This window comes from Hyperoodon ampullatus (assembly GCF_949752795.1).
Source record: "Hyperoodon ampullatus genome assembly, chromosome: 4".
NCBI lineage: Eukaryota > Metazoa > Chordata > Mammalia > Artiodactyla > Ziphiidae > Hyperoodon > Hyperoodon ampullatus.
In genome coordinates this window covers 49,261,579-49,405,757 of record NC_136917.1, presented here as the reverse complement: position 1 = coordinate 49,405,757, position 144,179 = coordinate 49,261,579, and the positions used below count along the sequence as shown (strand labels likewise).

General features: G+C 45.8%; 4 protein-coding genes across 7 annotated transcripts; 3 read left to right on the top strand and 1 right to left on the bottom strand.

Moving 5' to 3' along the window:
• Nucleotides 1–30,431: 30,431 nt before the first annotated feature.
• Nucleotides 30,432–102,103, top strand: AFAP1L1 (actin filament associated protein 1 like 1; the record flags this gene model as incomplete). Its single annotated transcript, XM_079702380.1, is given in 20 exon segments — nt 30,432–30,656; nt 30,659–30,737; nt 56,661–56,789; nt 57,826–57,909; nt 58,712–58,809; nt 59,463–59,571; nt 63,388–63,576; nt 64,255–64,466; nt 66,155–66,334; nt 68,237–68,371; nt 71,249–71,354; nt 71,600–71,752; nt 72,865–73,076; nt 74,943–75,088; nt 75,996–76,068; nt 77,634–77,745; nt 95,222–95,386; nt 97,786–97,964; nt 99,966–100,094; nt 102,080–102,103. Coding segments are annotated over 20 exon segments (2,739 nt in total).
• Nucleotides 102,104–106,366: 4,263 nt separating this feature from the next.
• GRPEL2 (GrpE like 2, mitochondrial) lies at nt 106,367–113,920 on the top strand. The gene is made up of 4 exons (XM_079703004.1): nt 106,367–106,458; nt 108,731–108,884; nt 109,835–109,916; nt 113,493–113,920. Exons 1-4 carry the CDS (start codon nt 106,382–106,384, stop codon nt 113,855–113,857), a joined length of 678 nt encoding a protein of 225 aa, XP_079559130.1. The 5' UTR covers nt 106,367–106,381; the 3' UTR covers nt 113,858–113,920.
• A 5,272-nt stretch (nt 113,921–119,192) lies between these two features.
• Nucleotides 119,193–131,274, top strand: PCYOX1L (prenylcysteine oxidase 1 like; the record flags this gene model as incomplete). Of its 4 annotated transcripts, none has more annotated exons than XM_079701918.1 (6): nt 119,193–119,292; nt 123,486–123,692; nt 125,530–125,704; nt 127,430–127,641; nt 129,843–129,983; nt 130,454–131,274. In XM_079701918.1, the coding sequence occupies 6 exons, from the start codon at nt 119,208–119,210 to the stop codon at nt 131,110–131,112; spliced, it is 1,479 nt and encodes a 492-aa protein (XP_079558044.1). In that variant the 3' UTR covers nt 131,113–131,274. The 4 variants fall into 4 exon arrangements, with proteins under 4 accessions (XP_079558044.1, XP_079558045.1, XP_079558047.1 ...); XM_079701919.1 differs by having other exon boundaries at nt 119,208–119,292; nt 125,530–125,671; XM_079701921.1 differs by having other exon boundaries at nt 119,272–119,308; nt 127,607–127,641.
• A 4,465-nt stretch (nt 131,275–135,739) lies between these two features.
• Nucleotides 135,740–137,803, bottom strand: IL17B (interleukin 17B). Its single transcript, XM_079703160.1, has 2 exons — nt 137,265–137,803; nt 135,740–136,014 (listed from the first exon to the last, which is right to left on the bottom strand). The coding sequence occupies exons 1-2, from the start codon at nt 137,720–137,722 to the stop codon at nt 135,783–135,785; spliced, it is 690 nt and encodes a 229-aa protein (XP_079559286.1). The 5' UTR covers nt 137,723–137,803; the 3' UTR covers nt 135,740–135,782.
• Between the last annotated feature and the right edge of the window lie 6,376 nt (nt 137,804–144,179).

The window sequence follows — 144,179 nt, the reverse complement described above, 5'->3', positions numbered from 1 at the left end:
TGAAAGGGCCTGGTCTCTGCTCATGAGGAGTGTGTGTGTGCTGGCTTGCTAACAATCAGGGCAGAGAGAGACCAGCACTTGACGGCTGCCACGTCATCACACTTCTCAACCCAAAATGCGATCGAGGCGGGCCTGCTAATAGGCACAACAGCTAGGCAGTGAAACTCGGCCTTCAGGAGAGGGACCCTGGGAAAAGACTCAATCTAGCTGTGCAGAGGTAACCAGAAGGGCCTGGAGTGTGGTCTGGGCCACCACTGTTACCGCACGCCACAGGGGCACAGTCCACCATAGGAGCCCCAATATCAGCATGCGCAGGGCAGGGCATGGGTCTACCATAAGAGCCCCACTGTCAGCGTGCTCATGGAGGGATGCAGCTCCAGTGGTGGTGGACTTTGTGAGTCCACACATGACAGGAGTGGGGCTGACATCAGAGCCAATTATCAGGGCTCCCACAGCGGGGGCGGGTCCAAGAACGGGTCCAGCAACAATGGACCATGTTGGTGCGCACACCAGGTGGCACAGCCATTACAGAATCACACATCCCCTGCGACAGCCCCTGGGGAGGAGTATGCAGTGGTTCCTTTCCCAGCAGGAAAACTCCAGTCCTGTCTACTTCACACCACAACTTGGAGTCATATCTGGGGCAGACAAGCCCTGGGACAGCCCTATCATAGAGGCACCCCAGGTGCCAAGTGGCAGCACAACCACCTTGGTTCCTGCAGCCACAATGCCCCGGCCCCCAGTGCCTGCCTGACACTAGGTCTCGGAGAAACTCTACGGAGAAAGGGACATAACCTTGGGCTGCTTCTGGGCAAAACCAGGGATGCCTGCACAGGTGGCGCAGAGGTTCTCTGTGACCACACGGGCCTCACTTGCTTCAGCACGCACCTCCTTGGGGACAGAGCACACACTTAAGGGCAATGCAACCTTACTAAACCCAACCCTCAGGGCTTCTACTTCAACAACTGGGGAGCATTTGTTGAATGTGACAGGGCTGTGACAGCCACAGGGGAAAGAGGAGGTCCCACCCAACTTCCAGTGCAGACTCTGGTTACCACAACACCAACTGCACCCCCATCAAGGGGATAATTTCCACTCTGAGGAAAGACATGGCCGTCATCCATACCAAAAATACTGGATTCACACAGTCTACACAGGGACACTCATACATTAAAAACAGCCCTTCAACGGGACTTCCCTGGCAGTCCAGTGGTTAAGACTCTGCCCTTCCACTGCAGGGGGTGTGGGTTCGATCCCTGGTTGGGGAACTAGGATCCCACATGCCACAGAGTGTGGCCAAAAAAAAACAAAAACAAAAAACAGCCCTTCAAGACCACAGTAGATAAGTATTTCTCCTAAATTCATAGAAACAGAGAAATTTAAGTAAAATGAAAAAGCAGAGGAGCTACTCCAACTGAAAGAACAACAGAAATCCCCTGAAAGAACAAACAGTAAGACAGACCTCTCTAGTCTGCTAGGCACCAGGTTCAAAAAAGGAGATAATAAAAATGCTAAAGGAATTAAGAAAGATTATCAACAGAAATGCAGATCACTGTAACAAGGAACTAGAAACTATGAAGAGGAACCAATCAAAACTAGACAACTGGGGCTTCCCTGGTGGCGCAGTGGTTGAGAGTCTGCCTGCCAATGCAGGGGACACGGGTTCGTGCCCCGGTCCGGGAAGATCCCACGTGCTGCGGAGCAGCTGGGCCCATGAGCCATGGCCGCTGAGCCTGCGCGTCCGGAGCCTGTGCTCCGCAATGGGAGAGGCCACAACAGTGAGAGGCCCGCGTACCGCAAAAAAAAAAAAAAAAAAAAAAAAAAAACTAGACAACTGAATTGCCAAGGTAAAAACCAAGCTAAAATCAATGAATGAGACAAAGATACAACAAAAAAAGAAAATCACAGGCCAATATCACTGATGAACATAGACGCAAAATTCATTAACACAATACTAGCAAACCGAATCCAACAACACATTAAAAGGATCATACACCATGATCAACTGGGATATGTCCCAGGCATGCAAAGATTCTTCAATATACGCAAATCAATCGGTGTGATCACCACACTAACAAACTGAAGAATTTAAAACCATATGATTAGGACTTCCCTGGTGGTCCAGTGGTTAAGAATCCGCCTCCCAATGCAGGGGATACGGGTTCGATCCCTGGTTGGGGAACTAAGGTCCCACATGCTTCAGGGCAACTAAGCCTGCACACTCTAGAGCCCAAGCACCACAACTAGAGAGCCCATGTACTGCAACTACTGAGCCCACGCACTCTAGAGCCCACGTGCCACAACTAGACAGAAGCCCGCACACCGCAACGAAAGATCCCACATGCCACAATGAAGATCCTGTGTGCCGCAACTAAGACCTGACGCAGCCCCCAATAAATAAATAAATAAATAAATATTTTTTAAAAATACCATATGGGGGACTTCCCTGGTGGGCCAGTAGTAAAGAATCCACCTTACGATGCAGGGGACATGGGTTCGATCCCTGGGTGGGGAACTAGGATCCCACATGCCTCAGGGCAACTAAGCCTGTGCACCACAACTACTGAGCTTGTGCGCCTCAACTAGAGAGCCTACATGCCTCAACTAGAGAGCCTGCATGCCACAAACTGCAGAGCCACATGCTCTGGAACCCGTGCACCACAACTAGAGAACAGAAAACTCACACACCACAACTAGAGAGAAGCCAAAGCGCCTCAGTGAAGAGCCCGTGCATCGCAACGAAAGATCTCACATGATGCAACGAAGATCCCACGTGCCGCAACTAAGACCTGATGCAGCCAAAAATGAATAAAATAAATAAATAAATATTTTAAAAAACATATGATCACCTCAAAAGATGCAGAAAAAGCTTTTGACAAAATTCAACACCGATTTATGATTAAAAACTCTCCAGAAAGTGGTCACAGAGGGAACCTACCTCACCATAATAAAGGCCATATATGATAAACCCACAGCAAACATCACCCTCAACAATGAAAAACCGAAAGCATTTCCTCTAAGATCAGGAACAAGACAAGGATATCCACTCTCGCCACTTTTATTCAACATGGTTTTGGAGGTCCTAGTCACAGCAATCAGAGAAGAAAAAGAAATAAAATGAATCCAAACTGGAAAACAAGTAAAACTATCACTGTTTCCAGATGACATGATACTATACCTAGAAAACCCTAAAGATGCTACCAGAAAACTACTAGAGTAGCTCATCAATGAATTCAGTCAAGTTGCAGGATACAAAATTAATACCCAGAAATCTCTTGCACTCCTATATACACTAACAACAAAAGATCAGAAAGTAGTTGTGGCATGGAGGCTCAGTAGTTGTGGCTTGTGGGCTCTAGCACACAGCTCAGTAGTTGTGGCGCACGGGCTTAGTTGCTCCACAGCATGTGGGATCTTCCCAGACCAGGGATCAAACCCGTCCCCTGCATTGGCAGGCGGATTCTTAACCGCTGTGCCACCAGGGAAGTCTGAGGTAGAACTTTTAGAATGTGTTTGAACTTATATGACTATTAGCCTAAAGCAAGTGGATACAGGAATGGGTTAACATACTTGAAAACCAGAGTAACCACAAGTCCAAAACATACAATAGATTCAAAAAAACCAAAACAAAAGGAACTCAAGCATAATACAAAAGTAAATCATCAAACCACAAAAGGAAAAACAAAAAAGGAGAAAGGAACAAAGAATTACCAAATCAACTGGAAAACAAGGTTTAAAATGGCAGTAAACACAAACTTATCAATAATTACTTTAAATTCTCATATCAGACAAAATAGACTTTAAAATAAAGACTATTACAAGAGACGAAGAAGGACACTACATAATGATCAAGGGATCGATCCAAGAAGAAGATATAACAATTGTAAATATTTATGCACCCAACATAGGAGCACCTCAACACATAAGGCAAATGCTAACAGCCATAAAAGGGGTAATCGACCGTAACACAATCATAGCAGGGGACTTCACACCCTACTTTCACCAATGGACAGATCATCCAAAATGAAAAAAACAAGGAAACACAAGCTTTAAATGATACATTAAAGAAGATGGACTTAATTGCTATTTATAGGACATTCCATCCAAAAAAACAGAATACACTTTCTTCTCAAGTGCTCATGGAACATTCTCCAGGACAGATCATATCTTGGGTCACAAAGCAATTCTTGGTAAATTTAAGAATATTCAAATCGTATCAAGTATCTTTTCCGACCACAATGCTATCAGACTAGATATCAATTACAGGAAAAAATCTGTAAAAAATACAAACACATGGAGGCTAAACAACACACTACTTAATAACCAAGAGATCACTGAAGAAATCAAAGAGGAAATCAAAAAATACCTAGAGACAAATGACAATGAAAATACGATGACCCAAAACCTATGGGATGCAGCAAAAGAAGTTCTAAGACGGAAGTTTATACCACTACAATCCTACCTCAAGAAATAAGAAATATATCAAATAAACAACCTAACCTTACACCTAAAGCAATTAGAGAAACAAGAACAAAAAATCCCCAAAGTTAGCAGAAGGAAAGAAATCATAAAGATCAGATCAGAAATAAATGAAAAAGAAATGAAGGAAACAATAGCAAAGATGAATAAAACCTAAAAGCTGGTTCTTTGAGAAGATAAACAAAATTGATAAGCCATTAGCCAGACGCATCAAGAAAAACAGGGAGAAGATTCAAATCAACAGAATTAGAAACGAAAAAGGAGAAGTAACAACTGACACTGCAGAAATACAAAGGATCATGAGAGATTACTACAAGCAACTCTATGCCAATAAAATGGACAACCTGGAAGAAATGGACACATTCTTAGAAAAGCACAACCCTCCGAGACTGAACCAGGAAGAAACAGAAAATATAAACAGACCAATCACAAGTAGTGAAATTGAGACTCTGATTAAAAATCTTCCAACAAACAAAAGCCCAGGACCAGATGGCTTCACAGGCGAATTCTATCAAACATTTAGAGAAGAGCCAACACCTATCCTTCTCAAACTCTTCCAAAATATAGCAGAGGGAGGAACACTCCCAAACTCATTCTATGAGGCTACCATCACCCTGATACCAACACCAGACAAAGATGTCACAAAGAAAGAAAACTACAGGCCAATATCGCTGATGAACATAGAGGCAAAAATCCTCAACAAAATACTAGCGAACAGAATCCAACAGCACATTAAAAGGATCATACACCATGATCAAGTGGGCCTTATCCCAGGAATGCAAGGATTCTTCAATATGCAAATCAATCAGTGTGATACACCATATTAACAAATTGAAGGAGAAAAACCATACGATCATCTCAATAGATGCAGAAAAAGCTTTTGACAAAATTCAACACCCATTTATGATAAAAACCCTCCAGAAAGTAGGGATAGAGCGAACATACCTCAACATAATAAAGGCCATATATGACAAACCCACAGCCAACACTGTTCTCAATGGTGAAAAACTGAAACTGTTTCCACTAAGATCAGGAACAAGACAAGGTTGCCCACTCTCACCACTAATATTCAACATAGTTTTGGAAGTTTTAGCCACAGCAATCAGAGAACAAAAAGAAATAAAAGGAATCCAAGTCGGAAAAGAAGAAGTAAAGCTGTCACTATTTGCAGATGACATGATACTATACATAGAGAATCCTAAAGATGCTACCAGAAAACTACTAGAGCTAATCAATGAATTTGGTAAAGTTGCAGGATACAAAATTAATGCACAGAAATCTCTTGCATTCCTATATACTAATGATAAAAAATCTGAAAGAGAAATTAAGGAAACACTCCCATTTACCATTGCAACAAAAAGAATAAAATACTTAGGAATAAACCTACCTAAGGAGACCAAAGACCTGTATGCAGAAAACTATAACACACTGATGAAAGAAATTAAAGATGATACAAAGAGATGGAGAGATATACCATGTTCTTGGATTGGAAAAATCAACATTGTGAAAAGGACTATACTACCCAAAGCAATCTACAGATTCAGTGCAATCCCTATCAAATTACCAATGGCATTTTTCACAGAACTAGAACAAAAAATTTCACAATTTGTATGGAAACACTAAAGACCCCAAATAGCCAAAGCAATCTTGAAAAAGAAAAACGCAGCTGGAGGAATCAGGCTCCCAGACTTCAGACTATACTACAAAGCTACAGTAATCAAGACAGTATGGTACTGGCACAAAAACAGAAACATAGATCAAGGGAACAGGATAGAAAGCCCAGAGATAAACCCACACACATATGGTCACCTTATTTTTGATAAAGGAGGAAAGAATATACAATGGAGAAAAGACAGCCCCTTCAATAAGTGGTGCTGGGAAAACTGGACAGCTACATGTAAAAGAATGAAATTGGAACACTTCCTAACACCATACACAAAAATAAAATGGATTAAAGACCTAAATGTAAGGCCAGACACTATAAAACTCTTAGAGGAAAACATAGGCAGAACACTCTGTGACATAAATCACAGCAAGATCCTTTTTGACCCACCTCATAGAGAAATGGAAATAAAAACAAAAATAAACAAATGGGACCTAATGAAACTTAAAAGCGTTTGCCCAGCAAAGGAAACCATAAGCAAGACAAAAAGACAACCCCCAGAATGGGAGAAAATATTTTCAAATGAAGCAACTGTCAAAGGATTGATCTCCAAAATTTACAAGCAGTTCATGCAGCTCAATATCAAAAAAACAAACAACCCAATCCAAAAATGGGCAGAAGACCTAAATAGACATTTCTCCAAAGAAGACATACAGATTGCCAACAAACACATGAAAGAATGCTCAACATCACTAGTCATTAGAGAAATGCAAATCAAAACTACAATGAGGTATCACCTCACACCACTCAGAATGGCCATCATCAAAAAATCTACAAACTGGACTTCCCTGGTGGTGCAGTGGTTGAGAGTCTGCCTGCTGGTGCAGGAGACACGGGTTCGTGCCCCGGTCTGGGAAGATCCCACATGCCGCAGAGCGGCTGGGCCCGTGAGCCATGGCCACTGAGCCTGCGCGTCCGGAGCCTGTGCTCCGCAACGGGAGAGGCCACAACAGTGAGAGGCCCGCGTACCGCAAAAACAAACAAACAAACAAAATCTACAAACTATATATGCTGGAGAGGATGTGGAGAAAAGGGAACCCTCTTGCACTGTTGGTGGGAATGTAAATTGATACAGCCACTATGGAGAACAGTATGGAGGTTCCTTAAAAAAATAAAAATAGGGCTTCCCTGGTGGTGCAGTGGTTGAGAGTCCGCCCGCCGATGCAGGGGACACGGGTTCGTGTCCTGGTCTGGGAAGATCCCACGTGCCGCGGAGCGGCTGGGCCCGTGAGCCATGGCCGCTGAGCCTGCGCGTCCGGAGCCTGTGCTCCGCAACGGGAGAAGCCACAACAGTGAGAGGCCCGCGTACCGCAAAAAAAAAAAAATAAATAAATAAATAAAAATAGAACTACCATACGACCCAGCAATCCCACTACTGGGCATATACCCTGAGAAAACCATAATTCAAAAAGAGTCATGTACCTCAATGTTCAATGCAGCACTATTTACAATAGCCAGGACATGGAAGCAACCTAAGTGTCCATAGACAGATGAATGGATAAAGAAGATGTGGCACATATATACAATGGAATATTACTCAGCCATAAAAAGAAACAAAATTGAGTTATTTGTAGTGAGGTGGATGGACCTAGAGTCTGTCATACAGAGTGAATTAAGTCAGAAAGAGAAAAAGAAATACCATATGCTAACACATATATATGGAATCTTAAAAATAAAAAAAGTTATGAAGAACCTAGGGGCAGGACAGGAATAAAGATGCAGACCTATAGATTGGACTTGAGAACACAGGGAGGGGGAAGGGTAAGCTGGGACGAAGTGAGAGAGTGGCATGGATACATATACACTACCAAATGTAAAATAGATAGCTAGTGGGAAGCAGGCGCATAGCACAGGGAGATCAGCTCAATGCTTTGTGACCACCTAGAGGGATGGAACAGGGAGGGTGGGAGGGAGACTCAAGAGGGAGGAGATATGGGGATATATATATATGTATAGCTGATTCACTTTGTTATAAAGCAGAAACTAACACACCATTGTAAAGCAAGTATACTCCAATAAAGATGTTAAAAAATAAATAAATGAAACAATTATATTAAATGTCAATGGACTAAATGCTCCAATCATAAAACACAGAGTGTTAAAGCAGAAACTAATAAAAAAAAACCACACAGAGTGGCAGATTGGATAAAAAAACAATAAACTACAATGTGCTGCCCACAAGACACTCACTTTAGGGCAGAAGACATACACAGATTGATGAAAGTGAGGGGACACAAAAGATATTTCACAAACAGAAATGAGAAGAAAGCAGGGGTAGTAATACCCATATCAGACAAAATAAACTTGAAAACAAAGTCCATAAAGAAAGACAAAGAAGGACATTATATAATGATAAAGGGATCAATACAGGGAGAGGACATTACACTCATTAAAATATATGCACCTAATATAGGAGTACCTAAATATACAAAACAAATACTAAGAGATATAAAGGGAGAAGCTGACAGGAATACAATAATAGTAGGAGACTTCAACAAGATCAATGGACACAACTTCCAGGCAGAAAATCAATAAGGCAACAGAGATACTAAATGACACAACACCAGCTGGATTTAATTGATATCTATAGGACACTACATCCAAAAAAAAAAAAAAAACAGAATGTACATTCTTCTGAAGTGTGCATGGAACAGTCTCTAGGATAGACCACATACTAAGACACAAAACAAACCACAAGAACTTAATAGGATAGAAATTATTTCAAGCATCTTTTCTGACCACAGTATGAAACTAGAAATCAACCACAGAAAGGAAAATGGAAAAAAACTATCACATGGAGACTAAACAATATGCTACTAAAAAAACCAATGAGTCAATGATGAAATCAAAGAGGAAACCAGAAAATACCTCACGAGAAATGATAATGAAAAAACAATCATACACAATCTATGGGATGTGGCAAAAGCAGTTCTAAGAACAAAGTTCATAGCAATACAGGTCTGCCCTAAGAAACAAGAAAAACCTCAAATAAACAACCTAACCTACCACCTAAAAGAATTAGAAAAAGAAGAACAAACAAAATCCAAAGTCAGCAGAAGAAAGGAAATAAAAAATATCAGAAAGGAAATAAATAAAATAGAGATAAAAAAACAATAGAAAAGATCAATAAACCAAGAGCTGGTTTTTTGAAAGGATAAACAAAATTGACAAATCTCTAGCCAGGCTCACCAAGAAGAAGATAAAGAGGACCCAAATAAGCAAAATAAGAAATGAAAGAGGAGAAATAACAACCCATACTACAGGAAAAAATTTTAAGAAAATGCTATGAACAGTTATATGCCAACAAATTGGACAACCTAGAAGAAATGGACAAGTTTCCAGAAACATACAGCCTTCCAAAACTGAGTGAAGAAGAAACAGATAATTTGAAGAGACTGATCACTAAAAGTGGAATAGAACCTATAATTTAAAAATTCCCTACAAACAAAAGTCCAGGGCTGGATGGCTTCACTGGGGGATTCTACAATCAACTACAAACATCAAAGAAGTTATACCTAGCCTTCTCAAAATATTTCAGAAGACTGAAGAGGAGGGAACACTCCCCAAGTAATTCTATGAAGCCACCATCACCCTGATACCAAAACCAAGGACACTACAGAAAAATTACAGACCAATACTTTTGATGAATATAGATGCAGAAATCCTCAACAAAGCATTAGCAAACTTAATCCAACAATATATGAAAAGGATCATACACCATGATCAAGTTCAATTCATTCAGAGTCACAAGGATGGTTCAACATATGCAAATCAATCAATGTGATACACCACATTAACAAAAGAAAAGACAAAAACCACAGGATCATCTCAAAAGATGCAGAAAAAGTATTTGACAAAATTCAGCATCCATTCATGATAAAAAAATAAATAAAAAACTCACCAGAGTGGGTACAGAGGGAACTTATCTCAACATAATAAAAGCTATTTATGACAAACCCACAGCCAACATAATACTCAATGGTGAAAAGCTGAAAGCCTTCCTGCTAAATTCTGGATCAAGACAGGATGCCCACTCTCACCACTTCTATTCAACATAGTATTGGAATTCCTAGCAACAGCAATCAGACAAGAAAAAGAAATAAAAGGTATACAAATTGGAAGGGAAAAGGTAGAACTGTTATTATATGCAAATGATATGATAATCTCTCTATATAGAAAACCCTCCACACAAAAAGTATTAGAATAAATGAATTCAGCAAAGTAGCAGGATACAAGATTAACATACAGAAATCTGTTGCATTTCTTTTCACTAACAATAAAATAGAAAAAGAGAGTAAAAAAACAATCCTGTTTAAAATTGCTTCAAAAAAAAATACCTAGGAAAAAACCTAGCCAAAGAGATGAAAGACCTAGACCCTACGAACTATAAAACTTTGTTAGGAGATCGGATCAAGATCTAAGGCGTAGGACATGGAGCTCCCCTCCTCCCATAAATACATCAAAAATAAATGTGGAACAATTCTCACAGAACATCTACTGAATGCTGTCAGAAGACCTCAGACTTCCAAAAGGGCAAAAAAATAGCCATGTAACTGGATAGGACAAAAAAAAAAGAGAGAGAGAGATAGAAAGGAATACGGATGGGACCTGTGCCACTGGGAGGGAGCTGTGAAAGAGTAAAGGTCTTGACGCGCTGGTAAGTCCCCCTGCTGGTGGGGAGATCAGCAGGGAGAGGGTGGAGCTTTGGAGCCTCGGAGGAGAGTGCAGCAACCAGTATACAGAAGGCAAAGCAGAGAGAGACATGCACAGTCAGTGCCACTGCCCTGCACTCCCCAGCTTGAGATGCTGGTCTGCTGGTGCAGGAGGGGTTTGGGTGCTGAGGCTTGGGCTTCGGACATCAGACCTGGGGAGAAGACTGGAACTGGCTGCAAGGAGGAGCCCCCTGAAAGGGCTAGGATGTTGTACACCATAACAGAGGGTGTACAGGAAAGAGCCTGGGCCTGCCAGAAAGGCAAGGTACCATTGTTGGGGGGCAGGCAAGGAGAGGGGCAGTACCACCATAGGAGCTTTCTTCTCTGCACACACGCTCTCAGGCAACAGGACACCACCTACATGAGCTCTGGGGGCAGGCAGGAGGCACCACTGCCATCTCAGGCTCCAAAGGTGGGCGTGGGCCACTGCTGCCACCAAGAGTCCTATGAGCAGGTGCCAATCGCTGCACCCAACTTCCTGGGAGTGCTTTTTGGCCACTGCCGATGAGAGTCCCACAACCAGGTGCCAATCACTGCCCCCGCCTTCCTGGGAGCACATATAGACCACGCACCTACACACCCCCTATCAAGGGGATAACGGCCAGCACACACTGAGGAAAGAGATGGCAAGCATCCAAATGAAAGCAGCCCTCATGCCAAAAAATTATTAAACCCACACAAGCTACACAGGGATGCTCCCACATATAAATAGCCCTCTAAGACTATAATAGATAACTGTTTCTCCTAAACTCACAGAGTAAGAGAAATATAAGTAAAATGAAGAAGCAGAGAAACCACTCCCAGTTAAAAGACCAAGAGATTTCCCCTGAAGGAAGAAACAATGAAACAGACCTCTTCAAGCTAATAGACACCAAACTCAAAAAGGAAGTAATGGCACTTCCCTGGTGGTGCAATGGTTAAGAATCCGCCTGCCAATGCAGGGGACACGGGTTCAAGCCCTGGTCTGGGAAGATCCCACATGCCGCGGAGCAACTAAGCCCATGTGCCACAACTACTGAGCCCGCATGCCTAGAACCCATGCTCTGCGACAAGAGAAACCACTGCAATGAGAAGCCTGCACACCACAACGAAGAGTAGCCCCCACTTGCCACAACTAGAGAGAGCCCATGCTCTGCGACAAGAGAAACCACTGCAATGAGAAGCCTGCACACCACAACGAAGAGTAGCCCCCACTTGCCAAAACTAGAGACAGCCCAGGTGCAGCAACAAAGACCCAGTGCAGCCAAAACTAAATTAATTAATTAATTTTAAAAAATTTGTTTAAAAAAAAAGGAGGTAATGAAAATACTGCAGGAATTAAGAAAGGCAATTGACAGAAATGCAGATTACTGTAAAAAGGAACTAGAAACTATGAGGAGCAGCCAAGAAAACTTAGAAAACTCATTTGCCAAGACGAAAGCTGAAAAGGTAATGTACAGCAGAATGAATAATGGAGAAGAAAGAAAAAGTGATCTGGAAGAGAGAATAACAGAAATTACCCCAATCAGAACAGCAGACAGAAAGCCAAATGAAACAAAAAAGAAAGCAATATAAGAGACCTATGGGTCTAGCATAGTAGTGTAGACCACACTACTGTAGCGTAGACATATGGGTCTACACTACCAAAGTGTGCCAATCCACACATAATAGGGATTCCAGAAGGAGATGAAAGAGAAAAGGGGATTGAAAATGTATGTGAAGAAATTATGGCTGAAAACTTCCCAAACCTAAAGAAGGAAATAGATATCCAGATACAAGAAGCACAGAGGGTCCCAAACAAGATGAACAAGCAGACCTACACCAAGAAATATTATAATAAAAATGGCAAAAGTTAAAGAGAGGATTCTAAAGGCAGCAAGAAAAAAACAAAGAGTTAATTACAAGGAACCCCCATAAGGCTGATTTCTCTACAGAAACGATACAGGCCAGAAGGGAGTGGCAAAATATTATTCAAAGTCTTGAAAGGGAAAAATCTGCAACCAACAATATTCTACCCAGCAAGATTATCATTTAAAATAGGAGGAGGGACTTCCCTGGTGGCACAGTGGTTAAGAATCCACCTGCCAATGCAGGGGACACGGGTTCGAGCCCTGGTCTGGGAAGATCCCACATGCCACGGAGCAACTAGCCCCATGAGCCACAATTACTGAGCCTGCGCATCTGGAGCCTGTGCTCCGCAACAAGAGAGGCTGCGATAGTGAGAGGCCCGTGCACCGCGATGAGGAGTGGCCCCCACTTGCCACAACTAGAGAAAGCCCTCGCACAGAAACGAAGACCCAACACGGCCATAAATAAATAAATAAATAAAATTTTAAAATATTAAAAAAAAAAAACAAGAGCCTACAATACGCTGCCTACAAGAGACTCACTTTACAGCAAAGGATACACAAAGATTGAAAGTGAGGGAATGGAAAAATATATTTCAGGCAAGTGGAAATGACAAGAAAGCAGGAGTCACAATACTCATACCAGACAAAATAAACTTTAAAACAAAGGCCATAAAGGAAGACAAAGAAGGACACTATATAATGATAAAATGCTCAATAAAAGAAGAGGATTTTACACTCATCAACATATATGCACCCAATATAGGAGCACCCAAATACATAAAACAAATACTAACAGACATAAAGGGAGAAGTTGATGGGAATACAATAATAGTAGGAGACTTTATCACCTCACTCACATCAATGGACAGATCTTCCAGACAGAAAATCAATAAGGCAACAGAGGTCCTAAATGATACAATAGAACAGTTAGACTTAATTTATATTTCCATGATATTACATCCAAAAAAACCCAGAATACACATTCTTTTCAAGTGCACATGGAAGATTCTCTAGGAATGACCACATACTAGGGCACAAAACAAACCTCAACAAATTCAAGAGTACAGAAATTATTTCAAGCATATTCTCTGACCACAACGGCATGAAACTAGAAATCAGCCACAGGAAAAGAAATGAGAAAAAAAAAAACGATTACATGGAGACTAAACAACATGCTACTAAAAAACCAATGGGTCAAAACAAGGAAATCACAAAGGAAAATAAAAAATACCTTGAGACAAATTACAATGAAAACACAGCCATACAAAATCTATGGGATTCAGCAAGAGCAGATCTTAGAGGGAAGTTTATAGTGATACAGGCCTTCCTCAAAAAACAAGAAAAGCCTCAAATAAACAACCTAACCTACCTCCTAAAAGAATTAGAAAAAGAAGGACAAACAAAACCTAAAGTCAGCAGAAGGAAGGACATAATACAGCTCAGAGAGGAAGTAAATAAAAGAGATTTAAAAGATAGAAAAAAGTCAATAAAACCAAGAGCTGGTTCTTTGAAAGGGTAAACATAATTGACAAACCTTTGGTCAGGCTCACCAAGAAGAAAAGAGAACCCAAATAAACAAAATAAGAAATGAAAAAGGAGAAATCTCAATACCACATAAGTGCAAAAAACCATAAAAGAATACTATAATATGAACAATTATATGCCAACAAATTTGACAACCTAGAAGAAATGGACAACATTCTAGAAACATACGATCCACCAAAACTGAATCAAGAAATAGATAATTTGAACAAACCGATCACTAGAAGTGAAATAGAATCTGTAATAATAAAAAAAAAAAACTCCCTACAAACAAAAGTCTAGGAACAGATGGCTTCACAGGCAAATTCTACCAAACACAAAGAACTTATACCAATCCTTCTGAAAGACTGAAGAGGAGGGAAAACTCCCAAAGACATCCTATGAAGTCACCATCACCCTGATATCAAAACCAGACAAAGATATCACCAAAAAAGAAAATTACAGGCCAATATCTTTGATGAATATAGATGCAAAAATGCTCAACAAAATATTAGCAAACCGACTCCAACAACACATAAAAAAGATCATACACCACAACCAAGTGGGTTTCATCCCAAGTTCACAAGGATGGTTCAACCACTGTGATACACCACATTAACAGAAGAAAAAACAAAAACCACATGATCACCTCAATAGATGCAGAGAAAGCATTTGATAAAATTCAGCATCCATTCATGATAAAAACTCTTAGCAAAGTGGGTATAGAAGGAACATATCTCAACATAATAAAAGCCATTTATGACAAACCCACAGCCAACATAATACTCAATGGTGAAAAGCTAAATTCTGGATCAAGATAAGGATGCCGACTCTCACCACTTCTATTCGACAAAATATTGGAAGTCCTAGCAACAGCAATCAGACAAGAAAAAGAAATAAAATGTATCCAAATTGGAAGGAAAAAGGTAAAATTGTCACTATATGCAGATATTATGATACTATATATAGAAAACCCTAAAGACTCCACACAAAAACTACTAGAACTGATAAATGAATTCAGCAAAGTATCAGGATACAAGATTAACACTCAGAAATGAACTGCATTTCTTTACACTAACAATGAAATATCAGAAAGGGAATGTAAAAAAAAAAAAAAAAACCTGTATCTTTTAAAATCACACCAAAGAAAGTACCTAGGAATAAACCTGACCAAGGAGGTGAAAGACTTATACACTGAGAACTATAAAACATTAATAAAGGAAATTAAAGATGACTCAAAGAAATGGAAAGACATTCCATGCTCTTGGATTAGAAGAATTAGTATTGTTAAAATGGCAATACTGTCCAAAGCAATCTACAGATTTAATGTGATCTGTATCAAATTACTCATGACATTTTTCACAGAACTATAACAACCCTAAAATTTATATGGAACCATATAAGACCCATAATTGTGAAAGCAATCCTGAGGGAAGAAAAAAAGCAGGAGGCATAAGCTTCCCAGACTTTAGACAATACTACAAAGTTCCTGTAATCGAAACAGTGTGGTATTGGTACAAAAACAGACATATGGATCAATGGAACAGACTAGAGAGCCCAGAAATAAACCCACACACCTGTGGTCAATTAATCTTCAACAAAGGAGGCAAGAATATAAAATGGGAAAAAGTCTCTTCAGCAAGTGGTGCTAGGAAAGTTGGACAGCTGCACGTAAATCAATGAAGTTAGGACACAGCCTCACACCATGCAAAAAAATAAACTCAAAATGGCTTAAAGACTTAAAACATAAGACATGACACCATAAAATTCCTAGAAGAGAGCACAGGCAAAACATTCTCTGACATAAATCATACCAATGTTTTCTTAGGTCTGTCTCCCAAGGCAATAAAAACAGAAACAAAAATAAACAAATGGGACCTAATCAAACTTACAAGCTTTTGCACAGCAAAGGAAACCAGAAACAAAACAAAAAGACAAGCTATGGAATGGGAGAAAATATTAGCAAATGATGTGGCTGACAAGGGCTTAATCTCCAACATACAAACAGCTCATACAACTCAACAGAAACAAAAACAAAATGACCCAATCAAAAAATGGGCAGAAAAGGCTTCCCTGGTGGAGCAGTGGTTAAGAATCCGCCTGCCAATGTAGGGGACACGGGTTCGAGCCCTGGTCCGGGAAGATCCCACATGCCATGAAGCAACTAAGCCCATGTGCCGCAACTACTGAGCCTGCACTCTAGAGCCGGCATGCCACAACTACTGAAGCCTGCGTGCCTAGAGCCTGTGCCAAGCAACAAGAGAAGCCACCGCAGTGAGAAGCCTGCACACCACAACGAAGAGTAGCCCCCAGTTGCTGCAACTAGAGAAAGCCCACACGCAGCAATGAAGAGTCAACCCAGCCAAAAATTAATTAATTAATTATTTTTTTAAGTGAGCAGAAGACCTAAGTAGACATTTTTCCAAAGAAGACATACAGATGGTCAATAGGCACATGAAAAGATGCTCAACATCACTATTAGAGAAATGAAAATCAAAACTACAATGAGGTACCACCTCACACCGATCAGAATGGCCATCATTAAAAAGTCTACAAATAACAAATGCTGAAGAGGATGTGGAGAAAAGGGAAACCTCCTACACTGTTGGTGGGAATGTAAATTGGTACAGCCACTATGGAAAACAGTATGGAGATTCCTCAGAAAACTAAAAATAGAATTACCATATGATCCAGCAATCCCACTCCTGGGAATATACCCAGACAAAAATATAATTTAAAAAGATACATGCACCCCTATGTTCATAGCAGCACTGTTTACAACAGCCAAAACATGGAAACAACCTAAATGTCCACTGACAGATGAATGGATAAAGAAGATGTGGTACATATATACAATGGAATACTTCTCAGCCATAAAAAAGAATGAATAATACCATTTACAGCAACATGGATGCAACCAGAGATTATCATACTAAGTGAAATAAGAAAGAGAAAGACAAATACCACATGATATCACTTACATATGGAATCTAAAATATGGCACAAATGAACATATGTACAAAACAGAAGCAGACTCACAGACATAGAGAACAGATTTGTGGTTGCCAACGGGGAGGAAGGTAGGGGAGGGATGGACTGGGAGTTTGGGGTTAGTAGATGCAAACTATTACATACAGAATGGATTAACAACAAGGTCCTACTGTATAGCACAGGGAATTATATCCAATATCCTGGGATAAACCATAAAACTGAGTCACTTTGCTGTGTAGCAGAAATTAACACAACACTGTAAACCAACTATACTTCAATTTATAAAAAAGCAGATCAGGATTGCTTGGGGATGGGAGTGGGGAATAGAGAGGATTACTTTACAAAGGGGGAGGAGGAACTTTGGGGGTTGATGGTTTCATGGGTGTATTCATATATCAAAATTCATCAAATAGTACATTTTAAATATGTGCTGCTTATTATATGTTAATTATACTTCAATAAAGTTGTAAAATATATTTTAAAAGATAAAACACTGTTAAAGGAAATTGAAGATTCAAAGAGATGGAAATATATCCCATGCTCTTGGATGGGAAGAACTAATATTGTTAAAATGGCAATACTACCTAAAGCAAACTACAGGTTTAACGTGATCCCTATCAAATTACCCATGACATTTTTCACGGAACCGTAACAAATGATCCCAAAATTTATATGGAACCATAAAAGACCCAGAATTGCCAAAGCAATCCTGAGGGAAAAAAACAAACAAGTAGGAGGCATAACCCTCCCAGACTTCAGACAATACTAGAAAGCTCCCGTAATCAAAACAGTGTGGTATTGGTACAAAAACAGACATACAGATCAACGGAACAGACTAGAGAGCCCAGAAATAAACCTACACACCTACAGTCAATTCATCTTTGACAAAGAAGGCAAGAATATAAAATGGGAAAAAGTCTCTTCAACAAATGGTGTTGGGAAAGCTGGACAGCCTCATGTAAATCAATGAAATTAGAACACTTCCTCAAGCCATATACAAAAATAAACTCAAAATGGTTTAAAGACTTAAATATAAGACATGACATCATAAAATTCCTAAAAGAGAACACAGGCAATACATTCTCTGACATAAATCGTAGAATATTTTCTTAGATCAATCACCCAAAGGAAAAGAAATAAAAGCAAAAATAAATAAATGGGACCTAATCAAGCTTAAAAGATTTTCCACAAGACAAAAAGACAACCTTATGGAATGGGAGAAAATATTTGCAAATGATGCAACCAACAAGGGGTTAATTTCCAAAATATACAAACAGCTCATACAATTCAATATCAAAAAAACAAACAACTCAATCAAAAGACAGGCAGAAGACCTAAATAGACATTTCTCCAAAGAAGACATAAAGACGGCCAACAGGCACATGAAAGGATGCTCAACACTGCTAATTATTAGAAAAATGCAAATAAAACCCACAATGAGGTATCACCTTACACAGGTCAGGATGGCTATCATCAAAAAGTCTGCAAATAGGACTTCCCTGGCAGTTCAGTGGATGGGACTCTGAACTTCCACTGCAGGGGGCGCAGGTTCAATCCCTGGTTGGGGAGCTAGGATCCTGCATGCCACATGGTGTGGCCAAAATAAATGAATAAATTAAAAAAAAAATTTTAATGTCTGTAAATAATAAATGTTGGACAGGATGTGGAAAAAAGGGAACCCTCCTTCGCTGTTGGTGGGAATATAAATTGGTGCAGTCACTATGGAGAACAGTATGAAGGTTCCTTAAGAAACTAAAAATAGAAAAAAAAATAAAAATAGAGCTACCATATGATCCAGCAATCCCACTTCTGGGCATACATGCGAAAAACACAAAACCCTAACTCCTAATTCGAAAAGATACATGCACCCCAATGTTCACTGCAGCACTATTAACAATAGTCAAGACATGGAAGCAACTTAAATGTCCATCAACAGATGAATGGATAAAGAAGATGTGGTATATATGTACAATGGAATATTACTCAGTTACAAAAAAGAATGAAATATTGCCCATTTGCAGCAACATGGATGGACCTAGAGAATATCACAGTAAGTGAAGTCAGACAGAGAAAGCAAATATTATATGATATCACTTATATATGGAATATAGAAAATAATATAGGGCTTCCCTGGTGACGCAGTGGTTGAGAGTCCGCCTGCTGATGCAGGGGACACGGGTTCGTGCCCCGGTCCGGGAAGATCCCACATGCCGCGGAGCGGCTGGGCCCGTGAGCCTGCACGTCCGGAGCCTGTGCTCCGCAACGGGAGAGGCCACAACAGTGAGAGGCCCGCGTATGGCAAAAAAAAAAATAATAATAATAATAATACAAATGAATCTGTTTACAAATCAGAAACAGATTCACAGACATAAAAAACAAGCTTATGGTTACCAAAACGGAAAGGGAGTCGGCGGGGAAGGATAAATTAGGAGTTTGGGATTAACAGACACACACTATTCTATACAAAATAGATAAGCAACAAAGGTTTACTGTATGACACAGGGAACAATATTCAATACCTTGTAATAACGTATAATGAAAAATAATCTGAATAAAAAATAATACATATATATGTAACTGAATCACTTTGCTGTATACCCGAAACTAACTCAAAATTGTAAACCAACTATACTTCAGTTTTAAAATAATAATAACAGTTCCTCATTATTAAGTACCGACAATGTGCCAAGTTCTGTGCTGAGGATTTTCCACCCATAATCTCGTTTAAGCCTCTGTAACAACCCAAGAGGTAGCCATTCTTCTTACCTGTGTCTCACAGAGGAGGAAGCAGCTTTGAAGAGGACATATAATTCCTGTGGTGGAGCCAGGAGCCAATTCCCTCCTCACTGACTGAAGCAACCAGTTTAACCACTCTTATCAGTCAGGACGCTTTTGGCTGCCAAGTAAAGAGTGCCTCTTAAAAGTGGCTTAGGGCTTCCCTGGTGGCGCAGTGGTTGAGAGTCCGCCTGCCAGTGCAGGGGACACGGGTTCGTGCCCCGGTCCGGGAAGATCCCACATGCCGCGGAGCGGCTGGGCCCGTGAGCCATGGCCGCTGAGCCTGCGCGTCTGGAGCCTGTGCTCCGCAACGGGAGGGGCCACAGCAGTGAGAGGCCCGCGTACCGCGAAAAAAAAAAAGAAAAAAAAAATGGCTTAAACAAGGAGAACACATATCATCTTCCACAACCAGAGAGAGGTCCAAGGTGCAGGGCTAGTCGATTCAGCAGCTCAGTGATGCTGTCGGGAGCCCAGATTCTTGGCACCTCTTCATTCCATCCTTGCCCAGGTTCTTTGCATTGCTCCACTCCACCATTCTCAGGTGTGACTCGTCAGGTTTACAAGAGCCTGCTGTGGCTCCAGGCATCATGTCCTCACACAATCACATCGAAAAACAGGAAAGAAATTTCCCTTTGAGTGTCTCTTTTAAGCAGAAAAACCTTCCCAGAAGTCCTCAGTAGGCTTCTCTGCAGATTCTGCTGGCAGAACTGTGGAAGAGGCTCATGCTCTTGCTGCAAAAACAGATGGGAAATTGAGTAATTGGCATTTTCAGCCTCGATAGTTGGAGGCAGGTGTCCCACTGGCAAAGAAGAGAAACGGGGCAGACAGGGAATGGCCACTGGGTAAGTGAATCACAGGGTCTCGGCCACAGCCACTGTCTCTCCCCTCAGAGAATCACAAGCACATTGCCAAAAGTCCTATGAAGTTCTTTGTTTAATTTAATGTTGCAAAAACTAATTTGACATAACTGTTTAAGAAACGTTACACTTACTTTATTTCATCCCTTCTAAGATATATACTTTTTTCACTTTGACATCTCTGATGATGAGATGTGGCTTAAAAGGAGCTCCTTTCCTGACCTTTCATTCTATGATTCTTCTAAGTATCATCCCCACCACAGCCCCTTGAGACAGGTGGCTCAAATGTGCAAAAGTAAACTCAAGAATGTTCCCTTGCTCCCTGGCTACACACAGGCCCAGCAAATATTTACGTATTGAGCATCTGCTGTGAAGCAGGAGCACTGAGGATACAACTGTGTGTGCAAGGCAGGTGTGAGCTCTCATGTAGCTCTGGTCTAAAAGAGGAAACAGATTGTAAATAAGTAAACAGAAAAAGAGATGGCGCACAATGTTAACTGCCACAGAGACACAAATAGGGCACCAGAAAAGAGGAGCAGAAAGAAACTCACTTCATGCCCTTACTGAAGGATGACAACAAAGTACCAAGGGAAAAGTGGGGATGGGAGCATTCTGGGCACAGAGAACAGCGTATGCAAAGGGACTGAGATGAGTAAAAGCTTGATGTACCTGAGGAACTAAAATACACTGGGGCAAAGCAAAGCAAGGGGAGAGTGACATCACAAGAGGTGGGAAGGCAGGCAGAGACCAGAACATGCAGAGGGAATGGGAGGACACCTCTCATTCATGCAGGCTTCGTGGAGACTGTCTGGCTTGCACTATGGTTGTTAACCTACCAGAAGCAGGGAGAATTGCTCTAAGTCTAGCCACTCAAAGTGTGGTCCCTAACCAGCAGCACTGGAGTCACCAGGGAGCTTGTGAGGAATGTAGAATCTCAGGCCCCCTCTCAACCTACTCAATCCGAACCCATTTATTTATTTATTTTGCGGGCCTCTCACTGTTGTGGCCTCTCCCATTGCGGAGCACAGGCTCCGGACGCGCAGGCTCAGCGGCCATGGCTCACGGGCCCAGCCGCTCTGTGGCATGTGGGATCTTCCCGGACCGGGGCACGAACCCATGTCCTCTGCATCGGCAGGCGGACTCTCAACTACTGTGCCACCAGGGAAGCCCCGAACCCATATTTTAATAAGACTCCCAGGTGATTCACACACACAGTGAAGTTTGAGAATTGCTGCTATAAACCATCTTTCTTTTTTTGGACAGACATAACAACATTTTGTGTCTGACTTTCTGAAGTTCTAGAAGGGATCCCTTTACCTGTGCACATGACCTCTCTGGACACTGGAGGGCAACCTTATGTTAATAAAGCAGAACACAACCTGGGGGGCCACAGAAATCACAGAAGGTTAGAGCTTAAAGCCAATACAATGGTTGCATTTTGCAGCCACAGAACAGGCCCACTGAGCATTTGAGCAGATCAGGACAAGCAGCCAGCTCTCCTGCATCCAGAGCTGCTCGTCCTCACAAGGCACCTGGTGTGGAAACATGGGGTCTGGCTGTGGATGGTGTCAGCAGCTGCAGCTGGCCACTGAACAGAGCCAAATGTAGAGTAGAAGGGCTTGGAATTTAAGGGTAACAAAGAACAGCTAAAATTCACAGAGATTATGAATTGAGTTTGCAGAGTTATGCCAATTCTGTTAATGCCCCATGTGTAATTAAATTTTAAATACTTCATTCCACATCAGACTTCAAGTTGCCAAAACTCTTGATCTCACAGTGATAAATACCTGCCTTTACACACAGAGCTGTGGGCCACTGCCAAGCTATTCAAAAGCCCTAGAGCAAGACTCTAAATAAATAAAATCCAGAAGCCATGACAACAAGGGCTGGCATCTCACTATCACCCAAGCGTCCACTTGCCTCTTCACCTGGCCTCCAATGTGATTGGCACAGGGGCACAGACAGAGACAGCAAAGGCCTGCAGTCACCCCCATGGTTAGTCCTCAGGGCAAATGAGGGCCAAGTGTATAGGTAAATCAGGTCAAAAAAGTAAGGTGGACATCTATGCCCATGACCAAAAGGGTTTCCTCCTCGGGGGGAAATTATCCTAGTGTTTCCCAAATTTCAGTCACTCAAACACCACCTCCACAAGTTTCATCAGATTATTTATTTACTTAATGCTATTTATGTGATATTTTTCTTTCAATTGACTCATTCCTGACTCTTCTGTTTATCAATATCAAATAAGGACTGATTTTATGCTTTTAATGCAAATTCAAATAAATTCATAACTCTTCAAATATGTTGGCCTGAGTCACATCTACACTTACCTTACATATTCAGCACTAGTCTGAATTCCACACTTTGGGAAATATTGTTCCCTCTGACAGAAGTGGGAGGGAAGTAAGGATGAGTATTCCCTCACTTTCTTCATGAGGACTGGTCTTCAGGAAGCTAAAGGAAAACAAACTGAAGATGCTTCAGGGAAAAGAAAACACAAGTACTTTGACAATCAGGCAGGGCCTGGTTAGCCCCAGCCACCCCAGGGAGCCAAAACTCTCATATTCCACCAGGGACTTCCTGTTTGCTAAGGTTTTCATTAGATACCATCCCTCCCGCTGCTGGTCTAGGTTGTAAAGACTTTGCCTATGTGGGCACTACCCTGAGCTGTGGCAGAAACATGACAGCACCATGGCTAGACTCGGTCTCTCTGAGTACAAATCTCAGCCTCACCATTTACTAGGGAGGGTTATGGGCTAAACTGGGCCCCCCCCCAAATTCATATGTTGAAGCCCTAACCCCCATTTCCTCAGAATGTGGCTGTATTTGAGACAGGGCCTTTAAAGAGGTGATAAGTTAAAATGAGGCTGTGAGGATGAGCCCTATTCCAATTTGACTGATATCCTTATAAGAAGAGGAGAGTAGGACCCAGGGAGAGATGCCAGGGATGTAGGTGCACAGAGGAAAGACCAGGTGATGAGGCAGCAGGAAGGCTACCATCTGCAAGCCAAAGACAGAAGCCTCAGAGGAAACCAACTCTGCTAACACTTGGCTTGTGGACTTCCAGTCTCTAGAACTAGGAGAAAATAAATTTCCATTGTTTAAGCCACCCAGTCTGTGGTACTAACATGTTTTGGGGGTTTTTTTTGTTTGTTTTATTTTTGGCTGCGTTGGGTCTTCGTTGCTGTGCGCAGGCTTTCTCTAGTTGCGGTGAGCGGGGGCTACCCTTCATTGTGGTGCACAGGCTTCTCATTGCAGTGGCTTCTCTTGTTGCAGAGCATGGGCTCTAGGCACGCGGGCTTCAGTAGTTGTGGCTTGCGGGCTCTAGAGCACAGGCTCACCAGTTGTGGCACACAGGCTCTAGAGCACAGGCTCAGTAGTTGTGGCACACGGGCTTAGTTGCTCCGCAGCATGTGGGATCTTCCCGGACCAGGAATCGAACCCATGCCCCCTGCATTGGCAGGCAGATTCTTAACCACTGCACCACCAGGGAAGTCCAGTCTGTGGTATTTTGTTACAACAACTCTAGCAAACTAATACACCACATGAAATTAGACTTGCAAAACAGGAATAACAGCACTTATTTCATTAGCTGGTAAGGACTGAATGATGTGCTTCAGGCACAGCACCTGGCTGCAGGGGAGGTGTGTTTGCTCAGCATCTCCCCCATTCTTAGATCAGGTGCTTCACCCAATCAGTGCCCCCTCTGGGCCGGTGCTGGAACTACAGGATGAGAGGCAAGCCTTTCTCACCTTAATTTCCACCAGTAAAGGTGTGCAGGCCTGGAGCCTTGTGGCCTTCTTTGTTACAGACTGAGACACCACCTGAAGACTAAACAGAGGAGGGTGGAGTCAGGAGATGGAAAGAAAGTAGCAACCACTCTGTTTGTTTTCCTGGATCTAAGCTTACCTTAAATCCAACTTCACCCTTCAAATCCCCAGTTACCTTCCGAGCTAGTAAATTGCCGTTTTGGTTTTAGCTGGTTTGAGTTGTGATTACTTGCCACTAACAGAGCTGTGACAAACACAGTGGCCCCCAGGGTGAATTAATATTGTCAGCTTTGCTCTCTGTGTGAGGAAGATCACGCGATCCCAGTTTAAGTAGTACAGGCATCTGCCCTCGCCAGAGCGACCAACGGGCCATGGGACTCACTAGGGAAGCCTAATGAGCACATGTGAAGGGGTCAAAATGTGCCTCAGTCAGTCATGGAAAGTGCTTGTAGGGCCTGGACCAAAAGCCTTTTTTACTCCCAAAGCTCTCTTGTGGATAAAGAATTCATTGTCATACAAAAGAAATGGGACTGCCTAGCACACAGGGTCTTGCCCACCTGGTTCAGGAGAAACTGTCAATTTGTCCTTCTGACAAAATAACAGCACTATTTAATTTTTAAAAATATACCTACAGGGCTTCCCTGGTGGCGCAGTGGTTGACAGTCCGCCTGCCGATGCAGGGGACATGGGGTCGTGCCCCGGTCCGGGAGGATCCCACATGCCGTGGAGCGGCTGGGCCCGTGAGCCATGGCCGCTGAGCCTGCTCGTCCAGAGCCTGTGCTCAGCAACGGGAGAGGCCACAACAGTGAGAGGCCCGCATACTGCAAAAAAAAAATATATATATATATATATACCTACAAAATGCCACCCCTTCTTAGACTCTGTGGGTAACAGGAGCTAGAAGCTCCATAGTCCTCGTATCTAAGGGTGTCAGATGTGCCTACAGGGAAGGAGGAAGCTGGCAGAATCTATCACATTTCCAATGGTCTGGTTTACACAAAACTCCCTGCAGGGGGCAGCCTGGATGTGTGGCTGAGATTTCAGTGTTCCTTATATTCCCATAAGCATCTGACAATGTCTCCAGAGGAAACCCACTTGATTACAATAACTTGCACTTTTACACTAAGCACTTTACAGATCTCACTTAATCCTCTGGGTATGACTTTCATCCTCATTTTACAGATGAGGAAATTGAGCCCTTGATAAGTAATTCATTCAAGGTTGAGCCTTTGGTAAGTAATTCATTCAAGGTTTCACAGCTGTATGTGGCAGAACCTGACATCAAGTCTAGCGCCCTGGGCACCACTCCTGGTTCTGTCTCTAAGATCTTGTGTGATTTCAGGCAAGCTTTCTTCCCCTCTCTTGGCCTCAGTTTCCTCATCGGACAAACGAAGCAACCAGACTGGCTAATCTCTAAAGTTCTAACGAGACTGGCTAAGCTCTAAAGTTTTTCTAGTTCCAGGTTTAAGAAATTTGCTTTGGACTCTGCACCCTGGCGTCAGCCTGCAGCCTAGAGATGAACAGGGAGCATGCAGCACAGCCTTTCAAAAGAGAGTTAGTCCCTGCTGCAATGTTAAGCGTTGGGTATCACCTTGGCCCCCATGTAGAGGCACCCAGCTGGACAGACTCTCTAGAAGTCTTCATGAACCCACAGTTTTTCTCAGGGTTCCAAAGGCGTAGCCTGTATGCCAGCTTAAGCCCACAGGGGTATTTTAGTTGGCCCTTGCAATGTGTTAAAACAGTTGAACTTAGTTACCAACATTTTAAAATCAAAAGCTGAAATCTGGATTCCCCGGTTCTCCTGAAGAGTCGGAAGCTCTGGCCGCTCCAGGCCCATGCTCCCCCGGCCACACTTCCCTGAGCTGCTGGCTCCTGGCCTTTCAGCTGGGACAACAGTGCTCTGCTTTGCCAGGTGGTCGGCTCCCACACAGACCTCCCCTCACTGGTCCTGTGGGCACTTCGGCCTGTGAGCCTCACTTAAGGAGCCAAGAGTGCTCTTTTCTTGAGGAAGGACCTGAGGGGAAGGGATGTGCAGCATTGGGGCACAAGAATAAAAGCTCCTTTTCCTCCAGACACAACAGTGCTCTGGGCTCTGTGACAGGTGAAGGTGAACCTGTGGCCTGGGTGCAGGTAGGAGCCAGGTGCCTTGGAACCGAAACCTGAAGGTACAACAAAAGGAGAGGTTTTCATCCAGCCATGAAACTCTCCTTCTCCCAGCAGCCGCCACTCAGATCTCTATCTGCTTTCCGGGGCCCAGGGTGGACCAGCAGGCATGTGTCATTTCCCTGGATAGGGGCTATAATGGGGACATTGTGCTGAGTGGAAAAAGAGAGGTTTTCATCCAGTGACCAGCATTGGGCAGACACTCGAGCAAGGGGCTCTGGGGCTCACCCTGCACAAAGGAGTTTGGGAGCAGGGCCCTGAGCCAAGAAGAAGCCCCATGGGTTGGGCTGCATGTCCACAGTGGCAGGCAGTGGGGCTGGTAAACACAGAGGCATTGCTCCCAGAACACATCATTGCAATCTCATTTTCCTCTGCAAATAGATAAGCAAATGAACAATCCCAGAGGATAAAGGAGACCACCCCAAAAATACCTGCATTAATAGAAACCTCGTTGAGTCCTTGAGCATTTATTCACTGACTCACCCCACAATACTTGCTACCACTTACTAGGTTCCGGGCACTGTGCTAGGCCCTAGGGACCTCGCAACAAGTAAGACACAGCACCCACCCTCATAGTACTTGCAATCTGGGGGGCCATGGAGAGGTAAGGAGAGACCTAAGTAGGAAATTATACATTGATGACCCAATGGAAGAACTGAGAGTGACACAGTAACAGAGTCAGTTCAAGAACCCAGATCTGAGTCCCCAATCGGTAGTTTTTCTTACTCTTCCCAGGGCCTCCTGAGATCACAGCTTGTCTGCTCTGAGGAATGGCGGGTTGGAGCTTAGTGAGGAAGGCACCCCAAATACTATAGTAAGGAATTTTAACTCTACACTGAGGGCAAAGGAGAGCCATCAAGTATTTTTAAGGGGGGTCTGATTCGAACCATGGAACGGTCACTGTAGCAGCCACGATGGAAGCAGACCCGGAGGCAAAGTGACAGGTTAGGAGGCTAAAGTATGCTTCTCTCACTGGGACAAAGAACATTTAGCCTCCAAAATTTTCTTTCCCAGGGCTTCCCAGTTCCACCTGATAAGCTAAGAATGAGACTGGGGAGTATCATTTGTTTTCACAAGACTAGGAGCATGTGGGAGCTGAAAGCTTTTTTCCTGGAATTGTTCACTGGGACCAAATTTGATATCTTTTTACAGAGCTGGAGCTCTCTGCACAGACTTCTTTAGACAAGTACCAGGCAAACCTAGAAAACTTAGTACAACAATAAGAAAAGGGAAGATACGAGGCAGATCCTAAAAATCCTTTCCAGAGAATTGCACTCATACAGGGAAGTGGAAAAGGGAGGAGAAACCAGGCATTGGCATCCACAACTTCCATCCCCATTCTCATTCCAGCACTTCCCACCTGATACCCTACAATCTAGCCAGACCAAACTTCTTTACAGACACATCCTGCCGTTTTCTATCTCTATGTCTTTGCTCTCACTGTTTTCGCTGCCTGTAACGTTATCTTCTCATTGCAGGCTCACCCAAGGGTCTGTCATCCATTACTGTCTCCATGATCAGTAAGATATTCTTGCTTTGTCTGAATGAATTCCAAGAACACTTTATCTCTCCTCTGGCACTTTTCACATAATAATTTTTAATTAAATTATTTTGTACATATTTATCTCCTCTACTAGATTGTAGGTTCCTTAAGGATGGAGATCATTTCTACTTAGCATTAGTTCTCCCAATAGAAATTGGCACAGAATGCAACAAACATTCCTAAGTGGACTGATGAAAAGTGGGGATAGTTTTTATGGTGACTATAGGCCTAAGTAAAGGAAAAGTACAGAAAAAATATATAGCTATTCCTTGTCCCAAACCCACAGCCTCCTCCTCCACCTCACCCAGTTTCCTAACAGCAACCAAGCTGTAGTCCATTTAGTCAACAGTGCCACCTAGTGGGAATTATGGGTAATTATTAAACCAGAACCACTACACCTTCAGAGCGACTTCTTTTTGTTAATCCTTAGGAAAACTGTGCACAGACTGTGTTCTCCCATTTTTACATCTTTCCTAGACCACAGCTCAGTTAATTCCACTCCACAAATTCTTCCATAGGTGCATATAAATTCCCTTTCGCTTTTTTTATTTTTCTGTTCCAATTCTCTTCTAAACATCCAGTCTGAAAGTTTCTTAAAGTTTCTAAAAGTTCTAAGCCTCCATCTGTTCTTGCAACAGTTACATTTTACATATTTTTAAAATTTACTTCAAGTGAAATATTATGCTTTTTAAAGTATAAATGGGCTAGCCTGGAAACTTGACTACAATTTATAGCCTTGTTTCCAAGTGTTTCAGAATTCAAACAGTGAACTTTTAGAAGTTAACCCACTTGTAAATCGTTGGTTGTCTGCTTTAGAATTTAAACTGACCTTTTCAAATTGGAAAAGTGGGCAGGAACAAAGAGGAATTGGCAAACAATAACGGCTCACAGCTATTTAAGGATTACAAAGTGGGTTTGTGCCATCATTTCATTTGCCCTCCTAACAGCCTTGTGAGGTCAGTATGAGGTTTCCCACAGCACAGATGAGCAAGCAAACCTCAAAGGCTTAAAGTTGTACACTTAGCAATTAGAAGAGCAAGAGCTCACACACAAGTTTTCAGACTCCAATCCCGTTGTTTTTTCACTACACCGTATTTCCTCTGTGCTCATACACAGATATACTAAACAAACTACTGATGCAATCTGGCGAAGCCAGGGCTAATTTCAACTTGCCCATCAAAGCAATGGAGGAAATAGTCCCAGGCCAGGAAAACGCAGGATGCTTTTTCCCAAGTCCTCCCTTGTGCCTTTGCATAAGATGGTCCCAATGCCAGAATGTTCTAAGTAAAGGAGTGGCCTAGCCAAAACTTCAAACTGTGACCTGGCCTATCTTGGGGAGGAGGAGTGTCTAGAAGGAGAACTAGGCCTGGACTTCACTTTATGAAGGGTCTTAAATTTAGACATTTCATATTGTCTATAAACGGTTTGGACCTACTTTCACAGAGACACACTAATAGGATGAAAGATGTTGACATTCTTCAGACAACTTTAAACTTAAATCCCATTCCTGACCACACTGGCCATAGCAATATTTTTTCTACATCCTGTAATCATTTTGGGAAGAGCACACTTAACATTGCACTGCATTTGTATGCTAAAAAAGTGTTCATTTCCACAATTTTTATCACTCCGTGTTGGCATTCTTCACGTTTTAGTGCACAGGGAACCTCGAAAGTTGGATGTGTCCCAAGCCATTGCCCACCTTTTAGCAATCCTCTCTTTCTCTCCTTTTCCTAGGTGGTTTTATTTTTTAAAGATCTTTATTACTTCACTCCTCTTTTACACCATTATTGACACTGTACCAGCATAGAGTTTGGTCCACTGTCTTGCACTAGAAGGTGCCCAGGAAAGACCTGTTTAATGGAGAAGATGAACCGAAAGCCAGGAAATGGGTGGCAGCGGCAGGCAAAGAGATTTTGATTCCTCTGTTGAAAAACAGGCTCTAACAGTCTGTACAATCTGAAAATGGACCGGGCTGGGAAGTGCAGTAGTAAGCCCCTCGTCACTAGCGGAATGCAAGCAGAGCTGAACAACTCCTTGGTCTGGGCTGGGGTGGGAAGCGCGGGCGCGGGTACGAAAGAAAGCGTGTGAACTGGGATGTGGGTCCTCTAGCCCCTCACGGAGGGGCATGAGGACTTGCGAAAGGCAGGGCGTGACGCGGAGCGTGTGTGCGGGACAAGGGACACCGGCGGCCCAGGGGGTGAGGCGGGCTCCGGGTCTATTCCGGGAGCGGCGTGCAGGGGCAGGCGAGGGCGGGCGGGGGCGCTGGGCGAGCATCCTGTCGGGGGAGGGGACGCGCGGAGGGCGCTCCAGCGGGCGGGACTGGAGAGCGCCGCTCGCCCCGCAGCCGCCCGCCCCGCAGCCGCCCGCCCCGCCGGAGGCACCGCGCCCTGCTCCGCGCAATCGATCGCCGGCGCCATGGACCGAGGCCGCGGTAAGAAGAAAAGTGGTGCCCACACTTGTTGCTTGGTGGGGAGGGGAGAACCGAGAGATCTAGAGGCCAGAGAGGACGAGGGAGAGACGGGCGGTGGGGCCGGGGCGAGGAGTGTGGGCGCGTGGGCGCGTGGAGCGGGTAGGGGGGGTCGAAGGCCGGGCGCTGTGGGTACAGGTGCCTCTTGGGCCAGGGCTGCTAGGGGTCTGTTAGGAACTCGTGTGTTAGGGACTCGTCCCGGAGCTGAGTCGCCTCCTGTTTGTGAAACCAGCGTTTTCATACACTTGGAGTCTTAACTTCATAAAAGAATGCCCCACAGGATTCCTGAGGACGGCGAGCTCCTCTGACCCCATCCCACCTCCCCCCAACCCCCACCGAAAGTAAAATAGGGCTAACGAGTCACACTCCTGAAAACCACCGGACATGCGAAGCCCCTACTGTTCGCTCGCTGAGAAGCCCCAGGAGACGAAGTGTGCAGCTACCCAGGGTATCGGGAGGAGGAGCTGCAGGAGAGCATGTGGGTGGCACATGGGTGTCGGAGCCCTGGCTCTGTTCCTGACAAGCTGCGTGACCTTAACCTACCCTTTTTCTCTCTGGGCTAGTGACGAGGTTAGAGGGTCTCTGAGACCCTTTCTTGCTTGGACTCTTTTTCAGGAGACGAGAGTATTTGATAAAGTTTCACAGACATGGTGGGGGCTTGTTGAAACTGCAATTGACAGGAGCAAAGAGAGGGCATTTATGGGGGGCATTTATTGGGGCCTGTGCTTAAGTAAAGGCCTGGACACCTCAATGGGCTCATGTCTGTAAAAAAGGTGGCCTGCTTGAACATGGGGGCAGTGTCAAAGGCTGACAACCAGAACACCAGTGTCATAACTTCCCACCTCTGGAATCCAAGGAGATCACAGGTGTGAATGCACTTGGTAAACTGGCGAGTGCTGTGCCAACATGAGAAGCATTATCATTCTTGTTATTATTATTATTATTAATGGAAAATTCCTCCCCTTCCCTACAATAATCTTACACCCTTCCTCCATCTGCCTGTTTGCTGTGCTAAGGCCTCCAAGGGAAAAAAAAGGAGTGGCCAGGGGTGTGGAAGCAATTAGGAAGGGCAGTGGGGGCAGGGATGAGAAGAAGAGCAGGTGTCGGGGTAACCTCCCTGCACCCCTGTTACACGGGTAAAGCCAGAGTTCAGACTTCCAGGTCAAGGTGCTGGGGACAACTTCCCCACCCACACCATCTCCAACACACAAAATGCTGCATCCACCCTCTATTAGGAGCTGGAAGGGCAGGAAAAAAATGGAGGGGGCTTCCGTTTGGCTCTTTGGGGACCGAGGCTGTGATTTGTAAAGCAGTTCTCACCTGTTAACTGACTCCTGGACAAGTCTGCAAAGAGCAGACGCACTCGCCAGGGAGGAAAAAGAAAAGAGAGAAGAGGCACCTCTAATATCCCTCAGTCCCCCATCCCCACTTCCCACATTGTACATTTAAAGCAAAGAGCACTGCCCTTCACCCCATCGCACCCCAAAAGCTGCCAAATACCACCCTGTCCCCAGTACAAAATCCCCATAACTAGCCTACCTGGAGCTGTGGAAAACAGACCACCCAGAGCTTTGACAGACCATGAGTGATAATAATTCACTCAGTTTAAAATGCTTAATAACTGATGCCTCACTCAAGAAGGCTGCTTCCAGACCACTCTTCCTAGGAAGCTAGACTTCCCGGGAATCTATTAGTACTCAGAATGCTCTAGGGCTCTGACCTTCTCCCCTGCTACAGGCTTTCCTAGCCTACTTTCCTTCTCCTTCATAGCCCTTGTCATGATGTGCCATTACTCTAAGAGCTAGTTATCTGACTATGTGTTTAGTATTGACCTTCCCTGCCAGAATGTAAGCTTCTGGAAGGTTGAGAGTGGATCTCAGTGGTCACCGTGCTGACACCAATGCCTGGCACACAGTAGGAGCTCACTAACAGTGGTTCAAGTAGTTCATTAGTAATATGAAACATACTTTATAGTGTATCCCAAGTTGATTAATTGTAATGCTGATTTTTAAAAATACATACCACAAAATCCTCACATCAGAACAATTCTTTGTGACTTGCAAAGGCCTTCTCAAATGCGAGTGAAGTGGATGAGGCACAACAGGACCAGGTCATCTGTCTAGATCCTAAGCTGTCTACCCTGAGAAATCACTGCAAACACTGTACGAATTAAAACTATATATGAACTAGAATGCAAAATCTGTGTGGGTTTTTAAGATAAAATGTGAGAGACTTCACAAATCATTCCAGTGGAAATTCCTTCTTGTGCCCATATCCCCAGGAGGGTGTGAACACTCTCTTCTTTTGCCAGGGAAATTTTAAGAAGCACAGGTCTCATTTCAGCCCCATACCGACCACGTGGGGAGTGAGACTGTCATGCCCAGGGAAGGAAACCACACTTCACTATTAATAACAGTAACAACTGAAATCATCAAGGTCTTATCATGCGCCAGGCAACATGCTCAGCTTTTTACATGGCTTCTCTTGGAAAAAGCGATGAGATGGGGCTATGACTAGGTACTATCATTAATCCCTACCTCACAAGAAAGCAGGCTTGGCAGTGTATTAGTCAGCTAGGGCTGCCATAACAAAATACCTGACTGGGTGGCTCAAACAACAAATTATATCCTTACAGTTCAGGAAGCTAGAAGTCCAAGATCAAGGTGCCATCTGGGCTGATTTCTGGTGAAGCCTCTCTTCCAGGCTTGTATATGGCTGCCTTCTCACTGTGTCCTCACATGGCCTCTTCCCTGTGCACAGAGAGAGAGAAAAAGAGAGAGATCTCTGGTGTCTCTTCCTCTTCTTGGAAGGGCATCAGTCCTATTAGATTAGGGACCACCTTTATGACCTCATTTAACCTTAATTACCTCCTTAAAGGCCCTATCTCCAAATGCAGTCACACTGGGGGTTAGGGCTTCAATGTATGGACTGGGGGGGGGGGGACACAATTCAGTCTGTAACAGCAGGATTAGATCACTGACATTAACTTATACAGTCACTTGCCATGTGAGAGACAGAGCTGGGTTTGAACCAAAGTCCTGATCTTAAGCTTGCTGCTGGCTGCCTCTATAGTGGCAGGTGACCTGCCCAAGCCCTAGAGTAGGGCTTGGACGCCAAATCTTCCTGCTGCAGGTCCAGGCACCTCCATTATGCCACAACTATACTGTTCAGATCTTCAGTAGCAATTACAGCATAGAAGCTCGTCATCGAAGTCAACTGACTTGAGAATGAAAACAAACCTGGGAAGTAGGATTTCTAGTCTAACAGGATATGTGTCTTCCCATGAGTAAGGCAGGATTCATATAACATAGTAACAGACGCAGAAACCACTTAACATTATAATGAAATTCCTTCCAGCAGGACTTCCCAATTCATGAATATCATTCAAAGAGAATCAGCCATTGGTGAAGGTAACACCTTCACTATAGACTAATGATTATGGCCACCACCTTCTACAGGACCAGTAACTTAACTCTTTATCCTCTAATGAGGATAAAATATGGATACTGATGATGCCTACTTCTTGGGGTTGTTATAAATATTAAGTATATGGAAAATACTTCAAATAATGCCTAGCATATGAGAACCAATCAATAAATGCTGGCTATTGTAATAATTACAGTCTTTCGTTAATCAGATTCAACATAATAAAATTCTATTGGCCCCAAGCTGGTCTGACTCTGAGGACACTTTTTGAGTCCCTACTCCGTTTTAAGAACTGGGCTAGACAACTTTGTATACAACTCAAAGACAGGGACCATGTCATAATTTCTGTATCCTTGGAGCTCCTTCATGGTGCTTGTCTCTCGGAAATCCATCTCTGACGTGCAATAACTGAACCATCTGATGGGCGTTTCTGAGTGACTGATAAAATATTAATACATAAGGCCAATGTGTCTATTTTCTCTTATTTATTCTATTTATTCCTGCCTACTGACTATGGTTGTGTCTTCACAATTTTGCTTTTGTGAACTTTCTAGTCTTCTCGAGTTATCTTTGCTTTAAAGCCTTTGGTCTAAATTTTCTCTAATTTTTAATACACCTTGTTAATGTCCAAGGTTGTATCTGATATGCCTGGCTCATATGAAACAATCAATTTCCCCAAAGTTCCTTTCCTTTCTACTTGACAACTAGTTCTTTTTCAACTAGTTGCATTCAACCCAAGATGGGAGTTTCTTTTGCTGAATTATATTCTCTGGGAGATCATATTGTCTCCTGGGCAACTCAAGACATAATCTGAAGCTCTGCTTTTCATTAAGTGATATTTTTATTATGTAAGAGATGCTAGAAGAACCTACTCGTGTCTTGCCTTTGTTGGACCAGCTTTGAGATCTATATTAGGAAAGCCACATCTTCCCTATCTGCGGCTTCCATTGGCCAAGTAGCCCATAGCCATTCCTATGATGAGCTCCCATCCATGACTCATTGCCCAACTTCTGTCCCCAAGGCTGTAAATTCCCATACCTCTTTCCTGACATCTGAGTTCATGCTCTCCTCCTATCAATTACTGTTCTTCCAAAAGGAACATGCACCCATATTCATGTTTTCCCTCCAAACATGTTCCATAAGGTCATCTTTGTCGGCTTGGAGACTCAGTAGAGCTGAGTCATTCAGAGAATGGACAAATTTAGGCTTTGACCACGACTTCCTAGCTGTATGATCTTGTATGAATTGGATAAATTACTTAATTTCTCTGAATGTCAGTTTCATTTCATTTGGAGTGTCATGGGAAAAGGTAATGCAGGTAAGGTAGCACTTAGGAAACATTCAGTAGATGACAGATGTTACATTTATCAAATATAATTACTTGGATTTTAGCCACACTATGCAATGGGTGTATGTATGGGATTTAACCTTACTCTCTTCCCTGAAGAGGCTTCTGCTGGCACTAGACATCACTTCCACTGCCTTGTCCCACACAGGGTTTATTCTGCCTCTCCCTCAACTATCAGTTTCAAACCCCACTTCTCACATGGGTGAGTACCCTGCCGAGTAAGTTCTTCCCTCCCCACTCTCTGCCAAGAGCCTATCATTATTTCATTCTGATCTTTGGTTCGGAAAAACAACCCTGTTTTTGGATACCATTAACTTCTCATACCCTTCTTACCCTTCTACAAAAACCTTGCAATTGAACAGAAAAATAAAACCCCACCACCATACACACAAACGGCAGCTTCCCGTTTCTTCCTACACACTTCTCTCCCTCCCTGCAGTCTCACTTCCGGTCACACCTTCTGCTGAAAGCCCACATCTAAGGGTCACAAACGGCTTCCATTTTGTCTAATTTTTCACCCTTCCCAGTCCCATCTTCTGGGCTTCTCTGTAGCTCTGACCCTCTACTCTTTTCTAAATGGATTCTCCTATTTGCAAAGATGGAGAAAGCATGGATTTTGCAATCCAGTAAATCTAGGTTAACCACTGCTCCATCCCTCTGCCAGAAGCCTTTTCTGCCTCTCCTTCTCCCACCTCCAATCCCACTGTTATAGGTGCTCATAGCCTCTGGGCTTCTCTTGCTCTAAGGCAAGTGACCCAACTAAGTCTTATTCTGCTAGTCTGCAAAGCAGGAATAATGACACCCAAAATTGGGAGACTGCAATGTGGTAATATTTGCCCAGCACCCAGCGCCTGGCCCATGATAAGTGCTTACTAACTGTTATTTCCCATCTTTTCTCTAGCTCACTTTTTCTTCTTTGATGGCTCTTGCCCCTCTCTCCCCACCACCTCAGCCCTCTCTCTAAACTCACACCTGTAGACAACGAAGCCCCGTTATGACGTCTACTCTTTTTTGGCCTCTCACTGTTGCGGCCTCTCCCGTTGCGGAGCACAGGGTCCAGACGCGCAGGCTCAGCGGCCATGGCTCACGGGCCCAGCCGCTCCGCTGCATGTGGGATCTTCCCGGACCAGGGCACGAACCCGTGTCCCCTGCATCGGCAGGCGGACTCTCAACCACTGCGCCACCAGGGAAGCCCATGACGTCTACTCTTAATGTCCGTTTTCAGCCATGAGTTGAGCTCCACTCTCCTGCACTGGCTCCTGCCTGTGGAAGTTTCCATTTGGAAGTCAACTCAACCTCCAAGTGACCCAATTTTGAACTCATCTTATTCACCACCAAATCAGATCACCCTTCCTGTTTCTCTTTTTCTGTTAACAACACAATCACGTGAGGAGCTATTGAAGGAAATGGGGCTGTTTTTGAATGAGACTAAATTTGAAGGGGGTACATGAGATCAGTTCTCAAACTAGCTGTCCTATAGAAGAGGTGATAGAAAGACTCTCCAGAAGGCTACACAAGAGGTTAAACACAGACCAACTGGGGCACAATCTGGGAGAAGCATACAAATGAAAAGAGCTATTCAGTGACAGAGTAGGAGGTGCCCAGGAACATAATGAAGCAGAGGCTGAGTGGCCACAGATCAGGGAGCCCCAGAGTGGCTCCTATCATAGTAATAGGGATCACAGTAATATATAAGTTAAAACAACTGTCACTCAATTCAAGAGGTTTCCGTAGGCATGACCCTTTTGCAAACTATAGAGAACAGGACTTGTAGGAGTATATACTTCAACCTGAAGCATTCATCTTTTTTGGGGGGTGGGGGGGTACACGGGCCTCTCACTGCTGTGGCCTCTCCCGTTGCAGAGCACAGGCTCCGGACGCACAGGCTCAGCGGCCATGGCTCACGGGCCCAGCCGCTCCGCGGCATGTGGGACCTTCCCTGACCGGGGCACGAACCCGTGTCCCCTGCATCGGCAGGCGGACTGTCAACCACTGCGCCACCAGAGAAGCCCTGAAGCATTCATCTTTTATTCAAATGTGCAATATATCATAGATTTTAATGGGACTTATGAATTATCTATGCTTGTGGATAGAATTTGGGAAGAAGAGGATGCAATTAAAGATAGTTACTTAAAGCTGTAGATCTGATCGTACTTAAACTCTTTAATGGTTTCTCATTGTTCTTAAGATATAGACTACAGTCCTGGTGGTGGCCCTCAAGGACCCACCCTGCCTGTCACCAACTCACTTTGGGCCCCTGCCCATCTCTTACTATGGGCTCTCCTCACACTGGCCTTTGTATCTTCACCAGGTTAACTCCTTCCTGCTCATCCTTAGCGATCTGCTCAAACATTACTTCCTCAAGACAATCTTTCCCTGTCTCCCAAGCTACATCCCCCATTACAGGTAACCCTAGCACTCTGTACGTCTCATTGGTTACCATCTTTGCAGTTATGATTAATTATGGGAATGAATGAGCTGTTAATGTGAGCTCTGTGAGGGCAGGGTCCTTCTTACCTTGTTCATAGTTCTTTTCCAAGCACCCGATGTAGTGCTTTGCATGTAGTATATTCGCAAAAAATGTTGAGGTGATGAATAAATAAAAGAAAAAATACAAAATTCACAGAGTAGAGTTGGATACGGCCACTTTCAGCTCCAGGGTTTTCCATGTCAATGATTCCTATTTTGGGGACAGAAACACAGACTTCGTCATTATTCATCGTTTCCTTTGCTTTCATCCTTTCTGCAATCACACCCCTAATTCTGTTGACTGTTATTGAAAAACGTATCCTGGATGGCTTCTTCTCCTATATCCCGTCATCTCCTATAGGAGTTTCCTGTTTCTACTCTTGCATGTCCAGTCTCCCTTAAGGACCACTCTCTATTGTCTAAAGCAGTGGTTCTCGAATCCAGCTGGGCCCAGAATCATCTCCTAGGGAGCCTACTGAAACTATACCCCCAGAGGTCTGATCAGTGGGTCTGGAGTGAGGTTTGGGAATGTGTACTTCTTGAAAAGCTTCACGTGAGTCTGATGTGCTCACTGTTCTAGTGCACTGGTTTATCATAACCCTTGACCTTGCTCAGACACCTTGCTTGATTCCATTACTTGCTCTAGCACTGCCTTTCACACTTTTCAACCAAGTGAAACTCTAGGGTTTGGGTCTGTTACCCAAAGTGTTTTCCAAAAGCTTGAAATGTCTCATTTTATCTAAAGTCAAACAAATTTCTATTATCGTCCATAACATAACTGAACAAACACCCCCAAAAAATCTTTGTGCAGTGGACTTCCAGAGACACACTGTCTTTTTCTCGGGGTTTCTTCCCTAACCCCACCCTGCCCTCTGCCGTGGACTCCCAGGGTCTGTGAACTCTAGCCTGAGAAGACAAACCTCCAATAAATGTGCCAGCACACAGGGCCAGCTGGGAAATGGATCTGGACACAGAAGCAGAAATCCCATGTCCTAGCACTGGCTCAGCCACTCACTTCTGCAATATAAGTACATATATTTTTATAAAGCTTTTAAATTCTAGAAACCTTTTCACATTCATCAGTCGTGTCCATTCCCACGTAGTGTCAGGGTTGTTGATCATGGAGTGCTTCCTTTGGCGCTTGGGCAACCTCTGGTAATCATGCATGCTCTCACTCGTCAGTCATCCACAGGGGGGTCTCTCTGGGCCAGAAGGAACCTGTGTAATAGCAGGGATATTCAAACAGAGAATTGACCACTAAAATCCTTTCTCTGGAACCCTTTCAGCCTTGTGTTTCTCTTCTTTTCTTAACTCTGGCAAAAGCCTTGTGAAGGGATCAGCTGAGACATTCTCCCCATTGGACAGATGTAAAAACTGAGGTTCAAAAAGATGACTCTGCCAGTCCCTCTCCCTGAAAGAGACCACTCAGCATCACCTCCATGAAAACTACCTGCCACATCCTCCCTCGACCTTCCCACTGACTTTGGGTCAGCACCACCCTCCTCAGTCTCAGCTTTTAGAAGATTTTATTGTACTAACTTAAATGCCTCCTCTGTGTGTATATGAACCTGTGCTCTGAGACTGTCTCTACATCTCATTTCCAGTGTCTAGCACATAGAAGATGTTTAATAATAGCCAACTGAGCGCTCACCATGAGTCAGGCAGTTTACATATGTACATTGAGCCATTTAATTCTCTCAACAATCATGAAGTTGATGCAGTTTGACTTTCATGTACATAAAATATGCCATTAATTTTACTGGGGGAGAAATTCCATCCAAAAATGTTGCCAGCAGTTGTGAGAGGACAGTGTCTGTACAGAGTACAGCTTTTATTTTCTAAAATCACGGCTAGGGCATGTATATCAATTATAAACATATAAATACAACTTTGTATTAAAAATTTTGTAGTTTATGGCAAAATCTGGTTCTGTGGTAGACTAATAAGTACAGTTCTTGTGAAGGCATGTTTGTGGCCCATGTCAGTGTGTGAATGCATAGGTAATTTGAAGTTTTGGATACATTTGTGATATTTATCTTCCCTGAGCCCTGCAGTCTCACCACCACCACCTCCCAACAGAATTCGATGGGAATGTTCATCATGACTTTGTCATCTGATGCATTTTAAGTTTATTTACTGTAATTTATTTTCAGCACCTACCTTAAAATGTGTTGTATATGTATTTTTTAAAATATCCCCATTTTACAGATGAAGAAACTGAGGCTCAAAAAGGTCAATTTATTCACCCAGCCCTGCCCACCTCCAAACATAAATTCTTTACCATTGCTCTCCACTGCTTCTCCAGTGGAGAGGGGCATTCCCAGGTCAATTATGTGAAGGACTTGCCAGATAAGCCACAAGGACTTACTAGGTAAAGATTTCAAGGTGAGAAGCATGGGAGGGAAAGGGGATCTAAACAATTCCGGGATAGACGCCCTCCATCAATGAACGGTATGGCCAGGCAGCTGGTGTGAGATTTTTGTTTCTTACCCTTTACACTCTTCCCACTGTGGCCCTTGGAGTTTTGGTGTTTAGAATTCAAGAAACTCATCCTCCTGGAACTGGCAAAGAGCCTGCCCCAGGAGGGCCCAGGGAGGGTTTGTCCTCCGTCTAAAATTCCACTTGGGGAATCCCAGCCACACCCCAAGTGGGGGTGGAGAGGCAGAGCCTGCCAGGCCTGATTCTTCTCCCTGCACAGCTGTCAGGCTGCAGAGGGGGCAGAATGTGGCACCACATTGCAGTCATTCCAGCTCTGGGGAATTTACCGACAGCACGTCCCACAGGAGGCAAGCTCAGGGGCTTTTTATAGCCCTGTAAGAACCGAGGAGAAAACTGATATCCTGAGAGGGAGAAGTGGGCACGTGTCTTTTCCAGGCACCATTCCCTCAACCATGTAATCTCAGATGCCCGCAATCCAAATCAGGGTAAGGGTCATGGCTAAGTGAGCAGTGTGGAATGATGGAAGCACGCTCGCTGTCCGGGGGACAGGGGTTCCAACCAAATCCAGTTCCTTGAATCCCCTCCTTGGGCTTCAATTTCTTCACCTGTCAGACTGAAGTATTTATTATAGCACAGGTATCAGCACACCTCAGCTGGTAGACCAAATCCAGTCCACCATGTCTTTTTTTAAATAAAGTTTTATTGGCACACAGCCATGGGCATTCATTATGTATTGTCTATGGCTGCTTTCTTGCTATTGAGTATTTGCAACAGAGGTCCCGCCCACACATGGCCTGAAAAGCCTAAAATAGCTACTATCTGGTCCTTTACACAAAAAGCTTGCCAACCCCTGGATTAAACTGCAGTGATTCTGGGAGTGTCTGCCTGGAGCACTGTGATGAGGATTCTGAGGGTGTGTCCAGGCTGAGGAATGAAGCACTGCCCTTAGATCATACAAGAGTATATATTCAAGACTAATGTTGGAAAGACGCCAGAATGCCATTTACCAGTGCTTTTCAAACTACTTTTTGCAAACAAAATCTTAAGCAAAGACTTGCTCTGGGGGAAGTGGGAATGAAAATACTGAGTACAGTCCATTCCATCTTCCTACTCCCAAAGGCAGCCCCTAAAGAAGCCTCCCAGATCCCAAAGCTCCATCTGAAGAACATTTGGAAACCGCCTATCTAATCTTATGCCTCTCACTTTACAACTGGGAAAACTGAGGCTCAAGCAGCGGTGTCTTGCCTAAGATCACATGATGGACTCCTAGTCAGCTTTCCCCAGAACCGCTAACATGGTCATGAGGTGTCAGCAGAGCATGGACATAGTTCTGCTGGGGAGAAAACCTGTCCACTGGCCTTGGGGGCCTCAGGGCTGCCATTGGTATATGATTGGTCTGCCATGCCCTTGTTGACCCAGCAACCCCCAGGGGTTCAGGGCTGGGACATGGCTGACACCTGCCCATGCTTCACAGTGATTTAGTCAAGGCTTGGAGCCTTCTTTCTGAGACCACCAGAATCAAAAGAAAAAAATCAATATCGAATTGGACCATATTTTAAAAAATATTTCATTGATACCAAGACATATTTTTTAAATCAGAACGTATCTTAAATTTGATATATTAATTTGTTCATTTTTCTGATTTTTTTTTCAAATAGCTATTATTTAGTAGATAAGATATCTTTAAATCAGTGAAATCTTAGAACGGAGAAATTATGATAATTTATACTAAGGCTTTCTTTTGAAGATGGAATCAGATTTATTCATTTGTAGAATAAATATTTATTCTTCCTGCCCATTCTTGTTGAAGGGTTTGCAAAGAGCAGATCCAGCTGATATGAAACCAAGGGGGATTTTATTTTAGCTTTACTTGAACCAAGAAGAAAACTGATCTAGGAGTGCGCTGGGAAGCTGGAGGGACAAATCGCATTTCCTCACCTCCAGCCAGCAAAAAGCTGTAGCTCTAAGGAGTAACAGAGGGGAAGCATAGGGTCCCTGCACCTCCAAATCTCCTAGTGAGGCAGAGAAACTAAGACTCTGTCACCAATTCCTGTGACATGAGGTCATATCTGGCAAGTGTCCATCAAAGAGAATAAATAAAGGCCCAGAAGACTCAAGGGACACTTTCTAGCCAGGAACCTCAGAAACACTGGGGGAACGGCATTCCAGGTGGAGAAAATGTCAGAGTAGAAAGAAGAGAGGCACAGAAGCCATGCTTAGGGCACAAAATGGTCAGCATGCTTACAGCCCAGAGAAGCAGGTAGAGGTAAATGGAGCCTCAAGTAGGGCCTTATCATCCAGGTCCATAACTGAGAGTGTAACTGGTAACTAATAATAGAGGCAGCATAATGTGGGAGCTGAGTGCACTGGCTGCAGTGTCAGGTTGCCAGGGCTTGAATCCCAGCTCTACTCCTTCCACTTAATCCCAAGTCTCAGTTTCTTCAACTAAAAATGGAGATAACAATCTCCTGTCTACTATGGGGATAATTGGATTTGTGCAAGGAAAGCGCTCAGCATGCAGGAAGCATACAATTAAAAAAAAAAGTTAATGCTTAAACTACAGGTCTACAAATGATCGCCTTTCTTTAAAAATCAGAATGGATTCCAAGTTCTCTCTCTGATGCTTTCCCTATCACTTCTTGCCTGCCCATCCTGGGAAGGGATGGAATTACAGAGGGAATGATGATAAACCACAGGGAATACAGGGAGCATGTGAAGATCTTTCATCATCTGAGTCACAAAGGAAACTGGTATCTGGGCCCTGGGGAGCTATTGACAAGGTACAAGCAGGAGGGGGTTATGCTATGTGTTGCCATTTGGGGGCAATGAAAGCTCACATCAGAGTAGAAAGGGAGAGATTGAAGAGAGGAGACCAGTTAGGAACTACAGCAAATACTGCAGGTGAGCAGCAAATTGTGTAAGATTAACTCACCTTCATGTTTAAGTTAAGAACAGGGAAACATAAAACTTCACACTCTGTCCATTTTCAAATAGAGTTCAGTGTATAGAATTGTTGATCTAATGGGAGAGCAAAGGAGACATCTGTCTGGGGTTCTTTAAGACTCAAGACATTCTTTCCCAGGACCTTCAACCATCATTTTCTTGATCCCACCCCCAGCCCTGGAGGCAGGAATCACCCTAGGCATCGCCGAAAGCCTGCCCGGGGTGGCTGGGCTCTCTGTGGGCTGCATTCGCAGGGACCTGGCCCAGAACATAATCCAAGGTTACCACTGGAAGGCTTTTGCAGGCAAGGCGAAGGAAGGAAGAGAGGGAAGAGGGTGGACCTTCCACCTGGGCAGCAGTCAGGGTGGCCATTCTGAGCCTAACATTTAGCCTCCCATCTAGAATGTCTAGACTAACCTCTGGGTAATGCTTGAATCCCCTGTGATTACTAGCAACAGCAACAACATTAATAGTAATAACCAACCTTTGCAGAAGGTTTCATATGTACTTGGCACAGAGCTTCACACTTTTCATACATTATCTCCCTTTCTGCTCACCACAACCTTCTGATATGACTGCTCTCCTTACCTCTGCTTCACAGATGAGAAAACTGACGTCACCTGCCTCGGGTCGCTGGGCTAGGGAGGACAAATCCCAGGTGTGATTCTGCATGTTTCTCAACCCAGTCACCCAGTGTCACAGTTACCCACCGACTCACATCCCCCCACATTCCTGCCAAGGCACTGTCCACCTGGGCTCAGCCCACCTGGCTCTCTTCTTAGTTCAGACTTCTGGAGAGTTCCTATATACAGTGAACCTAATAATATGGTCTTAAGCGGCCACCACTCTTCCAGGACTGCCCTCCAGAGCCCCAGAGAACAAGTCTGCCCCACCTTCCTTCTTCCCCCATCCCCATGAGCCCTTCTGCTCTTGGAGATGGTTGTCATAGACAGGATTAATAGCCCCCTCCTTCGTGTGTGGTTGTTCCTCTGAATTCGGGCTGTTAGTTAATCCCTCTGCAGTGCACCTGCTGTGTGCCCATTACGGTACTGGGCACTGGGCAGCAGTGGCAGATATTAAATCAGGCATCATCCCTACTCTCACTGTTCACACTTTAAGGGAGGACGCTGAACAAATTGTCTGCTCTGGAGGCTATAACAGGGTGACCTTACCTGTGCAGGAAGGCAGGATGGGCCTCCTGGAGGAAGTGGCCTCTAAACCAATTGTCAAAAAATAAGTGGGCACTCTCGGGGGAGTAGGGGAGATTTTAAATAATAACAATAGTCAATTCTGTATGTGTCAGGAACTGTTCTAAACAGTCCATATAACACCTCACTGGATCTTCATGGCAGCCCTGTAAGGTGTAGGTATTGTTATTATCCCCACTATTCAGATGAGGTGACACAGAGAAGTGAAGTAACTTGCCCAGGGTCACACAGCTAATAGGGGATAGTGGTTGGAGAACAAGCCATGCAGAGGAAACACCACAAGCAAAGAGTAATGGGGTAGGGCCTCAGATATTGAAAATAGGTAAGAAATAGTAAAAAAAAAAAAAAAAAAAAAAAAAGTAATATTTTTTTTTTTTTTTTTTTTTTTTTTTTTTTTTTTTTTTTTTTTCCGGTACGCGGGCCTCTCACTGCTGTGGCCCCTCCCATTGCGGAGCACAGGCTCCAAATGCGCAGGCTCAGCGGCCATGGCTCATGGGCCCAGCCGCTCCGCGGCATGTGGGATCCTCCCGGACCGGGGCACGAACCCGCGTCCCCTGCATTGGCAGGCGGACTCCCAACCACTGCGCCACCAGGGAAGCCCAAAGTAATATTTTTTTTAAACTCCATTGAACAGAACAAAGATAAATACATACTCTGTTCCCATTAGTGCAGCCTGAGGCCTCTACTGACGATTTTCTGATTCTTTAATCACACTAAGACTTCTGTGGGCTGATTGTCAACCTAATCCTTGCCTTTCTGAATAGGGATGCTATTCAGTCTCATCTCTTGAATCCTACACAGGTTACTTTTGTTTGACTGGTGGGGAGGGGAGCAGATGGCACATAGATCATTAATCACAATGTACCGATTTACAAAACTTCAGTTTACAGAGTGCTGTCACTTTTCACAGACATTGTAAAATTTGAGTCTCACAACAGGCCTGAGAGGTAGATAGGGCAGTTACCATCACCCCACTTCAGTGTTGAGGAAATTGAGGCTCAGAGGCATGAGGCAACTTGCCCAAGGCCACACAGCCAGTAAGTGTGGAGCTGGACCTCGAGCCCGGGGCTTTTGGCTCTAGTTCCTATGCTTTCTCCTCTACACCAAAATACAGCATACAGTGGGGGCCAGAAAGATGCAAACCTGGCACCTATGACCTCCAGCAAGTTCCTTAACCTCTCTAGGGCTCAGAGTTTCTTGTCAGTAAAACTGTGATAAGAAGAGCTCCTACCACATGGGGTTGTTGCAAAGATTAAATAACGTAATAGGCAGAGTGTTAGGCATGGAGAACCTTCCCACAGTGGAATATCATACAGCACAATGAATGAACACAATGACAGGCAATGATATGGATAAACCTTAGCAGTATCATGGTAAAGGAAAAAGTCACAAAAGATTACCTATAGCATTATGCCATTTTAATAAAGTTTAAAACAACTAAAATTTTGTATGGGTATATCTAGTTGCAATCTACAAGGGAAAGCAAGGATGTGTTGAATACAGCATTCAGGATGGCAGTTAGGTTGGAGGGGGAAGCAGAAGCATGGGATCATAGTTAGATGATGATATCATCTGGATTCAGGCTTTTGCTTTGAATGGTAGATTTGTGGGTACTTACTACATTAGCAAAAATAACTGATTACATAAATAAATAACTAAATAAAAGTGGAGCATGCATGGACCAGTGATGAGTGTCTCATGAAGCAAGGATTAGGATTAACCGAAGTTTTGTCCACATGAAGTCCTAATTTATAAAAAGAAATAAAAGTGTTAGGCCCAGAGCCCAGATTGTAAGAAGTGTTCAATAAATGTTCACTGCCATCCTTGGATATCTTTATTATGATGTGCATTATTCACAAACCCCTAGCCAGACATCTTCAATGTCTGTCCCAGGCTATTGGTGAGATGGGTCCTCAAACTCAGACTTCTCAGAAGCAGAAAGCCCAGCCCCATCTAGGCTTCAGACCATGCACCCATCCTATGAATGGGCACCATTGGGGAATGGTCGTGAGGGACTTACTCACTGCTGGTTCCATCAAGCTTTGGAGGTAGGGAACCTCTGTTAGAAGAAGGCGGCAAGAAGGAATTATGATGCAGCAACTGGAAGTTTAGGCCTTAGACTTAGGTCTAGGTTTGAATCTTGGTTCTGCTTGCCATGTGCCTTTTGACAAACAACTGTGCCTCTCTGAGCCTCATTTGGTTCATGTGTAAAACAGAGGGTGAAGAACAGCAACTACCTCACAGGGCCATTATGAGAATTAAATGAGGCAGTCCATGCAAAATGCTTAGCATAACATCTTGAACATGACTTAAGAGCTCAAAAATACGACCTGCCTTTATCGCTGGGTATCCCAGGCCACTCCTTTTAGTGAAGGAGATGATAGGGACTGCCGCAAATGGAAACAGCTGCCATCTTGTGTGTGAGGCGTGAGCATGTGTGTGTCACAGTTTTCCACTTCCTCCTGGAACCATTTCCTTTGTGAGCTAAACAGGGAGGAATCTGCACACAAAGGAACAATTCTGGGAGAGCCCAGTCCCACAGCCAAAACTTATTTCCTCGGAAGTCAGTGGCTTGCCCCACCCCCTCCTGTCTGGAAATGTCTTGATGAGAGGGAGCTACCGCTTCCCTGGCCGCCCAGGGCTGAGAAACAAGGTGTCCAGAACGAGAGCTGTCCTGGTGGATGACAAGACCTGGGCAGAGCTGCTGCTCAAAAGGCCATTAAGATGCAGGGTGTTTCCCTGAGCCTGTCACCCTGGCCTGATGATTCCCAGGAAGTGAGTCACCCCAAAACATCCCCACAACCTGCTTCCCCACTGACCTGCAACCTCCCTGACCTCTTGCCTCCCTGTCTTCCTGAAACGAGTACATCAGAGAATTGTGCTACAGAGGAACGTGTCCATCCCCAGTAAAAATCCCTACAGTTTACAAACTGTTACCCCACCATTCCCCGTTTCCCCTCCCACAAACCTGCACGTGGGGATTCTAAATCCCTTCTTAACAGAAGAGGAAAATGATGCTCAGAGGGGCTGACTGACTTACCCCAGATTCCACACTAGCAAGTAGGAGGAGTGAGAACCCAAACCAGATACTCTCCTACCAAATCCCAAATCTTCCACTCTTCTTTACCACTTCCCTAAGGATTCTGGGTTTCTCTCCCAGGGAGTCAAACTGTACTATTTTCTTCAGCATGAAGGATATTCAGTTTCCTGCATAAGCTGTAATTAACACACACAAAAGCCTTTCAAGGTGACCTCGCCACCCCCTCTGCCTCCCTCACACAGGAGCTATATTTAACTCCTGGAAGGCAGTCAGCACAAGGCAGTGGCTTTGCAGCTGGGTTTCTTTGCTGCTCCTTTTTCATTCTTTTCCAGCCCACATGAACCATGGTCTTCCCTGTATGCTCTGGGACAACAGGAAGTGTTTGTTTTAGTGATCAACAATGCTAGTCCAACCAGTGAGGTCCCCTCCAACGTCCTGCCCACTGTTTGGCCTTCATTTGGACTCAGAGAAGTGCTTGTAAATTCAGAGGAAGGAAGTGAAACATCTCCATGGCCCCAGATGGGTAGATCTGCAGTAACTTGGAAGAGACTGTGGGCAGGGGAAGGAGAGATTTCTGTACCCACGAAGTGAAGGGGCAATTCCACCCGCCTCACCTGTGTGACTGAGGGCCTCTCTGCAGTTAACCCAGGGCTTAACATAGATGGAAGCAGCATCCTGAAGGAGCACTGGGAGAGGCATCTCTAAGTAGCCTCAGTAGTCTTCCCATTCTGCATTCCTCAGTTCCCACCCCTGTAAGAATTAAATTATGGATTTCATTAATAATTATGTAAATAACACATGTAAATCTCTTGAAGCAAGGTATGACATATAATAGTAAAGGAAGAGTAATGCAAATAGCTAATATTTATTCAGTACTTACTATGTGCCAGACACTGTTTAAGGCACATTCTCATGTTCTAGGGCCCATTCCCACTGCTGAGGTAGATATGCTCATAGGTCACCAATGATGTGCACTGGGTGGTTATATAAGTGTCCTAAAGGTGCACAGCTAGAAAATGGGGAAAAAGACTTGAACTCAAGTAGTTCATATATTAATGTTAATTATTACCATTTATTTGTTAGGGTTAAAATCCACCAATTACAAAATACCCATCAGTAAACCAACTGGCAGCCATATTCACACAAGGGTTACAAGTTCAACCAAATAGGGTTTGAGGAGCTTAGCCACATGAGAAATTGGGCTTCTGCTCCCTTTTGTGCCCTGGGGCTTTTTGTTACCTGTGGGGTTTTTTTTTTTTCGAGCATCTTCTTACTATCCTGAGTCACCATGAGGACAGACATGGTTTTAAAATCACATTGACTAGCTGTTAGACTTTATCAAGTCTTAGGAAAACTTTGCTTCAAGAATTCACTCATTCCACAAATACTTAAGCACCTATTCTGTGTCAGGCACCAGAAGACGCTGGCACTATTCCTACCCTCAAGGAGTTAAGGCTCAGGTGGGGGAAACTGACATTAATCAGAGAAATACAGACTTAAATACAGCCATCCTTTGGTATCTGCAGGGAACTGATTCCAGGACCCTCGCAGCTACCAAAATCCTCGGATGCTCAAGTCCCTCACAGTCAGTCCCATGGGTCTTGCATCCATGGGTTTTGCATCCAGGGATCCGGAAGACCAGTGAAAAGTGTAACATTTCACCATGATAAGTACCACAGGGAGAGTGATGCTATGTCAGCATAAAATAGAGGGAATGTATGTGGTCAAGAGGACAGGGAAGGTTTCCGTGAGGAAGTCATGAGTGAGTAGAGGATTGAAGGGGGCCATTACTGGTTAGCAGAAGGGAATTCTGACAGGAAGAGGGAACAGCATATGCAAAGACCTGGGGTTAAGAGGCTGAGGAACATAGCATAAAGCAGCCTGGAGGGAGGTCTGTCTGGAAGGGCCTGCAGGGTTGGAAGCCACAGAAAAGGCTCCTCTTTCCTTCCTTCCTCCTACCCAACTATTGAGACCACACCTGCTAAGTATACTGCTTTCCTTTCCAAGGTCAGTTACCGCCCCAGTGCTATAATAGGTCATACCTCATTAATGTGCTAGCTTGTTTAAACAGTATACTAAAAGTCATCTCTAAAATCATGATCAAAAAATTTTTAAGTAATGCACTGGTTCTTTCTCCAGGTAAGGAGCCCTTATGAGATGGAAACTGGGTTATTTTGTGGTTGGGAAATGAGAAAGGAAATTTGAGTGAACCAAAAGAAAAACTGCATATCCTTCATAAAACCACATTCTGACAACTCTTCCTATTTCCATTTTTAAATCATGCTGGTTGCATTTTCTCTGACTTTGATAACAAAGAAGGATGAGTTATCTTTGTCCTAAAGAGGCTTGTCAAGTAGTGAAATGGGGAAAAGAGAAATTGGTTTCGTCCTACTGCTTTGCATTTAATGAAATTGTAACTTGCAAGCTGTTTCCAAGAATTTTTGTGAACTCCAGAGACTAAAAGGTGCCCAGGAATGAGATCACAAGTCAAAGTGCCCACCGGCTAGCTTGGTAGGAGCCCAAACAGGGTTTATTATTCCTGTGGTTTGCTGAAGATGAATTATTCACTTGACTTTTGTCATGGAAATTAGAGTTATTACCTTTGAGATCTCTAAATAAATCGGACCTTCCTTTCACTAGAACCCAATACTGGCTGTGATGAAGGCCTTTTGCTTAAAGGTTTCACTTAGGCTGCACCAGGGATGCGATCCTGAAAACAAGTGGCAGTGCTTTTTGTCTGTAGCTTAAATTTCTGCTCTCTACCACCTCATGTTGATTTCACTTAGGTGGGGAGGGTGGAGGAGCAGAGAGAAAACTGATCTTAGTCTTAGCTGGGTATTCACCAGGAACAATACACAGAGAGTGGTCTAATCTTAGATATATTTCTAAGTAGGTTTCTAATTTTATTTGGCAAACTTTTTTGCATCCCAGAGAACAACTATCACCCCTCTCGGGTTTCTGTGCCTGTCTATCCCACTTGGTAAAAGAGTGAAGACTTATAAACAATGATTAGACCATTTCTTCCTGGTTTTTCCTCACTGGAATTCACTGTACCTCCCTAAGGCTCAACTAAACCAAACAAGATCTGTGAAATGTATTCATGGTTCTAAATAAAATCTAGTCATAACAGGCAACCCTGTCCTGATGCCCTTAGCTGCCCACAGAGAGCAGAGATGACCTGGACCAGGAGCAAAGGTGGGAGGGGGGTGGGGTAGGAATTGGTGAAGGAGATTTTTCCTGACTGGGGACGGCAGGGACAGGATTCTGGGTTGCATTATTGCCCCTCCAACTGAAAGATGCTGTCCCTCCACGTGGCATGGAGGGGGCCCCTGGGATGGGAGCACTCTGAGGAAGAGGGCCCTACCACCTCCGACCGCCATAACCACCTGTGCTCAGTGTCAGGCCCAGGGCTGTGAACAGTCCACGTGGTGGGGCTTACAGAGTCCCACAATGTCCTCTTGCCCCAGGAACCCCCCTCCCTTGTGCCTAGCACCACACCTGAATCTGCTGGGAGATTACATACAAATGAAGGAAACACCATTGAGTGCACTGAGCACCATATGTATCTTTTTATTTCATCTCTCCAGTGACCATGTGCAGCAGCTACTGTTTTACCCCCACTGTTTACAGATGAAGAACTGGACGCTAAGGAAAGTTAAGATATTTCCCCACAGCGGAAAATGGCAGAGCTGGGAGGGGGACCCGGATTGTGCACAGCCTGTGCTCTCAGCCACTCTTCTGTGACTTATCTAAGCATCAAGCCTAGGGTAAATTTAACACTAGATACTCATTTTCAATTAGTTGTGTGACCGTTGCTAAGTCAAATAAGTTAAGCTAAGTCTTGAATCCTCACTTTCCACATCTTTAAAATTAGAGGGTTGGACTAGGTCATCAAAATATTGTGTTCAACGAATAGATGCTTGTTGGGCATCTACTATGATTGAAACACAGATTAAGATGTGCCCTCATAAAGCCTGTTACAACAACTATAGCAAATCTGTTGCTAAATACTATCTGGTCAATACTCGGGAGTTTGCATAGTTCTGGGGAATATTAGGAAGCAGCAACAACGATAATATGGCCTCATTGATGAGTGCTGGCTCCAGGCACAGCACCAAACAAAGTGCTTTGCAAGCATGACCTTACCTAGTTCTCCCAGCCTAGGAGACTGGGATCCTATTCTCACTTTACAGATGAGAAAACCATGGCTCAGAGTTCTCTAATGTGCCCATCTTTGTATAGCTCGGAAGTGGCAGCACAAGAATTCCAATTCACAGAGGTCTCACCCCAAAGCCCTAATCACTGTGCTCTTCTAAGCAAGACTCCACGTTCCAGCTAGTTGCAATCTTCTGTAGGGGCTCTTATTCCCACCTTGACTCTCAGTTATTTCAGAAGGGGATAGCTAATGATAATTTTTTAAGGAATGAGGGAGGTCTTCCCACATTCTTTATATTCACAGCCATGCCCTCTAGTATGTTTTCTGGTGGAGTATTTTTCAGAGGTTGAAACTTGGAATCACCTGGAGGTGCAGATTCCTGGGTCCCAGTACAAGGCCTACTGAATCAGACTCTCAGATAGGAGGTCCAGGAATCTGCACTTCCAGCAAACCCCCTGGGAGAGGGTATGACCATTTGTCATAAGCATTATATCATTATATGCATATGATTTCTCTCCAAATTAAATTCTTTGATGGTTTAAGTCCCTGTGGTTTGAATTCTCTGGTGTTAAAGATGAAGGTGCCATCAAAGGCACATCTGTATTCACCACACCTGAAAGCTAGCTGGAGAGTTCTGTATTGTCTTTAAAGAGTGGAGCGCTGGCTGGAAGCTTTCTTGTAACCATGATGTATAAGTTTCTCCCTGGGATGACATTCCACTGGTAAGTCAGGTATCAGCTTTGAGTCACTTGTTTTTCTTCTCTGAGATCTACACACTTAGGGCTCTAAAGTTCAATGGGCCCAGTGGAGAAAGGCCCACTGAGCAGGATTTCAGCCCCACAATAAGGGTCTCTAATCCATCCAGTGAGAGGACCTCCAGGTCAGGAGCCCCAGTGAAGTCATGACCCAGCTCAGCAGGCAGGCTTTGAGGGACCACCCGCCTCCTCCCTGCTCCACCTGGCCTCCCCTTCTCTGAGCCCAAGTCCTCTGGTGGAGGATTCAGGCACAGGGGTGCAAGCTTTGAAGTCAGAGAGCCTGGCCTTACAGCTTACTGGCTGGGTGACCTCACTTCTCTAAGCCTCCGTTTCCTCCCGCTTAGAACATAGATAGAGAGACTTGTGTGGTTTGTGAGGATTAAATGAGATAATGTGCATTAACTGCCCAGCACAATGGTAACTGCTCAGCTCAAGGAAGGATTCTTGCCCATTAATGCTACAAGCTGAGCTTTCTCCCAGGGCTCACACTCCCTCTGCCAACTGTACTTTAGGATCGCTATGTAACTCTCCTGCCGCCACCTGCTGCCTGCCAGTTCCCAGGCTGCAGAAACCAGTGCCACTAGGGCCAGGCAGCTCCTGACTCCCCATGTGCTGCTCCCAGATTACTCAGCTCCCTCCTTTGCTCTGTTTGGACTTTTGTGATCACAACTCGGTTAAACGAAAAACACTTAGAAGTCAAGGGCCCATGTCAGGAATCCCACCAAGGACCAGGAAAAACAAAAACAAAAAAAGGTGTTACAAAGCTTGGGTACTAAGACTCATGTTTTTAAATGCAGAGAACTCACTCAGAAACTAGTTGTTCTTACTTTAGAAGCAGGAGAGCTTTTAGAAGCCAGAATGTTGCCCACAAGGCACTTGCTGATAGCAGCAAGAAATCCTTGGAAACTCACAGCCAAAAAAAAGAAAGAAAGGAAGGGCAGCAGGGAGGGAGGGAGGGAAAGACAGACAGACAGACTGACTGACTGATGTAAGGAATACAAAAAGCTTAGCAATCTGAGGTCATTTATTGAAGGATAGCAATTCTCAGAAAGGTGTGGCTGGGGATAGGGATGCTTTGGGGGGTCCCCAAGGTCAAACCTACTTTTATATGGTACTAAGACCTTATATGCCCTCTTCACTCTCATTGTCTTATGGGTACACAGTAGAGTTTTCCAAAGGTTACATAATGTGTGATGATGTGGTAACTCTGAAGGTTAATGGAATGTGTGACTATATACTTTTGTGTTTTAAGTTTTTCTCAGTTTTAAGTGTTAATAAACTCAATACTGATAGATATAACCCCCACAAAACAAAAGCTCTTTGGGGGTCTTCAATAATTGTTAAAAGTGTAGAGGAATCCTGAGTCCAGAAAGTTTCAGAACCACTGGTTAGAGAGATAAACGGCCACTGCATTCTATAGCCTTGACACTCCTAAATAATAGCAGGGTAGCGTCATGGATTTTCAAACATGAACCATGGCTGCAGGCCACAAGAAAGCTCTCATGGTTACCCTCTGGTGCCTTCCTTAATAGCATTTTCCACAGCCTCCCTGGTGAGTAATGAGAGGGAGAGAGAGAGAGAGGGGGAGGGAGAGAGAGAGACAGAATGCCACTGGAACAATATCTTACTCATTTTCTAATTCCCCCAAGTGGCCAGACTGGCACATAATTAGAGCAAATCAGGACATATTTTGGAATACAGTTAACTGACTTTTGGTGTGTCTATTGGTGCCAGAGAGGTTTGTGTTTCCATTTGAAAAGATTTCCTCCAAAACAGATAAAACTTGGCTAAAATGATTTTAAATGATTTCCTACTTCAAAGAGAGAGCTGTCCCTCCAGAACCCTCGCCCAGTGGCACTGCAGGGGCTCCGGCCCTGGAGGGAGCAGGGCCTCGAGGCCCCTCACGTGGGCTGTGGAGTGAGGCCTGGAGGTGTACAACACAGCAGCTCCAGGAATCACGCAAACTTGGGATCAGCCTGGATCCTCCTCTTTCAAGCTGTGCAACTGTCCCACGGCTTCCCTCAGCCTCAACGTCATCTCCTAGAAAACAGGTGTCCCAGTAGGACCTACTCACAGGCGTGTTGGGGGGATGAGATGAAACATGGTGTGGAAAGCCCCTACCTCAGGGCCCAGAGGTAGAGAGAGCCCACGAGGTGGTAGCTGTCAGTATCAGCCTTGAGCTCATTTCCAGCAAATCTGAGGTGATGTTGGAATGGCACAGAGAGATTACGACATCACATTTTTCCAACAAGTGCCACTCTCTGTACATAAAATTTCTATTTTTTAAAAAAGTGGTCATCTCTCCATCCCCTCTCTCATCTAACATACATAGAGCACCCACTCTGAGCAGGCCCCATAATAGATGCTAAGAAAGCTGAGATTCATAGTACCGTTCACACTTGCCAGAGCCTCACGGCCTCTCCCTCCTCCTGAGGGAGACAGATATTCACATCTCACAGCACAGATCAGCATGGCAGATACTATAATGACAGTAATCATAGCTGACTTGTGGTAAGATTTACTATGTTCAGGGCAAGGCAGCTTCCACACGTGGCAATATTAATCCTCACAGCAACCCTATGAGGCGGTGCTGTTATTTCACCACCTTACAGAGAGGGAAACTGAGTCATAGGTTAAGTAACTTGCCAAAGGTCCACAGCTGATGAATAATCGAGCCTGAACGTGAACCCAGGAAATCTGGCTCCAGGAGTGATTCTCTTATGCACCATGTTACAGCCCCTCTTACACATCCAGACCTGTAGCTGCAAGTCAGAGTCTCACCATTTCCTCAGGAGGGCCCTGGTGGGGAGAAGCACGTGGAGTTGGGAGTCAAGAGATTGGGGCTTAAATCTTGGCTCTTCTGCTTGTCTGTGTAACTTCAAGCAAGTTACTTATCTTCTCTGAACCTCAGTTGCTTCACCTAAAAAATGGGCATGATCATTGGACCAATCTCAAAACTTGGCAGGATCCTATAAAATACTGCAAAGCCATCTAGTGCCATGGTTTAAAGTATAGAGTGAGGGAACCAGATTCAGTTGAAGCTTTGCTGGCTGTGTGGCACTGGAGAAGTTGTTTAAACTCTGAGCCGTAGCTGTATCCTCCATATAATGGAGATAATAAAATGTACGCTATGAGATTTAAATAAGACAATAAGTATGAAAGGACTTAGCACAGCTCGGAATACTTATTCAACACACGTCAGCTCATATTATTAGGCACAAGTGACTGGCAAGTTGCAAAGGAGGACAATACTACTACTGTAAAGAAGCTGGTCTTCAGCTCTAAGGCAAACCAAGTCCCAAGATACTGCTTTGGGACAGGGAGACATTGATGACATCATGGTCTTGGCATGCTCCAGTCTTTTTAAAGGACTCTGTGCTCTAGGATTTTGCAGCTCCGTGTGGTCTCAGACCAGCACCATCAGTTTTAGCTGGGAGCTTGTCAGCAATGCAGAATCTCAGGCCCCACACCAGACCTCCTGAGTCAGAATCTGCATTTTGACAAGATCCCCTGGTAATTCCTATATACACTTAAGTTTGAGAAACACTGGTGTAGCATGGAAAAAAGAAGAGCAACAAGAGTTTTGGGCCAGGGGTGGGAAGGGTTAATGTTTAGTTTGGCTCCTGTCAAGCCACCGGAAACAGAAGGTTCCAGAGATTGAAGGGTATGGACTGATGGGACAGGAAGGCTTCCTTCCTGCCTTGTGTCCTGGACAGCCAGGGCTCCTGCCTGGGACCTGCACTGACCCTCGAGCTGCAGTGAGGAAGGACCCCTAGACCTGCAAAGCAGAGGGCAGGCTGGGACAAAGAGAGGGCTAAGTGCCTCCGCTCAGGCTACCTGGGAGGTTCAGTCCTCAGGCCAAGCCCAGAATGAGGTCTGAGGCAGAGTGAGGAGGCCGGAAAAACGTCACAGTTAACTGAGCAGAGCTCTCCCCAGGGAGGCTGGTGGCCAGCGCTGGGACAGCTGTGTGAGGGCCTCCGAGGTCTCCCTGTTGCCCTGGGCCCCGTCCTCTGGCCCCTGCTTCCCTGGGTCCTGGAGGGTGGGGGCGGGCCCCGATCCTGGACATAGAGCCATGACCATGCTCCATGGGCCTTCCTCCTCAGTGCTGGAGCAGCTGCTCCCCGAGCTCACAGGGCTGCTCAGCCTCCTGGACCATGAGTACCTCAGCGACACCACCCTGGAGAAGAAGATGGCTGTGGCCTCCATCCTGCAGAGCCTGCAGCCCCTCCCAGGTCAGCCATCAGCACTCCGCCCAGAGCTCCTCGAGAGCCCTCAGGAACTCCCCAGGGCCTGCTGGCAGGAGGAAGCCTAAACCGCACAGCATGGCATTCACCTCTCTTCATGGTTTAGCCAGCATCCCCATCCACTCCAGCCCTTCTCCACCACAGCCCTGACTGTGCTCTTTGTCCTCCTCCATCCCCAGCCCTCTACAAACTCACACAACACACATGCCACGCACACTCGTGTACACACTGCTACCACACTCACACGCACAAAACATGCTCTCACGTAGACCTCACATAGTAACAAAGACACATCGCACACAACACACCCCACATGCTCTCTCACATGCAACACACTCATATACTCATCACATACACATCACACACTCCTACACTCAGATGCACACTCACACACTCCCTCACCTTTATAAACTGCATACCTGCCCCCATCTCTACTCGTGCCTCCCCCTCTATTCCCCACAGCCTCTCTGCCTCGCTGTGTGCTCAGCAGCAAAGCCTCCTCATCTGTTCCAGCCTTTTCCCCAACCTCAAGTGAGCCCAAGAGATGATATGTGTACATCAAGAGCTCAGGAAACTCTAATGAGCTGTATCATGTCCCGCAGGGTTGAAGGGGTCTGAGTGACATGGGGGGAAGTCACCACTGGGTGACACTGAGCCTCACTTCCCAGCGACAAAAGGGGTCAATGTCATCGGCCACCCTCACAGGACTGTTGGAGGATGAAAGGGGCAGCAAAGCAGTTTGATGACTGTCCCCAAAGCAGCCCCTCTACTCTGTTCTCTATACTGGGCTCTGGGCATCCTTTCACTTGGAGAAGGAGATCCTCAATAACAATGTAAAAAGGGAAGCAAAGTTTGAAAGCAGGGAAATGATTTAGGCTACGCACATGCTTTGCAACCTGAGTGCTGTGTCCTGTGTGGGATAGAAGTCCAAGTGGGCAGGGTGAGCTGGCCGTCCTCAGCCATCAGCAGCGGCCCTGGGCCCCCTCCCTCCTCACTGAGGGCCTGCTCTCCTCCTTCCTCACAGCCAAAGAAGTCTCCTACCTGTATGTGAACACAGCGGACCTCCATTCGGGGCCCAGCTTTGTGGAGTCCCTCTTTGAAGAATTTGGTAAGCAGCCCTCTCCTGACCTCTGCTGGAAGCCGTCCTTTCCCCCACATGCGTGTCCACTGCCCCAGTCTCTGGAACGGTCCCCGGATTGGGCGGGAAAATACCTGCATCTGGGCCTGGCTCTAACATTACAACATTGAGTCACTTTGGGAAAGTCCCTTTGCCTTTCTGGGCCCTGCCAGGTCTGAAAATCTAGACAAATCCGTACAGTTATGGGAAATCATCCCTGAGATCTGAGGAAAGGTAGGGATAAATGCGCAGTACAAAGAAGGCTGACCCATAGGGCGTCATCTCGTCTGCTGCTAACATCCATCTTAGTAGCTACCTGGTCTGTGAGTTGAGTGGTTCCACAGCTCAGCAGTAAATGGAGCTGTGAGGACTAGCAGAGGCGCCAAGGGCGTGGGAGCAGCTGAGCAGTGCTGCGTGCAGGGTGTGTGTGATCCCGGATCTATCCTGAGGGAAGACAGCACTATTCAACACAGGGAGAAAGCTACGGGTCAGATGAGAGGACTTAGAGACTGACAGACTTTGGGAAAACACTATGCCTTCATTACATAACCCTTGAAAGTTTCCAAAGCACTGTACCAAACAGTATTATCCCATTTGATCCTCTCGATAAAACTGGGGGCTAGACAAGGCAGGGATCATTGTGATCACTTTACAGGTAAGAGGGATGAAGTCGCTTGACCAGGGTCACTAATGGAGGAGGTGGTGGAGCTTCCTGACCCCAAATCTAGCCCTCTTCTCACTCTGCCATGTTCATCCTCCACTTTCTCTGTCCCAATGGCCTGACCCTGCATAGACTGTGACCTGAGCGACCTTCGAGACATGACAGAGGACGACGGGGAGTCCTGCAAAGAAGCCACCCCTGAGCCAGCCAAGAGCCCATCTCTGAGACACGTGAGTTCTTACACTCTCAGGCCCTCTGTTCCTCTGGAGGAGGTAAGGAAAGCTCTCCCTGCTAATGCTGGGGACCCTCCTGGGGGTCTCTCTCTTCAGTGTGGTGGTCAAGGGCAGAAAAAGCACTGTGAGAACATTTCAATGACTCATGACATGCTCACTGTGCCCGTGCCAAGCAGGGATAATGCGGTAAACTGACCTGTCCCTTCAGGCCCAAAGGACGTCCCCACCCCAACCTCCGATTTCAGTACCACAGGAAGAGTGATGGGGGAAGCTCTGGGTCACAAGATGGGTGGCCTCTGCCCTCCTCCCTTCTGCTGTGTGGCATATCACTTCCTGTCTCTGAGCCTGAGTTTTCCAGCTACAAAAATGAAGGTCTGGATCATATCTAGGGTTCCTACCCTTTGGTGCCATGGAATTAGGACAAGGGGCCCAAATCACATCAAACATTGTCTGTTAACTGCATAATTCACTAACATCATCACCATAAATGGTACCAACTGTTGACCACTCATGACGTCCTTTCATATTCAGAGACTGCATCCTGCCTTCTAGGAGCTCCCTGTCCCCCAGCCTCCTCCCTGTCACTCTGCCTGCTCCCCTCTGCTCTCCTGGCCTTCTGGGTTTCACACACCTCCTCTGTCCTCCTTCAGGCAGCCGACTTGCCTCCACCGCTCCCCAAAAGGCCTCCACCTGAGGACTACTATGAGGAGGCCCTTCCCCTGGGGCCTGGCAAGGCCCCCGAGTATATCAGCTCCCACAGTAAGTTCTTGTCCCTGAGGGCTGGGGCGTGCGGAGGAGAAGGCTCATCTCCTGAAGCTCCTGTGTGTCCTGCTGGGGCTGGAGCTCCAAGCCTGGCACCATTCAGCCATGCCCCACCTACTGAGGAGGAGCTACCAGAGCACCTGGCTTCTCCAGTGACAGCCTGGGTGGGCTGGTAGGCATGACCTGGGGGTTAGGGGCTTGGGTTCTAGTCCCAGTTCTATGTGACCATGGACAATCCCCTTCCCCTCTCTGGGCCTCTGTTCCCCTACCCTTAAAATAAGAAAGGGGCTAGATACACACATATAAATGCACTAGGATGGAGTTCACAGATGAGTGCTACTGGCTTGAGTACAGGGACTTAACATTACATACAAGAAACTCTATTATGGTTTTTGGATGACGCAGCATGTGTAGTTGAACCTGTATAAGATGTTTGTGTGTTGTTATCCTATCATTCAGCAGCACAGTGGAATATTCTCCAACCACCAAAAAATACATAAGATAGGTCTGTCTGTGCTGATCAGAAATGAATCCCAAGATATATATTGGAAAAAAATCAAAGAGAATACTGCATATAACAAGATCACATTTGTTTTTAAATAGGGTACTCACACGCACATGCATTTAACAGTTTTTCTAGGATATGCAAGAAACCCTTAACAGTATTTTCCTATAGGAAATGAATAGAAATCTGGGTGAAAGGGAACATATTTTCCCATTCATACTCTTCTGTACTGATTGTGCTTTTCACCATGTTGTAGTAAATACACGTAACATAAAATTGACCACTCCAACCATTTTAAAGTGTCCAGTCAGTGGCGTTTAGTGTATTCACAGTGTTGTGCAGCCATCACAGCTACCTAGTTCCCAAACATTTTCATCACTCCAGAAGGAAACCCCATACCCAATAAGCAGTCACTTTCTGTTCCTCTCTCAACCAATCTGTTTTCTCTCTCTATGGATTTGCCTAATCTGAATATTTCATTTAAATAGAATCACACAATATGTGGCCTTTTATGTCTGGATTATTTTATTTAGCATAGTGTTTTCAAGGTTCATCCATGTCATTGCATGTATCAGTACTTCCTTTTTATGGGCAAATAATATTCCATAGTATGGATATACCACATTTTGTTTATCATCTGTCAGTTGATGGACATTTGGGTGTTTCCACCTTTGGGCTATTATGGTATATTATTTTTATGATTAATAAACTAGTTCAAACAAAACTACTGAAATGGTGGGGTTGCACCAGGTGATCAATGCCCCTCCTTCAGCCTTGATAGTCTTGGGGTCTATGTCACTGCCAGCAGCTGTTTATGTGGAGCAGGTGACTTTATTTTATCCACTTGAGGACGGGGAAGAAGGAGGGGATGAAGTGCTGCTGGGCCCTGAATCCCAGGACCAGCCCCTCAGCTGGGCGAGGCTCCTCCCCCTCCCCAGAGAGCTCGGATGGGGCAGAAAAGCTGCCTCCTGGAGCAGCAGGGATCCTGGGGCGGGAGGGTAGGGAGTGCCTCAGGAAAGGCCAGGGACCTTATCCAGGGAGAGGGCACCAAGCCCGACAGGAAATATCCTTCCTCTCGCACAGGGTCCAGCCTACCAGGTGTCCCAAGTGCTATGACCCTGGGGCTCCCTCCCTCTTCCCCCTCGCACCTCCTCCTTCCTCACCCCCACCTCTGGCCTGAGCACCCCCAGGCCACCTCACAGGGATGTCACCAGCATCTGAGACCTCAGAATGCCTCCTGGGAAAAGCAGGCTCTGAGCCTCACTTGGGAGATACACTTGGCTGTCCCAGTCACTGGGAATTTGAGTGCTGCCGTCCTCAAGAAACAGATGGACAGCATGGGCTGAGAGCCCAGAGCAGTGGTCTGAGGAACAGGTGGTGTGAGAGCAAGGTGGTCTGAAAGGAGGAAGGCTTCCTGGAGGAGAGGATGTGCACCTGTCCCCCAAGCTGGCAACCTCAGTTCTGATCCAGGCTCTATCACTAGCAAAATGTGTGGCCTCAGTTTCTTCATCTGTGAAGTGGGTCTGATACCCACCTCCCTGCATTGTGGGAATCAAAAGAGATGATAAATATAATGATATCTAGTATTTGCCTAGGATGTTCTGTGTGCCAGGCATTGTGCTGAGAGTTCATATGCATCGTATCACTAATCCAAGGTCGGAACTGTTCATGTCGATTTATAGGTAAAGAATCTGAAACGCAGAGAAACTGTTTTCTTTCCAAGGTCACTCAGTAAATGATGGAGATAGATTTGAACTCAAATCTGATTAACCCCAAAGCACATGCCCTTAATCCACTGAGCTTCAAAGTATGCTCCAGAGACCATCTGTATGAAAATAGTCTTGTTTTAAAAAAGTCTGATTCCTTGGAGTTCCATATATTTTCTCTTTTTACATATGTTTAGAACTATGCTATTAAATAGTTTTTTTTTCTTAGTGCAGATTCCTCAGCTCAGCCCACATCAGTGAATCCGAATCTCTGGGGATACAGTCCAGGGATCTGCATTTTAAAAAGACCCCCAGTGAATGTAAATTGGTGCAGTCACTATGGAAAAAATATGGAGGTTCCTCAAAAAACTAAAAATAGAGTTACCATATGATCTAGCAATCCCACTCCTGGGCATATATCTGGAGAAAACTCTGATTCGAAAAGATGCATGTACCCCCAATGTTCATAGCAGCACTATTTACGATAGCCAAGACATGGAAGCAACCTAAACGTCCATCAACGGATGAATGGGTAATGAAGATGTGAGACAGATAGATAGATAGATCTGTATATATACACACAATGGAATATTAGCCATAAAAAGAATGAAATAATGCCATTTGCAGCAACGTGGATGGATCTAGAGATTATCATACTAAGTGAAGTCAGAGAAAGACAAATACCATATGATTTCACTTATATGTGGAATCTAAAATATGATACAAATGAACTTATTTACAAAACAGATACAGACTCAGACATAGAAAACAAACCTATGGTTACCAAAGGGGAAGGGTGGGGGGGGATAAATTAGGAGTTTGGGATTGACAGATACAAGCTACTATATACAAAATAGACAACCAGCAAGGCCCTACTGTATAGCATAGGGAACTATAATCAATATCTTGTAATAAACTATAATGGAAAAGAAAAATAAATAAATAAAAAGACCCCCGGTAATTGTGATACAGAATACAATTTGGGATAACCTCACTCCTATACTGTACTGATTCCCATGAATGGGAAAGTGAAAGTTCAGCATCAGCAGCTGTTGTGTTATTGTATGTATTCACCATTTTATGTGTTATTATTATCTCCTCTAGTCCAGATCCTCCTCTGTAGTCACAGAAATTTAGAAGGAGAGGAGGGGGTAGATGTATTAAGAAGTGAGCGGAGGGGCTGAAGTGGAAGAAGATGAGACAAAGGCAGAATAGAAAGGGGGTCTGGGCCCAGGTGCTGGGACACCACTCACTGCAGTGCAGGGACCAGAACTGTGACTGAGACACACACCCACACACACCAATGCTCTGGGGTCAGAGGAGAGGGGCTGACCACTCTCTGCCTGGGAAGGTCAAAGGAAAGATCTTCGAGCTGGGTTTTAGAGGGTGAGGAATGCTCTAGCAGTTGCTAAGAGGGCACAGAGAATAGCATGAACATAAGCCTGGAAGTGTGACGGGGCCCAGCAAGGCAGTTCCTGGTGACAGGAGCACAGGGGGCAGGTGTGGAGCTAGAGCAGGTGAGATGCAGAGACGAGGCCCCACACCCTGGCCGGGGAGTGACAACAAGAAGCTCTACTCCCTCTTCCCTCCCTCTTCCCTGAGTAGGGCATGGTGTCCACGATCTTCCCCAGTCCTGGCGCCTGGAGTCTGCCTGCATTTCTCCAAGTACTGCTCTTTCTGCCAACCCCACAGACGACTGCAGCCCAGCCCACTCGATTGTGGACAGCTACTACGAGGATGCAGACAGCAGCTACCCCGCGACAAGGATGAATGGAGAGCTGAAGAACTCTTGTAAGTACCAGGTGGATGTTCAGTCTAATTCCATCCTCACGAAGAACAGGCCTTGACCTGACCTTGGCGTGCCCTTGCCTACCACCCCATCACCTCCCTGGGGTCGCCACGGAGGCCTCAAAGCCCTTGTTCTCAGAGACACTGGGATTCAGTGGGAAGACTGCTGGCATGGGAGTCAGGAGCCCCAGACCAAGCCCTTGCCCTGACTCTTGGTGACTGACCTTAGGTGCGTGATTTATTCTCTCTGAGCCTCCAGATTCCTCTGTATAAAATGGGGACTTGCTGGGTGTCATGAAAATGACCTGAGACAATGGATGCAAAGGTGATGGGTAAAGACAAAAGCTGATGTTTACTGAGCCCTCACTGAGTGCCAGACACTCGGCTAAACACTCTGTATTTGTTGCTGTTCACAATAGCCCAGTGAGGTAGGTATTATTCATTATTATTGACGAGGAAACTGAAGCTCTGAGAGATGAAGTCACTGAGATCACAAAGCAAGTAGTAAATCTGTAAGACAGAGTGCCCATGTGGGGGCTTAGTCATTACCAACATCACACCTCACACCTACCCCTTCACAGCCCTGGGGCCCCAGAGCAGGGATGCCTGCAGAGGGGTAAGAAGGTGCCCCCCCCACCCGGTGACGGCACAGGGACGGGTCCTTTCCCGTGGCTCCTGCAGACAATGACTCTGACGCCATGAGCAGCTCCTACGAGTCCTATGATGAGGAGGAGGAGGAAGGGAAAGGGCCGCAGCCCACACACCAGTGGCCTTCAGAGGAGGCCTCCATGCACCTGGTGAGGGACTGCAGGATATGTGCTTTCCTGCTGCGGAAAAAGCGCTTCGGGCAGTGGGCCAAGCAGCTGACCGTCATCAAGGAGGACCAGCTCCTGGTGAGTGGCCACAGAAGAGTGCCTCTCGGCCTCACGTGGACTTGCATGTGCCTGCGCGTGTGTCTGTGTATCTGTGTGCATTCAGGCATGTCTGCCTCGGTTCCTCTAGGTTTGCTTTGTGCACAGAGGCTCAAAGCCCGGTGCTTGAGATCAGGGCTCTCCTGCCTGAGAAGAATTAAAAAACAAAACAAAACCTAAAGACCTGATAAAGACTTTATCAAGTTTTGTTTTGCCAGACATGAATTTTTTATCACTTTAAAACAATGTTTATCATTTTTCATTATGCAAGTAAATGTATTTATTTATAAAGCCAGAAGAAAATAAAATGAAAAACGATTTTTTAAAAAAACCCCATCTAACCCCGTTGACCAAGAGCTAACCACAGTTAGATTTTGATGTATAAACTTCCACCCTCATTTCCATACATCTGTCTTTTCTAAAACTGAGCCCATGTAATACTTGTTATTATATAACTCACTTTTTAAAACTTTTTTTTAATTCACCATCTCTCATCACTAGCATTTCATAAAAGAAATGTACCTTTAATTCCAAAGTATAAGGATGGACATAATTTCAGGAAAAAAAAAATGAGATAGGTTGTTTACCTATTGACAAGTCTTACCGAACGTACACACATTTGAAACATGACCTTTTCTCACGCTGCAGCAGTGAAAAGCTCATCCCAGGCCAGAACTAGGCCAAGACTCATGACTTACTTCTTTCCACACCTTATGCCTTCTATCTTTTTCTTGACTTAGTGTACTGCTTAGGACCTCCAGTACAATGTAAATAGAAGTGGTGAGAGCAGGCATTCTTGTCTCAATCCAGATCTCGAAGGAAAGTTCAATAATTCACCATCAAAGCTGATGTGCGCCATGGGTTTTTTATAGGTGTTCCTTATTATCACATTAAGCAAGTTCTCCTCTAAGAGTCTGCTAAGAGTTTATTTTACAAATGGGTGCAGAATTTTATCAAATACTTTTTCTGCTTCTATTAGGATATATGGTTTTTCTCCTTTTTTCTGTTAATATGATGAATTATACAGTTAGTTTTTGAATGATAACCCACTCTTGCACTCCTAGAATAAACCCCACTTGGTCTCTATGCAATACATTTTTATGTGTGTCTGGATTCTATATGCTAATATTTTGTTTTAGTTTTTACAACTATGTTACAAGAGATTAGCCTATGATTTCCTTTTTCGTAATGTCATTGTCAGGTGCTGGTATCAAGGTAATGTTAGCCTCATAATAAGAATTGGGAACTGAGAATCATTATTGATAAACTATTGACTTCCCAAGCCCAACCCTCCATCTCTGCTAGAATTCTCTCCCCCACATTTCTGTCATGTAGCCCATTAATAGCAGGGAGCTGGCTTCCTCCCAAGACAGCCTGTTTCTTCTATGGTTCTTTAGACTAAAACGGTCTTCCTAGTATTGTGCTAAAATCTGCCTCTTCCTAAATAGGTAGTTGTGACCCTTGGGACCGCTCAGTGGCCCTTGAGATCTGGAGATTGCCCAAAGATGCCCCTCCCAGGCTTCTCCTCTCTGTGGTGAACAGCCCCTGTCTTCATGCAGTGCCCACAGCTGGACTGGGTGGGGAGGTCTCTGTGGGGTAGGTTGAGTTTCCCTGTCTTCTCCCTCTACTCTCCACTCCAGGAGGCCCTAACCCCTTCTATTCCTGTCCAGTGTTACAAAAGCTCCAAGGACCGGCAGCCACATCTGAGGCTAGCGCTGGATGTCTGCAACGTCATCTACGTGCCCAAGGACAGCCGGCACAAGAGGCACGAGCTGCGCTTCTCCCAGGGGGCTACCGAAGTCCTGGTGCTGGCACTGCAGAGCCGGGAGCAGGCCGAGGAGTGGCTGAAGGTACAGGGGGGCTGTGCCTTCGCCCACCCCCGCTCCCTCCTTCCTTCCTGTCTTCCACACACCCAGCCCTCAGTGGAGTGGGCTGCTGTCACTGGAAGAACAGGCCTTGCTCAGGGGAGAGGGGGTCGGTGCCCTTCACGTAAAGCTGTAGGGCTTTATGTGGAAATGGGCTTCGGACATCACCAGGAGACAGACCTCAGGCTGGAGACCTGTGCTCCTTCTGGTTATCTGAATCCCCTTTCTAACACGCCTACTGTGGGCTTATCCTACCTGCCATGTACCTCTCCAGGAATGGGGAGCTTAATACCTACAGAGGAAGTTGATTTTATCATTAGACAAGCTAATCCTTTTTCTTCTTTTAATAAAGGAGAAATTCTTTCTTACCTTAGGTGAAACGTGCATACTTATCACATCCACCTATGACCCAGCCTCTGCATCTTGCAGTTACACAACAATTAGAGTTACCATGTACTGAGCACTTACTTTGTGCCATGCATTGTGCTAAGAGCTTTATACACATGACTTCATTTACTATTCACAGTGGGACTAATATTGTTCCCATTTTACAGATGAGGAAACTGAGGCACAGAAAGCTTCTGTGACTCACCCAAGGTCAACCACCAAGTGGTTCGGGCAAGGATTAGAAGCAAATAAGGAAACCTACTCCAAAGGCGACAGGCAGGGTGGCATACTGATGACAAGGGAGGACTTGGGTGCCACACAGACTTGAGTTCAAGTCCCAGACCTAAGTGGCATTTACTGGCTGTGTGATCTTCTGCAAAGGACTTTGCTTCCCTGTGCCTCAGTTTCTTCCTCTATAAAATGGTTCTTGTAAGGATTCTAGAGAGTACTTGATACAGGGCCTGCCAGGCAGTAAGTCCTGAGTAACCGTCAGTGACTACTCTGCAGTGATGGTGAAGCCCTCACCCCCAGGCCCTTACAGCAGCTCTCCCCTCCTCTGATCTTCCTGCTGGAACAAAGAAACCAAACCCCTCCTTCCCTCCCTCCCCATCCTCCCTTCCTTCCTGTGATAACCAGCTCTCCCACTGGGATGTTTACTGTTTCTCATTACTGCCTTTGTCTCAGGAGGGGAAGGAAGAGAGAGAACCTGCATGCTGGGGTGGGGGTGGGGGAGAGTGCTCTGTCCTCAAGCGGCTGGTTGGTTCAGAACAAGAAGCCCTAGACCTAGAGTTAAGAGGCCTGCCTTGGCACGCCAGTTAGCCCAGAGGATAGGGCAGGCAGCCATGGCTTCGCCTCTCAGAGCCTCATCATCCTAATCTGTAATTTGGGGATCAAGGTGCCCCTGCCCCACAAGGCTGCTGTGGGGATACAATGGGATAATCCACGCAAAGCCACCTGACAGATAAGCAGCAAGTGGTCCGTTATTATTTCATGGTCTGGATGCTTGTGCTGCATGGCCTCAGGTGAATGCCTTGGAGTCTCAGTTTCCACATCTTTGAAATGGAGAGAATAACCCTGGCTGCCCTGCAAGTTGTTGTAAAGTTCCAACATGTCACAGAAGCGAATCCTCATGCCTGTGCAGGGCATCCTGGTTCACATGGCCCTTCACACCCATCATCTTACTGGTCCTCACACACCCAAGGACGTAATAAGCAGAGGACCACTGATATTTCCATGTTACAGATGGGGAAACTAAGGCCCAGAGCGGGGAAATGGCTTTCCCAAGGCCACGCAACTAATTAGTAATGGCACCAGGTCTAGAAGCCAAGCCTCTGGACCCAATTCAAGGGACAGACACAGGAGAAAGCCTGTTCAGATCCTGATGTGCCCCACAAATGGGGCAGGAGGCCACATCAATCCATCTCTTCCACCCAGTGATCCCAGCTGCTCTGCCTGATGGCCCTGACCACACAGACCCCATTCTTGCTTTTGCCTCCACAGAGTCCCTGCCCACCTGCTCACAGATGTGTGTCCTCTCCACAGGTCATCCGAGAGGTCAGCAAGTCCGTTGGGGGTGCTGAGGGGGCAGATGTGCCCAGATCCCCAGTCCTCCTGTGCAAGGTGGACCTGGACAAGGTACCTCTGTCTTCTCAAGGTTCCCTCTGGGCCAGGCAGTGGGGATTCTGCACGGGCTCTGCCCCAGGGGACCCGCAGGCTGGTGGTAAAGCCAGGCATTGACAGGAGGCGCTCAATAAATGTCTACTGAATTCATGAATGAATGAATGCCTGTGTCCAAGGTGCAGTACAAGCCTGAGGAGGGAGTGACTACCCTGCCAGGACAGGAAGAGGTCACATTGGAACTGAGCCATGCAAACTAAATTGGAATTAGTCAGAGAAGGAGTGTGCCCCACTGGCACATAAGTGAAATGGTCGTTTCATAGTCTGTCAGGCAAAAGGCAAATATATGCTAATGCCTATGCTTCACCAGGTGCTGTGGGTGATCAAGGGACTCCACCCCAAATCCTAAGGGGAGAGTTAAGACTCCCATACATGGGTCTCACATGACATAATAAATGCTAGCATTATAGAAAATATGACTGTGTGGCCAGGACTGTCCTAAATGCTTTATGTGCATTACCTAATTTAATTTCTACAGCAACTCTGATAAACTACATTTTCAGAAGAGGAAGCCAAGGCACGGAGAGGTTTAGCCCAAAGTCACATATAGTTAATAAGGAACAGAGCTAACTGATTGACACCCCACAAGCCTGCCTCTCAAGGGGAGCTTCCTGAGCTCCACTGGACGAGTAGTTAGCATCTGCCGTGCACTGGATACTGTGCTAGGCACTGGGTGCAGTCCTAACAGTAACAGACACAACTCCTGCCCTCCCAGCAAGGGGTTCAGACATGAATCCAATCACATAGATTTAGAAATGCCAAGCTGTGTTAAGCGCCGGGAAGGAAAAGTACCAGGTACCCTGGGAGCACGTGACAGGGGCTGCTCTTGTCTCAGGGTCAAGAAAGGCTTTCCTGAGGGAGCACAATTCAGAGAAGGGTGAAAAATTAGTGAGGAGGGGGAGGGAAAAGGCATTCCAAGCAGGGAGAACAGGCCCTGGAGCAGGAAGAAGCATGGATGGAAAGAGGCCAGGGTGGATGGGTTCGGAGAGAAGGGGAACGTGTCAACTCTATTCGAGTGTCCTGGAAAGCCGTAGTGAGGGGACAAGGGCTCATGCTGGCTGGAGGGGCAAAGGGGGTTAGGGAGGTTGGGCACCTATGTTGAGCCTTAAAGAATGGGCAAAACTCTGCCCCACTGGGGCATAGGTGGATCAAGGGACAGGGGCTGCAAGGGAAGGGAGCAGCAGAAGCAAAGGTGGGGTCAGCAGATTCATTAGCAGAGGAAGGGTGGAGGGCTCACTCGGCCTTTGCCATTCGTAGAGGCTGAAGGAAAGCAGTGTTGAGGGCGCGCGTGTGTGTGTATGAGTGTGAAAGAGTGTGTGAGTGTGAAAGTGTGTGTGCGAGTGTGAGAGAGAGTGTGTGTGTACACACACCTGCAGCTGCATGCTGTGGTGCAGTTCAGAGGGTGGGTAGAGGGGAGGAAGAGGCAAGCCTGCAGAGATGGGCTCTCCTGTGGCTGAGTGTACAGGGGGAGGGTAGCTAAAATGTTCAGCGTGGTATTTTTGGAGAAGAGTGGGAGTGAGGACGTGGTATAGGTGGCTCTGTCTCTCCATGGACTCCTGTGATTGACGTGTCATCATCACTAAGTCAATTCCAAAGTGCTCACAGTGTTTCTTTGTATTTGCTCTCTATCTTGACGAAAAACTTACCATCTGTACACCATCACAGAATAGAACCATAACTTCTGTCTCACAATTTACAGGGGTGCTTCTTTATACTTGACAGTTCTAACCAATTTCTGACAGTTGCCATTTTTCCAGCCTTTGGAAATTGGGGGGGAGTACATGGCCTCTCTTATCTCCCCCGGCTTTCTAGTACTATGCTTACAGCAAAGCATCCCTGAGCCTGGTCTGGGGTATCCTTGGCAGGAAAGGTTTAGGGGCCTCAGAGCTCTGTAAGTCCACCTTTTTAAGTGGATGGGTGTCATTTTAGTCTTGTCCTGAGTCTGGCTGGCATAATTTAGCTTCTTAAAGTGAGATGGCTGCATACCACACAGGTGTTAGAAATGATACAGTCTGTTGGCCTCATAGTTTCACTTGGGCCAGTTCCCTGGTACCTCACGGCAGCCCACGGAAAGGGGTGTAATTCAAGTGAGAAGCCTTGGGGAGATGAAAGGATTTTCCCACATTCCCACAGCTAAGTAGAGACTTCATTTCTTCCAAAGTCCATCTGACTACTCTGTACCACTCCCTAATAGGAATAAATGAATCACTGGTCCAGAGTTGGCATAATGAGTAAAAATTAATGTTGGCTGACAATGAAGTTGTTACCATGGTGTGTATGTGCGTCTTTACCATCCTCTCATCCAAGCTAGAACTGTAATGGACTCCTCTCTCATCACCACTCACATTTACTGGTCACCAAGTCCTGTCATGACTATTTTGAAAATGCCAACTCATCTCTTTTTCTCCATCCTCACTGTCGCTTGGTTCATCCCCCATCAAGTCTCAGCTTGCCCAGGATGACACTCTAAGTGCCTCTTTTGCTTCCAGTCTTGACCCCCTCTTATCCACCCCCACGATGCCGCTGGGGGCAGCTTCCAAAACCAACTCCATTAGTGTCCCACTTAAATACCTTCTCAGCTCCCCATCTACCAAATGTAGTCCAGACTCCTAGGACATTAATCTCAGTCTGTTATACTGAATTCCTCACTCCCCAAATAGACTGTGAGTAACTGGAAGACACAACCATCCTAAGTCATCGTTCTCCTCCTCGTACCAGTACAGTATCAGGCACATGACAGTTGCTGACAAATATTTGTTAGCTAATCCTCATGTACAGGGGTCAGGGGGAGACTGAACCAACAAAGGAGAACTTTCTAAGTGTGCCCTCTGATAGGGGGCTGTCTGTGTTCCTCTCCAGAGGCTGTCCCAAGAGAAGCAGACCTCGGATTCCGACAGCATGGGCCTGGGCGACAACTGTTCCACCCTTGGCCGCGAACACGGTAGGAGCCTCTGGGGGCTCAGGCGGGAAAATGCTAGAGCTGGGAGAGGCCTTGCCACAAGCACACAGTGCAGAGCAGGTCCTGACCACTCTGGAGACCTAGGTGATGTGACCTGGCCTATCCATACCTGGAGCTGTAGGCCAAGCCCTGTGTGCAGGTTGAAAGGTTGGGGGGAAGGGCTAGGGGCGGGTGGATCTGGGACTTGGGGCTCCCTCCCCTCCCCTAACCCATCTCCATGGCAACAGGCAAAGGGAAGAAGAGCAGCCTGTCAGAGCTGAAGGGTTCAATGAGCAGGGTTGCGGGCCGCAAGATCACCCGTATCATCAGCTTCTCTAAGAAGAAGGCACTGGCCGATGACCTGCAGACATCCTCTACCGAGGAGGAGGTTCCATGCTGTGGTGGGTACCAGGCATGTGGAGGTGAATTCAGACCCTGTCGATGAGGGCTCCTGGGGCCAAGCCAGGAGACCCTCCAGGCCTAATCTACCTCACTCCCAAGGCAGAGGACAGAATCCTCCTGCTGGAAGGCTAACCCCCACTCCATCAAAAATCCATGCCCTTCCATCACTTCTCCTCCATGAAGCCTTGACGCCTAACAGAAGGAAAAGCCAACTGACTCTATTTCTATTCTCCCTGTGACCTTAGTGCCAATCACTGCCCACCTCTGGGCCTCAGCTTCCTCTACTATGACAAGAGGAGAGTATCTTACTTCTGAGTATATAATATGCCAGGTGTTTAAGTTACGGCCCAGTCTTACAAGGATATTTCTTGGATAAAATTTTTTAAGTACTTTTCATTATAAATGCATTCAATGTGAGTTAAAAGGATTTTGGAAGGAAAAAAAACATATTGTCTATCTAAATGCAGTTTTCCATGTACCGGAATAGAAAATCATGTATTTTAGATAAACAGTAATATTCTGCTAACCTGGAAAGAATATTATAAACGCACATGGCTATAAAGAAATATTTTGTAAGCGGATCAGGACATGTTATGGTAAAAAATAAGTTAAAATCTAAAACGTTGAGGGAATTCTAAACTCATCAGCCATCAGCCTGTCCCTTACTTGTTTTATAGTTCTTTATCTTGCCTAGATGTTTTTGTTCCCACATGCTGCCACCAGGTGTCAGCATCACCCATTATTTTCTGTCTTCAGTAATAGTTTTGACATTTTAGGAGGAAAGGCAAGAGGAAGAGTTGTGTCTTTTATTCATTCTGTATGGTAGTTCTGCCCTTTTCATCAAGCTTGGTATAGTCTAAAGGCTGTGCATGTATGTACAAATATGATTATCAGTCCCCATTTCATAGATAACAAATTGAAACTCAGAGACAGAAGAGGATGCCTGAGGTCATAGGCCACGAGTGAGCTGATCCGGGACCCAGAAGGCCTTCTTTCCAGCTAGAGGACAAGGGTTATCCAAGTGCTCTGTCCCCGGGGTGTAGACCCACGCACCCTGACTTGTATCTCCCAGGGCTGTTAGGAGGTCACACCACTGGTCTCCCCCTCCCAGGTTATCTGAATGTGCTGGTGAACCATGGCTGGAAGGAACGCTGGTGCCGCCTAAAGTGCAACACCTTGTATTTCCATAAGGACCGCACGGACCTGCGGACCCACGTGAATGCTATCGCCCTCCACGGTTGTGAGGTGGCCCCAAGCTTTGGGCCCAGACACCCATTTGCCTTCAGGATCCTGCGCAACCGGCAGGAGGTTGCCATCTTGGAGGTGAGAGGAGAAAATGCAGGTGGGCCTTGGTGGTAGGATGTGAGAGGAGCTCTGGCCTGGACTTTGGCTTTTGTCCACAGTACCTTGCTACTGACATTATAGGGACTAAAGAAGAGGGAAAGTAAGCCAACTGTTGCCAAGTAACCAACAGAGTTGCTGGTTAAACTATAGAACACCCACTTAAATTTGAATTTCAGATAAACAACAAATAATTCTTTTTAATAGAAGTACATACCATATTTGGGACATACCTATACTAAAAAATGATTCACTGTTTATCTGAAACTCGAATGTAACAGAGATTTCTGCATTTTTATTTGTTAAATCTGGCAACCCTAGACCCAAGATTTCTTTATTCTGCCTTAGAAATATAATCCCAAACCTGAAAGGCATCTAGTCTGATCTAATTTCAATCTGATTCTGGAATCCTCTCTAAAATTTACTTCCCACCAGTGACTGTCCACCTCAGATAAACCACTGCCCTTCAAAGTAGCTTGCTCCTCCCACCAAGCAACTAAATTTTTACGAAGATTTTCTCCATATTGAGTTGCAATCCTAAGCTCTGTGAAAGTAGTGACCACACCTGTTCTTTTGCATACTTTTGTTTTTCCAGAACCCACCATGATGTCCAGCACATACTAAGGGCTCAATTAAGATCTGCTGAACAAATGGCTGAATGACAATGTGATTTCATTTCACGCATTCATTTTTCATACCTACCCACCAGCACCAGCCCTCCTCTCGGGGGTCACCCAGAATATGCTGACTCTCTCTTTACATGTCAATCCTTCACCTATTTAGAATTTAAAATATTAACTGGGAGGAAAACTTAAACAACTACCCCCTCACATTACAGATAAGAAAAGTGAGGCCAGGGCAGGCATGTGCCTCATCCAAAGCTCCACAGAGGATCAATAGCCTCTAGTCTTTTCCTAGAATTAAGATCCAGCCTCTTGGTCTTGTTTTCTTTGCCCAGTACTCACTGCCTGTGTCAGTTCTTAAATTTCAGGAAATATTGACTCTGTAAGTCACTTTTACTTTTGATAGTTTGAGATGGGTCTCTTATTTCTCTTCAATTAAACAAAGAGCTTTCTGGCAAAAAGTGTGCTTTTTAAATTCAAGTTCAGTATTTGTGTGCTAACTTGATTTTATAATAATGCTCTTTAAATAAGAACATAAGTATATGTTTAGTTGACCAGCAACTTCTTGGAGATTTTCCTGTATACAGTACTATATATAATTGGCATTTATAATACAAGAAAAAATTTTGATTGGGTTATGTGATAAATAGCCTCCTCATTTAATAAAAAGCAAATATTTAAAAATAATTCAGGGCTTCCCTGGTGGCGCAGTGGTTGAGAGTCCGCCTGCCGATGCAGGGAACACGGGTTCGTGCCCTGGTCTGGGAAGATCCCACATGCCGCGGAGCGGCTGGGCCCGTGAGCCATGGCCGCTGAGCCTGCGCGGCCAGAGTCTGTGCTCCGCAACGGGAGAGGCCACAACAGTGAGAGGCCTGCGTACCACAAAAAAAAAAAAAAAAAAGAAAAATTCAGAGAACACCTGAATTTTGTTTTCATATCCAAATGGTCAGGAAGGCTCTGAGGATAGTGAGTGAGGTTATGTGTCTTAGAGAGGTAGTCAGGGAGGGCTTCTCTGAGGAGGTAGCCTTAGAGCAAAGACCTGAATAGAGGGAAGGTGGGAGCCACTTGGGTTTCTGGATGTGTGTTCTAGTCTTGCTCCTCTTGGATCCCTAAGTATTGGATACATAACAGATACTATATGAATATGGGTTTGGCTGAAGTGAGCAGGTAGCCAGAGGCTCTGATGGTGCCAAAGTGAACCCAGATTGTGCCTCCTCTCCCTCAGGCAAGCTGCTCCGAGGACATGGGCCGCTGGCTCGGGCTGCTGCTGGTGGAGATGGGCTCCAAAGTCACTCCCGAAGCGCTGCATTATGACTACGTGGACGTGGAGACCTTAACCAGCATCGTCAGTGCAGGGCGCAACTCCTTCCTGTGAGGGCCAGCACCCCATGGCCCACGGCCACCCACAACCTTTCCTATCTCAGCTCCCTCTCAGAGGCGGAGTCCAGCCTTGGGAATGGGAGGGGAGGGAGGAAGGGCTGAGAAAGGCTGCTTCCTTGGGAAGTCAGAGTGGGTGCCTTCCTCTTCTAGCAGGCAGGAGTAAGCTGGTTAGAGGAGGTAGCCCAGGGTCACGGGACACCATGGACGGAATGAGCCAGAAAGGAGAAGCTTTTTTGTACAGTGGCCTGCGCTCTGCTCTCATGCCATGGAAACTTAGAGTCCCCATACCCTTGAGCTTCTGGGCGGGCACAGGGCTGGTGTGCAGAGCTTGGCATTATAAATACCATATTCAAGTCACGGCTCTATCACGACCAACAGCTTGGGCTGGTTGCTTGCCAGCCTGGATCCTCTGTTTTCTCGCTTATAAAATGGAGGTGATGAATCACCTGCTTCCTGAGTTGTTATGAGAATCCCATGGGCCCCTGCCTATAAAGCTCTTAACACATCAATGTCCTAGTGCTATCTGGCATGGTTGCTATCACTAACTTTCTGACCTCCATTAAAAGGTGCTGCCAGGGGCTTCCCTGGTGGCGCAGTGGTTGAGAGTCCGCCTGCCGATGCAGGGGACACGGGTTTGTGCCCCAGACCGGGAAGATCCCACATGCCGTGGAGCAGCTGGGCCCGTGAGCCATGGCCGCTGACCCGTGCATCCGGAGCCTGTGCTCCGCAACGGCGAGAGGCCACAACAGTGAGAGGCCCGCGTACCGCCAAAAAAAAAAAAAAAAAAAAAAAAAAAAAAAGGTGCTGCCAGAATCAAATGAGAGAATGGACAGGAAAGCACTGTAAGCTGCAAAGTATCATTGTCACCATCATCATCATCGTCCCTTGTATTTTCTAGATATGCAAGATCCTGCCAGGATCAGTGGCCTGAGCCCCGAGTCTATGATGATGTTCCTTATGAAAAGATGCAGGTACGGTCCCTCGGGACTTCGGGGAACATGGCAAAAGCCACTTATTAGCTCTCCCTCACTACTCCTTTTTTCCTTTGCCTCAGAGAGATCATTTTCGTTTAACCAGCAGCTAGAAGGCGGGGGAGAGGGGACCTTCTTACGACAGACCATGGCTCAGGGGAAAGAATCTCTGGAACAGGAGACTGAGCAGTGCAGTGGAAAGATCCCCTGACCAGGAAGAAGAAAGCGCTCTGCATCTATAAAGCACTGCTCCAGTCTGAGCAAGGTGTTGGACTGTCCACCCGTTTACTGCTCTGTGAATTGACTGATTCAGTAGTGTCTCAGGGGGATGATAACTGGGTGGCTGCCCCCAGAGGCCTTTACCTGGTGGCAACCACAGTCTAGGCTTCAACTCCCAGGACATTCTCCCTGTCTTGCTCACTAAACCAAGGAGATGCCAGCTTATTAATTTACAGTGAGGCCTCTGTAGCCATCACTTGACCCATACTGCCCTGCAGCATGCCCTGTGCCTTCTCCTGCCACAGGAGAGCGAGAGGATGACATTCTGATCAGACAGTGGTTGGTGGGTCAGGCCTCACAGCTAGAGGAGAGAGAGGGGGAATCAAGCTGCCAAGGAAAGCAGATGTGTTTGAAGGCCAGGACCCCTGCCTTGGACAGTGCTGGATGACACTCTGAGCTCTCACCTCTAGGACTCCCTTTGCTACTAGAAACTTCTCCAGCCATCCTTCTGTTTACATGGTCTTTCTTCAGACTCATATGAACCAGTAGATGCAGCTTGAGACTGTTCTCAGCTGCAGAGTTTAGTAGCAAGACAGCTTAGTGCTTAAGGACATGAACCTTGCACTCAGGGCTGAGTCCAAGTTACCTTGGGCTTCATTTCTCTGGTCCTCACTTCCTGGCTCCACATAAATATGATAAAAGCTACCTGATAGGACTATTGCAAAAACTAAATGAAATACTTTATGGAAAAAACTTAGCACAGTACCTGGACATTGGAAGGTCTTATACAGAGGAGTAAATAGTACTGTTATCAATAGCAGTATTATATGACATTATTATCATATTCCACTCATGTTTTCCTGAGCTTTGACAAGATTTTGAGTGTTCTCACAACTCTTCATGCAAAAATGTATAGCCAGTCTATTAAGTTATGTCACTTCTACCATTGGCTGATCTCATCTATGACTTTTTTTTTAACTTAAGACTTTATATTAGCAATTTGGAAAACTTGAAGGATACGTCCAAATGATATGAGGACAAAAATATCTATGATAAATCAAATATGGTCACCTACGGTCTTTTGAGACTTCCTAATTTTCCTCTCAGCAGAAATTCCAGTTTAGGGTTGCCTTCTGCTGCCCCCCACAGGAAGGTATGAGGATCAAGTAATACACTGCTAGTGCAAGTGGTTTATAAACTGTTGAGGGCTGCACACATCTAAAAATGTAAGGCCAAGATCTCAGAGGTCATGTAGTACTCAGCCACTGAGCACGCACCAGAAAGCACCTACACTGAGGATTCTAAGCCCACCCACACTTTACCTTCTCCTTCCATCTCTCACCCAGGATGAGGAGCCTGAGCGTCCCTCTGGAGCCCAGATCAAGCGCCATGCCTCCACCTGCAGTGAGAAGTCCCATCGGGCAGACCCACAGGTCAAAGTCAAGCGCCATGCCTCCAGTGAGTTCTGTGTGTAAGGGAAGAAGGGAGGGAAAAAGTCCGGGACAGGAGCGGGGTCGGGGGGATGTCTCAAAATCAGATCCTTGCTGGGGTCACGTGGGTAAATAAGTGAAGAGAGGTATAAGGAAATACTCTAAGAAAAATAACAGCACAGGGCTTCCCTGGTGGCGCAGTGGTTGAGAATCTGCCTGCCAATGCAGGGGACACGGGTTCGATACCTGGTCTGGGAAGATCCCACATGCCGCGGAGCAACTAGCCCCGTGAGCCACAGTTACTGAGCCTGCGCGTCTGGAGCCTGTGCTCCGCAACAAGAAAGGCCGCGATAGTCAGAGGCCTGCGCACCGCGATGAGGAGTGGCCCCCACTTGCCGCAACTAGAGAAAGCCCTCGCACAGAAACGAAGAGTCAACACAGCCATAAATAAATTAATTAATTAATTAATTAAAAAAAAAAAAAAAAAAAAAAAAAAATAACAGCACAAGCAGAGTGATAAAGGGCAGCTAGCAGGCGGCCTCAGAGGGGAAACAACAGGGAATGGGTTGGGGGAGACTGAAGGAAACTGCAGTGCTCAGGCCCCAGCTCTAGGGGCAGCTACTACTTAGCTCCAGCCAAGGCCCCCATGCAGCAATGCCAGCCCAGATTTGCCAATTATTCAAAAGAGACCAGAAATCTACTTATTTTTTAATATAAGCAACTATTTAAAACTTTTAACACTACATAAAGCCATATATATATGGCTTACCTCTGTGTCCCAGCCCAAGCTCTGCCTAGCACCCCATAGGAGCTTGCTGAATTGCCTGATCGCCACACTGCACAATAAATAATGACTAACTATGCCAGACAACTCTGTGTAAGTTCTCTTTGATTCCCAACATTTATCTCTACTCCTGTATGATTTATCTTTATGAGCAAGCCAGTTTCCTGTAGGACAGCATGTCCTAAGAGTCTTTTATTTGTTGTTTTTACTTTCTTCCCCTGTACTTGAACAAAGTCAAGTTCTAGTCTTTGCTTTTTGAAGATTTATTTTTTAAAATACTATTCTTTATGATAGCTCCATTTCATTGGCGTAGATAATCTCTTCTGGGAGTCAGGAGACCTATATTCCATTCCTCACTTGGTCACTAAATTACCGTGTAACTTTGGAAAAGTCCCCTCCTCTCTCCAGAGAGTTTCCCCTCTGAGCAATTAGAGGTTTGTTGTGTAGCATTCCTTACACTCTGTGATCAGAGACGCTAGAAATACAGGGCCTTATGAAATGCCCATTTCAAGATGAGAAACTAAATTGAAATAAGCATGTAAGATTGAAGAAATCATTAAAAAAAACCCAAAGCAAAGATAACAAAAAACAGACTCTTTCTTCAAATTAAATCTTACATTGAAGCCCAGTTTATAAGAGAGAGAGAAAAGTGGAGCTGCTTTGCCTGGAGTCTGGAGGCCCATTTGGCCTCCCCTTTGCCCCACATGGTAGCCTGTTACCCATCACTACAAAATCATAGGGCTCCTTGCAGACAGTTGGAAACTATGGATCTAGTCCAAAAATGTTTTTCAGATGAAGGAACTGAAGAACGTAAGAGAAGGGTCTTACCCAAGATCATGTATTAACTACCTACTGCTACATAACAAATTACCCAAAATTTCATAGCTCAAAACCTAAGTGTGTGTTATGTCAGTGTTCTGTGGGTCAGGAATCCCGGGGCAGCTTAGTTAGGTAGTACTGGATTGGGGTCTTTTGTGAGGTCACAGTCAAGACTTCAGCGGGTCATTTGAAGTCATCTGAAGGCTTGACACGCTGGAGGATCTGCTCCCAAGATGGTTGATTTGTATGCCTGGCAAGTTTGGGCTGGCTTTTGGAAGGAGGCCTCAGTTTCTTGCCAGGAGGACCTCACCATTGGGCTGCTTGTCCTCATGACAAGACAGCTGGCTTCCCCCAGAGCAAGTGACCCAGGAAGGAGGAACAGAGCAGAAGCTGCAATGTTTTTGTGAACTAGCTGTTGTGATAATTTCTGCCATATCCTAATGGTTACACAGGTCAGCCTATCTAGTGTGGGAAGGGACTGCAAAAGGACACAAATGTGAGAAAACAAAAATCGTGGGAACTGAGGGCATTACTGAGAAAAATGGTGGCATGAGAAGCTCCACAGACCCATTCCCCAGAAAACAACCAAAACTGGTAAAGATTGCTAAATCAGGGCTTCCCTGGTGATGCAGTGGTTAAGAATCCGCCTGCCAATGCAGGGAACACCGGTTCAAGCCCTGGTCTGGGAAGATCCCACATGCCGCGGAGCAACTAAGCCCATGCACCACAGCTACTGAGCCTGCATTCTAGAGCCCGAGAGCCACAACTACTGAGCCCACATGCCACAACTACTGAAGCCCGCGTGCCTAGAGCCCGTGCTCTGCAACAAGAGAAGCCACCAAAATAAGAAGCCCACGCACTGCCACGAAGAGTAGCCCCCACTCACCGCAACTAGAGAAAGCCTGCGTGCAGCAACGAAGACCCAACACAGCCATAAAAAATAAATTAATTAATTTTAAAAAAAGATTGCTAAATCAATCATCTGAAGTCTCTAGAAATTGTCCTAAGGGCATATGGCAAATGAAGATTTATTCTAGAAAATTTACTAAATCTCAGTAAAAACAGTGAGAGTTTGTGGCATCTGAGCCACCACCTTCTCCTTTACCCTTTTCCCAGCTCAGTGTAACAAAATCTCCAGATTGGACAAGAAAACGAGGCTCTCTCTCCTCTAGCTCCCAGTCAAGAGGTGCAGTATCTCCCCAATAAGAGCAGGTAACCAGCATTTCTCATCACCCCTAGCTATGTGCTACAGACACTAAATCCCAAGTGAGTGCAGCCCAGAAGTAGGGTGCTCCCTTTCTCTACCCAGACCCCACTCATACAGCAGAGGCTCTACTGCAGGTTGGGCAGGTCCAAGATGTGGGGGCCCTGACTGCCCTCACCCCAGCTCACTCATAATGCAGGGGTTCCACCCTAGGAGAGGAAAGCTAAGAAGACCAGAGGTTACAGTCCCCACCCAGCACCCTGCTCACAAAACAGAGATGTCACTCCAAGAGAAGCAGGCCACTGTTCCCACCCCTAGATTCAGAACAGTGACTCAGAGATTTTGCCCAAGGTGAAAGGCAGGTCATAAAAACAGTGAACTCCAAAGCTCCCCTTCAAAAGAACTGACTTTAGTGGAAACAGAGTGTGGAACAAATGATGATACAGAGCACTGTCAAAAACAATAAAGCAGGGACTTCCCTGGTGGTCCAGTGGTAAAGAATCCTCTTCCAATGCAGGCGATGCCGGTTCGATCCCTGGACGGAGAACTAAGTTTCCACATGCCGCAGGGCAACTAAGCCCGTGCACCACAACAATTGAGCTCACATGCCTCAACAAGAGAGCCCACATGCCGCAAACTACAGAGCCCACGCGCTCTGGAGCCCTCGCGCCATAACTAGAGAGAGAAAACCTGCACACCACAACTAGAGAGAAGCCCGAGCACCACAACAAAGAGACCGCTCACTGTAACAAAAAGATCCCACATGCCTCAACGAAGACCCCATGTGCTGCAACTAAGACCTGATGCAGCAAAAAAAAAAAAATAAAGGAAAATAAAATAAATAAATAAATATATTTTAAAAAATAGAGCAATCAGCTGACAATTAGTGGAGCCTAACAGCTGGGTGTGATCCCTAAGGCTGTACCCATTCAGGATCAACATCAGAGGCTTCATGCTGCAGGGAGAAATGTACTTCACTAAGAGAGCCAACTAAGTCACTAAACAAATAAACAATCTGGTAGAGGGTAGGGGTCAGTATACCTAGAGATGCTACAATATATTATATAAAATGTCCAATTTTCAAAAAACAATTATGAAACATGCAAAGAAACAGGAAAGTGTGACCCATACAGAGGGAAAAAGGCAGGCAACAGAAACTGTCTATGAGAGGACCCACATGTGGAATTTAACAAAGATTTCAAAGCATCCTTTGTAAATATGTTCAAAGAACTAAGGGAAACCATGCTTAAAGAAGTAAAGGGGGCTTCCCTGGTGGCACAGTGGTTAAGAATCTGCCTGCCAATGCAGGGGACACAGGTTCGAGCTCTGGTCCAGTAAGATCCCACATGCCGCAGAGCAACTAAGCCTGTGTGCCACAACTACTGAGCCTGTGCTCTAGAGCCTGCAAGCCACAACTACTGAGCCCACGTGCTACAACTACTGAAGCCCACACTCCTAGAGCCTGTGCTCCACAACACGAGAAGCCACCACAATGAGAAGCCCACGGACCACAATGAAGAGTAGTCCCCTCTCGCCACAACTAGAGAAAGCCCGTGCACAGCAACAAAGACCCAACGTAGCCAAAAATAAATAAAAAATATAAATAAATAATTTTATTTAAAAAATAAGAAGTAAAGGAAGAACTGGAGAGTACAAAGTAAAACTGTTACTGTTTGCAGACAAGACCACCAAAAAACTTCTAGAGCACATCAGTGAATTTGGTAAAGTTGCAAGATACAAAATTAATATAGAGGAATCTGTTGCACTTCTATACGCTAACATAGAACTATCAGAGAGAGAAATTAAGAATAAAAATCCCATTTACAATCACATTTAAAAAGAATAAAATACCTAGGAATAAATCTCTTTTTTTAAACTTAGATAGGTTTTTTTTTTTTTTTGGCCATACCATGTGGTTTGTGGGATCTCAGTTCCCCAACCAGGGATTAAACCCAGGCTGCAGCAGTGAAAGCCAAGAATCCTAACCACTAGACCACCAGGGATCTCCCAGAATAAATCTAATTAAGGAGATAAAGACCTATACTCAGAAAACTGTAAGACACTGTTGAAAGAAACTGAAGACAACACAAAGAAATGAAAAGATATACCAGGCTCATGGATTAGAAGAATTAACATTGTTAAAATGACCATATTACCCAAGACAATCTACAGATTCAATGCAATCCCTATTAAAATACCAATGGCATTTTTCACAGAACTAGAAAAAATAATTTTAAAATTTATATGAAAACACAAAGATGCCAAAGAGCCAAAACAATCTTGGGGAAGAAGAACAAAGTTGGAGATATCATGTTATCTGATTTCAAACTATACTATAAAGCTACAGCAATCAAAACAGCATGGGAATGGCACAAAAACAGACATAGAGATCAATGAAACAGAACAGAGAACCTAGAAATGAACCCACACTTATATGGGCAATTAATCCACGGCAAAGGAGAGAAGGAAATACAATGGGGAAAAGACAGTGTCTTCAATAAACAGTGTTGGGAAAACTTGACAATCACATGTGAAAGAATCAAACTGGACTACTTTCTCAAACCATATACAAAAATAAACTCAAAATGGATTAAAGACTTAAATGTAAGACCTAAAACCATAAAACTTCTAGATGAAAACATAAGCACTCACTCTTTGACATTGGTCTTAGCAATATTTTTGGATATGTCTCCTTAGGTGAGGGAAACAAAAGCAAAAATAAACAAACAGGACTACATCAAACTAAAAAGCTTTTGCACAGTGAAGGAAACTATCAACAAAACAAAAAGGCCACTGACTGAATAAGATAAAATATTTGCAAATAGTATATCCAATAACAGATTAATATACAAAACATACAAAGAACTCATACAATTCAACATCAAAAAAATAAACAATCTAGTTAAAAAATAGGTATAGGATTATAGACATTTTTCCAAAGAAGACATACAGATGGCCAAAAGGCACATGAAAAGATGCTCAACATCACTAATCATCAGGGAAATACAACTCAAAATCACAATGAGATATCACCTCACACCTGTCAGAATTGCCATTATCAAAAAGACAACAAATAACAAGTGTTGGTGAGGATATGGAGAAAAGGGAACTCTTGTGCACTGTTGATGGGAATGCAAATTGGTGCAGCCCCTATGGAAAACAGTATGGAGGTTCCTCAAAAAATTAAAAATAGAACTGACATATGATCCAGCAATTCCACTTCCGAGTATGTATCCAAAGAAAATGAAAACACCAATTAGAAAAGATATATGCACTCCTATGTTTATTGCAGCATTATTTACAACAACCAAGATATGGAAGGAACTTAAATGCCCATCAAAAATGAATGGATAGAAGCCCTGCCCTCATTGTCCCAGGAATGCATGGATAGCAGCCACGCCTAGGAGACCCATAAGCAGGCGCCAACAGCTGCCCCCACTGTCCCTGGAGCACACAGATAACAGCTGCCCATAGGAGACCTATGAGCAGGTGCCAAGCCCTGCCCCCACTGTCCTGGGAATGCATGGACAGCAGCCTCTAAGAGACCCATAAGCAGGCGCCAAGCCCTGCCCCCGCTATCCCAGGAAAGTGTGAATGTACACGCCATATCAAAGTGATAACTGCCAGCACATGCTGAGGAAAGAGGCAGCAAGCATACAAACTAAAAGCAGCCCCTCAGGGCCTCGCTGGTGGCGCAGTGGTTGAGAGTCCGCCTGCCGATGCAGGGGATACGGGTTCGTGCCCCGGTCTGGGAGGATCCCATATGCCGCGGAGCGGCTGGGCCCGTGAGCCATGGCTGCTGAGCCTGCGCATCCGGAGCCTGTGCTCCGCAACGGGAGAGGCCACAACAGTGAGAGGCCCGCGTACCACAAAAAAAATAAATAAATAAAAAATAAAATAAAATAAAAATAAAAGCAGCCCCTCGATTCCAGAAAAGAATGCGGAGTAGAGGGACTTGAGCTCACCTCCTCTCACAAAAACACCAAAATCACAACTAACTGCTGAGCAACCATCAACAAAAAAGATTGGAACCTACCAAAAAAGATATTTTACATCCAAAGACAAAGAAGAAGGCACAATGAGATGGTAGGAGTGGCGCTTTCATGACATAATCAAATCCCATACCCACCAGGTGGGCGACCCACAAACTGGACAATATTTATATTGCAGAGGTTCTCCCACAAGAGTGAGAGTCGTGAGCCCCATGTCTGGCTCCCCAGCCTGAGGGTCTGGCATCGGGAGGAGGAATCCCCAGAGCATTTGGCTTTGAAGGCCAGAGGGTCTTGAGTGCCAGAGTGCCACAGGACCGGGAGAAACAGAGACTCCACTTTTGGAGAGCACACACAAGGTTTCCCATACACAGGGACACAGAACAAAGCAGTAACTCCATAAGAGCTGGGGCTGGACCTACCTACGAGTCTTGGAGGGTCTCCCGGGGAGGCAGGGGTCAGCTGTAGGTCAATCAGGGGGCAAGGACACTGGTGGCAGAGGACCCAGAGAATATTTTGGCTTGAGCTCTCCCAGAGGTCACCATTTTAGCATCAAGACCTGGCCCTACCTAACAGCCTACAGGCTCCAGTGCTGGAATGCCTCAGCCCAAACAACCAGCAGGATAGGAACACAGCACACAGCAGGATAGGAACACCCATCAGCACACAGGCTGCCTAAAGCCATACTGAGCTCACAGCCACCTCTAAACACATCCCTTAACATGGCCATGCCCACCAGAGGGACAAGACCCATCTCCACCAACAAGTGAGCAGGAACCAGTCCCTCCCACCAGGAGGCCTGTACAAGCCTCAGGACCAACCTCACCAGCCAGGGGCAGACACCAGAAGCAAGAGGATCTATGCTCCTGCAGCTGGTGGAAAGGAGACCACAAACCCAGAAAGTTAGAAAAAATGAGACGGCAGAGAAATATGTTCCAGACAAAGGGACAAGATAAAAACCCAAAAGAGGGACTTCCCTGGGGGTCCAGTGGTTAAGAATCCATCTTGCAACACAGGGGATGCCGGTTTGATCCCTGGTTGGGGAACTAAGATCCTACATGCCGCAGGGCAACTAAGCCCTCATGCCACAACAAGAGAGCCCATGTGCCGCAACTACAGAGCCCACGCACTCTGGAGCCTGTGCACCACAACTAGAGAGAAGCCTGTGTGCCACAACTAGAAAGAAGCCTGTGAGCTGCAACAAAAGATCCTGTGTGCCACAACTAAGACCGAACGCAGCCAATAAATGAATAAATAAATAAATAAATATTTTTTAAAAAGAACTAAGTGAAGTAGAGATAGGCAACCTATCTGAAAAAGAATTTAAAGTAATGATAGTAAAGATAATCCAAGATCTCAGAAAAAGAATGGAGGCACAGATTTAGAAGATACAAGAGATATTTAACAAAGAGCTAGAAATTTAAAGAACAAACAGGGACTTCCCTGGTGGCACAGCAGATAAGACTCCGTGCTCCCAATTCAGGGGGCCCAGGTTCAATCCCTGGTCAGGGAACTAGATCCCACATGCATGCAGCAACTAAGAGTTCACATGCCACAACTAAGGAGCCCGCATGGCACAACTAAGGAGCCCACCTGCCGCAACTAAGACCCTGTGCAACCAAATAAATAAATAAATATTTTAAAAAATAAAAAATAATGAACAGAGATGAACAATACAATAACTGGAATGAAAAATACAGTAGAAGGAATCAATAGCAGAATAATTGAGGCAGTAGAATGAACAAGTGAGCTGGAAGACAGAATGGTGGAAATCACTGCTGTAGAACAAAATAAAGAAAAAAGAATGAAAAGAAATGAGGACAGGCTCAGAGATCTCTGGGACAACATTAAACGCATGAACATTCACATTACAGGGGTCCCAGAAAGAGAAGAGAGAGAGAAAGGGCCTGAGGAAATAATTGAAGAGATTATAGCTGAAAACTTACCTAAAGTGAGAAAGGAACAACCCACTAAGTCCAGGAAGCACAGAGACACCCATACAAGATAAACTCAAGAAGGAACATGCCAAAATACATATTAATCAACCTGATAAAAATTAAAGACAAAGAAAAAATATTGGGAACTCCCTGGCGGTCCAGTGGTTAGCCCTCAGAGCTTTCACTGCCGTGGCCTGACTTCAATCCCTGATTGGGAAACTAAGGTCCCACAAGCTGCGTGGTGCAGCCAAAATAAAGATAAACAAAATTGATAAAGCTTTAGCCAGACTCATCAAGAAAAAAAGGGAGAAGACTCATATCAATAAAATTAGAAATGAAAAAGAAGTTATCACTGACACAACAGAAATACAAAGGATCATAAAAGACTACCAAAAACAACTACATGCCAATAAAATGGACAACCTAGAAGAAATGGACAAATTCTTAGAAAGATATAACCTTCCAAGACTGAACCAGGAAGAAGTAGAAAATATTAACAGACCAATCACAAGTATTGAAATCGAACTTGTGAATTAAAAACATCCAACAAACAAAAGTCCAGGACCAGACTTTACAGGTGAATTCTATCAAACATTTAGAGAAGAGTTACCACCTATCCTTCTAAAACTATTCCCAAAAATTGCAGAGGAAGGAACACTCCCAAGCTCATTCTATGAGGCCACCATCACCCTGATACCAAAACCACACAAAGATACCACAAAAAAAGAAAATTACAGGCTAATACCACTGATGAACCAAGATGCAAAAATACTCAACAAAACTGGCAAATCGAATCCAACAATAGATTAAAAGGATCATACACCATGATCTGGACTTTCCTGGTGGCACAGTGGTTAAGAATCCACCTGCCAATGCAGGGGACATGGGTCTGAGCCTTGGTCTGGGAAGATCCCACATGCCGTGCAGCAACTAAGCCCATGTGCCACAGCTACTGAGCCTGCACTCTAGAGCCCGCGAGCCACAACTAATGAAGCCTGTGCACCTGGAGCCTGTGCTCCTCAACAAGAGAGGCCACTGCAACAAAGAGGAGCCCCTGCTTGCCGCAACTGGAGAGGGCCCGTGTGCAGCAATGAAGACCCAACACAGCCAAAAATAAAAAGATAAATAAATTTATTTTTTAAAAAAAAGGATCATACACCATGATCAAGTGGAATTTATCCCAGGCATGCAAGGGTTCTTCAATATCCACAAATCAATCAATGTGATACACCACACTAACAAACTGAAGAATAAAAACCATATGATCATCTCAATAGATGCAGAAAAAGCTTCTGACAAAAATCCAACACCCATTTATGATAAACACCCTCCAGAAAGTAGGCGTAGAGGGAACTTACCTCAACATAATAAAGGCCATATATGACAAGCCCACAGCTAACATCATCCTCAATGGTGAAAAGCTGAAAGCATTCCCTCTAATATCAGGAACAAGGCAAGGATGTCCACTCTCACCACTTTTCTTCAACATAGTTTTGGAAGCCCTAGCCACAGCAATCAGAGAAGAAAAAGAAATAAAAAGAATCCAAGTTGGAAAAGAAGAAGTAAAGCTGTCACTGTTTGCAGATGACATGATACTATACACAGAGAATCCTAAAGACGCTACCAGAAAACTACTAGAGCTCATCAATGAATTTGGTAAAGTTGCAGGATACAAAATTAATACACAGAAATCTCTTGTGTTTCTATACACTAACAATGAAAGATCAGAAAGAGAAATTAAGGAAACGATCCCATTTACCATCACATCAAAAAGAATAAAATACCTAGGAATAAACCTACCTAAGGAGACAAAAGACCTGTACTCTGAAAACTATAAGATGCTGATGAAATAAATCAAAGATGACACAAACAGTTGGAATGATATACCATGTTCTTGGATTGGAAGAATCAATAATGTCAAAATGACTATACTACCCAAGGCAATCTACAGACTCAATGCAATCCCTATCAAATTACCAATGGCATTTTTCACAGAAGTAGAAAAAAAAATTTTTTAATTAGTATGGAAACACAAAAGACCCCAAATAGCCAAAACAGAGCTAGAAAAACAGAGCTGGAGGACTCACGCTCCCTGACTTCAGACTATGCTACAAAGCTACTGTCATCAAAACAGTATGGTACTGGCACAAAAACAGAAATATAGATTAATGGAACAGGGTAGAAAGCCCAGAAATAATCCCACGCATCTATGGCCAACTAATCTATGACAAAGGAAGCAAGACTATAAAATGGAGGAAAGACAGTCTCTTCAATAAATGGTGCTGGGAAAACTGCACAGCTACATGTAAAAAAATGAAATTAGAACATTCTTTAACACCATACACAAAATTAAACTCAAAATGGATTAAAGACCTAAATATAAGACTAGATACTATAAAACTCTTAGAGGAAAACATAGGCAGAACACTCTATGACATAAATTGCAGCAATATCTTTTTGGATCCACCTCCTAGAGTACTGGAAATAAAAACAAAAATAAACAAATGGGACTTAAATAAAATTAAAAGCTTTTGCACAGCAAAGGAAACCATAAACAAAACAAAAAGACAACCCACAGAGTGGGAGAAAATATTTGCAAACAATGTGACCAACAAGGGATTAGTCTCCAAAATTTACAAACAGCTCATGCAGCTCAATATCAAAAAAACAAACAACCCAATCCAAAAATGGGCAGAAGGCCTAAATAGACATTTCTCCAAAGATACATAGATTGCCAACAAACATATGAAAGGATGCTCAACATCACTAATCATTAGAGAAATGCAAATCAAAACTACAATGAGTTATCACCTCACACCAGTCAGAATGGCCATAATCAAAAAATCTACAAACAATAAATGCTGGAGAGGGTGTGGAGAAAAGGGAACCCTCTTGCACTGTTGGTGGGAATGTAAATTGATACAGCCACTATGGAGAACAGTATGGAGGTTCCTTAAAAAACTAAAAATGGAATTACCATATGATCCAGCTATCCCCCATGACTCCCAGAAAGAGTCATGTACCACAATGTTCATTTCAGCACTATTTACAATAGCCAGGACATGGAAGCAACCTAAGTGTCCATCGACAGATGAATGGATAAAGAAGATGTGTCACATATACACAATGGAATATTACTCAGCCATAAAAAGAAACAAAATTGAGTTATTTATAGTGAGGTGGATGGACCTAGAGTCTGTCATACAGAGTGAAGTAAGTCAGAAAGAGAAAAATACCGTATGTTAACACATATATATATGGAATCTTAAAAAAAAAATGGCTCTGAAGAACCTAGGGGCAGGACAGGAATAAAGATGCAGACGTAGAGAATGGACTTGAGGACATGAGGAGGGAGAAGGGTAAGCTGAGATGAAGTGAGAGAGTGGCATTGACATATATATACACTACCAAATGTAAAACAGATAGCTAGTGGGAAGCAGCCGCATGGCACAGGGAGATCAGCTCGGTGCTTTGTGACCACCTAGAGGGGTGGGATAGGGAGGGTGGGAGGGAGATGCAAGAGGGAGGAGATATGGGGATATATGTATATGTACAGCTGATTCACTTTGTTATAGAGCATCAACTAACACAACAATGTAAATCAATTATACGCCAATAAAAATGTTTTTTTAAAAATGGGCAAAATGACCTAAAGAGACATTTCTCCAAAGAAGACATACAGATGGCCAAGAGGCACATGAAATGATGCTCAACATCACTAACTGTTAGAGAAATGCAAATCAAAACTACAATGAGGTATCACCTCACACCGGTCAGAATGGCCATCATCAAAAAGTCTACAAACAGGGCTTCCCTGGTGGCGCAGTGGTTGAGAGTCCGCCTGCCGATGCAGGGGACACGGGTTCGTGCCCCGGTCTGAGAACATCCCACATGCCGCGGAGCGGCTGGGCCCGTGAGCCATGGCCGCTGAGCCTGCGCGTCCGGAGCCTGTGCTCCGCAACGGGAGAGGCCACAACAGTGAGAGGCCTGCGTACCGAAAAAAAAAGAAAAAAAAGTCTACAAACAATAAATGCTGGAGAGGGTGTGGAGAAAAGGGAACCCTCATACACTGTTGGAGGGAATGTAAATTGGTACAGCCACTATGAAGAACAGTATGGAGTTTCCTTAAAAAATGACATATAGAACTACCACGTAAGCCAGCAATCCCACTCCTGGGTATATATATGGAGAAAACCATAATTCAAAAAGATACATGTACCCCAATGTTCAGTGCAGCACTATTTACCATAGCCAAGACATGGAAGCAACCTAAATGTCTATTGACAGAGGAATGGATACAAAAGATGCAGTACATATACACAATGTAATATTACTCAGCCATAAAAAAGAATGAAATAATGCCATCTGCAGCAACATGGACGGATCTAGAGATTATCATACTGGGTGAATTAAGTCAGACAGAGAAAGACAAATATCATATGATATCACTCATATGTGGAATCTAATTTTTAAAAAATGATACAAATGAACTTATCTACAAAACAGAAACAGACTTACAGATAACAAAAAACAAACTTATGGTTACCAAAGGGGAAATGCGGTGGGCGAGGTGGGGGGGAATCAGGAGCTTGGGATTAACATAGACACACTACTATATATAAGATAGATAACCAACAAGGACCTACTGTGCAGCACAGGGAACTCTACTCAATATTCTGTGATAAGCTATATGAGAAAAGAATCTGAAAAAGAATTAATATATGTATATGTATAACTGAATGACTTTGCCATACACCTGAAACTAATACAACATTGTAAATCAAATATACCCCAATAAAATTTAAAAACAAACAAACAAAAATGAATGGATAAAGAAGATGTGACATATATATATATATACTATGGAATATTACTCAGCCATTAAAAAGAATGAAATCTGCCATTTGCAACAACATGGATGGCCTTAGAGGGTATTATGCTAAGTGAAATAAGAGAGAGAAAGACAAATACATAAGATTTCACTTGTATGTGGAATCTAAAAAACAAAACAAACAAACATAACAGAAACAGAGTCAGAGATACAGAGAACAAACAGGTGGTTGTCAAAGGGGAGGAAAATGGGGGGAGGAGAAAGATGAGGGAGATTAAGAGGCACAAACTTCCTGCTATAAAATAAATGACTCGGGCTTCCCTGGTGGCGCAGTGGTTGGGAGTCCGTCTGCCAGTGCAGGGGACACGGGTTCGTGCCCCGGTCCGGGAGGATCCCACATGCCGTGGAGCGGCTGGGCCCGTGAGCCATGGCCTCTGGGCCTGCACGCCCGGAGCCTGTGCTCCACAATGGGAGAGGCCACAGCAGTGAGAGGCCCGTGTACCGCAAAAAATAAAAAAATAAAAAATAAATGACTCATTGGTATGAAATGTACAGTGCAGGGAATATAGTCAATAATTATATAATATCTTTGTATGGTGACAGATAGTAACTATACTTATCATGGCGATCATTTTTAAATGTATAGAAATATCAAATCACTATGAGGTATACCAGGAACTAACATATAATACGGTAGGTCAAATACAGTTCAAAAACAAACTTATAGGAAGAGAGATCAGATTTGTGGTTACCAGAGGCAGGGGGTACAGAGAGGGAAACTGGATGAAGGTAGTCAAAGGGTACAAACTTCCAGTTACAAGATAAATACCAGGGATGCAATATACAACATGACAAATATAATTAACACTGTTGTACATAATATATGAACGTGAGAAGAGTAAATTCTAAGAGTTCTCATCACAAGGAAAAAATTTTTTTCTATTTCTTTAATTTTGTATCTATACAAGATAATGGATGTTCACTAAACTTACTGTGGTAATCATTTTACGATGTATGTAGGTCAAATCATTATACAGTACACCTTAAACTTACACAGTGCTATATGTCAATTATGATTTCAATAAAACTGGGAGAAAAAAAAATCTGAGAAATGTCACCGCCAAGAGGAGCCTAAGGAGATACAATGACTAAATGTAATGTAGTAGCTCTGCAACAGAAAAAGGACATTAGGTAAAATCTAAGTAAATCTAATGAACTTTAGTTAAACAAAAAAGGAAAGGAAAGGAAGATGATAATGTCCTATCAAATGGCTCAAGGGTACATTTGAACTGGCAAAAGAATCAGTAAACCTGAAGACAGATGGACAGAGATTATGCATTCCAAATAACAGAGAGAAAAAAGAACAAAGAAAAATGAACAGAGCCTCAGAGAAATATGAGGCGCCATTAAGTGCACCAACATATGCGTAAAGGGAGCATTAGAAGGAGAAAAGAAAGAGAAAGGAGCATAAAAAATATTAAAAGAAATAATGGCTGAAAAGTTGCCAAATTTATTTAAATCATTAATTTATATATCCAGGAAGCTCAGTGAAATTCCAGTAGGATAAAGGCAAAGAGATCCAAGAAAGACACATCATGCTCAAAATGATAAAGCCAAAGACAAGAAGAAAATCTTGAAAGCAGAAGAGAAAATCAACTGATCACTTATAAAGGATCCCAATAACATTAATAGCGGACTTCTCATCAGACACAATGGAAGGTTTTCCCCTAAGATCACCTGGACTATTATTCACCAATAAAAAGGAATGAAGTACTGATACATACTACAACATTTATGTATTAGTTACATTACTAACTTGGACACTAAATATTCCTTTTTTCCTTCATTATGGAGGCCCAGATTTTTCTGGAGGGTGCTTGGGCAGTTCTGTTTTATCACTAATACTATAAGACCCACAGAATTGTAGCTCCTTAAAACTTACCGATTAGAAACAATCTAGTTTGCCTCTTTACCACCATTTGAGTGACTCAAGCATTACAGGGTTGGGTATGAAGTAAGCTGCTCTCTGTGGTGCTGACACATCAAGGTGGACCAGGGTGATGGCTCCCAAAGCTGAGTCTACTTGCTGGTTTGGTCCCTAAGGAAGTTTTTTCTCATCTGCAATGAAATGAGAAAAATAAGCACAGTGCATAAAGTTTTTCATAAAGTTAATGCTATTCAGTATAAACAACTACTTTATTGTACATTTGTGTCCAACTTAGGATGTTAAAATGTTACTTTAACACAGAAAATAAATAGAAAATAATGGGAATAATAATATTGGTAGTTTTAAGGTCCTTATCTGATACAACATAATGGTGACAACCCTTTGTTGGTATCCCTATTTATTTTTATTTTACCAGTCTATAAAACCCAAAAGTCTGAGAGCCAACTCCCTTGGGATGCCATTGTGTAACTGGGAAGTGAGGGGAGCCATGCATCCCCTTCTTTGTCCTCCATGCTTTATTCATAATGAGGCTTGAATTGCAGGGTAGTTGTAGCAGGAACTGATTTTTGCATAGGTCATGGGTGACCACTGCAATCCCTACAGAGCTGGAGAGACAAGACCCCCAATTATCAGCAAACCATGGGAATCGCTCCACACCCCACCTACAAAGGACTATGTGTGGCTGTCTGTAGCATAAAAATATAAATAAAACTTTCACTGAGAGGTTGGACTATGACCTTGCCCAAGCTAAGGTAGTATTGCATAGCATGGACCCTGGAGTTAGACAGACATGAGTTCAAACCTGGGCTCTTCCATAATTAGCAGTGAGACCTAACCTCTTTGTGCCTCAGTTTCCCAACAATAAAGTAGAGCTAATAATTGTGAGTTTTGTGAGGATTAAATACAAATGCATATAAATAGCATAGTATATAGTAAATGGTCAATAAATTTTTGCCATAATAATTTGTAGCTATCGTCCACCATAGTGTAAAGCCTACAGTAGACTATGAGGTCCCTCTCTCCCCCGACCCATTTCTCAGTAATAAAATGGGCAATGCCTGACTTTAGCCGCAGTTCTCAATTCTCTGTAGATGAGTTACATGTAGCTGCCTCTTTATCTTATGTGTACCAAGAGTTAACTATAAAAATGCCTTTTAAAACCAAAGTCTGGGACTTCCCTGGTGGCGCAGTGGTTAAGAATCCGCCTGCCAATGCAGGCAACATGGTTCGAGCCCTGGTCCGGGAAGATCCCACATGCCGTGGAGCAACTAAGCCCATGTGCCACAACTACTGAGCCTGTGCTCTAGAGCCCACGAGCCACAACTACTGAAGCCCGCACACCTAGAGCCCATGCTCTGCAACAAGAGAAGCCACCGCAATGAGAAGCCAGAGCACTGCAACAAGGAGTAGCCCCTGTTCACCACAAATAAAGCCCACGCACAGCAACGAAGACCCAATGCAGCCAAAAATAAATAAATAAAATAAATTTATTAAAAAAAATTCTAAAACCGAAGTGTGTATGCATCACAAAATTTGTTTTACATTATTATTATTATCTAACGTTTACTAAGCACTATTTGCCAGGTACTATACTAAGTACTTTTCAGGAATTATCTCTTTTAAACCTTATCACAATGCCAAGAGGTAAATTTGATTGATACCCACATTTACAAGTCAGGAAAGTAAAGCCTAGGGGGAAGGCACAAAAACACCACATTCACTTTGCCTGATGTCACACAACCAGTAAAGGGCAAAAGAAAACACAGGCCTTGATTTGTCTGGTTCTAAAGCCCTTACTCCTCATCCCTGTGCACTACTGCCTCCTTTTGGCTCCTTGTTTCCTCTCCTTCACACTAAATATATCCAAGGGTATAGACCTAAATATTCCCATTTCATAGACAGACAGATTGAGGCTGAGAGAGAAGCTAACACCACCCAAGTACTCTCACCAGAGCTCAGAATTGAGGGCCTTTTCCTGCCTCATCTCTGCAGGTGCCCATCAATATAAGTACGGTAAGAACCGAGCTGAGGAGGATGCCAGGAGGTACCTGGTAGAAAAAGAAAAGCTGGAGAAAGAGAAGGAGACAATCCGGACAGAGCTGATGACACTGCGGCAGGAAAAGAGGGAACTAAAGGAAGCCATTCGGAACAGCCCAGGTATCTATGTGGGTGTGGTCCTGAGCACAAGGGGGTCTCATCCTTGACACCTCCCCTGGCATCTGCCACCTGGTTTCTTACCAGGAACAGGTGGGCTTCTCCTCCCCTTTCTCCTCCTCCCCCTCCCCTCCCCCCTCCTCCTCCCTCCTCCCCCCCCTCCTCCTCCTCCTCCTCCTCGTCATCATCATCATCTCTCCTGACTAATGGAAGTGCCGCTGATTTAATAACTGCTTTTAGAGTGAGAAGATGAAAAAGCATACAAATATGTACACTTAATGTGGTAAAATGAGATCTGATTTTAGAAATGCTAAAATGTGAAAAACAGAGTGTGCCTTAGAATCATGGAAGAGATATTTTGAACCTCACATTAACCCATTCATTCACAGATATGCACTGAGCATCCAAATGTGTGATACCTTGGTTCACATACTGGGAATAATGGATGGTGACACTTTACCAGGATCTTCTTCTTAAATCCAGGACCGTGGCCTCTGCAGGCTCTGCATGCCCTGGGCTCCTCTGCACCCCACTTTCTGCTGTGTTTCTGTTGAATTCTCTCTATAGCTGCAGTTCAGCACACTTTCAGACTGAGGTTTCTGAACATGCTGGAGGGAACAGAGGTCCTGTCCTTATAAAGAATACATCCAAGGTCACGTAGCCCCATGAGAATCTGATGGAACCTATGGACCCTTTCCTAACGGAGAAAACCCCCACAAATCACAATGTTGCAAACAATATTGGGAGCTCCTGTGCCCCCAGAGTCATAGATTGCCTAGGAGTCCATGAGCCTCAGGTTGAGAAGTTCTGGCTTAAAGACTTGTTCTGTGTGGCTAGGACCCAGAATCAATGGGAAGAAGGCACATAAAGGCAGTTTGGTTTCTGGGCTTCCCTGGTGGCTCAGTGGTTAAGAATCCACCTGCCAATGCAGGGGACACGGGTTCAAGCCCTGGTCTGGGAAGATCCTGCATGCCGCAGAGCAACTAAGCCCGTGTGCCATGATTACTGAGCCTGTGCGCCATAACTACTAAGCCCTCGGGCCACAACTACTGAAGCCTGCGCACCTAGAGCCCGTGCTCCACAACAAGAGAAGTCATTGCAATGAGAAGACCGCACACCACAATGAAGAGGAGCCCCTGCTCATCACAACTAGAGAAAGTCTGTGCGCAGCAACGAAGACCCAACGCAGCCAAAAATAGATAAAATAAAATTTTAAAAAATTATTTTTAAAAAAAAGGCAGTTTGGTTTCAATATAAAGAACTTTCTAAGAGTCAGAATAGGGTTTGGAGCAGGGCAACTTGAGTGTCCAAACTTGTCCTGCTCAGTTTTCTTCTATAGCATATCAGTTTTTGACATCTTATTTACTACATTGTTTTCTCTCCCTCCCTCCCTCCCTCTCTCCCTCTCTCTCTCACACACACACACACACACACAATTGTAAGTTCAATAAGGGCAAAGATCTTTGCCTGTTTTGTTCACTGATATATCCCAAGGGCACAGAACTGTGCCCAGTACCTAGCAAGGACTCAATAACTATTTACTGAATGAATGAATGAACAAATGAATGAAAAGAACAACCATTACTAGAAAATCCTCCAGTGCAGCCTCCTCAGGACAAACAATGGAACTAATCTTTAAACGTGGTAAGATCCAAAACAGCTCTTGGCACAAAGAAGGTCCTAATATAGGTTTGTTGGCTTAAACTGAATAAGCAGCAAAATCCTAGCAGGAACTTGTGATCAATGTAAAGCCTGTGTTATGATTCTTGGTTACAAGTAAGAGAAACCAAAGTGAAACTGGCTTAGAAATAAAAAGAAAAATGTAATTGGAAACTTAAGTGATCAGATATAGCAAGGTCCAGGGACTTAAATGATGTCACCAGGAAACATATTTCTCTAATTCTTGCTTCTGCCTTCCCCTACATTGGTTTCATTCTCTGCCCCTCATGGTGGTATAAAGGCTACATAGCTCTAGCCGTCAACGAATCCGTGCAGCCACTCCAGCAGAGAGGCTTCTCTTCCCAATAGCCCCCATAAACACCTCGGAATTCACTTTGACTGAACCAGCTTTGATCCCTCAACCAACCACTGTGACCAAAAAATGAGATATAATTATGGGCCAGGTCTAAGTTATGTGCCAATCCCCTGAACTAGGAGTGAAGTCAGCCCCAGCCAAACTACAGGGAATGAGAAGAGAATGGGGAAATGGATATTGGGCAGATAAAAACCACACACCCCTGCATGGAGCTGGAACCCCAGGTCCAAAGTCCATCCCTTAACAAGGAGTGAGGCCTGGAAAGGCCCTCTGGGAAGGCAGACTAGGGCCTGAGGCCCTGCCAAACTCCCTGATGCTTCTGGCCAAACCAGGTTCAGCTATTTCTCATAGATGTCTTTGCACACAGGGGCAAAGTTAAAAGCTCTGGAAGAGGCCTTGGCCACCCTGGAAGCTCAGTGTCGGGCGAAGGAAGAGGGCCGTATTGACCTGGAGCTGCGGCTGGTGGCTGTGAAGGAGCGCTTGCAGCAGTCCCTGGCAGGGGGCCCAGCCCTGGGACTCTGCGTGAACAGCAAGAGCAAGAGCGGGGTGAGTCTACTCCCTTTTGCCCCAGGGGGAGCTGCTCCTCAATACCCTCATAGGCTACAGATCTTCATGATCATTCTTTGGGGGTAGGAGTTATGCTTATTTACAAATGAGAAAGCTGAGGCCCTAAGAGGAGAGGAAACATGCCATAAGTGGCACAGCTACCAAAGAGACTCTTGGAGCAAGTCCTCTGGCCTGTGTTCTCTCCACTGAAGCACTACTATTTGACTTTTTATACTGAATGTGATCTTAGAAGTGGCCTTGGGGTTATTGATAATAATAATATACTACACTGAATAAGAATAACAAACTTGTATTGCTCAAGTTTGTTATTCTTATTCAAGTACAGGTTAAGATGCTGTACTGGCCTATTGTACCATAGGCCAGTACAGCATCTTAACCTGTATGATTTCACACAACCTTGGCAGCAGTCCTATGAGGTAGTACTATGTGTATTCACCCCATATGACAGACAAGGAAACTAAGGTTCAGATGCTGCATTATGTGCTCAAGGTCACTCAGTTAAGTGGGAGGCAGGATCCCAAACCCAGGAAGTCTGACTCCAGAGCCTTGCTTTAGCCACCAGGCACACGCCCTCTCCTAGGATCCCCAGTGTACCAGTCCCGGTACTCAGGGCTTTGAATCCATTATCTCTAATGCTCCCAGCAACCATCACCTTGAATGGGACGTCCTCAGGGAGAACTTCACGGACCTCAGTCTGTATCAGTGTCTCAACCTCAGCACTACTGCCAATAATTTTTTTTAGGACTGTCATGTGCATTGTAAGATGTTTAGTAGCATCCCTAGCCTCTACCCACTTGATGCCAGTAGCTCCATGCCCAGTTATGATGACCAAAAATGTCTCCAGAAATTGCCAAATGTCCCCTGGGAGGACAAAATTGTCCCCATTTGGGAACCACTGGTCTAAACTAACAGTCCCATCTGTTATTCTGCCTCATAGCACTTAACCACAATTTGTGTGTGAATATATGTATATATAGTATATTCATGTCCTTACGTTCTGTCTCCCCGACTAGATTGTATTTTTATTAAGAACTGGACTATGTCTGTTTTGTTTATCATTATAGCTCTAGTCCTTCAGAATCTGAAAAATAGTAGAAGTGCAATAAATGTTTGTCACATGAATAAATGTTGTACCTGCTTTTACACAAGGAAATGGAGGCTCAGAGAGATGAAATAACTGGTCTGATAAGTGTGAGTTGTCATTGGGAACAGTATTCCTTTTGCTGTCCTAGGTCAGGCCACACCTCATGACTCTAAAGCCAGAGCAGTTTCTTCTACTCCCAGGGGCATTTCCAACCTCATTTACAGAAGAAGGGCTTAGGGGCTAGGGACAAAACAACTTCCCAGAGTCACAGAGGGCTGATGGAGGAGTAGAAGTGGTTCCCTCATCCCAGCTGCTTCCTCCCACCACCATGCCCTGATGTTCACATTCCACAGGGCTTTTCTCTCCACTTTTGATCCTTGTGATGGCCTTTGGAGACAGAGAGTCTTCTCTAAATTCCCTACAGGCTTAGCCATTAGTATGTATGTCACACTCAAGGAACTACATCCAGCAAGGTACTAAGCAATCACCTGGAAAATATGAGTAAAGGCAGTGTAGAAAATGTGAAGGAATACAGGAGAGAGGTTAAGAGAGAGGACTGTGGGATTTGAATCCCACCTGTCTCACTCACCAGCCTTATGGCCTTGAGCAGTGACTTGACCTTCTCATCTTCCTTATTTGTAAAATGGGACAACATAATAATAGTACCCGCTTTATAGGATTGAAAAGGCTAGATGAGCTAACCTGGTCCATAGTGAGGGTTCAGTGATTTTAATTTTAGTAATTTTAGTCATTATCTTTATTCCAAGGCCCTCAAGTATCTTTTACCCCTCACCCTGTTTGATGCTGACATGTTTGCACAGTGCCTTCTTGGCAGGCTGGGTGTAAGTAGCTGAGCACTAGACCTCTCCTATATAACTACTTCTTGTTATCAACAGGAAACTGCAAATAAACCCCAGAACAATGCCCCAGAGCAACCCCTCCCTGTCAATTGTGTTTCTGAGCTGCGGAAGAGGAGCCCATCCATTGTAACCTCCAACCAAGGAAGAGTGCTACAAAAAGCCAAGGTACGGCCATAGATCAGCTAATCAAAATTCAGAGATCTGGAAGCTTCCTTTCTATGGAACCTCACCAAGAACCAAAAAGTCAGCTACTGAGAAAGGCAGAGAACTGACAATATATCCATGCAGTAAAACTCATGAACTTTGCTCAGAGGGCAAGACCTTCAAATCTCCTTCAGAACCTACTTATTCTTTCTTAACACATAGTTCTAACAAGCTTTGGTTTCTGAGCCTACAATATATTTTGAGACATGAAAGGCCCCATTTCGTAGGTGAGGAAACTAAGTGAAGGGACTTGCCCAAGGTTATGCAGGGCATCAATGAGAGAGCTGGGATGCAAATCCATCTCTTCCAAGTCCATAGCTCACTCCATGATACTGGTCCACAGTACTATCTCTGAAACTTGTGTTTCAGAAGTTCTTGAATTTTAGAAAGGTAATATGGTGCATATACTATATATGATGAAAAACCCCAAGTTCTCAGGAGGTACTCTGTAAGCAAACACGTTGATAATTCTATAGCAAGACACATGAATATTCACATCACATTGAATAAATACATTACAAACAGCCTCATATCAGTTCAGGTCAGGTTTTGCCACTAAATGAGTTTGTGCCAAAACACTCTAAAAATATTTTGGTTTCAGAGCTCTCTGGATTTCAGAATTGCAGATAAGAAAGTGTAGACCTGAGAAACAAATACCTGAGCATTAGGACATGAGATTAGAGAAGTAACCAGCCGAAGGCCAGATCATCTAGATCAGACGTCAGCAAACTTTTTTTTCTGGAAAGGGCCAGACAGTAAATATCTGCAGCTTTGTGGACACATGGTCTCTTTCACAAGTCACCTCTGCCATCATAGCAGGAAAGTAGCCACAGACAGTATGTAAACAAATGATTAACATGGCTGTGTCCCAATAAAACTTTGTTCATGGACACTGAGATTTGAATTTCATGAATTTCAGGTGCCATAAAAAACTATTTTTAAAAAAAAACATTTAAAATCTGAAAAGTCATAGCTGGTGGGTCATACAGAAACATGTAGTGAGCCAGATTTGGTCCATGAGCCATAGTTTGCTTCTCCTTGATCCTTGTAGGCCATTGGAAGAATTTTGGATTTTGTTCTAACATAATGGAAAGTCACTGGTAAATTCTGACCAAGGAATTTTTAGATATGAATTACATTTTTAAAAGATCATTCTGACTACTATGTTGAGAATGGATGAGGGGATAAGAAAGATTGGTTAGAAGAAGTAACCTTGATGAGAGATTAGAAAGGTTTGGTGGAGGTGATAGTAACTAGCTGGCTTTGGAGGTAGAACAGAAGGATTTGCTGATGAGGATGTGGAGGATGAGGAAAAGAAAGAAATCAAGGATGACTCCTTAGGTCACTGCCCTGAGCAACTGCAGTCAAGGTGGTGAAGACGTGAGAGGGACAGGTTGGGAATGGAGAATCCTCCCACCAAGAATTTTCTAACCATCATCTTCTGCCCTGGTTCACCCCATCCCCTCCAGGGCTGGCTGGAAATGCCATGGATTTTTTATAGGTAAAAAGCCATTCACTGCTGGCCCTGACTTCAGTATTCATCTCAGGTGAACTCCTAGACAGCCCTGGGAGAATGAACAGAGCCCTGTGGGTTGCCTGCCCTCACCCTTCCTTACCAAGCTGCTTTGGCCTCTCTCCCATCAGCCTCCTACCCCAACCAAGGTGCTGTGGAAAAGCACTGATGCAGTTCCCACTCCCCAACTTCTTCTGGGCCCCAGTTTCCTTGTCTGAGAAAGACAAACTGTGGTGTTTGAACCCCCTTAGAGATGAGACCCAGCATGGAGAAATGACTTACCCAAGAAAGAAAGAGGGTGGGACTAGGACCCATGACTCTCTGATCTGGCCATGGAGATCTTTATATAATTAGGTACAGTGGTATGTTTTTATCCTGCAGGTTACACTAGAATATTTAACAAACTGATACTTCCTGTCTTTCTGTACTTCAGGAATGGGAAATGAAGAAGACCTAGAAAGAGGATGAGGATTTCATCCAAAGGAGCTAACACCTTGTCCATCCAAGGCAGAAATGCTTTTTTCACAAGGAGACATCAGAAGACTGGAAGTAGCCCACACTCTCTGTGGCACCCAAAAGACCAGCCTTTATTGTCTGCATGATTATAGGGGACATGGGGAGGGAAGAAGGAGGAGAGAAGAGGGAAATGGAGGGTATCCTTATAACTTTACAGAGGGTGGAAACGGGGGTGGAGGGAGACAGAAATCTGCAGTGGTAAAGGTTTTGTTAAATGTCTTTGCCTTCCCTTCTAAAGAAGAAATGAAAGCACATGTGAATAAGCCATTCCATCCCATTCTCAGCATCCCATTCTCAGTCCTTAGGAAAAAGGAAGGCAGTGCTGAGGCATCGGTGGTACAGTATAGAGACAGGACTTCATCATCTGATCCTGCTTGTGCCAAATGGATTCATATTGGGCATTACTGACCACCTCTGGGCAAGATAAATAGGCTGAAAAATCAATACAATTATCCCTAACTTGCATGAAGTGAACAAAAACTACAGAGGTCACATAAATTCTACAATCATTCCTCATGATTATAGAATCCTCATGATGCAGAATCCAGAATCCCTGATTTGAGTGTTTACAAATCAGAGATCTGGCAAAGAGGGGTTCAGCAGGCAAAGAGGGGTTCAGCAGTTGACATACTTTAAGCTCACAGTGCTACTCAGTGACAGAAGCATGGATTTCTAACGTCCACAGGATGTTGCAGGCATTGTAGGATGGGGTCATTTGCTGTCAGTCAAGTCCCCTACCTAATTTATATGGCACTCAGGCTCTGGGAGCTATGGCTAGAAATCTAAGTGACACTCCTTGTCTTTAACCTTACCTTGCACTTGGAGGCCCACCAGTCTGCCCTTTCATACCTGCTATCAAGTAAAACTATCATGGAGAACCAAGAGGATGGTGGCTCATTTCTGCCACAGGGGTGCTAAACTTTTTACAGACTCTTGATATTTTTATAGGGGAGCAAGGACCTCAAGTCCCAGGCAGTCTCCTAACTGCGACACTCACTACTTTCTCAACACTGTAGGCACTTTATAGGTCTTTACCACCTTTCCCTCCAATAAAGATAAAACCATTTAACTGTATAAGCTCAGAGGTTAGCTCAAGGGGAAAGAAGAGAAATCCCAGAATAACCTCTGGACACTTTGCTAGAGGCTACACACACTTTTCTTACTTAAGACTTTACATGCTTGAGCCTCACCCAAACTTTATCACCCTCTGAGGTAGCTAGAGACCAAAGCAAGTAAAATAACCTGACCAAAAGCACCTGGCTGCCAGTGGCAGAAGATAAGACTTAGGGCTAATGAGCCTGGATCCAGACAAGGCTGCTTGAGCCCTGCCTCTGCCACTTACCAGCTGTGACTTTGACTTCTCTGATTGTTTTCCTTACCTGTGAAAACCATGTTAACAATTGTACTCTTCTCCCGAGACTACTGGGGGAATTCAATGCGTTAATACACAGGAAACATCTTGTACAGCGTCCAAGAAAGAGGAAATGTTCAGCCATAGTAGTTCTTCTTATTAGCTAGGTAAGAAACGCCTGACTCAAAATCCTGTGTCCTTTCCACTGAAGAAGAAATGACTTTCACGTGGTTATTACGACCACCAAAAGCTAAAAGGCAACCAATCTATAACTAACAGCTTTCATCCAGATTCCAGCTGAGTGTCTTCAGTAACAAAGGAGTTCACATTATCTGAATTGTCAATGTTCTTTTTTAAAATGTGGGTCCTGGAATGGCACCCAACAATCCAACTGTCTGCAGTGTGTGTCACATTCTTTCTTATGCAGTTATTTTGAGGTTAAGTGCCTTTTGCCATCAATAGATCTTGGCTCTTTGAGAGGGGGTACCCTAGGAAATTAATAATTAACATTTATTGAGCACTCACCACACATCAGACACTGTTAGCCATGACTGGCTACACAGGCATACAACCTGTGCAGTCAGCCCCACACCTAGCAGGGCCCTGTGCTTGGTTTATTGCTCTGCTGTTACTCTTTCAGTAATTTCGAACAACGGGCTCCACACTTTCCTTTTGCCTTTTATGTAGCCGATCCTGGTGCTAACTAATTACTTTTCTAGGTATTATCCCTTTCATCTTTACTAAAACCCTGTGAGGTAGGTTCTATTAACCCAGTTTTCATAGTTCAGGAAATGGAAGCCCAGAGAGGTTAGGTAATTTGCTAAAGCCCACAGTTAGGAAGTGGGAGAGCCGGCACCTGAATACATGAAGTCTGACCCTAGAACTCCCCTCCTCTTAGTCCCAAGGCTCTATTTCACTCATGTCTCCCCCTCCTCTTGCACTGCAGTATTCAGAAGCACACAAACACTTAATAGATGAATAAGTGGAGGCAGCACATTTGGTGTAACTTAGCTAAGAGAAGTGTTAACAAAATGGCTAAAACATGGATGCCAGTTCTGGTTTGGTTGTTTTTTCAAAGTGTAGGGTCATGGTTCTAAAGTGGACTTGAAGTTTCATCCTCCCCAACACTGCGAAGTGTTTGGACTATCAGATTTCTAGTATCACTGGATCCTCAGTGGGGGTCTTTGAGCAGGTTCACCAACCTCTCTGAGCCTTAGTTTTCTCATTTGTAAAAGAGGATCATAATCCCTCCTTAAACCAAGCTGTTCTTTTCCTAGGGCCAAAAGGAAACATAAGGTTGCTGGTTACAACACATTTGAGCTAGGCCCTGGATAGAATATAAGGATGCAGAAGACTCTAGCTTTGTCCTTATGGAACTCACAGACAGGCAGAGAAAAAATATGACCCAAATAGCTACTGTACAAATAAGCCATCCTGTGGTGAAGATTCAGAATGTTGAAGGCACACTTCCCATCCCTTAAAAAAAATTTTTTTTTGACATTAGGGACTATTCAGTGACTAGACTGGCAACTCCAAGTGCCCTCAACCCCAATCACCAGTCCGTTCTCACAACCTGTCAGTTTTCCATACTAAATCTCTCTAAAATTCATCCACTTCTTCCTATCTCCACTGGCACCATCCACCTTCATTAATTCATTCAACAAATGCTGGAACATCTACTATGTGCACCTACCGTACTCGATGTCAGAAATCACTGCTGTGAACGACACAGAAACTCTCATGAAGCTCATACCCTAGTTGAGAAAACGAACAAATCCAGCAAAAGTGCTGGACATAACTAAAACAGTAGCGACCTTAAAGTGGTTACAAAGGTCTCTCCTGTGAGAAGACCGCAAGACAGAAAACAACCCTTCTGTGCACGCACCAGTCCCAACAGCTTGTCTCCCCACCTCTTAGACCCAATCTCCTCCTCACAGCAGTCAGTGACCCATTAAACACGTAAAGGCATCGTAACATGTTCCCCTTGCAATCAGAGTAAAACTCAAGTTCATTAGACAAAAAAAAAACCTGAACTACATTAGGGCACTGTTCCACTCTGTTCATTAAGCATGAACAGAGAAAAAAAAATCTCTGCCCTAATGCAACTGACACGTTAGTGAGGGGAAATGAGAAAATACACATTTTAAAACACAGTAAGTCGGAGGGAAAGGGGGAATTGGAGAAAAAAAAGCAGGGAAGAGTGATGGGAGATGAGGGTCAGGCTTCGACTTTTTTTAATTCCTCAAGTGCTCTGGCCCTGCCTAACCACCGTCTTGTGTTGCTCCTCCGCTTCCTCAAGTACTTCAGTGCCTTACTCGCAATACACTCCCTCTTGACTTTGCAGATGCTGTTTCCCTCTACCTGAACCAGCTGCCTCTTCTTTTCATCTACTCATTATTCCGCTTTCAGTTCAAAAGTTATTTCCTTTGGGAAAACGCCCCACACTCGGCCATATCGTACTCTAGGCTTCCGCAGCACCAAGCCCCTCACCTTTAAACACCGGTCATATTTTGACTTTATAGGGCGTTAGCAACTGTTTGTTGTGCATAACTTCATGTAAGCTCCTTGAGGGTACAGCTGTTATTCCCTTTGGTCGCCGCGAATTGCGCGCGTAGCACGGAGCCCACGCCCTTGTGACAGGAAACCAACCTACTCGCCGAATACGCAGGGGGCCGGAAGGGTTGCGTTTCGTCGGAAGACCGGGTAGGAAACGGCGCAGGGCGAACCCGACAAGCAGCGTTCCCATCCGGGGCCCTGAGAGAAAGCCTTCCCGCGAAGGCTGCCGGGAAGCGTGGTTTTTGAAGCGAGCGTATCTCGTCACTTGGGGCAAGTGCGCGTGCGCAGCCTCAGTCAGCCGAGGTGGGGAACATGGCCGTCAGGTTCCTGTGGGCGGTCCGGCGGCGGATGCAGCCCCTCCTGGCCTCGAGTGGCGCGTCAGATGGCAGGTAAGCGAGGCAGGCCGGGGATCCGGGACGTGAGGACGATGCAGGAGAAGCGATCCGGAGGGACGATTTTAGGCTGGAGGGAGAGGACCTACCAAGCCTCTCGGCTGCTACGACTGGGCGCTCACGGCCCCATCTTACAGAGCGGGAAACTGAGGTCTACAGCCTTGCCTCCTTGCCGGGCCGAGGAAAGTGGAAAGATCCGAGGTCACGCCCTCGGAGGTGAGAACTGTTCTTCAGCCCGAGCGTCGATTGAATTGGGGATGTACCCTTCCCACCCCCTTCTCGACAGCTTTGGTGTCTGCCGGTAATTTGGGATTCTCTCCCAACACCCTGTGTGATCGTATCTGAGCTTCACTTTACCTATCGGTAAAAGGAGGCCGTTGGACTTGGTCTTTACAAACGGCCCTTCCACCTGCCTTCGGGAGTTTGAAGTTCCGGTTGCTACTTTTATCCATCGGTTGCGACTTTTACTGATCATTTACCATGCCAATTGCAGAACTATGGGTAGTTCTTTTTATTCTCCCGTTTAATTGAGGAAACTGAGGTTTAGAAAAGTTGAGTAACGTCTCCAAACTTAAATACTCGTGAAGTGGTGGAACCCAGACCTGAAACCAGTGAGGGCTGTAAAATTGGTCCTTTAAAATTAGTGACCAGTGTTACTTATTCTTAGGGACTATTCCCCGTTGACAGTTTATTTATCGGAAAGAATAAAAATTGCTGAGTAGGGGGATGGGTCAGCTTGGATCTCTGAAAAGTAAATTAAATTACGGTGAAATCCGGAAATTTTGCATAACTATATGTCACCTTTTTAACACACCTGACCCAGCACTCGGGTGAGAGGTTGAATTCCGGGTTTCAAGCTTTTTTTTTTTCCCTAGTCTTTTTGACAGTTTGTGGTGTAGGGAAGTGATCAGAAGGAAAATGTTCCCTTCTAATAAAATTTCCCCGACTCCAGTTCTGAAACAGTAGCAATTGAATGGATGCGCCGCGACTCCCTCTTTCTCACGACTTGGGCCCTGGCCATGTGCCCTTTCAACTGGCCCTGAGGATATCTTGACCTCCTTTCAATTGGATAAATGTAGTTTGTTAGGAGTTTAGGAGGAAGGATCTATTTCACCCTGTGTGATGTGTCCCAGATCTGTGGTGACCAATTTTCGAAATAAAAATGTGTAATCTTGTGTAATATGACATCAGATCATAATAACTGAATTCAGGACTGGCCTGGAAAATAAAAGTAATCTTGCCCACACACTTATACTAATGGTTCCCTCTTCCCTTTCTTGAAGTAAACTCCTTTACCCCCTTTAAGCCTTTTCTTAGATTGCACCTCAGTGGCCACTTTTCAATATATACCAGTTTATATAAATAAACTATTTGTTTTAAAGACCTTTTGCGCTCACAGATTTCTTGATGGTTTTACTTCATATTAAATTATGATGATCCAGGAGGTGTAATGGAAACTTCCTTGAACAGGGGGGTCAGAACTGCTACAATCCAAGATCTGCAAACTAGCCCCTACTCTAAACTTTTTATGTGAACTGAACTATGTGTCTATATGGTCTGTTTCATTTCACCTGTATATAGTTCACAGTCCACAACATACAGTAAATGTTTTATAAGTTTTTGATTGACTTGATTTTACATATAGGTGAGCTCCCAACTCATTTTCTCTTAGTGTAGGTTCTCTTCCATAAAAGCCTTGCTTTTACTTAGAGCTTGTGATCAAGAAGGCTTTAGAATTCCAGGCCTCACTCCAATTCGATAAGGTACCTTTACTGGGCTTAATTTTCCCCACCTATAAAGTGAGGAATTGAACCTGAACTGTACGGCTTTTTGTTTTGAATTCTCGCTTCTGATATTGCCCTGCTGGTTCTAGGTATTATAATTTCGTTTTCTCTTGCTGACTTTTGTGTCCCCACTTCCAGCTATTTCTACTGCCTGATGCTCAGTACCCTGATTCAACAATACTACCTATGTAATCTTGAGCAAGTCATAAGCCTCTCTGAGCTTCGGTTTTCTCATCTATAAAATAGGAATGATGATAGTATTTATCTCACATGTTGTAAGATGAAAAGATGATTTAAGTAAAACCCTGTCAACTGTGTCTGGCATTTAGCAAGCACTTTATAAGTGTTTGTATTGTTACTGAGACTGAAAGCACTTTGTCTAGAGAGAGTCAATCTGGGAAACATTCCAGCCTCTGAACCTGGTTATAACTTCAGCTGTTTGTGACGGCATTTCTTCATAATGCACCACCTCCCTCCCACTTTAGGGCATGGCTGCATCCTTTCAGCACTGCCACCCAGAGAACCGCTGGTGAAGACTGCAATTCTGAGGACCCTCCCGATGAACTTGGGCCCTCTCTTGCAGAACGAGCCTTAAAGCTAAAAGCTGTTAAACTGGAGAAGGAAGTCCAGGATTTAACAGTGGGTAGATTTTATATTATCTGTTCATATATTCTGTAACATATATCATATTTTCTATTATCTGTTTATATTATCTATATTCACATCTTTTCTATGATTTAAATATCCACGTAAAGTTTTTTAAGTCAGTTTTTAAACTGTTTCTTCTAATTAGCTCTTTACCCCTCTTGCTAGATATACTAGGCAAAATAATCTGTACTAGTTCAAAAACATTACTGACTATGGATACTCATCTCTTTTCAGTTCCCTGGTGTGTCACAGTACTTAGATACCTGATATTTTGGTAGCTTCAAAGGAGGTACAGTGCCTGGCATGTAGTACACACTCAACTAATATTTGTTGAATGAGTGAGGTCATTTATCATTGTATTCTGCCAATCAGACTACCTCTGGCTTACTGTGCCAGTACTAGACTGACAGACTTTGAGAAAGAGAAATAATTAGAGTAATTCCAAAGCAGGACCACCCAAAAATGGTAAGGGATTTGGAAAGTGTGTCTTGTGAGAGGAATGAAAGGAACCAGGGATTATAAGAATGAAAGAAGAAAAGACTAAAGAGGCTAAATAATTGCCTTCAAATAGATTACATATTTTTAAAACTTACTCTTGGCTATCCTAGAGTTCAGTTCAACAAAAGAAAGTTGAAGGGTGGAAGTGTTGCCTGAAGGTGAAAAAGAAAGCGTTTCCTCAAGATAATGAGCTTGAAAACAGTTGTTCTGTGTTCAAACTGGCAGCCTAAATGACAGCCTATCAGGGCTGCTATAAAGAGAGATTCCTGCTATGACTGGGAATTTGGAGTAGCTGATCTAAGATTTCTACACAACTCCTGTTGTTGTTGTTGTTTTAATAAAAATCTATACCAAGGGTGAAATTTGTAAAGTAAGCAAAAAGTTTCTTTTCCACCAATAGGCATTTGTTTTCTTATCATTTTGACTTTGCTTTTGATGCTCAGGTGAGATACCAGAGAGCTATAGCTGATGGTGAAAATATAAGAAGGCGAACCCAGAGATGTGTAGAAGATGCCAAGATATTTGGTGAGAGGTTTATTAATAATAAAAATACCTTTTAGTTTAAGGGCACTTACTAGCAGTTGTGCACACTGATCTTAGCAAAAGACACATCTGGGTCCTTAACCAATCTATACCCTACCCTTCCTCTATCCCCCTAGGCTTTCTGCTCTGCTTATTGGGAATGTTGTCAAGTGAACCATTTGCTAAAGTAATGTTTGCCTTTATTTTCACCTGACCTTTGTTATTTTATTTTTCAAGCATGTACCGTTAACATTCTAGTGCCTATACAGGCAATTCTGTTTAACTCATTAATGAACAAGTGAATCATTAAGATGTTCAGAAGAGAATCCAAAGAGCAGACATATAGGCAATCATAAACGCTGAGATTTGCTTCACATAAGCAAAATTGGTCCATAACCATAGTGCAATAATCAACTGTATCTCCACCAGACAGTTTTCACAACTATAGACAAAAATCATTTGCATTACTCTCAGTGTTCTACAGCTTGCTGAGTTATAACTCAAAGGTTCAGACCACATGGAATCAGATAACCCTGAAAGCTGTGCTAGATTGAATCTGTTTTTTCACTGATGGCATTGAATAATCTTTCTGGTCCATTTCAAAGTTGTTCAGAAATTTTTTCCTAAATGCACCACTTCTTGTTCCAAATTTGTTCACGAAAATGTTAATTGAATAACGGATTCAAGAGTAAAGGGCAGGGCTCCCCTGGTGGCGCAGTGCTTGAGAGTCCGCCTGCCGATGCAGGGGATACGGGTTCGTGCCCCGGTCCGGGAGGATCCCACATGCCGCGGAGCGGCTGGGCCCGTGAGCCATGGCTGCTGGGCCTGTGCGTCCGGAGCCTGTGCTCCGCAATGGGAGAGGCCACAGCAGTGAGAGGCCCGCGTACCGCGAAAAAAAAAAAAAAAAAAAAAGAGTAAAGGGCAAATGTGTGATTACTTGCTGTACTCACAATTTAATATGGAGCATTATACTTTGACTACACATAGAATGGAGTGCTTGAGGGGCCCTTGGATTCTATCTAGTCCAGTCTTTTATAGGCAAGCTAGAAAAAGTTATTTGACAACAGGTGTAGATACGAATCCATTGATTCCTGATCCCTAATCTATTATTCTTTCCCTTATATCACACTCCTTCCTGTTCTCTGGATTTTATCCACTATTTGTACAGGGGATTCACTCCATTCCTGTCCTGTCCAACCCTAGTCCTTTGGCTTAGCCTCCTGCTTTTCGTTCGGTGCTGTACATATAATGTTTCAAGACTTTGAGTAAATACTAACCCCCAAATTGTATTCTTGAATAGCTAAATACTGACCCTCCCAATTGTGTTCCTGATATTTCATCCAAGTTTTAGTCTCATATTTCCAGCTATCAGGGCTCAGTGGCCAAGCCTGCCACCTGTTAGTCCATAAATACAGTTCTGAATTTCATCAGAAAAAATTTGTGGAAATTTATTTTCTCTTTTGTTAAATAATCACCTACATAAGATGCTTGATTTTGCCTCTTGTCCCACAAAATGTAAAATATGTACTATATGGCCCTTTAGAGAAAAAGTCTGCTGACCTCTAACCACAGGGAATTTTTGTAGCAAATAGAACAATTGTGATAAGGGGAAGACTTCCTGCCTGCTTGAGGGGAGCAGGGTGAGTTGGCTTACCAGAAGTCAAGCTTCGATGCTTTAGGAACTGGCTTATGTCATTTTCCTCAAGAATTAATAAGGTTCTCAGGAACAAATACATATTAAATAAACTCAAAAGAATTTGGTAATCTAATTTGTTAATTTATAGAGAAAAATGTGTCAAGCAAAACATGAAGATTGCTCAGTGAGCATGGAAGTAGAAAAAAAGAAAGCTTTCATTGTCATTTAATTAACATACAGTATAGCATGATGACTATCCTCCTTCCAGGGACAGTCTTGTCTCAGTAACCCATTTTCTCTTAAACAGGTCACAGAGATCCCTTTTTTCCCCCTAAGAAATGTTGCGGACACCAACCATCTATTGAAGTAACACAGTAATAGGAGTAGGATCAGAGACTGAACCCCTCACTGTACAGACAAGAGAACCTAGGCTTCTGTTTACCCAGATTCATACAGCTTTACTGACTAGAAGCCAGGACTTTTTGTACCATGGCAGTGTACAAATCAGTCCAGCAACTTACAGCTTTCAAATTCAATTTGTCTTCCTTTGTATAGCCAGGGAAAGCCTTTGATGTCCCTGATTGATCTTTATCAGACATTCTTTCCTCTTGGATGGAATTCCAAATTTTATCAGTATACTTTTCAAGCCTTTAGCTAATCTCTTCTACCTTTTCAGCTGATGTCATTAACAGCCATTAATATATATGGCTACCATCCCTCATAGTGATGGGAGAGGTATCTTGTGGAACTCACCAAGTCTAGTTCCCTGGAAAGGCCTGCTGCTTTCACTCTTCCTCTCCGTTGCCTCCTCTCCTACTCCAGACCCTATTATACCAAGATGACTTCAGTCGGCTCTCTTCCATTTCTTATGATATCTTTTCTCACCCATCTGTGATGCCCCCAGCACCCCACATTCATTGTGTATGTGACTAGACAATTTGACTCCTCTTCCACTTGTTTTGCTCAAGAAGCTATAATGGATTTCTATTACCCAGAAGTTAAAGGTAGAATTTTTGCCTCTCTGTCAGTCATTCCTTCCCATCCAAGCAGTACATACCCGGGAAATCTCTCCTCTGTCATCCTCTGTTTTATTGCCTGCCTGCTTTGACACAGGGCCTTAAACCTGTCGCTGGACTAAAGCTAGATCAACAAAGTCCTTCGCCCCTCACCAGCTCCTACCAGGGCCTTTGTGTTACCATAGGTATCCGTGATGCTGATGTTCCTTATCATTTCTGTAAGAAGAATGAAGAATGCAGCATTGGGAGTAATGAGATTTCTCAACAACTGAGTTCACTTTTATAAAGTTTATGTGACTCTAAAAAGATTAGACAAGCTTGGTGGCCTGTCTCCAGCAAGTGTATATAACTTCACAGCAGGCATTAAGAGACTTACCTCATCCATGGAGTGTATTTTTTTCCTGTTCCTATTTAGCTAATCCTCAAGAATAAACCACTCTTTGACTCCTCCTTAGCACAGTCTTGTCAACTATTCTTTTATTATTCCCCCATCAATGAAATACTAGTGTCTTATTCCTATTGAGAATGTATGCCTTTCCACAAATGAGACAGGTGGGAATTTTCAAAATATTTATAACTTAGTACTAAAGGTGAATAGCAACAAAGATACAAGAAGCATATAAGTCAAGTTTTTAAAGGACAGGTTTCTGAACCTTTTGTATATAGTCTCACCTAGTTCTTGGGTTCTAACCATCTTCCCCATTTCCCAGAATACTTCATAGTCATGTGCCTTGCAAGAGAAATGTTGGCTCATCAGTTGGGTTTCAGGGGTAATCATTAGTGATGATCCCTGGATCCTTTGTGGCAATCTTTGCATTTCCTGGGGTACCCAGTATACCAGCCAGCTCTCTGAGCCTTCCCCAAACTGCACCCTCAAGAGCAGAGTAGTTTCCTCACAAACAATAAGAGTATTTGGTTTCTCTGTAGGAATTCAGAGTTTCTGTAAGGATTTGGTGGAGGTGGCAGACATTTTGGAGAAGACTACAGAGTGTATTTCTGAAGAAACAGAGCCTGGGGACCAGAAGCTCACTCTGGAGAAGATCTTCCGAGGCTTGTCACTTTTAGAAACAAAGCTGAAAAGCGTGTTTGCCAAACATGGCCTGGAGAAGATGACACCCATTGGTGACAAATATGACCCTCATGAGCATGAACTCATCTGTCATGTGCCAGCTGGTGTTGGGGTGCAGCCTGGCACTGTGGCATTAGTAAGGCAGGATGGCTACAAGCTTCATGGCCGCACCATTAGACTCGCCCAGGTGGAAGTGGCAGTGGAGTCGCAGAGAAGACTATGAATGGGCCCAGAGGAACTGAATGTTCACCCGGAGTGCAGTCACCTGTGATTCCTTTATTTATTAAACTAGGTTCGTATTGTACATGAGGTACTTCATGTGATCTGTTTTGGATTTAGTCATATTGGCTTTATTTCTAAGATAACTCTTTTGATTTAATGTGACCTGTTTGGTCTCATCAGAAGTCTTGCCATTGGGCATTTGAACAATGTGACAAGTGTTCCTGTGGCCTTATCAAAATATGTTTAAGAAAATTATTTTTAAATTGGTACTCTGATGACTTCCAATCCAAAATTTTTTTTGAAGGTGGAAATGAGTATATGTTTATGTATTTTCAACTAAATGTTCCTTACTAATGGTCCCTATAAAAGGAATTGTATAGAATCTTGTATTTGTGGGAAAAGGAGATGGTAGGGATTGGTTTAACATTTGGGTACTTAAATGATAAAGCTTTATAGTTGTATGAATTTAAATCATTTCGGTTGATTTTTATGCACGTAGATTTTTAGGACTTCCCGTTTTTATTTTATTTTTCTTTTAGCCATCTTTTGTCCTTGTAGTTCCTGCCAGATAGACTTCATATTCACACTCATTGTCCCTTTTCAAATCCCATTTACAAGGCTAATGGCCCAGGCAAGACTTGGAAGGCAGAGACTGGCAAGAAATCAAGATACCAGGTCCCTTTCAAGCAAGTATGGCCAAGAAACCTTATGCTTTCTTTGTTGAGTTATCTTCAAATTATTTTCAGCCTCCTCCCTAGGTATATAATCATTTCAGGGAAATTGAGGCAGCACCAACAGCTAAAGGCCTAAATTGGTCTATATAGGTAATTTACCCACAACTTCTCTTTCCACCACCCCTTAAATCCTCTGCCACTTTGTCAGATTTACCTTATGATCCTTTATTAGATTACGTGGGGAGGTGGTCAGGACAAAAAAATGTTAGGTTCCCATGATTCCTCATTAGTTATGCTAGGTTTGGGATGTTTTTTTGCGGGGGGAGTACTCACAATTCACTACCTCTCTTACATTGACAAGCTTTATTTCCTAGTTTTTGTGTCTGTCTTATGTCACATGTGTAAACATCTAGCTCCCCTTTTATGTATTGACCTCCTAGAGTTAATGAGCCTATGTGTATATTTTTTATTTCAGTCTTGCTTATAGATAGTGTTCTGTAAAAAATTTATTCAATAAATGAGTTAGTGAAAGAATGAGATATATATATAGATATCTATCTATATATATATTAATTGGACATTAGAAAGGAGGTCATATGGTTATTTTAATGTTAGAAGCAGCCTTCATGGTGACCTAATCTCACCCCTTCAGCTTCTTCTGAAATATGAAAACATAGTCCTTTTAGGACTAGACTCAAAGAAAAAAAAAATCTCTAAAACTAGTAAACTAAATTTTAGTGAGAACTTAAGTAAGAACTAGATATTAACTTCAGTCATTTAAGATTCAACAGTTCTAAAACAAACATGCAAATATGTCCCCAGCAGAGAATTAAATGTTGTTAGGTGTCCAGATTGTCCAGGTTTAGGTTTAAGTTACTTACCCATAAAATAAATCCATTCCTACTAGAACTCTATGACCCCATTCTGTGGGGTGGTGAAAGTTATCCTCTTAGACATCATAGATAGTTCTAGCATACTACACAAGCATGTATCAACAAAGCATCCCCCAGTGGGTCCTACCACCTCCACCAGATTTAGACACTTAAGAAAAACAAATACATGCTTCTAAGATGCAAGCAAAAGACTTTTGGTGAGATTTTAAAACCAGAACCTCTTTTGGCATTCCACTAAGTACATACTGTAAATATAATGAGCAGTCAGATTTCACAGTAGGAATTTGTCTTTTTTTTGCCTTCATTCCTTTGAGATCAACAAATAGTGACGACAAGAAAATGAGCCAATTATGATTTCCTTTGTGTTCTTGGATCACTAGCTATCATTACCAGTGAATTAGAATAACCATAATTTTAGGTGTGGAATGTTCTGATTACTTGAAGAGTTTTTAAATATTCCTTGCAACCTCCTGTTTTAGCAAGTAGACTGAGAATAATTTTAGATTCTTCTATTATTCAGTAGTTTTGCAGACTTAAAAGTATAAATTTAGAAGATGGAGCCATAACAGTGAGAATCTCAAAATGCTGAAGGGCTTTCACAAGCCAGTGCAGCATAATAGAGCATAGTAGGCTTAGCAGGCATCAACTTGAACATAATTCCCAGCCTAGTCACTTCACTCTTCTGAGCCTTCTTCCACGTTTGTAAAATGGTTATAATTCTCAAAATATTGCGAGGATTAAGCGAAATGTGCAAATTGCCTATTACAGTAGGCCCTCAAATATTTATTTTTATTGCCTTTTATTATACACATTGTTTTTCGTATGTTTTAATAGTTGCCTAAAGTCTAGGGGAAGGGAAAGACTGGTTAAGTGGTGCTTGACTATAAAAAAAAATGGTAAGCTAATCAATCACAGTGAACTTATTTTCCTTTTAGCTTCTGTTTTTTGTGTTTGTCTGTTTTAACCATAACAAGGAAATCTACATTTTTAGACTGGAGAAATAAAAAAATTATTTCAGTGCCCTTAATTATTTTCATCTTGATGGTAAAGTAAAAAGACATCATTGGCTTACAGATGATATGTGTAAGGAAGCTTTGACTCATTTGAAGAGGGATCTTGGTGCTTTAGTACTTGGATTTTACGAATCTTTTGTGGATTTTCCTCACTGCCATAAAGGAATTATTCAGTTTGATACTGATATAAGCTTGTGGTGCTCTTTCATGGCAAAGGATTTAATAAGTGAAGAAAGGTTCTTAAACACTAAAACAAAATCAAATAAGGAAGACTAAGGATGAAATATAATCTTCAGAAACAACTTTAATAAAACCTTAATTGAAATAACTGTGCTTCACGTGTTTCGTGTCTTTGCCAGATTCATATTGTGACGTCACTGATTGCTGACCCACCTTGTTGACACTCAGTGGAGGTACCAGCAGCCCAGCCAAGTGGATGCAGTGTAGGCATTCCACACCTTGCCTTGGTGTTGAAGTCTTGTCTGTTCTTCTACCTCCTTGACTTGCTTCCTTCTGATTTCTATGTATTTCTTAGATCTGGACTCCTGTTTCTGCCTTCCTCTCTGGCACTGCCTTTTCTTGTGCTCGCTTCTTGGTTCTAATTGTCTTACCTGCTTTAATCATTTCACTTGAACTGCAGGACTTCTGACCACCCTCTCAACCAGATTACTGGCATGTGGCCTACTGCTTCCATAAGCCCTTCCCAACCTTTGCCTGGCCTTCCTTTACCTCTGCTTCTCCACTGGCTTCCACATACCCAGCCTCCTGGCTAAGTGCCCCTCTTCGGAACCAGCCTTTCCTGTAGTTTTGGCTTGCATTTTCATCATTCTTCCAGTCTTGTCTGCATACCCTGGCTCATACTCCCAGTGCTAGTTTGTAAGTATGTTCTTATTCCTGTCCACTCAGACTTTGTCCACATTCTCAAATTCACTGGAGGTTTTAAAGCATGACTCCAAAATCTTGAATCTGGATCAACAGAATATAGGGAAGTGACACTGCTGGTTTCTGACCCAAACCTTCTTGTCTCTGGATGCTCACTCTTGGTACCCAGCCATCAGACCAAAGAGTGAGCTCAAGTAGCCTGTGGAGTGGAACTGAGGGCCATGGCTGAGCTTTCAGCTGACAGCCAGCAGCATCCTGCCAGCCATCTCAGTGAGCCACTTTGAAAGTGGACTCTCCAGTCCCCAGTGGAGCAGCCCCACCTTACATAACATGACACACAGATGAGCTGATCTCACTGATCCCTGCCCAAAGTGCAGATTCATGGGCAAAATAAATGATTGTTACTTTTAACCACTAAGTTTTGGGGTGGTTTGTTATGCAGCAATAAATGATTGAGTCACCCAACCTCACTTCCAGTCAAACTACTAGTTTTGCACCTCAGCCACCAGAATTATGCCTCCTTGCTTTTCCTCTTAAACAGCCTTTTTGAACTTGTCCTACAACTTTGATACACATCATCTATGTGTTGTAGGATTGGAAGAACTTCCTAACAGAAGAAAATACAGCTCTAGAATCTAGAGTTACCGAGGACCCTAAAATTAAAAGCAAAGTAGAGTCGAGTTTTAAAGTTAATATGACTTTACCCTATTAAAATACTGCAAGAATTATATTGTTAGCACATAAGAGAACATGGCACAAAGTGATGGTGAATGCTTGTTTTAAAAGATAATTTAAGGGAATATCTTGAGTCTGGAAATGAACTTAAAAGGTTTTCCATTCTAACACAAATATTGCCAAAAAGTTTTTCTTTTTAATATGAGAAATGCATGTTTATTCATCTACTACTTTACTAGTAATCTAGATTGGCCCTGTTAAGACTCACAGAGCTGGTTGGAAACTCGGATCTATGCCCTTTTACTATTCTCCAAGTCCCTTCCATTTCTTCTCTTAGCCATAATCTGACTGAATAAACATGAATTTTCCTTATTTTATCCTGAAGCTCATCCCCAATTTTATTTTCTGCTAGAGGAAATCTGTCCTTCATAGTGTGGCAAACTAGCCACAGTGAGCTGCTCTTGTTTTCTGAGAGGGTGAAAATGGGAGCTTATCCCTTTCTTCCTACCTTTCCTCCCCTATGAAAAGAGAGTGGATGAAACTCTTAACTTTTGTTTTTAAGGAGAAGGCAGAGACATAAACTGTACGTCAGAACTGCAAATACACGTAGTAACTAACAGCAGTCCTGAAAGCATCTGGCCTTGTTTCAGCATACGCTGAAACCAGTAGCATCTAGCCATCCCGACTGCATGACTAGTCAGCAATTTCCAGCACTTGTAGACACTGCCAAGTGATTTCACATCCCTTATCTCACGTGATTGCCACAACCACCTAGAAGGGCAGAGCAGGGAAACAGAACGAGACACAGACAAGGCACGCTACAGAGCCACTAACACTCAGAGGTTGGATTTGAACCGAGATCGTCAAAGCTTCAATTCTTTCCCTACCGTCAATCGCCCCGGAGCTGGGCCCTGGTCCTGAAGCTGAGCACTCGAAGCGCGAACACCTGCGCCGGAGCAAGACGAGCCAGCCAATGAGGAAACCGCATCCAGGAGGCGGGACGGAGAAGCTGCCAATGATAGAGCCTGCCCCCAGAGAGATGCGGCTAATGAGGGCCTCCTACCGGAGAGGGAAGGCTGCTTGTCCAATGAGAGGCTGCGACCAGCGAGGCTGGAAGGCGGAACACCCAGTGAGGCGCCGGGCCGGGGGCGGGGAGCCCAGCGCAAACCCGCGGCTGCCGGAGCCCCGGCGTGCTGCTCCAGTCGCTGCCCGCCATGGCCCGCGCTGCTCGGCTCTTCGCCGCGCTGGCCGCCCTCCTCGCTGCCGCCGCTACAGGCGATGCTCGGCCCAGCAAAATCGGTGCGGGAAGGACCGGGTGGGGTGCTGATCTGGAGAGGGCTGCGAGGGAAAAGGGTTGTGAGCCGGGAGCCTCTGGATGGGGGAAGGGGAAGGCAGCTGGGCGAGGGAGGGGGTCCTCGGGAGAGGAGCTGGGTGGAGAAGAGCCGAGGCACTGCGACTGGGCAAGGAAGGGGACCGCAGTAGGCAAGGTGCTGATGGCGTGGGTTTGTGTCCAGGGCTACCTGGGGCGGAAAAGAGGCTTGGGGCAGGACTGGTCACCGATCTTACCGGAAGGTCCAGGGGCGCTGAGCATCTGCCGTGGATCTGGCTCTTTGCCAGGTGCCCCCAGGACAGAGATTCTGGCTTCTCTGGTTGACGTCATTCACACAGGTTTATTGAGGGTCGTCTGTGTAGCGGGCACAGTGCTCCACAGTTCCTGTGTGGAGGAGAAGAGACTGCACAATACAAGGAAGTTAGTGCTAGGGCTGAGAAAGCACTGTGAATACAGAGGAGGGGCACTTCACCCCAGTCTTTGTGGGCTCTGGGAGGGCTTCCTAGAAGTAACACCTAAGCCAAAACCTCATGGAGGGTAGGAGGCAGTTCTAGGGGAGACAGAACCCATGGTAAGTCCTCTGGGGATAGATTTGCTGAATGACGAAGTGGGGAATTTTTAACAGCAGTCTTCTTACTTATTTGCTTTCTTTTGAAATTTTCAAACATAGACCAAAGTTGAAAGAATTGTACAGTGATCACCTGTATACCCAGCACCTAGATTCTGCCGTTAAGAAACTGCTACTGTATTTGCTTTATCACATACCTATCACATGTGCATTAATCCATCTTACATTTTAATGCATTTCAAAATAAATTGCAGACATCATGACATTTTGCTAAATACTTCATCATGTATATAATTGACTAGAATTCCATATTTGTTTACACTTTTTTCCTCTTAACATTTGTCATTTTAACTCTACATGAATCAAAGGTTTTCAAGTCCCTCGTATATAAAATTCCCATAGACAGAGATGCTGGGCTTCTGGTGTGAAGGAGAAGGAGTCCCTAATCCACTAGGCTGCCCTCTTCACACTCTAGGTGGCAGGGAGGGATGCCCCATGGGAGCACCGCGGACCTAATAGGGCCAGTGCAGTGCTAAGGTTTGGATTACCAAACCACAGCTCAGGCCATAAAGGGTTAAGACAGGCTGAAGCGTGACAGAAATCAGTTTGGGACTGAACATTTAGGGTTTTCAGAGGAAAGAGGATCCTGAGGGCTGGAGTGGCCAGAGAAGGCCTAATGGAGGAGGTGGATTTGGAGCCAGGGTTTGAAGGATGGGGAAGAATTAGGCAGTCAATGTCTTGAGATGCAGGGCCTCCCCCATCTCTTGGGAAAGGGCAGCAGAGCAGGGCATTTCCCACTGACCAGTGAAGGGGCAGGGCCTCCTCACAGCTCTACCATTTCTGGCAACGCAGAACTTGCTGCCTTCCTCATTCCAGCCAGCCCTACCCACCTCACCCCAGGCATCATCAAGGCAGGATACCTGGCAGTGCCATGCTGCCCTGTAGCTTTCCTGATTTTCCTCAGCCCTCTGACAAGAGCCTCTGTCTGTCCTTTGTGGTTTGGACTCTACCCACAATGGGAACGAGGAGCTTCCTGTTAAGATGAGCTTCCTGTTAAGATGGCTTAACCCTCAGGCTGCTGCATGATCAAATCTGAACACCTCGGTGTGGCACTGGACCCTTTTTCTTTTAATTTATTTATTTTATTTATTTATTTTTGGCTGTGTTGGGTCTTCCTTGCTGTGCGCGGGCTTTCTCTAGTTGCGGCAAGCGGGGGCTACTCTTCGTTGTGGTGCGCAGGCTTCTCACTGCGGTGGCTTCTCTTGTTGCGGAGCACAGGCTCTAGGCGCGTGGGCTTCAGTAGTTGTGGCTCGTGGGCTTCAGTAGTTGTCACACACGGGCTCTAGAGCACAGGCTCAGTAGTTGTGGCGCACAGGCTGAGTTGCTCCGTGGCATGTGGGATCTTCCTGGACCAGGGCTCGAACCTGTGTCCCCTGCATTGGCAGGCGAATTCTTAACCACGGCGCCACCAGGGGAGCCCACGTTGGACCCTTTAAACTCCCCCATAGTTCCACATGAGACCTGCTCATGCTGTTGTCTCTGCAGAGAATGTGTTTCTGCTCACTGGCAAAGCCTATTGTCCTCCAGGGTCGTTGCTTCCCTGTGAAGCCTGGGGCCCACACCCTCAGGCAGAATTCATTGCTTCCTCAGGATTCTCTGGAATCCTGCTGTTGCACTTGGTTACAGGTTGTCATTGCTAATAGTGCATGAGTCTGTCCGCCCTCTCCCCGCCTATGCTCAGGGGGACAGGAGCTCTCCCTGTTTGATTCATCCTATGTCCAGCACATCTTACCATAGACCAGAGAGTGGGTGTCAGTTTGTGGGTGTTGAATAAGCTGACTCTCAATGAGGTGAGGTCTTCTGCTTCCCTGTAGTCCTTGGGCAGCTTCCAGGCCTTGTGATAGCAGTTTCTCTGGGGGGGAAAAAAAGGGTAATTTGGGGCTTGGTCGAAAATGGAAGTGGTAGGGAGCACATTGGTTTAAAAGGTTAAGGGCATTCTTGGAAGTGGCTTTGTAAACACTGAGAAGAAGGAAGTAGTTTGTTCTTTCAAGATGCAACAAATAGTGAGCTCTACTGCCTGCCAGGATCTGGGGACATAGGGACCTGCCCTCAGACCTTAACAGATCATTTGAGTATAGTGTGCCATGGACTAGGCCAGGGTAAGAAGAGTGCTGTGGGACTATGCAGGAGGGACACTTGTCTTAGGCGGGTCAGGCAAGCCAGCTAAAAAGTACATATAAGGGCCACAGAGGTCAGTGAGGCAAAGGGTGACAGAGCGTTTCTGACAAAGGAAGCAGTGAGGGCAAAGGCACAGGCATGAGAGAGCAAAGTCCCGTGCTCCACAGCAAAAGAAGTCAAGACAGACAAGAAGGTGGAGTGTTGCAAGGGTGAGGCAGGCAATGGAATAAGTAAATGGAGCCCAGATCATAAAGAACCTTGTATTTTTGCCTTCTAGACAGGAGCCTGTGGTCTTAGGGTCCAACATGGGTCTAGTAAGCACAAATCACACCAGCTTTACCTCATTCTCTTTTTGAGTAGGTTACAAGACTGTCAGATGAGAGGAAAGCTGTGTCTTGGATATGTGGTGGGCAAAAATTGTGGGCAGCATGGCCATCGATTTCAGTAGCTGTCCTCTCAGTGCTGTGTAATGGTTACTGTCTGTTTGGTCAGTGGTTCCTAGCAGCACCTCAGAGCCCTGTCCAATGAAACGCTTTTCTCAGTGACTTGGATGAGATTATTGATGGTATATGAACCAAGTTTGCAACTAACAGGAAGGCAGGAGGCGTAGTAAAGACAGTGGGTAAGACCCAAAAAGACATCAGTGAGCTGAAACTTCATAACAAGAGTCCAAACCAGAATAGATGTCCTATACGGTGATGAGTGACCCGTCACAGGGTGAATTCCAGGCTCGGCAAACACAGATGTGGAATGACTTAGGTGTCAGTTGGGAGGTTGCAATAGACCAAGGGTTGGCTGACTTCTTCAGTAAAGGGCCAGAGAGTAAATATTTTAGGCTGTGCTTACAGTCTGTTCCAACTATACTCAACTCTGCCTGGCATGAAAGAGCCATAGCCAATAAGCTAAAGAAAGGGCAAGGCTGCATTCCAATAAAACTTTAGCTTGCAAAAACACGCATCTGCCTAGATTTGGCCTTCGGACTGTAGTTTGCCAACCCCTGGATTAAGGAGTGGATTCCAAGTACAAATCTAAGCTAATGTGCCTGTCGGTGACCAGGTTTTCACCAATTCGCAGTGAAATAAAACTAGGGACAATGTAAAGAGTCTGTATAAAACTAAACTTACATTTTTAAAATAAGCATCCTGAATTTTGAGATTCTTTCCTGTTCCTTTGCTGCTAACTTGTCTTTATCTTTATAAAATAATTATAGTAGGTGGCAGTGTTCAGGTTGACCTTTGCTGTTTATTAATAGCTTTACTAAGAACTGAGTCTGCAGATTTCCTTTTTGAGATGTTAAAAGCCTATGAGATGCAAATACCTGGGAACCACCGGCCCAGGAGGCTGAGAAGGCGTGACCCGCAGTCTCACGCCCATGCTCTGTCTCTCCCCACGCCTGCCTCCCGGGCCTGCTGACAGCCGTGGTTGGAGCCGGAATTGGGGGCTCTGCCGTGGCCCATTTCCTCCAACAGCACTTCGGCCCCCGGGTGCAGATCGACGTGTTTGAGAAGGGGACCGTGGGCGGCCGCCTGGCCACTATCTCAGTCAACAAGCAGCACTACGAGAGCGGCGCCGCCTCCTTCCACTCCCTGAGCCTCCACATGCAGGGCTTCGTCAAGCAGCTGGGTGAGTGCGCCGTCCTGGGGCTGGCGGCAGCCATTGGGCCCTTCCCAGATTACCCTGATGGTCAAGGCCGGAAGGTCATATAGCTCAATCTGCTCGTTTTACAGATGGAGCAGCTGAGACCAGAGAGGGGAAGGAACTTGCCTGAGGTTACACAGTGAGTTAGTTGCAAAGCCGGAATTAGAACTCAGGTTTGACCTCCCCCCCAGGCCAGTTTCTTTCCCTTTCAATATGCTGCTTCTCAATAATCATAATCATAATTGCTTCCACATGGTGTGTGCTTGCCAAGTACCTGGCATCCTTCTAGGTGATACACAGGCATTACCTCCAATCCTCCCTACCAGCCTGCAAGATGGGTGGTGTATCTCCTCCCAAAGAAACTGAGGCTCAGAAAGCATATACACCTCGGCTAAGTCCCTGCAGCTAATAAGTGAGAGAACTGAGATTCAACCCCAGCAGCATCTATCAAAACCACAGATATGGGGCTTCCCTGGTGGCACAGTGGTTAAGAATCTACCAATGCAGGGGACACGGGTTCGATCCCTGGTCCAGGAAGATCCCACATGCCGTGGAGCAACTAAGCCCATGTGCCACAACTACTGAGCCTGCGCTCTAGAGCCCACGAGCCACAACTACTGAAGCCTGCGTGCCTAGAGCCCGTGCTCCGCCACAAGAGAAGCCACCGCAATGAGAAGCCTGCGCACCGCCACGAAGAGTAGCCTCCACTTGCTGCAACTAGAGAAAAGCCCACGCGCCTCAACTAGAGAAGGCCCACGCACAGCAACAAAGACCCAACTCAGCCAAAAATAAATTAATTAAGTTAAAAAAATATATATATACGGTTGGGTGCAGAAATTCCATTTCTCAGAAGTGATCCTGTAGGTATACCCGCAGATGTTCAGAGTGGCAGGCACACAAGGTTGTTCATTACAGCATTGTAATAGCAAAAAGTTGAAAATATCCCACCTGCCCACCTACTGGGATCTGAGATTAAACAAAGTATTGTTTAAGTACACAGCCGACTGTTCAGCAGCCAGAGTGAGGAAGTCCTGTAGGCCCACGTATAGAACAGTCTCCAAGATACATATGTCAGTAAGGTGCAGACCAGTGTATATAGCATGTGGGGGTGAGGGGAGGGATAACTCAGAGATATGTACACATTTATGGGTGTTTGCACGAAATATCTCCAGAAGGATGCTGAAGGGATATACTTACTGGTTGCCTCTGGGTAGGGCAACTTCGTGGCTTTGGGACAGGAATAGGAGGGAAAGAAAGAAAAACCCGTAACTTAGGGCAGGTCCTATAATCACTCAGCCTCACTTTCCACATCTTTACCTGGGGGTGCTAACACCTGTTCTGCCTCTCCCGAGGCTGTGAGAAGGTGAAGTGAGATACGAAGACCCAGTGCTCTGTTAAGTTGGAGAGTGCAGGCAGTTGCCAGGAGCTGTGATTCCTTCCATGTGGCCTTGGTGCCCAGGGCTGCCATCTCAGAGCAGACCCTGTTGGCTGTCAGCCCCGGACGGTCCAGGATGATATCTGAATTTCCCTCACTCGTGGCTAAGTGGAGCCCTGTTGGAAAAAAAATATAAAATGGTACATTAGTTTAATTTTCATTTCTTTGTTGACTAGCCAGGCCAGATATCTCCCCAGTGTATTGTACACTGTTCTTAAACAAGCAGCACAGATGCACAAACCATAGTGTTCATATTCCCTTTAATGGAGCCGATCCACGTGCATCCTTCAGGACGGCCCCTGAATTTAAGCTTCAGGAATTGCTAGGTTCCCCCGGGGCGGGGGGTCCTCCGAAGGGGACCTGAGGGCCTCCTCCTTGTCTCCTCAGGGCTGCGGCACCGGCGCGAAGTGGGAGGGAGGAGTGCCATCTTCAACGGGGAGGACTTTGTGCTGGAGGAGACTGACTGGTACCTGCTGAACCTGTTGCGCCTCTGGTGGCACTACGGCATCAGCTTCCTGAGACTGCAGATGTGGGTGGAGGAGGTCATGGAGAAGTTCATGAGGTAGGGCTGGGTGGGGCGTGGGGAGGGCATTCTAGGAGGAGAGAGGAATAGAGGTGCCGAAGGAACCAACGTGACTGTACACTGTCCAAAAGGAAAAGGTACTTGCTGGGTGTGAGAATTCCGCCCAGGCTCCGAGCACGCCCGGCGTCGGCAAGGTGCTTGCTTAGTGCAGCGGTAGTTGGTCTCTCACGTTGTCACGCTGGCATCCTCTTTCCCTCAGCTAAACTGGTAAATAAAAGCATGGGTTGCAAACTCAGCCACCTTCAAGGGCCCACCTGGGGTGTGAATAAGTGAAGCAGTTGGGTGGAAGGGAAGGCTAGGGAGTCAGGGGCCCTGAAGAGCCAGGCCCCCCTCTGAAGGGGCGGCCGCTCTCTGCTCGAGCCACTGGTGGCCATGGGGGAATGCCATCTTCCAGTGTTTCAGAAGAAGCTGGAAATCCAGTTACATGTGACATCTCCCAGTTTTTCAGTGTGCACAACCAATTCATCTTATAAGGCAAATGAAACATCTGTCAGCCACAAGCAGCCTGTGGGCCACCATTTACAAACTCTTCTGTCCCCCAGTCCCACCATGAACAAACAGCTTTCTTTACCACCTGTCTCCTCCTTGGGTCCTGGACCCCTCCCCATGGACTCCAAATAACGAGGACAAGTGGTCTGTTGTCACCCTGTCCACCTCTCGTAATCCACTCACTCACCAGGCTGGTACCCAGCTCTTCCCCGCAGTCCTTCCTGAAGGTTCTCCCTGTTTCCTGGCCCAGATGCAGAGGCTGTAGCATCTGACTCTCAGTCGTCGTCTCTAGGCCTCCTTCCTGGTTGCTGGCACTTCTCTGCCCTTCCCACTCCTGTAACTATGCTTTTCACGGCACTTCTTCCTTATATTCTCCGGGTGTCCCCAAAGTCATGTCTTCACTCCTCTTTCCTCTGTCTTATATTTTTCTCCCTTGTCAATTTCATCTAAACCCCCAGGGCCAAGTTCTCCCTTTTGTGGGAGACAGCCTCTACCTGTCGGCCCCCAGTTTCCCCTTAAGTTGCAGACCCACTAACTAATCAGTTTCTAACTGCTTTGTGGACACCCCCACCTGGGTGTCATGTCCATAACCAAACTCAACACGTTTACAGAGCAGCCCAAGCAGAGGCAACTTTTCAAAGGCCAGCCGTCCAAAAGTCCATCAGCAGATTGTTCCAGGCAAATGCCAGCCCCTGAGATTGCGGGAGTTGTGGGAGAACAAGCCATTATCGAGGGGGTGAGTGGGAGGCCTGCTGGACCGAGCCAGACAGCTTTGACATAAGGCAGTTGCCATCGGGTCCGATGCAGTCCTAGAAGCCACTTCGGGCAGAGCCGACATTGCTGGAGAGGGGATGTGTCAGTGGGGGCGGGCATAGCCCACTGCTTGGCAGTCCCAGCTGAGTGAGGACTGTGACCTCAGGCAGGGAGTGGCTTGAGAGGTGACATGTTTGTCATTCAGCAGAGCCACGATGTGAAGCCAGGTCTGGTGGGATTCCAGAGTACTTGCCCTTCCCTCTGGGCTGTCCCTCCAAGTAAGACAGGCCGACCACAACCAGCGAATAGGCCAGAGGTCCCATAACCAGCCTCCTCTCCCACCCACTGCATGGAGAGGAGGAGCGGGTCCCTGCTGGGCCCCCCCAGGTGCAGTGACCCAGCAGCAGGTGGTCAGCTGAAAGGCCTTTCTGCACAAGGGCTCTGGCTCCACTTGTCTCCCAGGATCTATAAGTACCAGGCTCACGGTTATGCCTTCTCGGGTGTGGAGGAACTGCTCTACTCGCTGGGGGAATCCGCCTTTGTCAACATGACCCAGCGCTCCGTGGCCGAGTCCCTGCTCCAGGTGGGCGTCACACAGCGCTTTATCGATGATGTCGTCTCCGCTGTCCTGCGGGCCAGCTACGGCCAGTCAGCAGCGATGCCTGCCTTTGCCGGTGAGCCTCCAGCCCTCGGCCTGCCCACCTGCCCTTCCCTGGCCCTCCCTGTAATAACCTCACATTTACCCGGCTCAGTACAGTTGCCTAACCAACACTGCCCCCTCTGATTCCGGCATCTATCCTCCAAGCTGTCGGGAGATGGTATTCATCCCACTTCACAGACGGTGAAAGGGAGGCTCAGCTCTCAGGTCCTGTGTATTTCTACCACTCCTGTTTGGATCGGTTTCAGGGGCTGTCCCGTTGAGGCCTCTGGGCCCCTGGGTATTTATCTGTTAGAGCACCGCATCTTCCCAGCTCATTACTGGGGCAGGTGGGCACATGTACCACCCACCATCCTCCAGCACAGGCCACAAATCTGCCCAAGAGTCATCAGGGCATGTCTTCCCCAAGGCATGATGACCATTCTGGGCCTTGAAAGATGCTGTAGGATTTTGCTGGGGTGGTGGAGGGGCAGAGAGGGGCATTCAAGGCTGAGGAGCTACACGGGCACTCACTGGCCTGCTTGGCTGTGTCCTTCTCCTCTCCCCCTCTTAACATGGAAGGCCCAGGCTCGGTCCTTTGTCCTCTTCTGCTCTCAACTACTTAGCCCCCTTGGTGAGCTCAGCCAGTTTCAAGGCTTTAAATTCCACCCACCTGACTCCCAAATATGACCTCCAGCCCAGACCTCTCTCCAAAAGTGCAGGCTTATGTGTCAGCTGCCACCCTTGTGTCTGCACTGGAAGGGCTAATGGGCGTCTCAGACTCAGCACATCCAAACCTGAGCTTCTGATCTTTCCCCTCGAGCCTGCCGCTCCCCGCGTCTGCCCAGCTTGGCTGGTAATTACTCCTTTCCCTTGCTCCAGCCAAAACCTTGAATCATTTCTTTCTCTCATATCCTTTATGTCATATGTCAGGAAATCCCATCTGCTTTACCTTCCACGTATACCCAGAATCTGACTGCTTCCTACTACCACCTCGTCCTTGGTCTAAGCCACCAACATCCCTCAGCAGGATTACTGCAACTCTCCTACCATGTCCCCCACCCCCTGGCCCCCCAAGCTCAATGCATCAGCCAGATGATCCTTTTAAAACAAAAGACAGATCCTGACAGCCTGCATGTAAAACTGTAATGGCTCCTACTTTCCTTCAGGGAAAACCCAAAGTCCTTCTAGTGGCCTGCAGGGCCCTACATGGTCTAGGCCTCACCACCTCACCACTCCCTCACCCCAAACCAGCCACTCTGGCCTCCCTGCCATGTCTCCAACGTCCCAGGCGCACTCACACGTTGAGGTTTTTGTGTGGGCAGCCCTCTGCGTGGAGCATTCTTCCCTGAGACACAATCATGGTAAACTCTCACTCTCCCATGTCTTTGTGAAGATGTTGCCTTTTCATTGAAGCTGCCCCTACCCTTCCTGCCCTGCAGGTATCATCTTCTAGCAGACTGCTTGATCCGACTTACTTGATCTCCTCCCACTAGAAGGCAGGCTTTCCAATGGGAACCTCTGTCTCCTTCGTTTACTGATGTATCTTTACAATAGTGCCGACCATCATAGGCACTCGGCCCATTTTTGCTGAATAAATGAATGAAAAGGTTTATAATTAACAAGCACCTCCCATATGCCCAGGATACTGTTCCTCTGGCTCTTGGCACTGCTAGCTCCTTCCCACCCTTCAGGTCCTGCCTAGTTTCACCTCAGCGAGACTACCCTGCTCACTCTGCCGGTATCTTATATGTATCCTTCAAGATATAATTCACATACCACACAGTTCACCCATTTAAAGTGTAGGATTCAGTGGCTTTCAGTATATTCACAGAGTTGTGCCTCCATCACCACAATCAATTTTAGAATATTTTCACTGCCCCAAAAGAAACCCCATACTTGTAGCCATCAGTTCCCCAACATCCCCCAGCCTTCCAGCCCTAGGCAACCATGAATCTACTCTGTGCTGCTATGGATTTGCCCATCTGGGCAGTCTGTGTAAGCAGAATCATACAATCTGTGGTCTTTTATCGTGGCTCTTGCACTGAGCCTAATGTTTTTACTTCACAACATTGTGAATTTTGTTGCAGTTATTTGTGTGTGTCGTCTCTCGGTGCCCAGGGTTGGGAGGAGTCTTGGCCTGGGAGAGAGGCCCCGGTAGGATGGTGCTGGACTCTCCAGCCCACCGCGCAGTGGTTCTGAGCGCCCACTGGCCGCCCTCCCTCCCCCTTTGCCCAGGAGCCATGTCACTAGCCGGGGCCCAAGGCAGCCTGTGGTCTGTGGAGGGAGGCAATAAGCTGGTTTGTTCCGGTCTGCTGAAGCTCACCAAGGCCAACGTGATCCACGCCACGGTCACCACTGTGACCCTGCAGCAAACGGGTGAGTAGACAGAGCAGGGGCCATGTCCACTCCATTCCTAAACAGTGAACACTTCCACCTCCTCTGTCCCTAAATCCCTGGTTTATGACCTGCTGGGGAGTGGTTCCCAGCACTGCCGAGTGACACCAGAGGGCACTGTTGCCCCGATTCAAAGGTCAGAGCCAGAAAGCAGAGATGTGCATTGATCTAGTCCCATTCATTTGACCACTGAGGACTTTGAGCCACAGCCTTGCCCACGTTCCCCCAGCTAGTCAGAGGCAGAGCCAGAGAAAGAGCTCGGGGTTCCTGACTCCAGTCCAGGGCTCGCCCTGCAGCCACACCAGCACAGAAAGACTGGGACCCAGCAGCTGGAAAGCCCAGCTGCACCCATTGAGGGTCTCGTCCCCTCAGTGCAGGGCCCCAGATGGCAAGTAAGTGGGGAGAAGCTGAGAAAGAAGCGGGCTTTTGTGCTCTCTTCCCTCTCCTTCTAGAGGGGAAACCCTTGTACCATGTCAAGTATGAGAATGAGGTGGGCACAGGCTCTGACTACTACGACATAGTGGTCATCGCCACCCCCCTGCACCTGGACAACAGCAGTACCATCACCTTTGAAGGCTTCGACCCGCCCATCGATGTCGTCCAGGGCTCCTTCCAGCCCACCGTCATCTCCTTGGTCCATGGCTACCTCAACTCTTCCTACTTCGGCTTCCCCGACCCTAAGCTTTTCCCCTTTGCCAGCATCCTCACCACAGACTTCCCCAGCTTCTTCTGCGCCCTGGACAACATGTGTCCCGTCAACGTCTCGGCCAGCTTCCGGCGGAAGCAGCCTCAGGAGGCCGCCGTCTGGCGAGTCCGGTCCCCCCAGCCCCTCCTTCGCTCCCAGCTGAAGACCCTCTTTCGCTCCTACTACTCAGTGCAGACAGCCGAGTGGCAGGCCCACCCTGTCCACGGCCCCCGCAGCCCCCTCCCACGGTTCGTGCTGCACGACCAGCTCTTCCTCCTCAACGCCCTAGAGTGGGCGGCCAGCTCCGTGGAGGTGACGGCAGTGGCTGCCAAGAATGTGGCCCTGCTGGCTTTCAACCTCTGGTACCAGGACCTAGACAAGATTGACCAGAAGGATTTGATGCACAAGGTAAAGACTGAACTGTGAGGGCTCTGGGGAGAGCTGGAAACGTCCAGCCCCCGCTCAACACGGTTCCCCCCCCACGCAGCGGCCAAGGTTTTACAAGCCACACTCACCCACAGAGCCCTTCTCTGACCCCTCGTGTGTGGAGCGTCTTTTCTCTCCAGTGTGGGTCCTGGTGACCAACTCTCTGCCTCTCCATCTTAAGGATTTTCACAGTGTTGCTTCTTTTGAAGGGGGAGAGTAAGAGAGGGGGAAGGACATTCAAGCCAATGTATTCATTTATTTATTTTTTTTAAGAAATAAAAATCCACCTGAAGCTGCTTCTGACTTGGTTTTCTAACTAGGAGACAGTGATAACTATGGGAGGCAATATAAGGCAGAGAATTCTGAATCCAATTTCCTTATTTTCCCCTGCCTATTCCCAACATGTACCTGAGGCCACACCTACAATGAAACATATGTAACCAGATGGTTACAAATAGAGGGAAGATGAGAAAATATGAGACAGGATTAAAGCTCCTACTTACTGTAGGCTTGCTAGATGCAAGGTACCCAGTTAAGAACTTAATAGACACCATCCAAGCCTCTAGACAACACTGCATATTGGAGGAGATGACTGTGGTAAGATACAAGGAAGAAACGGTTACCCCAGCAGAGCTGGCAGTATAGCTCCGAGCTTCCTGGTAACCAGTGGAAAAAAGGGAAACATACCAGGCCAAAGGAAGAGGAAAGCTTTTCCTTGGCACCTGGAAGAAGTGACCATTCTGTCCCTTAAGCAAGAGTTGAGGAGTAATACCATGGATCTGTTTTATAAGAAAACAAGTTCCCAGCTGGTGGAGGGCAGTCCTGCCTCACCCCCAAACACTCGCCCCAGAAGAGAAAGGGGAGAAAAGAAGGTGCTGAGATGGAGTTCTTCGGAGGTTGGATGCCCAAGTCACATCCAGACCTGCTAAATCTGGCTCGGGGGAGGGCCCAGATCCCCAGGATGACACAACACTGCCAAATGACATTGACATTGTGAATTCCCAGCAGGAACAGCCCCAGCGGGCATCCAGCTAACTTCCCTCTTTTGGTAGAGATGGAGATAAAAAGTCCAAAGTGAGGAAAGAATTTGCCCAAAGTCTCTGGATGAGTTCATAGAACTTAAATCGTGAATGTCTCCTTAAAAATTAATTGGATTCAGTATGGGGCAAAATACCCTTCAAGGAGGCAGAGGCCCAAACTGCCTCTGAAGTTGTTTTTACTATGCAGAAGTGATGGTAGTTAAAGAGATGGTGCCTTTGAAGTGCAAGTAGCGTGCACTCATTGGTCAGAGGAAATATGAGGCTGACACATCAGTAAGAATGCTTTTGGTTGCAGTAGTAGAAAACCAAATGCAAACTAGCTTAAGTGATAAAAGGGTCTTATTGGTTATCATAAAACTCCAGGCACAGGGCAGGCATCGAGCACTGTGGAATGCCAGCGTGGCCTTCACTTCTCTCATAGTCAGAGATGGCCATCAGAGGGTCTTCTCCCATGGCCCCTGAAGCAAAGTCTGGGCTCTGGGCCAAACTGGGCCCCTACTAAACCAATTCCTGTGGCCAAGTGAATGCCACATGCTGATTGGCTTAGGATTCAGCTACCGCACCAGTACCTGGGACACAGGTGATAAGATTAAACTGATTGGCTTAGAACAGTCAAGTCCCACCCCTGGGGCAGAGGTGGTCTCCAAACTCTAAGATCAGAGGGGTGGAAAGGGTGTTGGAGAGAGGTACACTGACAACCAGATTCAGGAGGGGGCTGTGCCCTCCCCTTCCTCTCAGGTCCAATGAAATCAGTATGTAATGACCTCTTACAGTATGTCATGGCCTGTGTTTGAAATAAAGATGCTCTGGGCTGTCATGGTGTAACCAATGATCGCTGGTATTGGGCCAGAGGACCAAGGCCAGTACCAGACTTGTCCCTAATAACCACCCATCCCTTGCATCCCTAAGCATGTGTGCACAGAAGAGGCAAACCAGGGCAGATACACTTGATCCTCAGCCTGACTGCAGTGGAGCGGGCTGGTCCTTCAGAAACTTCCTTTATCTGGGTAGGCAGGCCTGAGCAGCTCAGACCAAAAGCAGGCCAAAATGCCTACGCTACCTGCTTCCGCCAGCCCAAACCTGAGAGCTGGATCCCACCGCCTCTCTGCCTACAAGGAAAGGCCAGAGATTCCTGAAGGCATCAGAAGGGAGCATGGGAACCAGCAGCAAGCCTTGGCCCCAGAGCCACCCTAGCCTTCTCAGGCCAGGAAAGAAGCCCCCAAGGGCCCACAGCTCTCTGGGAGAAGACAGAGCATTTGTAAAGACAGAGAGAGCCCTATGATCTGCCAAACAAAACAGGAAAGAGACCACACCACCTCAGGAGTCCCGGGTGCAACGCAGTAGACTTTTAACGCTTCACCCCTAGACTCCACCCCTAGAGCAGGTGAGCCAAGCAAAGTTTCAGCACTTTGTGGGGAGGAGGGCTGTAGAGGGTAGAGTTTGAGGTGGGTGAGGAATAGTGAGGGAGAGAGGAAAGCCTTGATCCTGACCCACCTTTGAAGGAGCCACAGGGGAAGCTAAGGGCAGAGCTTGGGCTCCCTCTAGAGGCTTCTGTGCATGTATGCATTCATTCGTTCACCAAGCCCTGCACCCCTATTTTGCACCGGGCACTTGCTAGGTATTGCCCATGCAACGCTGAAGGAGTTAAATGAGGCCTCTGTTCTCACGGAGTGGGAAGTTCTCACCAGACAGTGGAAAACATGAAACCCACTTAGAGCAAATGAGGTTCTGGGGTAGTGTAGACCTGCCTCTCCAAAGGTCCTGAACTCCCTGCTGCTGCCTTTAAACCACGGAACTGGGAAGGGCCAGCTGCCAGGCCAAGCTCCTAAGTCACGGAATAGTAAAACCAGAAAAGACACTGGAGATCCCTAAATCCCACCTGCTCGTTTCACAGATGAGAAAACCGAAGCCCAGAAAGAGGAAAAGGCAAGATCCGCATAAAACTAACTGGCATTTGTTGAGCATCTCTGTGTGTCTGATGCGCTGGTAGGAGGAGGACAGCCAGAACCACCCAGATGAGGAGCTTCTGCACCCGATCCCTATGCCCTGGGCACCCAGGGGGCTCCCAGGCCCTTACCCCACAAAAAGGCCTTGGAGGCCATGGGTCCCTTGTGTTCAGCTGAAGTCTTAAGGCCTGGAGAGCAGGCTGCAGGGGCTTCAGAGAAGAGCAACCCCCCAGGGAGGAGAAGCGGCTGCTGAAGGCATCCGCACGCGCTGGCACATGAAGTCTAGTTTCCATGTGTCTGGAACCAGGCCGAAGCTTCCTGGAGTAATTTTAACCAGTATCCACTCTAGAACAATACCAAAAAAGGTAAGTTACTTGCCAGCCCAGACAGGCACATACCTAACCACTGCCCTTTCATGAATTAGACCCTGAAAACATTCAGAACTAAAGCCGCTTCAGGCACTGAAGTTAGAGCAGCCAAGCAAAGTATTCCTGTGCTGGCTATTGGCCCTCTTATTGAAATTAACTGTGAAGTGCCAGCTATTCTTACCCTCAGAAAATAGCCTGAGCCCCTCAGCTGTCTTCGGAGAGGGAAGGTATTTTTAGCCCCTAGAACAGCTGACTTGGGATCTTCTGCAGGAGCTAGGAGGGCAGGGGAGGACTGAATTGCAAGGGGCTAATGGGAGATGGGGTTGGAATTAGCATCCAGGGGTCAGGAGCCAGCAGGGGCTTTAGGGCAAGTCAGTCCACACTGCCTTTTTGATCAGCAAAGGGTCTTGCTATAAGCCAGTAGTTCTCAAAGTGTGGTCCCCATACCAGCAGCGTCAGCATCACCTGGGAACCACTGGGTTAGAAAGACAAAGTCTCAGCGCCCCCCTCAAACCTACTGACTCAGAACCGCTGTGCATGGGGCCCAGCAATCTGTATTCAAACAAGCCCTTCGGGGGATTCCAGTGCTAGCTGTAGTTTGAGAACCACTGATACAGCAAACCATCTAACCAGATCCCGCTGTGGATAAGGCTGGATGAAAGAATGATCTTCATTAATGTTCTCAACTCTTGAGTGTTTGTTCAAAGCCAGGAGTCTCCAGCCCAGAAAGACATGGCCACATGAAAATTTAGGTGCTAACTGGCCCAGGTTAAAACCCCCTGCTCTTTGGCAACCTGGAGGCTCTTCTCTGGATCTAAGTCTGACATGCAGAGAATCTGGGTTGAAAGAGACTATGTACATCATCGACTCTATCCAAAGGAGGAATCTGCTCCACAATACTCTTTAGAGGCTCAGCCTTAGCTGGACCCTTCCAGAGACAGGGAGCTCACTGCTTCTAAAGGGCCTCTTTGTAATGGCCCTTGACTTAACTGGGGAGAATCAACTCTTGTTCATTGCTAGATAGGTTTATACCAACCAAGCTCCAATAACGTGGCTGAAATATAGGCCTATAAACCCAAATTAAAGAAAGTAACTGTCCTACATGGTAGACATGAATGCAGTATTTCTGTAATAACCCATCTCAGCGCTGGAGAACACGGGGTGATGGAAAAATCCTCCTTCACATTGATCGAAATCTATCTCCCACCCGGTTTTGGCTTCAGAGCCACAAGGAGCAAACCCAAAGTCTTGCTTTCCGAAAGACATCCTTTACTTTTCATTGCCTTGCTCGGCATGGGGGTGCAGGGAGGGCTGTCTCAGAAGATGCAGGTGCAGCCCACGGCGATGGTCTCCATGACTGCGCGCTGGCGGCAGGGCCCGGTGCGTGGCGGCAGCGGGCAGAGGCGACGACGCACAGGCACCTGGCTGAACACGGGCACGCTCACCATGCTGCGGTCCTCCTGCATGGTGAAGGGGTTCACGCAGCCCAGACATAGGCACCGCGCCTCCGGCAGGTCTGCAGGAATGCGGCTAGGGTCATGGTTGATGCTGCGGGAAGGCAGGAGAGAGCACAGGGCAGAAGGAAGGTTGTGGGAAAGACAAACTGGTGCCCATCCCCGATGCCCCTGCCTTTCCTAACCCAGGTTTTGATTGTACAGCAAGACCATGCCGTGCTGGAGGAAAGGCAGTGGGCTTGTGGACCTGCAGCATCAGCATCACCTGGGAGCTTGTTAGAAATGCAGAATCTCTCCCTACCCCAGACCTCCTGAATCAGAACCTGCATCCTCTTAAGATCCCCAAGAAAGTCATGGGCACAGTAAAGTAGAAGGCCAGCTTCGGAGGATCTTTATGGACCCCTCCAGTTGCCACCTTCCATGTATGGGAGCCACTAGCAACATGTGGCTGTTTGAGCTTAAAATAATCAAAATTAGCTCCCCAGTCACACTAGCCACATTCCAAGTGCTCAGTAGTCACATGAGGCTAGTGGCTACCATATTGGTCTTTACACTGTCACAGAAAACTACTGAACATACTCTTCTAGAGTCTCAGGACATAAGGTGTGTGGCTAAAAATCTCTGGCCTGGGTTCATGAGTGAGGACCCTTCAGGGTCAGTCCTTTTCTTCATTATTTATTCTCCACATATACACATGGCCCCTTCTGTGTGCCCAGGTGGTGTGCTGGGAAGTGGAGCTACAACCAAGTTAAGACACCACTCCTGTCCCCTAGGGGCAGCAGGTCTTGATTCCCAAGCCCAGCTGTGTATCCTAACCATGTGGAAATGTAGATAATGCCACTTGCTGAGCCTCATCCCTGGAGGTTTTGATTGAATGGGGCATGAGAATCCTTAGATGATTCTGATGCAGGCACTGGGATGGTCCCAGTCTAGCATGAGAGACAGATGTGCACACAGCCAACTCAGTACTGCCTGGAAGTGCTGTAACTAGAGGTGTGTACAAGGCACTCGGAGCTGGAGGACGTGACATTTGGGGAATGCCTTGCAGGCCCTTCACTGGAGACTTGGAGAACACAACGGCAGTGCCCTGCATGGATATCTCATTTAATAACAAGCCTATGAAGTAGATATTATTATCACCTCCACTTATAGTTGAGGAATCTGAGGCTCAGAGAGGCTAAGCCACTTGCCCAAAGCCACACAGCCAGTAAAAGGCAGAGCCAAGATGCAAACCCAGGCCTCCAAATCCAAGGTCTTAGCTCTTACAATGACAGGGAGAGTGGGCAAGGCATCCCCTCCAGCCCCCAACACACAGCTTACCCACTGTTGCCCAGCCTGGCCTACCTGTAGCCCCAGGGTGACAGGCTCCTCTTGTTGGACAGCCACAGCTGCAGGTTGACCTCACACTTCCTCCTGGCCGGCTCGGAGCTGTTCCTCAGCTGGGCCACCATCTCCCCCAGGTTCCTCTCATATTCCTCCATGCGGGCATATGGCTTTGCCTGGGACACGAGGTCCAGCGGCACCTGGTGAGGCCCAGGGGCCAGGGTCCCAGGCCGCCCTTGCCCCTTCCTCTTGCCTTTGGGGTTCCTGGGCTGGCCCAGCCCCAGGAAGATGGAGATGGTGAGAAGGAATAGCTGGGGAGGAAGGCCACAGGTCAAAGGTGGGAGAGCCAGGTCTCCCTCTGGGCTAAGATTTGGGGCCCAAGTAAGGGGGAAGGAAGAAGCAAGGCCTCTAGCGGGGCCACCCTCACCTGTCATGCCCTGGCCTGGTCCCACCAGCCCACCACATGTGTACAGATGCATGTATGCACCACGGTCATCGCTAAGTCCTGATGCACCTCTTAAGAATCTCCCCAGGGCTTCCCTGGTGGCGCAGTGGATGAGAGTCCGCCTGCTGATGCAGGGGACGCGGGTTCGTGCCCCGGTCTGGGAAGATCCCACATGCCGCGGAGCGGCTGGGCCCATGAGCCATGGCCGCTGAGCCTGTGCGTCCGGAGCCTGTGCTCCGCAAGGGGAGAGGCCACAACAGTGAGAGGCCCGCGTACCGCAAAAAAAAAAAAAAAAATCTCCCCAGCCATCCACTTCACTATCTGTACCACCAGCCTCCCCTTCTTGGACAGCTCAACCAGCCTCCTATCTGGTACCCCACATCCTCCCCTGTCTCCTTCCAATCAATTCTCCACACCCTGGCCAAGGATGGGTGTTTGAAATGCAAACCTATTAACATCACCTGCCCAGGCCAGACCTCTGCTGAGTTCTCCTCCCTCAAATCACTCCTGGCTGCCCCTCACACCCGTGCTTCAGCCTCGGGCCTTCTCGCAAACCTTCCTCTCCCCATGCTCCTTTCTGCACAAGGACCTTGCACAGGCTGTTCCCTGCAGAGTCCTGCCTCTCACCCTTCAGGTCTTGGCTCCAGTGCCGCTTCCTTAGGGAGGCCTCTGTGGACCTTCTTGGGCTCTCAACACCTGATGCCTCTTGCGTGACTGCAGTCTTATGGTGCAAACATGTGATTCTTTCATACGTTGGGCCCACACCTAGCACAGGCTCCATGAGGGCCAGCATCGTATCCGTTCCCACACACTGCCTTGTCCCCTGTGTCTGCACGGTACTGGGCACTTAGGTATTCAGTAAACATTTGCTGAGTGAATGAATGCCTGTCACCATCCCTGCCCATCTGTCGCTTACAGTCTGGCAAGGAAAACAGACGGCGAACAAGAAAACGTGCACCTAAGCCTCGCTAGCAGCAGTGTGTGGATGGGACCACACAGCATGTGGTTAGAGAAGAGCAGGGCCACCCGCTTAGCCTTGTGGCAGTGGGGTGGTCTTGCAAAGACTTTCTGGGGAGAGGGAGTGTCTGGTGAGGTTTGAAGGATAAGACAGAGGCAGATATGGGCAGAGGGAGCCTAAAAATTGTACGGGGTGGGGGAAGGAAAGTGTGAAATGAAGTTTCAGTTGGTTAAGAGCTTTGCTGAAAGGAGGCTGAAAGCAGCAGCTGGGAGATGCAGCTGGGGAGGTGGGCAGGTCATGGCCAAGGATCCCTGTTGGCCTCCATGACAGCTTTGCTCCCCTCGTCCACACCCGGACCCTCTACCCGCCTGATCCCTTGTCCACCCTCACCCAACGCCACCCACATCTGGGAGCATCAGGAAAGCCTCTCACTCACACGGGAGAGGACCTGGGAGCCCAGCAGAACACAGACTCCTCAGGAAGCCGGGAGAGAAAGGCCAGGACTTGGGTGGGGGCCAGGGCTGGTCAGAAGGGAGGACCCTCTAGGGGGAATTTCATCTCCTCGTTGAATCTAGCCAGGCTCCCACCTGCCCTGTATCCCTCACCCTACCACCCACACGGCCCGTGCCAATCTACCCAGCCAGTCTTGACCCTTAGAAACAAGTTCTGGCAGAGCCCCTCTCAGCAGAACCATTTCTTGGCACAAAATCCATGACAGATTCAAGTGGCTGGATTCTTCCATTTTGGTCCTAAATTCTGCTGCAGAAAAATGTCTCCCTAACAATAGGCTTTCTCATCGGAGCTTCTCACATGGCGTTCTTAAACTCTGGCTCTCCCTTTATAGATGGGAAACAGAGAAACAGAAGGACTTGCCCAGGGTCACACAGCCTAGATCTCAGGACCCAGAGACTCTTTGGAAAAACCCCGATAACAGAGATGGCCAAGATCTCCCCATATGCCTTTGGCCTGAAAGGGCTTCAGTGTCATGGGGCTGAGCCCAGCTCAGGAGCCGAGCTACTGGCCATGGCTGCAGCCTCTGAGACCCGTCTCTGTTTCCTTCGTGTCCTGGGGGAGTGGACAGAGGGAGAACTCACCTCTGCAGATTCCAAGCCAAACAGAGGCTGCTATTAATCAATAGAGAAGAAGTAACGAAACATTCAGGCCCTAAAAAGGGATGGGGGTGGAGTGGGGAATCGTCACGTACCAGGTTGTGTGGCCAGTCCATCCTGCGAGCCAGGCGATCGGCCTGCAGCTGCCACCCGCCTGGAACCCCAGATGCCTCCGCCAGGAGAATGGCAGCAACAGGACTGCGCGAAGCAATTATAGCTCGTCAGGGGGCTGCCGGGGGAGTGGGTGGGTGGGCTCGTCATCGCCTGGGAGCCTTGGGCCCCCAGCTGGCTGGGCCTGGCGCAGTGGCAGGCGGTGAGGGGCGTGGGGGCAGGCCAGGAGCTGGGCCGAGGTGCCCAGGGGCTGTTGACTGAGGGACAATGCCCTGTGTGTCTGATGGGGCTCTGGCGGGTGGCACCTCCGCCTGTGGCCTGCGGCTGGCCGCCCAGCCAGCACCCACAGGGCCGCCTGAGACAATCGGCTTCGTTAGTTTGGGGGATGGCAAGGGGGCAAGGGTGGAGGAGGGACAGACTGTCCGTTGGTCAGGAGATCAAATGTTCTCAGAGAGAGCTAGCCAGGAGTGGGACACAGGCCCCATCTCCCAGGGAAACAGCCTCAGGCACTCCGGCCTCAGCCAGCCTCAGGTGAGCTCCGTGGCCCCCAGTACACTGGTAGCTCACAGGAGGGGAAACTGAGGCCAGAGTAAAGAAGGGACTTGTCTAGGATTATACAGTGAGTGAGAGATGACAGAGCTGGGGTTTGTATCTGGTCCCCATGTGGGGCTTTATCCACCACCCCACTCTGTTTTTCTTGGCATATTTTCTGCACAATTCTGGCCTGCTATGAACATGTTTCTGAATCTGTGTGCTCTCACGCAGACCAAGTCACGGGTTCGTGAGGACTTCACGGCCGGTTGTCCTGGCCTTCCAGATGCAATGCTCCCCCTCGTGTAGAGAAGGTCTCCACTCCAAGGGCCTGCCCCTTTGTGGCTGCTTATGACTTCCACTCTCTCTCAGCCTCAGTTTCCTTCTCTGTAAAATGGGAGTCATACCCAGGAATCGACAGTGGCCTGGCCCATTTCTCCCTGAAATCTTTCTGAGTCTCAGTGCCCCCATCTCTAGGATGGGGCTGTCATAGTAGCCACCTCTCGGGGCTGCCACAGGAGTAAGGGAGATAACCCATGTTAAACAACTGGCACAGTGCCACGTAGTATGTGCTCAATAAACACAGATGTTTATTATGAAAGTTATCATTATAAAATAATTGTATAATTGTTACTGGGAACGTTAGCTGTTCTATTAGCATCAGAGCAAGCACGGTTCTCATTGCTCAGCCAGTTCTCCTTTCTACCCCCTCGGGCCCACCCTCATGGCTGAGAGACTTCTGGGCTTCACAGGCTCTGGCCACAATTTCATGAGCTCAGGTGACCCCAGGCTCTACACATCCTGGAATCACGGGCTGAACGGACCAGCCCTGCTGGTCTGGATCTCTCCCCTTGAGTGAGCAGCCCAGCTGAATGTAAGCGAACAAGTCCCCCCACCCCGGGAGATGGAGGAGGGGGTGGAAGGGGGTGTGAAGAGGACAGGGGAGGGACACCGTGAACAGGCATCCAGGACTGCACCGTCCTACTCTGGGCCACTCTTGGCCATTTACAGGAATCACCGAGGGGAAGAACGCAGGGTGCAAGGCGCTCCTGAATGTCACAAGATTAATCTGTCCGGGGCAGGTTTCCACAGCATAACTGAGAAGCTGGCTGAGGCTTGAGCTCATGAGAGATACCACCATATTTGGTCAAATACTAGACAGGGCTCTATTCTACCACTGGAAACTCCAGAGGGAGGGGGACTCTGAAAATACTTCCTCAAGCAACAAGGGCCCCCAGTCCCACCCCAGGCTGTCCCAGCACCCCCGCCACTGTCCTTTGAACAAGTGAAACAGCCAGCACAAGGGGGAGAAGGATGGGGGCAACCTGGCTGTAACCTGTGCAGCCTCCTTGCTGTCGCTCTGCTGCTGCTGCCGGTGGGGTCCAACAGACACGCAGCTGGGGGGACACATCCCTGCATCCACGGAAAGGTGGAGAAATTAAAAGATGGGGATTGGGCTGCTAGGGGGTTCCTCTGCTTCTCAGGACCCCTGAAACCACCACACTCTCCTTACCTGCTGTCGACACACACTGCTGGCTTCCGTCTCCCAAAGACAGGACTTGGCCGCCTCAGCTTCCAACTTCACGTAGATTCCAGGGTCCTGAGCCCAGAGTTCTGATGGGGCGGGCCCAGGAATTTGCACCTTAACAAGGCCCCAGTCTGGGAGCTATAGGGGTCCTCACCTATCCCCTAGCTCATTCCCTGCCCCACCGCCATTCTACCACAAGGAGACCAAGGCCCAGGGAGGGACGGGCCTTACCCAAGCTCACACAGCATGTCGGTGCAAGGCGGGGTAAGGCTGGTTTGAGCACAATTCAGTCTTCTAATTCTTACTAGTTTTCTCCAAACTTTATACATACAGCTCTGGGCTGGGCTAGGCCTCTTGGCTGCTTAAGAGGGAACCTAGGAGCCAGGCCAGTCCCTCTGGGAGTCCCAGAGCCCCCTCAATGTGGAGGGAGATCTGTGTGTACCCAAGCAGGTACAGTGGGGAGTCAAGGATGGGCCCAGGGACCATCACTGGGTTTCCCATTCCTGGGCCATCTCAGGCCAGGAAGGAGGCCCATTCTTCCAGCCTTGGTTTATAGAAACCACTGAGAGGTCATCAGCCCTGAAGGATATCCTGAGGGTGAACCCTGGCCAACCACTTAGAGACCCTACCCCTCAGGTCAGAGCCAGGCCTGAGGGAGGCATGGGAAATTGGGCTTCAGGGGTCTCTGCCCCACAGCAGAGTTGGGGTCCTTAGGTCTTTTCTCGCAGAAGGTGGTCAACACAGGGGAATGAGGAAAGGGGTGGATGGGCTGGAGAGTGAGTGTCAGGGAATGGTCGTGCTCAGAGCCACCAGGTCTGTTAGCTGCCTCCCAGCTAGGAGCAGTTCTGTACTTACCACCAGGTGGCGCCACCAGAAAGCCAGACACCCCCAAGGAGCAGGCAAATCCTGGCAGAACTTCCGTGCTAGCCACCCCTTTTCCCTAGAATGGACCCGGGGCTGAAAACGAGGGAACCAGGTAAGTAAAAGTCCTTTGCCTGCCCCCGGCTGCCCAAGTGACCCTACTGTTGATGAGGACCAGTGTCCGGGACACCTTCCACATCAGATCAGGAACAGCAGGACCAGCCAAGAGTGAGGGGGCAGAGGTGGGGAGGGTTGGGGGCTTCTGTGTGCTGTATGAGTGATTCCCTTCACGTGGAGCACCTACCACGTGCTAGGCCCTAAGCATCTGGCACCTGGACACCGTAATTTTCAGAAAGAAACAATTAGCAATAATAGCTGCTGTATAATTCTACTTACTGACCACCAGGCACTGTGCTAAGTCCTCCCTGTGCATTGTTTTATTAAATCCTTCCAACCACCCTGTGGTGAGGTCCTAATTTTATCCTGAATCTACGGATGGGGAAACTGAGGCTCAGAGAGCCCAAAGTCACAGAGCATTCAAAGCAAGTTTGTCTGATTCCTGCACATGCTGTTCCCTGCTGTGTGGGAAGGAGAGGAGCATCACAACCAGGAAGGAGGCAGGAGTGTCCAGGAAGGAGGCAGCTGATCATCAAGGAGGATCTGTGCTTGCCTCAACCTCACCCTGACATCTTCAAACCAGATCCTGCATGTCAGGGAGGTCACTGAGCCCAAGCCCAAACTAGAGTCCTCCAAGGGGATCTGAGAGCTCCCAGGGTGTGGGCATGGCACCCAGCAATGTTCCTGGCACATAGTAGGCCTTCACTGAATACTTGATGCATTGAATCAAAACAGCCGTATGTATGTGATACAGGGTGATGATGCTGGGATGGAGCATGGGAGCCCAGAGCAGCGGGGACCCAGAGGAGGAGGTGCAGCTCAGGAGGTAAGAGTTCAGACTCCAGAGGTTGACAGACCTGAGTTTTAATCCTGCCTCTGCCAATTCAGAGCTGTGTGACCTTGGGAAAGTTACTTGACTTCTCTGAGCCTTAGTTTCTTCTGCAGAGTGGAGATAATGGTAACTTGGCTCTCAGTGGATGGTCGTGGGGACCAAAGACAATGCATGTTAAAGCACTTAACAGAGCGCTTGACAAAAGTAAGCCCTCAGTTAGTGGCAGCTGCAATTGTCACTGTGATTATTAAAAATAACTTTTGAGTTGGGCCTTCAAAAGGATGCTTCTGGAGTGTTCCTAGGTAGGAGGTGGGGACAAGGATAGAACCAGCAGAAGAATGTAGAGGTCCCTGTTCCCAGTGGGCCCACCCTGGAGCCTCGGCTGGGCCAGGAAGACCTGCGGGATTCGGTGTAGAGATTTGCCCAAGTGGACCCAGTAAGGTC

What these genes read in the sequence shown, in the direction of transcription:
- GRPEL2 (XM_079703004.1), top strand. Translation starts at nt 106,382, where the DNA reads ATGGCCGTCAGGTTCCTGTGGGCGGTCCGGCGGCGGATGCAGCCCCTC. An exon ending in AGTGGCGCGTCAGATGGCAG is followed by an intron (nt 106,459 to 108,730) that starts GTAAGCGAGGCA and finishes CTCCCACTTTAG; the next exon opens with GGCATGGCTGCATCCTTTCA. An exon ending in AGGAAGTCCAGGATTTAACA is followed by an intron (nt 108,885 to 109,834) that starts GTGGGTAGATTT and finishes TTTGATGCTCAG; the next exon opens with GTGAGATACCAGAGAGCTAT.
- IL17B (XM_079703160.1), bottom strand. Translation starts at nt 137,722, where the DNA reads ATGCATCTGTACACATGTGGTGGGCTGGTGGGACCAGGCCAGGGCATG. An exon ending in CTGTCACCCTGGGGCTACAG is followed by an intron (nt 136,015 to 137,264) that starts GTAGGCCAGGCT and finishes GCCTTCCCGCAG; the next exon opens with CATCAACCATGACCCTAGCC.